This window comes from Dipteris shenzhenensis, chromosome 13 (genome assembly GCF_047967505.1).
Source record: "Dipteris shenzhenensis isolate YYH24624 ecotype China chromosome 13, Dip_SZ_1.0, whole genome shotgun sequence".
NCBI lineage: Eukaryota > Viridiplantae > Streptophyta > Polypodiopsida > Gleicheniales > Dipteridaceae > Dipteris > Dipteris shenzhenensis.
The window spans coordinates 32,840,984-32,985,162 of NC_141608.1; the positions used below are offsets into that span (position 1 = coordinate 32,840,984).

The 144,179-nt window shown below is 41.4% G+C and overlaps 2 protein-coding genes across 4 annotated transcripts; one reads left to right on the forward strand and one right to left on the reverse strand.

Moving 5' to 3' along the window:
- Positions 1-21,500: 21,500 nt before the first annotated feature.
- LOC147895309 (centromere protein O) lies at positions 21,501-71,714 on the reverse strand. Of its 3 annotated transcripts, none has more exons than XM_087383695.1 (14): positions 71,343-71,714; positions 69,685-69,732; positions 69,493-69,532; positions 69,292-69,394; positions 25,043-25,113; positions 24,047-24,105; positions 23,865-23,942; positions 23,684-23,741; positions 23,271-23,407; positions 23,084-23,140; positions 22,777-22,874; positions 22,490-22,683; positions 22,226-22,406; positions 21,501-22,133 (listed from the first exon to the last, which is right to left on the reverse strand). In XM_087383695.1, the coding sequence occupies exons 1-13, from the start codon at positions 71,427-71,429 to the stop codon at positions 22,315-22,317; spliced, it is 1,122 nt and encodes a 373-aa protein (XP_087239821.1). In that variant the 5' UTR covers positions 71,430-71,714; the 3' UTR covers positions 21,501-22,133; positions 22,226-22,314. The 3 variants fall into 3 exon arrangements, with proteins under 3 accessions (XP_087239821.1, XP_087239822.1, XP_087239820.1); XM_087383696.1 differs by having other exon boundaries at positions 69,346-69,394; positions 69,685-69,738; XM_087383694.1 differs by having other exon boundaries at positions 69,685-69,738.
- Positions 71,715-111,849: 40,135 nt separating this feature from the next.
- PSBR (photosystem II subunit R) lies at positions 111,850-113,416 on the forward strand. Its single transcript, XM_087383828.1, has 5 exons — positions 111,850-112,158; positions 112,494-112,552; positions 112,682-112,737; positions 112,840-112,892; positions 112,992-113,416. Exons 1-5 carry the CDS (start codon positions 111,999-112,001, stop codon positions 113,084-113,086), a joined length of 423 nt encoding a protein of 140 aa, XP_087239954.1. The 5' UTR covers positions 111,850-111,998; the 3' UTR covers positions 113,087-113,416.
- Positions 113,417-144,179: the final 30,763 nt, after the last annotated feature.

Sequence of the window (144,179 nt, forward strand, 5' to 3'; positions counted from 1 at the left end):
GCTTTCTCTAAGAGAGAATCATTCTGAAATAAAATATCAAGCATTCTTTTGGTTACAATTTGAGCCATACACAAAAACGGGGTCATGGATTCTGTGCCACTATGTGATCCAAAAATGTAATGAGAGCACAACATGGCACCCCCATGGGGAATCACGATATGTAAATCCTACTGTATTGTGTGCATTCAAGGAATATTTTTTAAATCCCTTATCTATGAATCTTGTATGGTTAACAGACACCCTTCTTTTTATACAAATCTATGGTAAAATTTTGAAATGTTTTTTAGCGATATCCCTTTATAAATATGTTCCTCTTCAAAACATGACTTAAAAAATCTGTCTATTGAAGACTTCTTTTCTACATGACCTCCCCAAGAACAAGCCAAAGCTAGTTGCCTAATCATATGCCATGTGCATAGCTTTATGACTCTATAGTGTGTAACTAATTGACCCTTTTGGATTGCCTAGGTTTGGGTAGCAAACACGTTATTTGGGACTTTTGGATGGGCATAGATTTTTGGTCACTTGACAATCGAGTAATAAAAACTATGTTTGTTTGTCTAGAACAAATAAGTTTTGGGTTGGTTAGGACTTATCACAACCACCTTAAGTATTAACACATTTTTAATAGTCAATCACAAATAGTATCATCTTATTTATAATAGGTTAGGAGAAACTTGGGAAAAACCTATATATAACAAGTTAGTAGCAATTCACCATTAAAATAATCTACAAGCAACTTCAAAAATTAGTAATTAGTAGCAACTAAAGTAAGAATATAGCTACAATTTGTATGTCATCATACAATTTACTTTGAATATGCTAGCTTGGTTCATATGCTTCTACCTTTCTATGAGGACACGCATCTGTGTGCTAAACGTCCATCAATAAAGCATCCCACAAGGCAATCTCAGCTTATCAATGCATCCAACAAGGATTGCAATGCATCCAAATGGCCTGTAAAGCATCCACTACAACCCAATGCAAACCACAAATGAGTGCACATGGCTCAGACTGCAACCAAAGTGATCTACATAAGGTATATCCAAGAAATCATGGCCTTATGGCAATGATCATCGCTAGTGAAAATAGAACCTAGGCTGCATAATCGAACTCAGCAAGACAATCTGCAAATATCTCTCTTTTGCCACAACTCCAAAATCTCATCCAAGGATGGAGTAAGAGCCAGTCAACCCTTGCATTTACTTGCAAAAATAAACCTTAGGAAACTTAACCTTAGCTAAAATGCCACATGGCAATCAATGAGAAGGTCTTGGAAACTTTGAGAAATTTCCTTCAAAGAGATGATGAAAAAACACAAAGAATCACAACTCCCTCGATTCTTCACGGAATGGCAAAGCAGCTTTGTAGACATATGTTTCAGGCAATCCCGGATCCAACGAGATAGATGACTCTACAAATGGAGGCCCGGATGTTGAGATCCCACTCACATAGGAAATGGTGAAATGAAGACGTCGGAGTAGACAGAGATTCACCACAACTTTAAAAGTTCACGGAACCGGAAGCAGCTTCTCAAGTAGAAGTTTTGGACCACTCTGGATCCACAGTGAGTGTCAGAACTGCAAATGGTGGCCTGGATATGGAGATCCAACACACGAAATCCTCGTAAAAAATGAATTTCGTCACTTTTTGCACGAGATGTAACTTTTCATTGAAAACTCGGATGTTAAAAGTAAAAATGTAGCTCTTAATCTGATCTACAACTTTCTTGAAGACTTTAAGTCAAAATTCTGTCTCTAACTTTCGATATTTGCGCTACTACATATGTGTGTCTGAGAAGATTTGCTTATATCCTGCGCCTTCAACTTTGCAACCCAGCAAAACAAATGCCCAAGAGGATTTTGCCCCTTTCTCTCCAACTGCTATAGCAGCTCCAAAATCTATAGCTCCTCTCACTGAATAAGGATCTTTGGGATGCACCACTCTCTGTCCGGGCTAGAGGCTACACCGGGCTGCTCACGCTAGTGCCAGGCTCTACTGCCAAGCTCTGATACCAATTGTGAGGACACAACGGAAGCTGAGAGGTGAGAGGGAGCTGGAGAGACACAAGTTTTGGTGGGTGCGAAATACCCTAATCTTCTATTTCATCCATATATATATGTGTTTGAGTATTGTACATAACCGGGGTTAAGGTACAGTATGTTGAAGGAGAGAGAGAGAGAGAGAGAGAGAGAGAGAGAGAGAGAGAGAGAGAGAGAGAGAGAGAGATGCACAAGAGATGACTAACTACACACTATGTTATATTTCAAATAATTAATCTCTTAAAACTATCTAACAAGAATTGTCATTGCAATTCTCACCTTTCCAAGTGGCTACACTAAACGGTTATTGGTTTCACTTTAATAATGTTTTCCATAACAATCATTCTACTTAAAATGCATGTCACTATTTTGCCAAATAAATCTAGGCACTCAATCGTCTACAGGGTTAATATCCCTAATAGCCAACTAAAATATATCTAACTCTAATTTACTCTAGGATCATAGTCTCAAGTTTTGAGTTTTCTCTTCCCATGAACCATTATGTTCAGATTGAAGTATCAAGTTTTAAGTTTTCTCTTACCATGAACCATTATGTTCAAATTAAAGCTAATGATCATCAAAGACACAATCTAGATCTAGAAAACTCAATTACATCTTAGAATTTTTAAGTACAAAAGTATAAAAGGCTTAAATGCTTAATAGCTAGTGCATTTCTACTTATTTAAGACATACATAGATGTGTTTACAGTAATTGGTTGATTATTACTTTTGAAATTTTAAAAAAGACTTAGAAATCCTATGCAAAACTAAATAGTAAAGTATGTGGAGCATGGTAAAGTATGTCTAAGCATGTATACATATTCTTTACTAAGTGTCCAATCTCGCTAAAGATGTAATCCCTTATAAGCATGGTAAACTATGGTAGAGATGGAAAGTGTCCAATCTAGCTAAAGATGTAAGCATTTGAAAGAGATTTGAAGGTATAACTTGTGAAAAAGGTAGTTGCAAAACTGAAGAATAGAGTTATTGCAAAGTTTCTAGATTCATGCTAGTTGAAAAGAATGGTCCAAGCATCTCCTACTCAATATATATCTTGCAACAAAGTGATAAAAATTTCAAATCTAGTGATAATATCACTACCAATACAACTCATCCTTTTACCTCAGCTAAGAGACCCTCCCTATTCAAAATATTTCTTCAACTAAGATCTTGAACCTCCAAAGCCAACTTTGCTCCCTGAAGGTGATAGGATGGGTAACTAATAGAGGGTCAATAGAATTCAAAGAGAGAACCTTATTCTTAGCAAGCTATACCACCCCTATCAAGGTTTTGTGACGGAATTGATGAAAGGAAGCATTTCAATACCGTTTAAGGAGCTCAAGGTCATGACACTTGAAGAGGAGATGCATATCATCTTGTCTCTCAACTCGTTAACCCGTTTAAAGAAGTGTACCACTTCCCCTTCCTCTCATCATGAGGGAGTAAAGATGGTCGCAATGGTCAAGACCTTGGTGGATTTATATGTCTAATAGCAACCATTTAGAATGATCTTGGTTGAAGTATATATCTCATAGCAATCATTAGAATGATTTTTTCTTAAATTTTTATGTCTGAGGAGGTATGGGTACAGGTATCCTTCCTTCCACAATCAAACTTCATTTAAGGTTATAAAGACGTATAGAAGAATGCAATAGTAGGGTAGTAGATGTGTGGAAGGGTTAAATCAATTAATGCAATTTAGTAAGTATTGCAATTTGCTAAGGGATAGGATAGGGAAAGGAGAAATATTTGTAGATAAGGCAAATGAAGGATTTCTTAAATTTAAAGGGCATCAAATCAACAAGGACGAAGTGGATCATACATCATCATGACTTATTTTAAAGACTTAGATTGCATTAACATAATTCTTATTGAGATTAGATTGGATAGTAACCCACGCCATTAAAAGCTCCTCTCAACTCGACAACTAAAAGTCAGCACGAAGCTATGCCATAGGTTTCCATGTACCTGCAAAGACATCCCAAACATCCTACCACATACGTAACCCTCTGATATGCAATCTCTTGGAAATTCTTGGAGTAATTATGATAGGTTCCACACTATTAGAGAAGAGGAACCTATTGAACCATAAGTTAAAGCCAACAGATGCATCTCCTTCAAGTCGATTATTTCCCTTCCAAGTACATCCTTCAAGACTTTTCTTCCAAATCAAAATTAGTTTAGATAGTATCTCTATTTGGAATGCTGACAGAGAAATCAAAAATCAAAATTTCTTGCCACTTGATAAATCTAGGTGAAAATCTGAGAACCCCCTGCTCTTCAATCCAACTTCTCGCCATGACAGCCCAAGGTTAATCTGTGTGAAGTCTGGCCATCCACTTACAACATAGTCTTAAACATTGATCATGGAAAGATTGGATCTGTAGGCCACCTTATTTCTTTGAGTACACAAAACAATACCAAGGAATAGAATACCACTGATTATGCCATAAAAATTCCCATGCTAGCTTATCTATATCAACAAAGCTATTTTGAGAGAATGAAAAGATGGTGAAAACGTACACTAGACAAGGCACAATTACATGTTTGAGCAAGGTGATCCATCCCAATAGTAAAATTCGTTTGTACCACCGTTTATGAAACCAAATCTTGATCTTCTTCAGTGCTGAATTAGCCCGGTGTTGCACTATTATACCAAACTCGAGTGGACAACCCAAATCTCTAAAAACTACACCAGAGGGTATTCACTTAAAAGGTAGAGTATTGAACCAATCTAGTGGCTCATCCCATTGCAGATATAGAACTCTAGATTTTTTAGCATTGATCCTAGATTCAGAGAGTTTTGCAAAAGCATTAATGATACTAAGAAAGTTCTGCACATTGCTATAGCTAGCCTCCAGTGCCAAGGAGTTGTCATCCACAAAAAACTGAGATACAAAGGATAAACCATATGAAAGAGGTAGTCCTCTAATGGTCCCTTGTTGCACTCTATAATCAAGCTATTGTAGTAGAGGCTTGATTGCTAATGCGAATAAAACTAGAGCCAAAGGACATAACTGCTTGACTGAGCGTCAAAGTAGAAAAGAACCATAAAGATAACCATTTGTGGAGAGGGTGGCAGATCTGTTGGAGAAGAGGACCGATATCATATCACAGAACCTATCCCCAAATCCCAAGTGTTGCAATATAGTAAGCATGAAATTCCAATTGACACGATCGTATGCCTTTCCTAAATCAATGTTCAATAACAAAAACATTTCATTACATGAGACAGCATATGATCTATAGCCAACACCATATTGAGTACCGCTTTGTGGATCAATCTTTGATGAAGAAATCCATATTGTTGTTGAATGAAGGGCTCTAGCTAATAATCTGCTCTAGCTAATAGAAACTTCATCTGTAAAGCTAACACCTTAGCCAAGATTTTATATAGGCCATTCAACATTGTCAATGGATGCCAGTCACTTGGTGACATGCTATTGGGCCCTTTCTAAATCATTTTGATTAGACCCCGATTCACAGATAGCGAAAAGAGCCAAACAATAGAAATTAAGCAATAGCACTAGGTACGCTCCATAGATATGCCTATACTTCTAATAAATTTCCATCGAAACTCCATTCATCCCTAGAGACTTCCACAGAGCCATTGAGTCTACTGGAACTTGAGCTCACTCTCTTAGAATGGACTCTGAAAGACTAATTGCTCTTGTTGTGCAACTATGGGAGGCATTGGATCCCAAAAATTTTGAAGCTATTGGTGGTATCCTTCTCCCATGTGTGGCACTATACCAATCGTAGTAGAGAGGTTTCTGCACAAAATCATAGCTATCTCTTCACCGTCCTCTACTTCCCTTCCATCACCATCCTTCAAAAAAATAAGTTGCCCTTGTTGCCTCTTGGTACACACGTGCAAAGAAGAATTGGAACAGACGGTCTCCCTTTTCAATCCACCGAAGTCGTGACTAGATTTTTGTTACCGCCATCTTTCTATGCTCAAACTCCCTGAGATGTACCTCTAATGCTTTGAGAAGTGGAGGTAGATAAAGATATTGGGAGCAATCTGAATCGTGTTCAGAAGTGATACACGTATTCTCACCGCAAAATGCTTTTGTGATCTCATGAGTTTGGCTTTGGTTCTACTGTGGAGCTTTCTCACTTGTACTACCCTACTGATGCATGCTTCCCACCTCCATATTAGGTAGCTTTCAATGAGTTTCCCTTGCTTTCATGCATGTGCAAAGTCTCTATCATACCCATGTTGCCCAAAGGTGGAGACATTCATTTTAAAAGGAACTGGACCCTTTCGCTTTCCACCACCATGAGCACAACTAAAATAGAGTAGAATAGGCAGATGGTCCGAGCTAACTATTTAAGCCAGAACCCGAGCAGATACTCTAGGGTCAATCCACCATGCATGCTGCGAGATTGGAAATATAATATAGATCTTGCAATATTGCCCAATGTCCCTATTTTGAGGAGAATGCTTGGAATCATAGGGTGCAGTTGTTTTAATGAGTTGCGATAGTGAGAGCACCACTTGAGTCAGTTGCCTTCTTAAGAAATCATTCTAGTGAATTCATTAATGTAGATAGAGATAGATAAATCCATGTGACAAGATAATCCCCCATGGAGTCTTATTAGAATTTTAAAGATTTGTTAGATGGAAATACAACTCAAATGTTAAACAAAATGTGTGAGATGGGTTAGCTTTGTAAGGATGTCAATGCGAGTTTAATTAAAATGGTTAAATTAAAATAGCTTGAGATTGGGGCTGATAAAAATATTTAATAGTTTGGGATTCGAGCCTAATAACAATACTTAACAATTTGTATAAAGTAGTAGCTAAAGCAATTGTTTGAGTCAGAGACCGATTTTGTAAGTTGCTAGTAGGGAGGTGGCATGCCCTCTACTATTTTTTACATTTGTAATAATTGGAATAGACAAGGTTGAGATTGACAAATTGAGGGCTCTTTCTTATAAAAGGTTGAACATTTAGTTGTTTAGATGTTTCTTATGGTTTCCCCTTTCCGTCTACTATTGTTTACACTTGAAGAGAACCACTAACTATAATAGAGAAGGTATGGATTGCCACACTAAGGATTTCTTTCTTATAAAAGGTTGAGCTTTAAAGTTTAAATTGTTTACAAATCTTTACAAAGGTTGAACATTCAAATGTGTACAAGAAATTCTAGCTTGGTTTCAATTATAGAAGAGCAACAAGTAGATAAAGTATTTGCAATTGCAAAGGACTATTGTTGAGTAATCCATTTATGTTACTTTGATGGAATTTGTTGTTCATGGGTTATAGCTAATAGCTCCCAACTAGATTGGATAGGCATGTACAATCTGACATGGACAGAGAAGAGATTGCAACTTGGGGAGACCCTTGGGGACTGAAGTGCCTTCAACTCAAATATTCAATTGGTTTTGTCTAGCATTTAAGATTAAGAATTGGTGTAGCATGTATCATGTCATCGATTATGCATATATTGTTGCCTATGTTTGCGTTGGCTTGACTGTGCTTGTGGTTGTGATGAGTTGTGATGTGTGTTATGTGCCTTTCATCTTTGTGATGGTGTTCTATGTTTTACATTTTGGTTGTGTGTGCTTATTCTGCTTTTGGGTGTGTGGTGTTGTGTGCTTTGGTAGCAAGCTACATGTGTGTGCATTCCATTCTTGAGCTATGTGCTACTTGCTTTGTCTATTGTGTGAGCCGTGAGTGAAGAATCCCTTAGCATGATCATACAAGTTCTGTGCAAGAAGTCCATCGCAAGGAGGGGGGACCTTGACTCTCCACACGTTTATACCTTTCAACTTATTGGAATATGGACTCTATTGGTGCTTGAGTGAGTATGGCATGAGGGCTGGATCCTCCATTTATGGTCTTTTGCCTAGTCAATGCCCGATGTTGCTCTCCATAGACTCATCAAATGTTTCTTTATTCTTATACCACTCCTCAAGTAAGCCCCCCATCCTGAATTTCAGCGCATTCATCCCTTGTCTTTGAGCTTCATCTTTGATTTCTTATACCACTCCTCCAGTAAGCCCCCTATCTTGAATTTCACTACGTTCATCCCTTGTCTTTTAGCTTCCTCTTTGATTTCTTGTTGCACATGTGAACCCAATGTGCCTTTGACTTCTCTCATTACTTGTTTTTGCATCTCCAATACTAATTAGCTCATCAACTATGAAAATTAGCTGTGGGTAGCAAGTACTATTAGGATTTATGTTTGCGTTTAACCTCCTAGACTCCGTCTTCAAGTTTTTGAAGTCTAGTTTTCAGTTCAAAGTTTTCTTTCAATAGGGCCTACTATTGAAGCAACAAAACTATCTTATTCTATCTAGTATTAGGAAGTGGCCTGGAAGTGGATGCAAGGAGAGTAGTGTAGCAATCAAGGGACAACTTATTGGTCTTTTTTTTTTTAACTTGCCCTTTTTCAACTCCCTTATTGTGGATATTGGACAAGAGGTTGCTACCCTACTCTCCATAACTCGAGTCCTCTATAGAGCTTCATTGCTGATGAGGACCTACTATGCATAAATACATAACACTAGGCTCATTATTGCTAGAGCCCTAGGCAAGCTATTAGTTAGAGGTCTCTATAGACTACTATTGTCAATTAGACAAGCTTTAATTTGCCATGCATTACTTCTATTCCCGTTTGCTTCATGAGTTATGCTTCGAGTCTTGACTTACTGTCTTCACCTCTAGAGCTCCTTTGCTCCTAGCTATAAATACACATAAGACTAGACTTTCAAGTACATCAATAATGAATGAAAGGTCAAGCAACCCTACAGTTGAGAAAGCATGTTGTAGGGACAAAGATCACCCACTGGATGAGACAATCTAGTTTCTTTCTGCTAGCTCAGGGTGCCCTTTGATGCATATGTATGTGGCAATCTATGCAATTTGTCAAAGTCTAGAAGAACCAATACAATTGAGCTTCATCAGCCTTCAATAGGCTAATGTACAACCCAACGTTCATTCAATAGCCTTAAAAAATGATTCAAATGTCTATTACATAGATTTGACAATGTATCTCTAAACATAGCTTTAGTTATTTATTTTGTGCTCTCACATCATACACTATGAGTGCATATTTGAGGAAACTTTAGAGGTTGCTTTGTGTTGCATCAGGCATGTAGTCAGTCCCTACTTGGTTGGCCAGTTTTTCATTTGACAATAAAATTATTTTTCATGGGAAAAAGAAAAGGCAATGCTACTTTTCATTTGATAAAATTTTTTTGGAGCTATTATTGAAAGAAATCCATGCCAAATTTTGTGGCTCTCCCACGAACATACAGTGACAAACATACTAATAGTAGTGTGCAATTATTTATTTATATACATAATCTAATACATACGTGTGTGTGTGTGGTTCGTTACATGCTCCTCTCGATGGTGTGGTGTGATTGTCTGAGGAGCAAAAGGATTCGCTTTTTCAAAGCGGGCGGCAAAATCTGTGTGGCGGCAAGATTTTTGCTTTCCCTCGCTTTTGTGGATGATTGTAGGTGTACGCAAGCATCCACACCGGCTATAGGTGGCAGAGTCGAGGGGTTCTGGCCATGACTCACTAAAGATTGCACTACATTTGGGCTTCCAAACTTCCTCTTTAGCAGAAGTTCTTCTTGGGTGAGTTATACTTGGAGTTCTCCTGTTCGGACATGATCGTCTACATGCGAGGGATATAGATTATCCTACCTTCTTATCATATAATGGTATCTGTTGGGAGCTTATAATTGGTTCACCCTTTTCATGGGACCCTTCTTTTTGGCCTGCCCTGCTGTGGGTAGGCCTTAGTGAATTCAGACTTCGGCTTTGGAGATGGGCAAAATTCTGATTTTTTTTAAGTTTTCATTGTGAATTGTTGATTGGTCCACTTGTCTGCTTTTTGCTTTTTATGATTGATTATCTCCACCTATTCCTCTCTCTTTCTATTTCAAGGCAAAACCCAAACCCCCCCCCGCGGTCTCCCCCCCTCTCCCCCTCTTCTCCTTCATGCACATTGAAGTAGGCCTTTTGAATGCTTTATGAGCATTCATATTGATACATGACACACACTCACAGGCGCACACACATGTATACATACAAAATTATTAAGAGGAAGTTGGCACGTCGAGCCTCGAGGGACCTGTTTGCTCGTTAAATGCACCCTGCCGCGTCCCCCCACCGCTGGGCGGTTCATCACTCGCGAGTCGCCGCTAATTTAAGGCTCGTTGAGATGGATGGTCGGAACGTTTGGAAATTTGTAACCTTTAAACCGTTTCAAATTTGAAAACTTGGGCCGCCTCATTAACTACTCGGACGGATCCTTAAAAAGGCCGGATCCAAGGGATGGTTTTGGATCCCACATTGATGATCTCGGCATATGACCGCTACTTGCCAGAGATTGCGGTTCGATTACGCTGATTGTGCGGTCAGCTGCAGATTGCGGGGAACTACTGAAAGCCAGATCCAAGCAATGGCCAAAAATTTTGTGGACGATTAAGAACAGTGTAGGACACTCGTTCATTGGCTTCTTTTATGCCATCTCCGAGCGGAGCAGCGACTCGAGTCCCGACTCCCGACTCCCGACCTTTCATCTTTCGCCTGCCGCCAGGTGCAGGCAGCAGCGTAGACAACACCTCAAGAAAGAGCTATCTTGCAACTGAGCTTTAATCTCTCCCAGCAACTGCCACAAAATTGTACCTCTGAGCAGTGAGCACATAATACATTCCTAGCATAGCTCTGGGTTTCACGTTCACCGTCCAGCGGGTTGCCGCTTATTGTATTCTTCCGTAGCCACAAAGTCTACAACACGACACTCGTTGTGATCCCCCTGGGCCGAACGTCGTGAAGTTACGTGAACCATTAGCGAAAATAAATGGCCGAACAGTGGGTGCAGCCACATTATTTTGGCTTTCTTAATGCCTCCGTCATAGTCCTAGCTTTAAGGTAAGTTTAGTCATGATCAAAGACTAGAATTGCAATTGCAGCGTGCACTAGCCTTTTTTTTTAATTTAAAGAAATGCCGGCTTGTATTAATAAAGAGGAAAATACAAAAAAAAGGGCAAACTTAGGTGACATTCCCACGCCACCTCGAAGGTTTTCACGCCTTTGTGGAAGGAGCTTTTGAAGGGTTCATGCTCCCTCGTGTCTCGATGTTTCTAGAGTTCTCCACCTCACTCTGCTCTATCAAGGAAAAGACTAGGTGGACCGACTACAACCTTCATGGTTCAAGGCTTTAAGGGAGCTGCAAAATGCTCCAAAACGTTGATGCCCCTTTTTTGCAGAATCGTAGAGCTTTCGGTTTGTATCCTTCTACTTGGTACTACCACAAAATTGGCCACACGTTTGTTGTTGTTACATCTTGGCCACTGAGTGTTGATATCTAGAAAACGCATGCTTGTATCAACTATAGCTTGGATGATCATGCTATAGTTCTTATCTTTGTCGTACCAATGCATGTTGTCCTCCTTCACAGGTAGCTCTAAGAGAATGTGAGTGCAATCTATTGATCCATAGCAATTCGAATACCCTTGCAATTCCTCAAATCCCCTCTTCACTTTTACCAACTCTAACTGTGTCATTGGCCACCAAAGCTTGTGGTGGCCCACAAATTGTTGTACAAAGTGATAACTTTATTGACCTCCTAAAACCAAATTGTTCCGACTCGTACACATAGCTCATGCCAGATGCTAGCCGCAACAACATGCAAATCGCCACCTTCCTCTCCATGGAAAATAATCTTCCAACCACATTCCAGGAATGATGCCTTGCTGAAGGTCATCCCATAGAGTGACACAAAGAGATGTGCACAAGTGACAAGGCAAGTGCAGTACCTCTTGAAACCGTTGATCATCTGCATGAATGAAGAAAACATAGTGGTTCCACCAGTGAGGCTTGATGTACCACCGACCAACGGATGGATCTCCAAGGCGTCGAATAAGCACGAGAACAGCAAGCTGCAATTGTCAATATCTTGCAAACCTCCCTCATCATTCACGTCCATTGCATCTTCATTTATGGGACATCCTCCTTGCCACACATGCTAACATAAAGACAATGTTGTGGCGACACACGATAGGGCCATATGCAAGAATTTCTTCTATGGTTTTCTTAGTCCATTTACTCTGCCATTCACGTATGTAGTGGACATAAGTCAAGTGTTTATATATTTGTCCACCAATCAAGGTAATTAAATGCACACACACATGCTCCCTATCGGGCATGACTCTAGGAGTGAGCCCTTATGCATGACCCTATACGGAAATGTACATACAAGAATGTGCACAGGGACATGTGTGTGTGTGTGTACATATGCATTTATACATATATGTTTGTATGTATATGTATAGAAAGGAAAAAGATTTACCCCAAGATGGGTGATGAGGACAATGTGGGGATTGGGAAGCATGGACGAAGTTTCCCTTCCTTTATGAGAAGAAAAAGGACGATTTTTACTCCTCCTGATTAGCCCTAGTTACACAAGACAAAGAAGCAAATGCCTTTACCCCATGGAATCTAGTGTACCCCTTATGATGAATTGGAATTAAACAAGGGTTTGGTGCTATAAGGGCCCTTGTATGATTGTCCCAATGCAAGAAAAGGTACCCATACATGCTTCTATGCATACATATATGTGAGTGTATACATGTATATAATGTATATGTGTATATATATATATATATATATATATTTATATATATACATACATACATACATACATACATATACGTATACATATATGTATACGTATACGTACACGTATACATACATATATCATTGTGTGTGTGTGTGTGTGTGTGTGTGTGTGTGTGTGTGTTTTTACACACATATAAGTATAGGCGACCCAAGGGGCATGCAAAAAGGGGGGCATACACTTATATTGGATGACCAATAGTAGGACCCCTGTGGATTGGCACACCTTTTTACATATATATGGAGGAGTTAATAAAAGAATGGTGTACCCTATAGACCTAGAGCCCCCACTATTGATGACCTGATGTACTTGAAGCACCATAGTGAGTGAGCCATAATGGGATTAGTGGAAGAACGGATGCGACCTACTAGTGGTGCATTGATTATCACCGTAGCACAGAGCCTCTGAACATAGTTGGGACGGAGATTGAGAGCTTCACAACCCTACATACATGCCATACCTCACTAAGAGAGCCAAAAGCATTTAGCTCCTCGGACTGACAAGCTTCATAGAAGTTCAACAACTACACGCTACCAGACGACGTGACGGGTAAAGGTGGTAGTACCCTGACAAACCCACATGTGAAGGACCGTCCCCCCTAGGACACATCATCAGCACCATGCCACTACTAAGGCCATGGAGCAAGTACCCCATCTTTCATTCCAACATGAGCACAAACACTCCATTTGGCTCCCATCATCCCTACATAGTTGACGGGGGATGGGATGAAGCTTTGTATCTCCTCCCATCACCTCGACACAGAGCACCAGGCCAAGCACCCGTCGAAGCCGGGGCACTAGGATGCAAGGGGGAAGGCGCGGACGATACTCTTCTTTATCCCTACTTGGTATTTGCATACTATGTCTGGTTGACACGTGCACTACGTACCCGATCTCCCTCTGAAGGATAAACTCCCCCTTCATCATCTCAGATATGTCGATATGCTTCATCTCCGAAACCCTTAAGCTACCAACTGCTTCGACCAATTACTATAGATATCACGCTTTCTTTGAGCGATTTGACCAGCTTATTTCTTGGCTTCTTGCAGTCAAATTTGTGGTATTCTTTCAAGATCTCTTATCGTCTATTTTCTTTTCATTCTCTCCCATGGAGAAGGTCTACATCGACATCAAAAAATCATAGAGTGAAGTGTTTTATTCATGGTGGCAAGTGGAGGTAAAATATCACCTCATGGGTAAAGGTCTTTGACCATATGTTACTGGCAAGGCAATTGATCCTTCCAAAGCTATGTCCTCTTGAATTCAAAGATGTGGATTAAATTCATAGTTTTACATAGAATGATGGTAAGCCAATAACTGGCTGATTGGCTGCCCATTTCCCTATCTAGAATAGCACAATTTATATGTTTAGTAGCATAGTATATGGCAACTAATGTGGAACAAATGCAAGATAATAAAAAATATAATCCAAGAACAAATGCAAGATAATACATGAACCAAATCAAGGTGAATTAAGAACAAAGGACAGATAATCCATGTGGAAATGCAAGTTTTTTGCTTGAAAGATAATACAAAATAGTACACATAATAATCTTATGTTTGTAGGAAAGACCTTATATTTGTAGGTTTTGTAAACACATACAACACAATTACAACATGACCTTATATGGCATCCTCTTGTTCCTCTACAGCCATTGTTTATTCCTTTGCATCCTTTTCCTTCGTCTTAATGATGAATTCCAAAATTTTGATAGACTCCTCATCATTGAACAGATCGTGCTCAAACTGGGCTGTGTACGCTTGGCGATCCTAGCATTAAAGCCAAACAAATAGCCATGGCTATACATCCTCCATCAAATATGATTGCATTTCTTCAAAACCCTATAGCTCAAACTTGGGAAGTATGCACCATGTATGGGATGGATTATGGTGAACCTTGTACAAAGAATCATCCAAAATAATGGTGTTGGCTGCATTTAAGTGCGTGAGCTGATCCCATATTATCTGTAGGTCCTTGAAGAAAATTGGCTTGTTGCCCAATGCGAACTTTGCTTGATGACACTATTCCTGAGCCAATATTTTCATTTCCTTGTGGCATGCAAAACAAGCACAAATAATTCTATCAACTTTAATTGTTTGGGGAGTGCTCCAAACAAAAATTTCAAACCAAGTAAGACAAAAATACCAAGGGGGATAACTGAGGGTGGTACCTCAAAGTTTTCTCTACTTGTTGATGCAACAACTTGCATCATACGAGGGGAACCTTTTGAAGGAAACCTTTGATTGTTACCTAACCATCCAATTTGCAAGTATGTTCCTTGGACTGCAGAGATGATCAACTTCAACAAATTAAATGTTCCCAGTGTCATGGGGATGATTGCAATAGTGATAATCAAGGTTCCAAGCAATAAAGGTATGGCCGACCAAATCATTGTAGCAGATGGACCACATGATGAGGATAGAGCTGCGGTAAATTATAGACCTTAAATCTACCATACTGATTTATTTCCCTTTTGTGGAATTTGGACATTGTTTTCTATTCTTGTAGCTTTCTTTCGTCACCGAAAGAAAACCTACTCTCACTCAACTAATCTAAGAATTCCATGTGGTTATGTACATTCTAAAGAATGTATCATTCTTGAAGGCAAAGAATACTATTTGTGTCTTTGACTTCACTATTCTTGCGGACGTACCTGATGGTCCAACAAAAGATGACTTGAAACAAGCTTTCATGGCCCAAGTGTCTCGTTTAGGCTATGGAACAAACGTAATAATCATCTTGCAAAATATTTTCGTGTTGATTTTCACAAAATACTAATGTTTCATTAATTGTGCTTGCAGGTACTTGGGCATTTTGCATTTTACACATGTCAATGCTGACTTGATAGAGCACATCTGTGAGGCTTGTGGTGGATTTCGCGTTAGTCGCGACCCATTGCGACCTTTTTGTTATTCTTGCAAGGGCCCTCAATCTATTGCAGAGATCCCTTCCTTGACCATAGACATTGTCTAACGTGGAGGTGAAGCTATTCCTATTCATGTTAGGGGACCTTACATGGACATTGTACTTCCTTTTGATGTTCCATTCCTCCAATTGAGGAAGATCTTATGGTAGCTCGTGGTAAACTCAAAACTTGCAAACCTAGTGGAAGCTTCACTATTGATAGCTCTAGGTTTGTGATTGCCTATGAGCCGAATATGTAATCTTATCCTCAATTTGAAACATTCCTCTTCTATTCATATTGGTCTCAGATTATTTCTTTGTGTTGCACTTTGATCCTTATCAAGTAACGAATTCTATAATTTCCAAGAAAGTTTACCATGATAAATATTGAAGATCTTCTACGTGGCAGACATTTATCTTTGAACAAAGCCTTTATCGTCCAAAACCCATCAAATAGAGATACTATTGTTTGTCTTCAAGAGTTTTATCCAAGTTTGTCTTATCAACAACTCTAGAAACCACATTTATGGATATTGCAAGTACGAATGCCAAACAAAAAAATATGTGGATGTTGTTGACATCAGCTACTACAACGAACGCACTATCAATTGAAGATATTCATTGTCTAGCTCAAACATCTTCTACTTCTCGTGCATTGATTGTAGACGTTCTTCAACGTTTTTATTCTATTTTTGGAAGGCCCTTTGTCTTGCTTTGCTACGACGGCATAAAGATGTCCTCCAAAATTGCAATAGGTGAAACAAAAGGAAAATTTGTCAATACTTTGTTGTTGGAGGAATCTACTAGCAATCCTACCATAACACCATTAATCCATTTACAAGGGAAACGCACATACCAAGTTTGGTCTACAACTGATGAAGCTAAATTAGAAGAACTACTTCAACACAATCAAAACTCAACTGCTAAAGAAGTAGCTTCTCTTTTCTTGAATTCTGTTTTAGAACTTACATTTACAACTACAAAGATTCTAAACAAAAAATATGAAGAACTACTATTGTAGAAAATATCCACATTCCTATGTTGTCTCCACATATAACAACACCTATTGCAAAGAATACATTTTCTTCAAAAAAAAGAAAAAAACATGCTTTAACATTCCAAGAAATATATCAACAAAAAATCTTGGATACTCCCAAGTTTTCCTTGTATTTGTTGTGGGTCATTGAAGTTCTTCTCAAACATGAAAATTTTAAAAGAAAACATGGCAATATTCTTGCATACAAATGGAGTTAACATTTCGATTGCAAAAACAAAAGACAGTCACTTGTGTTCGCTTTGCTATAAAGATGTTAAAATTAACAAAGTGCCAACATTGTGCTAAAAAAACATGAAAATGGAAAATAAAACAAATTACACAAGCCAACTCAATGACATTGAAGCACGCTTAATATCCATTAGAATTCCTTTTGCACAAATCCATGAATTAACATATGAAGGACAATATGGACTTCACAGAAGTGCAGTGAATGTACTTGCGGATGTGGGTAGAGCACGAGTACTTCCTTGATTCTTGGGAGAAGAAGACAATGTGGCTATGGTATTAAAACGCAAACTATCATACAAACATAGTTACATGAGTGGAGTTGTATGACCAACATTCACTATGATGGCTCTCGTAGAATTGATGAAATCACAACTATACTTGCAATATGACGTACATATAAATCCTCTTTGGGAGGCCCACATCAAAATGTTGCAAGCAAATGAAGACACACATCCCAACTACGAAGATAAGAATGACCCCACCAATGATGATTACATGAACACCTGAATAGCCAACAAGTAGTTGACTTCGAAGACAAAACAATTGCAGTTGCTCCATCCGAAGGCTTCTCCCCATCGAGTATATTCAAGGACAAGCACTCTGAAGAACTTGCATTTTCGAGGTTGTTCCCTGGAGAACAACGGCAATACAATATTCCAAACACTGTACCAAATCAACGTCAAGTATTGTCGTCTTCATGGGTAAGAATGCGCAAGGCCCAAACAAAAGGCCAAACAATACTCGCCAAGCATGCACTTCTAGATACAAATGTAGAAAGAATCCTCCAATCCAACATAGGTTACCGTGACTTCACAAATCTAAGAACATCATCTGATTACAAGTACCACTTGAAAAAAAATTTATTTGCAATGTTACGACAATTGGGCCCTCCAACTTTTTTTGTGACATTCTCTGCAGCAAAAAAGCTATGGGAACCATTACTCCATTGCCTTCAAAACATGAATTCTTCCATTCTAACTCCATCAAACCCAAACTACAAAAAAGATTTAAGACAGTTAATTAGATCGGATCCTGTTACAACTGCACAATACTACGTTCACAAATTTCCAAGCACTAAAACACCTATTGAAGAAAGACTCTACCATTTTAGGGAATGTTCTTGACTTCTTTTTTGTAACAGAATTCCAAAATAGAGGAAGCCAACATGATCATGGACTACTATGGGTGAAAGACGCACCAACGTATGGAGTATCGTCAAATCATGACATAGAAACATTTGTGGACAAGTACATTTGTGTTGATATTTCAATGTTTCCATTACAACAAAAAGACATACAAAGCCACAAGCATCCTATAACTTGTTTCAAGAAGAAAACTACATGCCGGTTTGCCTTTCCACGTCCACCTATGGCATCTACAAAAGTGCTATTGCTAATAGAAGAAGGTTTCAAGAACCGCAATTTCAAGAACTTCAAAAAATTTAAGAATTTATTGAATGAGGAAAGCACACTCACTATGGACTACAAAACATTCTTACATTCTCTTAAAATGACCGAAGAAGAATACATCCTAGCTCTTAGATCGTCCATTGCGCAACCAGCAATCTTTCTTAAAAGACAACCAAAAGATGCTTACACAAATAATTTCAGTTCAACCATGCCAGATCTTTGGGGAGCTAACACAGACGTTCAATTCATATTAAATCCACATGGAGCAACTTCCTATTGCACATCTTACATGACTAAAATAGATAAGTAAACAACAGAAGCTGTTAAAGCTGCAATGAATCAAAGCTTGCACGAAAATATTCTAGCAAATGAATGAATTCAAAAGATGGGAAATGCAATTTTGAATACACAACATATAAGTTCTCAACAAGCAGTATACCTAGCTCTATCTCTACCACTATCATCATCCACAAGACAATTTTAATACATCAACACAAATCCTGCAGAAAGAACTTACACTGACACCAACTCAAACAACTAGACCCAGAAAGTACAAACATCTTCTTTGACGACATTATAACAAAGTACTTGAAATGCCACATAGACCTACAACACATTTGCTTAGCAACATTCGCTACTAAATATACATTCTCTAAAACATGTTCCAAGCACAGGAAAAAGCCATGCATCATTCATTTCAACAACTACAGTGAGATAACAGACCCTGAAAACTTCTACAAGGAATTGTGTACACTATTCTTGCCTTACCAAAACAAAGAACCAAACCTTGATGACAATACAAGTACATGGCATGACATGTATTACTCCAACAAACACATCATCAACCCAAACAAAAAAAAATACAACAAACTTATTCCAAAAGTTCCTTCAAAATCAACATCACAATCCAATACAATTACTTCCTCATCTAACCAAACGATGTCCAACAACAAGGAAACTTATGACATTGGCTTAGACATGAACATTCCAACTAAAACAAAACAATTTGGTAATGATTTTTTTGCTAACATACAAATTGCAACCCAAAAATCATTATCACTACACGTTTCGTAACTTAAATGAAGAGCAACGACTAATAGTTGAAGACACAATGCTACAAAAAATACTAAACCCTTCCAAACAATTTCACCTTTTCTTAACTGGATACGTTGGTACCGGAAAGACTCACAATATTGACAATAGTGCAAGCACTACTTAGATACTACTCTTACAAAGACACAACTAACGCCACCCTTCCTAGGATATTGCTACTAGCTTACACAAGGAGAGCAACATTCAATATAGCTGAAACAACAATCCATTCTACTCTTCATTTACCACTTATGGCATCGCACTATACGAGTTTGTCTGTCGAAAAACTACAAGAACTATCCCATCTGTATAAGAACCTTGAATGGGTGGTATTTGACGAAGTGTTCCTAATTGGACACAGCACATTTGTTGCAGCAGACATGAGACCACGTGAAATAAAACATAACAACATGCAACCATTTGGGAGGGTTGATATCCTCTTGTGTGGAGATCTATGCCAAGCTAGTCCAACGAAAGACCCTTGGCTCTTCATAGAACAATCATCAAGAACAACCACACCACCATCTTTTTGAAAAGACAACGTAATGATGTACGAACTTAATATTCCTATGCGACAAGATAACATTGAGTTTATATAACTCCTTAACAAAATTAGAATAGGTAAGCAAAGATTAGCTAACATCGCAACATTGAACCACCATTACTGTCGAACACCATTGCAATAACAAAAAGTTCCACACCTCTTCTACACTAATGCAACAAAAGACACACAACAAAGATTTTTTTTATTTGCTAGAAGATAATCCACATATTTTCGAAGCAATAAGCAAAAAACACAAAACATGCAACAAAACAATAATATCACCTTCCAATGCAAAAAGTACTGGGGGTTTGCACAAAACACTACACCTAAAGCTTGGTATGCTTGTTGAAATTTGTTCAAGCAACTTGGACATTCCCGACGGTTTGGTGAACGAGATAGATGGTATATTCAAACATTCAAAAAAATCAAACGACAAACACGTCATTTGGATATTATTTAACGATAAGCATATCGGAAAACAAACACTCCTCAAACATGTCATTTGGACACCTATAAACCAAATTACAAGAGAATTCCAAATTGGAAAGAATTGCTTGAACACCATTACAAGACGACAATTTCCAATACAACCTGCTGCAGCAAGAACAATTCATCACTCACAAGGGCTATCCATGGATTCAGTAGCGTTCGACCCAACATGAATCAAATCTCACGGCCTAACATATACTCACGTATCAAAAACCCAAATCACTTGTATATTATCAAACCAATTCAACAAAAACATATCAAGGTGGACCACAATGCTCTCAAAGAGATCGAACAATTGAGAGTAGAGCGCAAATGGATTGTTCATCAAAAAAACTTGTCTATCATAAATAGCATACATCCCACACTACGATCCCTAAACAGAAGATCCCTTAACACACATTATGACGACATACTAAATTACAAAAGTTTGCTAAGTGCCACAATACTATGTCTTCAAGAATTACATACATCATCCAACACACTCCTCCTCCCACAATTTACATCCATCCAGAAAAACAACGGCCAAGGGGAACTTGAAATTAGTACATGAGGAATACACATGTAACAACAAATGCGAATGCTTGTCAACAATATTCTCCACCCTCAATTCCTATGAATTTGCAATTATTAATGTGTACAAGTCACCCACAACATCAAATTCAATCCTCCAGTCAACATTACAAATTGTCTTAGACAAGATTACAAAAACAATACATACAACAATCATAGGAGATTTCAATATAAACTACAACATTTCCGACATCAACAAAAAACAAATAATTGAAATCCTCTATCAACAAAACTTCACACAAATTATTGAACAACCCACAACAATTCATGGTTCGACAATTGACCAAATTTGGACAAACTCTACAAAAGACAACATTTGCACAAGAACTAACTTCATTTACCGGTCAGACCACTCTCTCCTTTACACTCAAATTGTGGTTCCTCAAGGGCATGCCACCTGAATGTAATTCACCTTGTTAATTTAGGACCGAGTGAATGTTTGTGTATACTCGTTCTCTCTCGAGATGAGCCTCTTGGAAGACCAAAAGGTTGCTCATTGAACTAGATTGTGGTTTACAACAAACTCCTTGATGCGACAAACTCTCTGCAGAGGGACATTAGTTGTGAGAGAGAGAGAGAGAGAGAGAGAGAGAGAGAGAGAGAGAGAGAGAGTCTGCTACAGCTGAATCTTTGAAAGAATAGCATGTAATGAATGTCAAAGATGGCCCAATCAGACCTTTTATTTTGACTGTGCAGGTTTTTTTCGCGCAGAAGACTGATCTTGAACTTCAGCAGAGGGGTAAAATACAATACAAGTCTACCGTTTGACCAGCATGACATTTAAACTTGTAGGCTCTGGCGACCAATTTGATGTTAAAGCATATTACAAAGGATCTTCATTATCCCATTGAAATAGTACAAATTTTGCTACATCGTCCGACTTAACTCAATAAATTGCCATGAAGCTTGGCAAACTTTGTGTCCATTGTTAGGACAGCAAGGCCAGCCAACAAAAGCAGCTGCTGGCACAAAATTGGCTTCTTCTATCTTGACATAAACACTTCAAATGAGCTATTTTGTTAAGACTGGCTTGGCCCTTCTGGGGAATGCCTTAGTCTAGCCTACCACATGACAAAGCAATCTGTCTCATTGCAAATGAGCAATGTACCAGTTGTTCCAACTTCCTCTGTGCACTATCTTCTGTCATGGGAACTGCACACAGCCATCATAGGATAGTCTTTAAGAAGCAAGCAATCTTGAGATTTATTCAAGCAAGAGCAGAGCAATATTTATAAAATATAGACCTTGTATATACTTGATCCGTCCAAACACCCATAGAAGGATTCCTAAGCAAGGAAAGCCACCACGACTACAGCTAGAAAAGAAATGCAGGTTACTTCTCTTCTGGAGCTTCAGGCATTGCACCCAAAGTAGGTAATAATTGCCCAAGTGTAGCTTTCAAGTCATCAACTACCTCTTCATACGCTACAGCCCAGGCAAAGAGATTGTTAGAAAAATATTAAATGTGAATCTTGGAAGTAATGTAACAAATTCAAGAGAATCCTGACCATGAGGCAATGGGTTTCTTTTCAAGCTGCCTTCAGCACAGGCCAAGCTATATGGAATAGCTCTGGGTTTGCTGGCCCTGCCACCTACCAGCCCGTTCATGCCTTTTACAGATGTATGTGGATAGGCCAAGACCTTGGTTTGAGTGGGTAGGTCTGAGCTCAAGACATCATAGGAAAGGCTGACAGTCACCTTGCTATACACATGCAACCCACCAAACCAGGTCAACAAGCCCAACCAAAAATTTTCAAACAGAAAGTTCAAAATTGCCAGTCACATTGCAGCTTACCAATTTTCCTCTTCAACCATAAATTCAGTAGCATTGCATGGCAAACTGTGTGATATGTGCCTGATTTTATTTGCATGGAGCTCTTTAAACGTGCGTATCTGCAAAATATCATCGACGAATAACTCTTCAAACACAAGGACAGTTGCTGGAAAAAAGACTTAGACAATATTAATGTTGAATAAGCAAAAGACAAAGACCTAAAGTTTTCATCACCGTGTTCATTCAGCATGCAAATTTTTTTCCAAATAGCTTCCCTTAGGGATTTCGACCATTAGCAACTTTAAGGAAACCAAAACAAGAAAACCACCTGTTCTCGCCTGGATACATAACCTAAAAGCAATTCACCAATGCAGTCAATGAATTTCTGCAAGCATGAACAATGAGGGTATCAGCAAATAGATTGATTGAATTCTAGAAAGTCATATTTGGCTAGTGCAGCGCAGCCACAGCTCCCAAAAGAGAAACAGAAAAAAGTTTCAGGATAAAGAATCTACCGTAGCACTCGAAGAAAGATGTGACCTCTCGGTTTCTTGAAGAGGCAAAAAGAATGGAATGGTGTGTTCGCTGACAAACATCTTCTCCAAAAAGGACCGGCTGGCCAATACTAAATAATAAGTCTCAAATTGTTCTCCTGTGCAGACAACAGCATTCTAATAATAAGCCAGACTTTCGTATGTTCCTTCACTGGAACAAGATTCATTTGCAACTACAGGAGGGACCTTGAAATAAGACCTTTCCATCAGCCAATACCCATGGTTTGTTTATAAATGTTACAGTCCTGACAGCATTTATTTCCTTGTGCCACATCCGAATTACCTATGCCTTGGACTACAATGAATGAAAACATGAAGATCGATGGCTGAGCTGAAAACAGATTTTCATACAAATTTCTGTGGACACATTATACCTGCAAAAGAAGTATCATATTGGATACCTATCCGACCCCCTTTCAAGCCACAAATGATCTGCCCCAAAAAGCGCAGGTCGTCCAATCACCACCAAGAGCCAAATTAGATACAAAGGTTAATGGCAGGTTCTATCAGCTTAAGATGTCAAAAGCCAAAATCAGTCATTAATTAGAAAACTACCTTGCCTTCAACCTTGTACAAAGTCTTTGAAAAATCACTTGTGCTCTCCTGACCACTCATTTCAAGTTCTCTATGCGCCTATCAAACACGACAGTTTGAGAAGAGAAAAAACAGGTTAACACTCAAGTATCAAAACCATTCCTTTCTTGAAAGATCATCTGCCTCTAAAAGACAATGTTTACCTGTTCACGAAGAGCTGCAATGATCCCATCGTTCCAAGCCTCACCGTCTAGGTCGCAGACTGCCAAAACAAGAACTCGTGAGATACTGCAACATAACCAAGAATAATCCAGCATGATAATTCCAATGAAATAGACAATAAATTTTAGATTTCAACTATATGGTCCAGAGTGCATTCATTGTTCTAACGGCCTGATTTTCTAACAGTCATGAGTCATTTGCACGTGTGTCCGCACACACACACACATAGATTCCTACTGGTGTGGTGGTCCATAATTGCCATCGCAATGGGTGATATGAGACTATTCATTGCAAGCCCAAATACTTGAGGAAAATTGAGGAAGAGGATGATAGTAGCAATGAGAATGATGAGTCATTAGTGTGGGATACATTGTATTCTGAGAAATTGACATCCAATTCGTTCATTTAGAATTTGTGGTCACCAGTCTGGTGGTTGTAAAAGATAAGTGGCATACATTTTTTCTCGTTTGGGATTACTACTACCGGTTCAAACGAGTCTAGTCATAATCTTCAAACCATAAAACTCACGATGCACATTGCATACCATGGCCTTCATATCCCACTATTCACATCATCAACACCAAAAGCAGGTCAAATGCATGAAGATATATACTATGTTTACACACAGGAACATGCTGAGTCTCTCGCTTCCATTGAGCCAAAGGGCCAAGCCACCAGTGATGAAGGTTAGCACTGGATAGCAGAGCCAATTAATCATGCATGGTCAAATTTGTTTAATACATCTGCTGGTCTGCTGCACCCATACATAGACCAAACACACTCACTGTGATGACTGTCCTTGAAACCTAAAAGCTAATTGCATCATGCTGTGAATATCAGTACTTCAATAAATAGAGCCCATACCTATGTGTCAGAACTTATGCAAAGGTCAAAAGAAGATAAAGGGTTTTAGAAAGATGGATATGCACGATTGGAATGCTCCTTAATTTTCAAATAAGGAATGCACAACTACACACCAGAGGTGCCGTCTGCTTGAGCATCCTCGAACTCCTGTCGCAATCGAGCATTGATGAGTTTTTCCGTACCACTGTTAACAGACAGGAATTATACATTAATGACAAGAAAACCACAGAATGTTTCCCCTTGAGTATAACAAACAGCCTCAGTTCCTTCACTTTCGAAATAGCACTACTACTTCAAATATGGAGAAGATGAATGTGATCTTTTAAAACCAGCACCAATGACAATTTCCCCCCTAAGCATTGTATTACCCACTGAAACTAAACTAATCTCTCAAGTTATTTGAAGACTCCCAACCAGTCTGAATGAAAGTATCCCAAAACGTATATGTAATCCCTGATTTCACTATGTGCATCAAAAGTTTCAGAGTTTACATCATAAAAATCAACAAGAGATTACTTCCCAAACCCATGTCACTGAAATTTCAGTATGGACGGAATATGGGCAGAGAAATGGCAAAAGGCTGCTCATGGGTCAGGTTGGAGGCTGGGTGATCTAGACAAGAGGGGTATTACATGCGCCAAAATACATATATATAAATGTGTAGATGAATCCAGGAACATGCCCAAACTACAAATACATATATAAGTGTCAAAATACACACATATAAATGAGTAGATGAATCCAGGAACATGCCCAAACTCCATAGTCCAGTTTAAATCCCATGACAATCACAAGGTTGAACCCCGTAAACTTTATCATACATAGCAAGGACTAGCTATTATGCCATCCCTATCAGCATCATCAGCACCCAATGGGTGTAGACCTTAGCATCAACATATGCTCTCACACATACATATCCACATGTACTTGAGCACCCATTTGTAAAGGTCTTCCTACTGAGTTTCTGTCACAGCCATGAGAAAGGCTAGCACTAAAGGAGAAAGCTAATCAAAAGGTAGTCCACATTTTTTTCATTCAAGCTACAAATTCTTGTGGAGACTGTATGATTTCATTTGTCACACACTCATCTAATCCCTACTGCAAATCACGGGAGCAGCACCTATTCTTTCCTCCCAGCCAACCTTGCTGAAGCTGACGAGCTGACAGAATGTTTCCCCTTGAGTATAACAAACAGCCTCAGTTCCTTCACTTTCAAAATAGCACTACTACTTCAAATATGGAGAAGATGAATGTGATCTTTTAAAACCAGCACCAATGACAATTTCCCCCCTAAGCATTGTATTACCCACTGAAACTAAACTAATCTCTCAAGTTATTTGAAGACTCCCAACCAGTCTGAATGAAAGTATCCCAAAACGTATATGTAATCCCTGATTTCACTATGTGCATCAAAAGTTTCAGAGTTTACATCATAAAAATCAACAAGAGATTACTTCCCAAACCCATGTCACTGAAATTTCAGTATGGACGGAATATGGGCAGAGAAATGGCAAAAGGCTGCTCATGGGTCAGGTTGGAGGCTGGGTGATCTAGACAAGAGGGGTATTACATGCGCCAAAATACATATATATAAATGTGTAGATGAATCCAGGAACATGCCCAAACTACAAATACATATATAAGTGTCAAAATACACACATATAAATGAGTAGATGAATCCAGGAACATGCCCAAACTCCATAGTCCAGTTTAAATCCCATGACAATCACAAGGTTGAACCCCGTAAACTTTATCATACATAGCAAGGACTAGCTATTATGCCATCCCTATCAGCATCATCAGCACCCAATGGGTGTAGACCTTAGCATCAACATATGCTCTCACACATACATATCCACATGTACTTGAGCACCCATTTGTAAAGGTCTTCCTACTGAGTTTCTGTCACAGCCATGAGAAAGGCTAGCACTAAAGGAGAAAGCTAATCAAAAGGTAGTCCACATTTTTTTCATTCAAGCTACAAATTCTTGTGGAGACTGTATGATTTCATTTGTCACACACTCATCTAATCCCTACTGCAAATCACGGGAGCAGCACCTATTCTTTCCTCCCAGCCAACCTTGCTGAAGCTGACGAGCTGACAGAATGTTTCCCCTTGAGTATAACAAACAGCCTCAGTTCCTTCACTTTCGAAATAGCACTACTACTTCAAATATGGAGAAGATGAATGTGATCTTTTAAAACTAGCACCAATGACAATTTCCCCCCTAAGCATTGTATTACCCACTGAAACTAAACTAATCTCTCAAGTTATGTAAAGACTCCCAACCAGTCTGAATGAAAGTATCCCAAAACATATATGTAATCCCTATATGTGCATCAAAAGTTTCAGAGTTTACATCATAAAAATTAACAAGAGATTACTTCCCAAACCCGTGTCACTGAAATTTCAGTATGGACGGAATATGGGCAGAGAAATGGCAAAAGGCTGCTCATGGGTCAGGTTGGAGGCTGGGTGATCTAGACAAGAGGGGTATTGCATGCGTCAAAATACATATATATAAATGTGTAGATGAATCCAGGAACATGCCCAAACTACAAATACATATATTAGTGTCAAAATACACACATATAAATGAGTAGATGAATCCAGGAACATGCCCAAACTCCATAGTCCAGTTTAAATCCCATGACAATCACAAGGTTGAACCCCGTAAACTTTATCATACATAGCAAGGACTAGCTATTATGCCATCCCTATCAGCATCATCAGCACCCAATGGGTGTAGACCTTAGCATCAACATATGCTCTCACACATACATATCCACATGTACTTGAGCACCCATTTGTAAAGGTCTTCCTACTGAGTTTCTGTCACAGCCATGAGAAAGGCTAGCACTAAAGTAGAAAGCTAATCAAAAGGTAGTCCACATTTTTTTCATTCAAGCTACAAATTCTTGTGAAGACTGTATGATTTCATTTGTCACACACTCATCTAATCCCTACTGCAAATCACGGGAGCAGCACCTATTCTTTCCTCCCAGCCAACCTTGCTGAAGCTGACGAGCTGACAGAGAATTACAGATCAGAAAATCATTACGTGAATACCCCATTCTCTTCTCTCTCTAGCTTCAACAAGCCCCATCTCCCTAGATGGATCTAGATGCCACATGTCATCATCACAGGGCCTTCCTAATGCAACATTTCACCCCTCTCTTGGGATGCATTAAAATCCTTCGGTCATTAGAGCACTCTCTAATACCGTGAAACTCAGGTTGTGCATAATGCGAGACAACGCATCAGCAACCTTATTATCTTTTCCTCTTCGGTACCAAATCGTTAAATTAAACTCCTGCATGAGCTCTGCCCACCTAGCTTGGCGGCTCCTCAAGTCAGGCTGTTTACAAAAATGTTTCAGAGTATCATGATCCACATCCATATAAAACTCTGAACCATACAAATAATGCCTCCACGTTTTCAAAGCATGGATAACGGCATACAACTCCAATTCATGAGTTGGCTAATTCCTTTGAGAGGGAGAAAGCTTCTTGCTTTCAAAGGCTACTGGCCTTCCCTCTTGAAGGAGAACTGCTTCTACCGCGATGCCACTTGCATCGGTTTCCAGGAACAACGGTTTCTGGGGATCAACTATTTTTAACACCGGTCCTGTGACCACAACTTGTTTTATGGTATTAAAACTTTCTTGTTAATTCTGTCCCCATAAAAAAGGTACTTTATCTGAGGTCAAATCAGTCAATGGCGATACTATTTCGAAATATCCTTTGATATGTCTTCTATAAAATTGCACAAATCCCAAGAATGATCGCAACGTGGTCAGACTCTGAGGGATTGGCCAAGTTAGTATCGCAGCCACTTTCTTCGGATCCATTTCTACCCCCTCTAGAGTAATTATGAATCCTAAATATTCAAGCCTGACCATATACAGTATAGTTTTCTTTCTATTTATATAAAGACTGACTTTCCTCAAAGTACTGAACACTATTCTTAAGTATTCATGATGTTTAGTAATACTTTTACTGAATACTAGAATATCGTCAATAAAATGTACTACAAACTTTCCGATATACGGACGTAGTAAATCGTTCATAAGCATGACGAATGTCGTTGGAGCATTGGTAAGTCTGAAGGGCATTACCAAAAACTCGTAATGACCAAACTTGCTTCTGAAATCGGTTTTATGCACATCCTCGGCTCTAATCCGGATCTCATGGTAGCCACACTTAAGATCTATCTTGCTGAAAATCACGGCTCCATGTAATGCATCTAGAAAATCATCAATCCGAGCCATCGGATACCTGTGCTTAACAGTGATATTATTCAATGCTCTGTAATCTATACAGAGGCGAAACGTATCATCCTTTTTCTTCTTTAATATCACTGGCGAAGCGAAAGGTGAGAAACTTGGTTGAATCTGCCCTAACTTAAGGTATTCTTCCAGTTGTCTACGCACCTCCGCCTCTTCAGTAAAACTCATTCTATAGGGAGGTCTATTTACAGGTTCTGCCCCCGGAATCAGTTCAATCTTATGCTGAATATTCCGCTCTGGAGGTAACCCATAAGGTAGTTCATTCCTAAAACATTCAGAGAACTCCTCTCACCACTTTGCGTGACATCAGTGCTAGCCGAAGAATCATCAACCGGCTCTACCGATGCTGTGCAAAGGAATAAAAACTCTTCTTGAGCTTTTCGGATTTCCATCACGGAAACCAACGGTCCCCGAGGTATATCTTTCTCACCTCGCAAGACATAAAGTACATCATTCATCTTGAATTGATATACGTGCTTTTTCCAATCAATGGCTGGATTCTTCCTAGAATGCCACACCATACCCAGGGCTATATCCGCATGAGCAAGCTTGGTCATTTCAAAATCAAGCTTCTTAGCATAGTCCTGAATCCGAAGCTCCAACTGGATAACCCGTTGGTCCCATACTTCAGTTGAACTTCCATCTGCCATCCTGACCGTATACGCATAGTCAGATGGACTCTTCTTTAATTTCAGCCTCTTCACGAGCTTGGAGTTAATCACATTGTGAGTTGACGCTGAGTCAAACAACACAATGACGTCATGATTGGCCACTTGCCCTTAACTCCGTATCATTAAAGGCTGTATATCCCGTTGCTGCGGGCTTAGATAGGATGTTATCAGGTGCACTCGTCACTAGCTTAGCCACAGACACATAACAAACAAGATACTAACCTCTGAGAAGATCCCGCTAGCTGAATCCGCATCTCTTCCGCTTTGGGACTTCCCTCCATCTCCACGTCGCATTCTGAGATCACCATCTCAGCCATCCGACGATCTTTGTTACGTGGACAATCCTTCCACTGATGAGGCTGAAGGCAACCAAAACATAAGCCTTCTCTCCTCGCTTTTTCCCTTTGTTCTCGGTTTAAGGGAGACTTAGACCAAGCCCGGGCTGCCATTGGGGTTACTTTCCTCTTCACTCCAATGGTGGTACTTGGTTTAGGAGTTTCAGCCGGTTTCGCCTGCTTGGCTTGACCACTCGGCTGAGAACCACTTCCTCTACTAATTCATTTCTTCTTAAACCCCTTTCTTCGGATACCCATACTCGGTTCCGACCTATGCAAACCCACTTGGCCTGCTGCCCTTGGCATCTTCATAGTTCAGGGCTATGGCTATTGCATCATCTAACGTGTTCGCGTACTTAGCCCGAACTTCCATTTTTATTCGATCATTCAATCCAAATATGAAATCTTTCACTTAGATTGATTGAAGCAGGGGTTCATCAACCTTCATTACACTCTCTCGAAACTTATCAGTGTATTCTGCCACCGATAAATTTCTCTGACGAAGGTTCCTATATTGATCCCAAGCTCGGGATGCTTCGTCAGGAGGTAAGAAGTGTTTCCTGAATTCTCTTTTAAACCCCTCCCAGGTAGTGGATGCTATACCATCTTTTTGTTGTTTAATCCACCACCGATCCGCTGCCTCACTAAACATGTGGGTGGCCTCACGGATCTTCTTGATGTCATTTCTGATTTCACAAATGGCGAATGCCTCGTCCCATTTGTGTAACCACGTCTCAATGACATCGGAACTACGGTCGTTCATCCGACCAGAATACTTTTCTGGCCTATAATTGGCAATATTTGGCACTTTAGCCTTCCTAGGCTCGACCGTATGGACACTAGACTCCGGTTCCATTGGAGCCTTTCCCTTCTCCTCTCGAGAAGGTGTGGCAGACATACTGTGTATCGCTCTCCTAAGTTCAGACTGCCCTGCATTGGCCTGTAACTGCTGCGCTAATAACTGCTGCAAGGCATCCTCAAGCAATGCAATCCTGCCAGATAAGGTATGAGCTACTGGGCGCGACACCTGCTGGGTCGGCCGGACTCCTGACTCACCAGGGTCCCTCCTGGAATCCCCTTCTTCTGCTTCCATTCAGTTCAATGGGTGTTTTGTTTGGTTTTGTTTTGTTTTTTTGTTTTGTTTTTTTTTTTAAACACCGCTAGAAAATTGTATTTACAAACTGACGCAGTTCAGTGTACTGACACTCTGACACAATTCCCTATACTAGGGAATTCCTGCAATCCCACATGCACACTGACTAGGCATTTGACACAGGCATATATCCCAAATAGCGCTTTTCCCTATCCTAGGGAAGCTCCTGCAAACTAACTTTGACTGCAGCACATAGGCATCACCTCAAGCATAATCTGTCCCTACTCCAGCATCAAAGCTTCATGCAGGCTGATCACTCACGAGATCCTGTCTATGAAAGTAGAGCATCAACCGACTAAATCGAGAAGAAAAAAAAACACGAAACTGATGGAGGTCAAAGAGAGCTCCCTGGTCATCAACGATTTCGTCACAGCCTTCTTGGTTCCATGCAAATCCCGCCAACAATCTCCCGCACTATTCAAGCCCCTGCACTTCTGCGACCAGTCTGCAACCAAGAGCTTTGTTCGAGTGTCGCTCCAGTCACAGCTTACGTGCTCGCTGTCCAAATCCTGAATACGTGGCCAGCTGCTCGTCGACTAGCGCTCCACGCTGTTCTGCGTCACCTTTGCCGAATCATCGAAGACCTCCCTCACCAAGCCTTCATTCCTTCGTCCGTCAAGCTATTCGTGTCGAAAGGCCTCCCCACTCACGAGCTCCTGTTACATCCACCGTAGACCACGGGCAGCGCCAACCTCTACGCTCCACGCCTGCTGTCCGTCGTCACGGGCAGCCCCCTCCAATTTCGTCGTAGATCAGCGTCGATCCCGTCAGGGAATTAGGCGTACGTCGTCAGCCCACCAGGGCGGTCCAGGCCTGCAACTCGAGCTCAGCCACCACGAAGGTCGTCGTCACGGGCAACCGATTATCACGCTGCACTTCTCATCCCGTTCGTCCAGCCTCTACCATAGGCTCTCCGTTGATCTGGCGCTCTCGTCCTTCGACGACACAGCTCCACGCCTTTCTTCCGTCACCCAGATCGTCTCTCTAATCCTTGCCTTAGGCTCTCATACCAAATGTCACACACTCATCTAATCCCTAATGCAAATCACGGGAGCAGCACCTATTCTTTCCTCCCAGCCAACCTTGCTGAAGCTGACGAGCTGACAGAGAATTACAGATCAGAAAACCATTACGTGAATACCCCATTCTCTTCTCTCTTTAGCTTCAACAAGCCCCATCTCCCTAGATGGATCTAGATGCCACACGTCATCATCACAGGGCCTTCCTAATGCAACATTTCACCCCTCTCTTGGGATGCATTAAAATCCTTTGCCCCTAGGCACATTCCTTGCATTAGGCCCTTAGCCTTAGATCCACCTAGTCTGGTGCTATCAACCCTCACCTAGGACCTTGACATTAATTCCCTCCCGATCATTTACATGAAGCGCAAACAAATAATTACAAACATAGACCCTTTAAGGGAAATGTCAACTGATTCTTCCGAGGTCATGCTACCTCGGCTAGAGCGTAACATCATTTATAGTGTGAGAGGAAGATTAAGCAATGAATGGAAAAAGCACATTGAGAAATCAGAAAGAGAAAGTGTGCCTTGAATCTGCATGCAATGTGAAAGTGATCCAAAGCACTACCTTTAAACGGAACGTTCATTCTATATGCATGCATGTGCATATAGAATGAGATTGTTCATAGTGCATGCACGTTGCTTGTAACTTCTTTATGGCATACATGGGCTTGCAGCTGTAATACTTCTTGAAATGCACGGTCCTTTAACTGAGATCCCAGGACCCAAATGCATGCAGCCAACGTGTTTCAGTAATTACACACGTCACATTTACTAAGTTCCCTTTTGTGTGACATTTAGCTAGCCTCGATGCTTATGAAACACAAAGAGGACACTTAAGATGCTCTTAAAAGGAATAGACCTCTATTTTTGTTTTTCATGATCTCCAAATGGATGAGTTAGGGATACGGGGCCCTTTCTGTGGCCTTAGACCTTTCCATGGTCTAGCTGATACCCAAGATGTTAGTGGTGACAGGACGTTGGAAGCCACTATGAGAGGTGGACTTCAGATTGAGTGAGTGAGGCATACAGGGCCCTTTCCATGGTCTAGCTGACACCCAAGGTGTTAGTTAATCACAGCTTGGTGACAGGATATTGGAAGCCACTACAGGAGGTAGATTTCACATTGAGTGAAGTTATGGGCCTTAGTGTCTCAGGCGATGGATCATGCTTAGCCTAATGAGAACAGATTGAGATCACTTAGCGTTTAACAGTGAGTGGATGTGACCTCCAAAACCCAACAACCTACTTCAGTAGTGCAATCATCATTCCATGCACATTAGATAGAGCACTAGATCCGTCTTGCCATCGTTTTTTGTCTTCAAGACAGATTTCTATTTTTTGCTTTAGTTTTGAGTTTTACTTATGGTGTACATGTTCCAGCTCAGATTTTGGTTGTAAGACTTTTGAGTATTTCTAAACTAGAAATAACTAGATTTGTAATACTAATGTGAATTGCTTGTGACATAGCCTATGTGATAGATTGGTGATTTCGCCTGGAAGGATTCTATCTCGTTCGTTTCTCTTTACTTTTTCTCTAAACCCTCCCTCTTGCATAAATTTTGAATTATCTATGTTGTGAATTGTGCTGTCAGTTCAAAAGGCTATTTTAAATTTCAAGTTTAATAACGTTAATGACTGGATTTCATGCTTTGGTGTACATTGGCATGCAAGTGAATGACTTGCCCATATATGCATGGGCTGCTTCCAAAGGTCTTATGGATGTCATGGACCACATTTGGTCGAGAAAGATGAGTCCATTGTGAAAAGCCTACGCATGGACTGCTTTCAAAGGTCTTATGTGAATCCCATACTGCCTCACATGCAGGAACTCAACATCTGTGGAACATTGAGGAGCAGAGATACTTATGCAGCTGCCTAAGTCCGAAGTACAACCCCTATAATAAATAGTACTTTCAGTTCCTTGCAATTGGGCAGGCAGCACCATCAAAGATGCATGGAAACTTCCTTATGATCTGGAAGTTTCCATGACTGGGCAGGCAGCACCATCAAAGATGCAATGCAATGACAGCTCATGGAAAACTTCCATATGATATGGAAAAACAATTCATGCTTTTCCAAGGTGGGGAAAAGCGAACAGCAGAGCACAAAGGGAGGTGCAAAATAAGCACAATGGGGGACAAGATGTATGTAATTATGGAGCTTCTTGATGAGATGGATCAAAGTTACATGACCTATGAGATGCCACGGCAACCTAGGCAAAGACTTATATCACGTTTCCTTTTGACCCTGGTGGCATGTGTCATGCAACGCTCATTTCGGTGCTGGTTGTAATAAAGGTCGAAATTAGACCACATTTGGATTAATTTTGGCTACAGATTATTTGGGCCTAAAGAGGACTAGAAAGGAAATATAGTTGGAAGAGACTGTATACATCAGACTATGCAAAGAATACCCCTAGGAGGGGACCAGTTTCACCATTCCTGGTACTTGACGAGGACACCCAGAGATACATGCAGCAAGGAGAGGTCCTACCCTTGAAAGACTTCAATGCCAGGAACAGGGATGTGCCAGCAGAGATCCTAGATTTTCAGGAGGATGCCATACTACAAAAGGAGGGTTCACAGAACGTACATATTGGGGCCACAGTCACAGAGTATGGGAGATACTTATTGGACATGTGCACCACTCATGATCTGCTCGTCTACAATGGATTATAGAGATAGCCAGGATCAAATAGAGAATATACATGCTGCCCACACGAGGGCGGCCACAATGTAGGGTGTTGGATATTTTGTAGCCAAAGGTGTGGGAACACTAGGCCTCAAGTGTCCAATGTTTGGGTGTGAATTAGCCAATTATGTGTTCTTGAGTGTATGAGGTCACTTGACTTTCAGATTAGACTCTTTCTTGAGTGATATCATGGTGAGGTCACGAAGATTCTACCTTGTGACATCACTCATGATGTGCTTGCCTCTCAAAGAAAGTATCTACACTGAGTCTTGTGCCCAACTGTCCCCATCTCATGAATGCCTTTTCTCTCTCCTCCTCCACCATCATCCAACCCATGGTATCAGAACCCAGATAGCCTCTCCATGCTTTCACTCCAATGGCTCTTCTTTCCATGTGCTTAGTCATCCTTTCTTATTGAAATTTTCTCTTGCTACTGCGCTTCTGGTCATGCATCCTCCTCAGTTGTCTGCTCTTAGTCTGCACCCAATTGATGAGTTTGTTCATGTTTTAACTGAACGCTACCTCTCTTGCTCAATTATCTGCCTCTCCAACTCATCATTGCACTGCTTAGCTTCGACAGTTTGGAGCCCAACTCCTAATGTGCACTGTCGTTTTTATAAACTGACTATGCTTTGTCCTACGATTTCATTATTTCACCTTTAAATTCTTCTCATACGCAGCCCTTTGTTTATACAACAAAACCGTCAATCTGTTGTGCGTCGCCCCTTCTTGGATGCACATCAATCACTAAAGGGAGCAATTACATCATGTCGCAGGTCCACAGTTCCAAAATCGATGTACATATGTGAGGACAGACTAGACAGAGGCTTTGAGCTTTAGGCACCTGGGCTATACTTGAACCAGTACTCCCTCGGTTCCTCTTACCAGTTACGATGAGTAGCAGGAGTGACACTTTCCGCAATCATTTGCTGCCAGATCTTTTCTCAAAGCTAACACAGCTCCACGAGTCTCTATATTGGTATAAGCTGTTGTTATTGATCAACGGCCTTTCCTTACTAAAAGGCCAAATCCATCTACAGGATTCTCTACTTCTTCATTGACGGTTGGTCTTCTCATCTGAGAATTCTTCTACAATTCTAAGGCTTCTTGATTATGCAACGAGACCTTTTCAGCAAATTCTCTCTTATCTATGCCACTATGCGAGACAAATTCTCCTTTGTATTCTCTACACCAAAGACTCTCTGGCTCTCCACGAAAATACGTTTTGGTCTTTAATGTTATATGGTTCATACACATGGCATTTACTTTGCTGAGTAAGAACTTTACAAGGTTTGTTTAAAGTAGTTAAACGTCAATTGACTCTTTGACTTCGGCCAACATTTTTATTTCCCAGCATTATGGCACTCCTCTCTAATCAACTAGCCTTATCTTTGGTGGAAAATTTCTCTGGAACTGGGTTCCCTACATGACAAACAAAAATGCAGCTAATTCTTATGTAGGAAGGCCTTTGGAAGGTTGTATTTTAAAGAAGAAGATGAAGCTTCTAGCTCAAATTGGGCAAAAGGCAATAAGAAGGCCATAGCCATAATCACTCTCAATATAATAATATTATACATAAATAATTACTTATTAAACACATTTATATCATATGGCAATATCTTTCAAGTGTTTTTATAGTATTAATAACAAGATATTTATGGACATGTTTCTACAGAAGTTTAAATTACTGTAAATAAGTATTAACTTGGGCTTATATATCACTCTCATAAATTACATGTAATATTTAATACTATATATGCAAGGTTTTCCAAAATATAACCCCATAGATGTGCTTAAATGGGGTTTTCCGATCAATTTGAGTGGCTGAATGACTATATTTGAACATTGGATGTGAAAGTTATGTCACTTTTAAAAGTGCTGTCCAAGGTAGTTTCGCCAGCTTGAAAGACTCTTGTTCAAAGGGGTTTCGCTGGCGAAACTACCTTGATGGCTTGCTTCAATGAGTTTTCTTTGGAGAAACCCTTTCATGAAGATAGGTTGAGAGAGGTTTTTCAATGTCACCCCCTATTAAGTAAAAAGTTGTAAGAAGGATCATAAGGGAATTTTCATAGAGAAGTCTACTCTACATGTGGGTTTCTTCAAAAGCCATCCCATTATGTTCTCACCATTCCCAAAGATTCACATAAATATTTGTGTATAAAATAGGCACTCCTATAATACTTTTCATATTTCTAAGTGAAACTATGTTTTCTTCTGATCCATTTTTGTCATATTTTTGCATAGTTGGAAGGTTTTTTTTTACTTCGCTCAGACGCTCTGAAGATTTCGCTCGGAAAATGCTCGTCCCCCTCCTTGAGAAGGACAGATGAAACAAGGACGATTTAAGTATCAAAACAACTTAGACTCTACTTCATCTTTTGTAAGCCATACTAAATAGAAGAAAGGTAAAAGAATCCAGTGCAAATAGTTGGAAAGGTCACCTCCCCATCTGAAAGCCCTCATATCAAGAGAGCATGGGGAAGGTGGACCTAGGTTCTCCACATGGGCAGCACTGTGGCTGCCCTGGGACAAAGATCAGAGAAAGAAAAGAGAAATACCTAGAGCTCTACAGGATGCCTCAGATGGCAAGACTGTGAAGGATGGATGGCGAGGGCAATAGCCCCTGGATCCAGGCCTAGCAAGAGGCGCCACATGGCTGAGAGGCTCTGGGCAACATATACCTAGATGAATCCAAGAACATTCCCAAACTCATCCTCTAAAAACACAACATAATGCAGTTTCAATCTCACGATAGTCACTCACAAGGTTGAAAACCATAAACTCCATCACACAGCAGGGACTAGCTACTATGACATCCCCACTGATGTCATCAGCGCCCAACAGTGGGGGTAGACCATAGTATAAAAATATGCTTTCACACATACAAATCCACACCCACACATACTTGAGCATCCATTTATACAAAGTCTTTGTACTAAGTTTTTGTCGGCACTCCGGAGGTGAAGGGCAAACTCAGCCATGATGAAGGCTAGCACTAAAGGAGAAGGCTAATCAAAAAGTAGTCCAAAATCTCTTCATTCAAGCTACAACTGCTTGTGAAATCTAAACGATTTCATTTTAGTCTCTCCCAAACGAGCATCTAAATCTGGGCAACAGGTGACAGCATGGCGAGGTATCCCGGACAGATGGCGCAGCATGGCAAGAGTCTGGAGGCAGGTACACAGCCTGCAACATATATGGCACATGCTGCAAGGTGGCGGGAGAGCCTACAAGGGGAGCCAGCAGCCAGGTCGGCATGTTTGGAGGCTGGTAGGGCTGGTCACAGCCATCCTACCAGGCCTGGAACAGGGCCAGACTATGGGGGCTGGACCCCACAAGGTTAAAGGGCATATGGCCCTGATTTTATACCCCATGAGGGGCCAGAACAGGTCAGCCAGGAGGGGGAAACTGACCAACCAGGTCGGCCACGCTGTGGCACCTAGGTCGGTAGTATTCCCAGCACTTTGTGCCTATAAAAGGAGGGCCTTTGTGCCCTCATATCTCATCTTCTAGAGCAGCTTCTTGAGGAGCAGAAAGCAGCAGCACCACGAGCCACACTTGGGCCTCAACCTAGACGTGAACTAAGGCAGCAGGACTGCAGACTTAGCACACTCATTGGCAGCCCACCTAGGCTGGTTTGCAGACAGCAAGGTGGAGAGATCTTTTGGATGGAGAGTCTACATACGCTCGAGGTGGAGCAAGCGGGCTCAAGTCTAGAGATATCCAGCAGATCATAGAAGTACCTCGTGGTAAGATCAAAAGACCACGCTCTGGTGGGACTTTGGATCTATCTTTTTTGTATTGTGTCCATAGCTTTGGACGGAAATATATATTATTTTGGTAGCTTCTATATCTGGCTGGTTCATTGTCTATTGATGAGTCTGCACATCTATTTGATGCACATAAATTTAAGAAGTTTGTGATTCCACACCCCACACACACTGTGTGTTATGCTCTAGCCGAGATAGCATGACCTCGGAAAGATCAGTGGGCATTTTCTCTTAGATGACCAAGTTTTGTAATAGTTAATGTGCGTAATTGAAATGGTCAAGAGAAGTAACTGCCAAGGTCCTAGGTGAGGGTGATATGGCATTGACTAGGTAGTTCTGAGTGCTAAGGCCTAGGTGCACCTAAATGTGCAATAATGCCAAGGGGCAAGTGGTCTTAAATGTGCCCAAGAGAGGGGTAAAAAGGTGCACCAAGTGGAGAGGCTAAAATGATGACATTTGGCAAGAAGAACTATCTAGGGAAATGAGGGTCTCGTGGATAAGCATGAGAAAAATAAAGGAACGAATTAATTCGAATATTTGTGATCCACGAGAGTTAGGCTGGGTGGAACAATTGAATGCCATCGCCCGTGATCTGTGTCAACGTAGGAATAGAGATTCGTGAACAAGAGATAGAGTCTTTGATAGTTGGTATCAGAGCCAAGGCTATGACGGAGAGGGAAGCGGGGTCGTCGAATGACCTCAGCGCCAAATTGACGAACTGACGGGGGTGCAACGTGGGGACGACGGATAATTGGCCTTCGACGAATTTGGACGTTAGCTACGACGCACGGGGCTTCTGCTTCGTGGCTGGAAGTGTCATTTCTACGTTCATCCCGCTCGTGGCTATCTGCTCTGCTGCCTTCGTCTCATATGCTGTCGGGATTCGAGACTTGAACGCGTTACATTCGTTGTCTGCTGCCCAGCACAGTCTACGAGTAGCTTGAGAGTAGTCTAACCAGCACGGTTTGCGAGCCCACCTACAACTAGCATGCGTTGAGCTCATTGCTGGAGCATGGAGCCGAGCCGCCCCTAAGAGCCTACAAGCTTTGGCAGATAGAAACTTCCAAGGCGGAACTTCCAAGGCTTGAGATGTTGTGCGACTGAATTGGAGTCTGCAGTAGCCGAGCTTAGGGGATCGACGAACTAGCAACAAGGACAATCGCCAGCACTTGGACTGGGAATTCTGAAGGGATTCAGTCTGTGAACATTGCAAATCGTATATATAATAGGGCAGAGTCATTTTGCGAGTTTCGAGGATATCCAGGGGGCATCCCTTTCCCTTTATTATATATATTTCAAGTTTTCAGTTTGCAGTAGTTGTTCCTGTACAGAAAGGGATTTTGAAGTGCTGTACTTTTGGAGTTTTCGCGTAAGAAAAGAAGAAAGAAAATTAAAAAAAAAAAAAAACCATTTTCCATTTTGAAACTATGGAGGCAGAAGGGCAGAATTCTAGGGTGAATCCTAGTGAGTCTAGAGTGCAGTCTACACAACAGATGTCACATCATGCAGCACCTACTTTGATCGGTAGGATTTCGATATTAGAAGATGCTTTACAGCAGATTATGAACCAGCAGCTTCAAGTGAATGCTGGTCAGAATGAGATTAGGGAGATGGTACAAGCCTTGTCGGCTAGACCGTCTAGAATTGATAAGGGCAAAGGTTCAGCAGAGCCAGAGCCCAGTATACATTCATTAGAGCGCGCAAGGGTCAAAGTGCCTAATATCGCTAATTATAGACCGGAGAAGTACGCTGGTCAGATGACCGAGCGCAACGCTGATGTGATCGAGGTTTGGTTACACAAGTGGGAAGAAGCCTTCGCCATTTGTGAAATTAGATCTGATCTAAAGAAAATCCGTGAGGCCACACACCTGTTTATTGAGGCAGCAGATAGATGGTGGATAAAGCAACAGAAGGATCAAGTTGCTCCTACCACCTAGGAAGGGTTTAAAGCTGAATTTAAGAAACACTTTCTCCCACCTGATGAAGAGTCCCGAGCTTGGGATGCTTATAGAAATCTTCGTCAGAGGAGTCTGTCGGTGGCAGAGTACACCGACAAATTCAGGGAATGTGTCATGAAAATAACAGACCCTCTCCCTATGTCGGTTCAGTTAAAAGACTATATCTATGGACTGAACGACAAAATCAAAATGGAAGTTCGGGCTAAATATGTGACTACATTAGATGAATCTATTGCAGTAGCCCTGAACTATGAGGATGCCAGGGACAGATCTGGTGGATTTGTGCAGGCAGGGACTCAGTATGAGTACCCGAAAAAAGGGGGAGTTCAGAGGAAATGGATTTCAAAGACAAGTGTCTCGCAGCCAAGTGGCCAAACCAAGCAGGTGAAGCCGGTTGAGGGACCAGTAAAAACAAGTACCACCGTTGGGGTGAAAAGGAAAATAACTCCAATGGCAGCCCGAGCTTGGTCAAAGTCCTCATTGACCCCTGAACAAAAAGAGAAAGCTAGAAAAGAAGGATTGTGCTTCGGCTGCCTTCAGCGACATCAGTGGAAGGATTGTCCACTGAATAAAGACCGTCATACGGCTAATATGATAATATCTGAATGCGACGTGGAAATGCAGGAGAGTCCCAATGCGGAACATATGCAGATGCAACTGGCGAGACCTTCTCAGAGGTTAGTACTTTGTTTGTTATGTGTATCTGTTGCTAAGTTAGTGACGAGTGCACCTGATAACATCCTATCTAAGCCCGCAGCAACGGGGTATACGGCCTTTAATGATACGGAGTTAATTAAAATGAAAGGGCAAGTGGCCAGTCATGATGTCATTGTGTTGTTTGACTCGGCGTCAACTCACAATGTGATTAACTCCAAGCTCGTGAAGAGGCTGAAATTAAAGACAAGCCCATCTGACTATGCGTATACAGTCAGAATGGCAGATGGAAGTTCAACTGAAGTGTGGGACCAAAGGGTTACCCAGTTGGAGCTTCGGATTCAGGACTATGCTGAGAAGCTTGATTTTAAAATGACCAAGCTTGCTCATGCAGATATAGCCCTGGGTATGGCATGGCATTCTAGGAAGAATCCAGCCATTGATTGGAAAAAGCACGTATATCAATTCAAGATGAATGATGTGCTTTATGTCTTGCGAGGTCAAAAAGATATACCTCAGGGACCGTTGGTTTTCGTGATGGAAATCAGAAAAGCTCAAGTAGAGTTTTTATTCCTTTGCACAGCATCGGTAGAGCCGGTGGATGATTCTTCGGCTAGCACTGATGTTACGCAAAGTGGTCAGATGGCCAAGCTGGCTAATCTTATAATAGAGGAGTTCTCTGAATGTTTTAGGGATGAACTACCTTATGGGTTACCTCCAGAGCGGAAAGTTCAACATAAGATTGAACTGATCCCGGGGGCAGAACCTGTAAATAGACCTCCCTATAGAATGAGTTTTGCTGAAGAGGCAGAGGTACATAGACAACTGGAAGAATACCTCAAGTTGGGACAGATTCAACCAAGTTTCTCACCTTTTGCTTCGCCAGTGATATAAAAGAAGAAAAAGGATGATACGTTTCGCCTCTGTATAGATTACAGAGCATTGAATAATATCACTGTTAAGCACAGGTATCCGATGGCTCGGATTGATGATTTGCTAGATGCATTACATGGAGCCGTGATTTTCAGCAAGATAGATCTTAAGTGCGGCTACCATCAAATCCGGATTAGAGCCGAGGATGTGCATACAACCGCTTTCAGAAGCAGGTTTGGTCATTATGAGTTTTTGGTAATGCCCTTCGGACTTACCAATGCTCCAGCGACCTTCGTCATGCTTATGAACGATTTACTACGTCCGTATATCGGAAAGTTCGTAGTACATTTTATTGACGATATCCTGATATTCAGTAAAAGTGTTACTGAGCATCGTGAACACTTAAGAATAGTGTTCAGTACTTTGAGGAAAGCCAGTCTTTATGTGAATAAGAAGAAAACTATACTATGTATGGTTAGGCTTGAATATTTAGGGTTCATAATTACTCCACAGGGGGTAGAAATGGATCCGAAGAAAGTGGCTGCGATACTAACTTGGCCAATCCCTCAGAGTCTGACCGCGCTGCGATCATTCTTGGGATTTGTCCAGTTTTATAGAAGGCATATCAAGGAATATTCCAGAATAGTATCGCCATTGACTGATTTGACCTCAGATAAAGTATCTTTTATTTAGGGACAGAATCAACAAGAAAGTTTTAACACCATAAAACAAGCTGTGGTCTCAGGACCGGTGTTAAAAATAGTTGATCCCCAGAAACCGTTGTTCCTAGAAACCGATGCAAGTGGCATTGCGGTAGGAGCAGTTCTCCTTCAAGAGGGAAGGCCAGTAGCCTTTGAAAGCAACAAGCTTTCTCCCTCTCAAAGGAATTCGCCAACTCATGAATTGGAGTTGTATGCTGTTATCCATGCTTTGAACACATGGAGGCATTATTTGTATGGTTCAGAGTTTTATGTGGATATAGATCATGATACTCTGAAACATTTTTGTAAACAGCCTGACTTGAGGGGCCGCCAAGCTAGGTGGGTAGAGCTCATGTAGGAGTTTAATCTAACGATTCGGTACCGAAGAGAAAAAGACAATAAGGTTGCTGATGCGTTGTCTCGCATTATGCACAACCTGAGTTTCACGGTATTAGAGAGTGCTCTAATGACCGAGATAACAGAAACTCAAAGAGTGGACGAGTTTGTCCAGAGCTTGTGGCCTAAAGCTCATGTGTTAAAACCCGGGGAAAATGAAAAGGATGACCTGGCATCCAAAAAAGGCCAAACTTATGCAAGATATACCATAAGGGATGGTATGCTAGTTAGAAATGGCAAGGTTGTAGTACCTAGTCAGAATGATCTCAGGCAGAGAGTCATTCGACAACGCCATGACAGCCCGTGTGCGGGACATCCAGGAGTCGAGAAGATATATGATCTCGTGAAGCGAGATTTCTTTTGGCCAAAGATGAAAAAACATATTCATGAATATGTGACACGGTGTTTCTCGTGTCAGGTAAGCAAGGCCGAGCGGGTGAAGCCACCCGGACTTTTACAGCCCTTGGAAATACCACTAAGTAAGTGGGAGAGCATTTCCATGGACTTTATTGTAGGACTGCCTACGACGCAAGGAGGGTATGATTCTATCCTTGTGGTGGTTGATCGTCTAACCAAGACGGCTCACTTCATTCCGACTAGAGAGTCTGTTAGTGCCCCGCAAGTGGCGGATCTATTCATTAGACATATATTTCGTCTGCATGGATTGCCTAGATCCATAGTGTCAGACAGAGATGTCAGATTTACCGGTCATTTTTGGACAGCGGTATTTGAGACACTAAGGACTGAGTTGGGAATGAGTAGTGGGGATCATCCTGAGATGGATGGTCAGACGGAGAGAGTCAACCAGACTTTAAAGGATATGCTGAGGGCATATGTGTCATTGAGGCAACATACGTGGGACAAGTGGTTGCCATTGTTGGAGTTTGCCTACAATGATAGGAAACATTCCTCTACTGGGTTCAATCCGTTTGAACTGAACTATGGTTATAGACCAGCAAATCCAACTATAGTTGGAGTACCTCAGAAAGTGCCTAGTGCCGCGAACTTTGTAGTTCAGATGCGGGAGATGCTAGCACTTGCGAGAGCTAATATCCGCCGAGCTATGGATAGAGCCAAGGTGTATGCGGATGAAAATCGATCTATAAGAGTATTTAAGGAAGGAGAAAAAGTTTTTCTCAGAGTTCCTTCGCACTCGAAGTCATTGACTTCAGGAGAGTGTGCTAAGCTATCACCTCGATACTGTGGGCCGTGCTTAATTCTAAAGAGAAAAGGTAGTGTAGCCTATAAATTAGAATTGCCATAGGGGTGTAAGGTGCACCCGGTTTTTCATGTTTCGCGCTTAAAGAAATTTTTGCATACAGGTGACTCACTAATCGAAGGTGTGGTTTTGTTTCAGGAGATAGAGGATATTGCAAGGCGCAAGCCAACAAGAATCCTGGACCGAGAAACAATGCAAATACGAAATCGGAAGATACCCACGGTGTTGGTTGCATGGCATGGTCAGCCTCTATCGGAAGCTACCTGGGAATCCGTATACCAGTTACAGAGAGTGTTCCCAGATTTCATCATCGAGGACGCTGATGCTTGAAGAGGGAAGGAATGTTATGCTCTACCCGAGATAGCATGACCTCGGAAAGATCGGTGGGCATTTTCTCTTAGATGACCAAGTTTTGTAATAGTTAATGTGCGTAATTGAAATGGTCAAGAGAAGTAACTGCCAAGGTCCTAGGTGAGGGTGATATGGCATTGACTAGGTAGTTCTGAGTGCTAAGGCCTAGGTGCACCTAAATGTGCAATAATGCCAAGGGGCAAGTGGTCTTAAATGTGCCCAAGAGAGGGGTAAAAAGGTGCACCAAGTGGAGAGGCTTAAATGATGACATTTGGCAAGGAGAACTATCTAGGGAAATGAGGGTCTCGTGGATAAGCATGAGAAAAATAAAGGAACGAATTAATTCGAAAATCTGTGATCCACGAGAGTTAGGCTGGGTGGAACAATCGAATGCCATCGCCCGTGATCTGTGTCAACGTAGGAATAGAGATTCGTGAACAAGAGATAGAGTCTTTGATACTGTGTGAGCTCCTGGGCTATTCTATCAATCTTCGGCTATGCGTACCCTCTGTTGGTCGATTTCTAACATGGTATCAGAGCCCAAGTGGGAGGCTCACAAGTGTGCGAGCCTGAAGGCAAGGACCTTGCTGAAGGACAAAAGCTCTTGGGAATCAACTTCCACAACTGGAGGACAGTGCCCTTGCGAGAAGGAGGGTGACTCAGGTTCAGTCAGGTGCGTACTGAGTTCTGGTCTACGAAAGGTTGAGTTTGTTCGACTTTGCTCTGTGGTTTAGCAACAAAGATGTCGATTTCAGAAGCCTCTTCAGCCCCTTCTCTCCCTTCCTCCTCCCCCAGATTTCTTTCTTTCACCATCCCTAACTTTGGAGAGTCTGGTGAACTGGATGGGACAAATTAACCTATCGAGAAGGTGAAGATCCAGAGTCATTTAGTTGCTCAGAAGCTGTGGAAATTGACAACGGGAGTGGAGGTGAAGCCGGAGGATATGGTGGACAACAAGGGGGAGATATTCATACCAATAGATGGAGAGGAGCTCGAAGCTTGGGAAGATAGAGATGCCCACGCCCTAGCATTGATCATAGGGACTACGGCAGACTCTGTGCTTCCTCACATCCAAATGGCCGACACGTCAATAGAGGTGTGGGCCATTCTCAAGGATCTGTAGGAGACAGATAACACATCCCGGATCTTGCTTCTTCAACATCAGCACTACAACTTAGATATGGATGAGGGAGATTCGGTACACAACCACTTGACAAGTGGTGAGGGATCAACTAGCATCGGTTAGTCACAAGGTGGCCTCATGCCAGCTGACCTTGATGGTACTGAGGAAGCTACCTTAGAGTTTCAAAAGCTTCATTACGACTGTGACAGCAGGATAGAGGAGTTGGGTCTATTACTGCTCCAGAAAGAAGCTAGGGAGAAGCTCTACAATAACGACGAAGATGACAAGGCCTTGCTGGCAAAGGGAAGGACAAGCCTAACGGTGGTAAGTCCAAGAAAGATGACTCTGATGACAAGAGCACTTTCAAGAAAAGGAAGCAGAAGAAGAAGTGCTTCTATTGCGACACGCCAGGCCATTTTGCGAAGGATTGCAGAAAGAAGAAGGCGGATCAGAAAAACAAGGAGTTCGACTCAGATTCAAAGGGTGTCACAATAGCCAAAGCTAATGTGGTAATCGAGGGACTGTTCTTGGTGACATTTCCATGTGTTACTAAGGTCAGATATGCCAACATAAAAACCACAATGAAGATGTCTGACATTGAGATGCGGGTCGACGAGGAGTCAAAAACCTTTGTGAAGGTGAAGGACAGCATGGAGTGCTTGGAATCTTCTAGGTGCATGGCTGTTAATACTGACACGAGGATGGATTCCATGGAGACCCCTCGGATTTCATGTTCAGATGGATGTTGTAATTCATAAGGGGGCAGTACAGGATTGCACAGGTTATTGGTATGTGCCTCAATGAGGTGCATGGTTTGCTTTCAGAGAAAGCAAACTGTCACCATAATGTAAATATCCTAAGTCAAAGTACAGTTGACCATTTGTTTAATCATAATTAAAGAATTTTTCATCTAGGTTAATTATAGTCAAAAGAGTTCTTCTATTGGTCAAAGAATTGACAACAATCAAAGATACTTGACTTCGGTCAAGTAAGCTTGATTTCGGTCAGGAGGACTTGGTTTATACCAAGAAGGTTAATTGCGGTTAACCAAGATGTGCCAACTTCGGTTGGAGAGACTTGACTATAATTAAAGCGCCTCGACCCTTGGTCAAAGCCCCTTAATCATGATCAAAAGCGTTGACTTCGGTCAACTAGAGAATAAATATATTTACATATTTATTATGTGTACACATGTGTTTAGTGGGGACGACCACCGTGACTAGAATTAGTCCACAGTGTATTATTTGCATGCAAAGTGCTAACAATTAATGGGTGCCATGGTGGTGCGCTTTAATTAATTGTTGCAGGTACTAGGAAGAGTGATTTTCCTAAGTGCAATGGAGCCTACCAAGAGTCTATGAGGCGGTTCGTGTGACCAAGTGCTTCGAAGACTCCAGAGTTGCCCTTAGTGGCATGTAATTAGGAAAGTAAAGTAGAAATTGACAAGTGGCTTGTTGCCAAGAAGGGGAGCCTAAGAGCTCATGTAATTGAAATTCATGTTTGAATTTTGTATGTACAGCTTCTACGCTGAACTCATGTACTCAGTTTTCTCTCAAGTAATAAAAACCTTCCAGGGGGTCCAACTTGACGATTGTCCTGGGCCCTAGTGAATCTGTTGAGAGAGGGAGAGAAAAGAGTGTCTTTGCTGTCCTTTACGAGTAAGATTTCATAGAGAATTGTAGAGGGAAAGGTTCCATTGGTATCAGAGCCAGACTCACAGCTTTCTCAAGCAGTGACAGTCCAAAGAACCACGCTCAAGCTTTGTCCCTATCTATCTCTAGGCAAATACCTGACGGCGCCACACCCGTGAGCCAAGGGGTCATGATGGTGCTTGTCCCTGGACGGAATGCTCAAAGGAAGCAAGGCCATCGTGGAATTCGAAAGACACAGAGTTTATGAGAATGTATTTGCTATCTATTATGAACGAGGATACATTGCCCAGAGCAGACGACAACACGAAGCCTTTGTCAGAGATTGACGACCCGATGAACGCAATCGATGACAAAATGGTGAAACACCAAGCAACTCACGTTTAGCGCAATCACTAAATATTTGCGTTGCGTGACGATGTGTTTGATGAAGGCGAATCAATTGGAGTCCATGTGCGACGGAGATGCTTGAGCGGATAATTGCTTGGCGCCTTGGGCGGAGGGCTAGAAAGGATAACCGACGCCTTCACGCATTTTGACATGACACGCAAGCAAATCATGGCGCACTTCCGTTGCTTGACGGTGGTCGGGCTGGCGACGCTGAGCACTAACAGAAGGTCCTGCGACAGAGGTCTCTAGAAGACGCGACGCACGACGCTGCCCAGCCAGCCAAGGTCTGAACCTTAGGCTGACGTGGCTCTTGCAGACGTGTGATGTGGCACAACCAGCTCAACAGACACGTGGCAGTCCATATAGGCAAGACACGTGGCAAGTGCTGATGTGGCAGGGCTGACAGTGGCACTGACACGTGGCAGACAAGTTAGCTGCTGATGTGGCAGCCAGCTGGACTGCTGAGATGGCAAACTAGTGGTTAGACTAACCCTGGTTAGCTGGACTCTGGTTAGAGGTTCAATTAGTAGGCCAACCAAACCAAACTGGTTGGTGTAAGCTTGGTCTATCCAACTATGTTCAGTTACTCTCAATTACAGACTAACTGGCTTGCTCAACTAACTAGTTACCGGACCAGAGAAAGTCAGTTTGGTTAGTCTAGCCAGCCGATTACCCATCCAGTTACTGTTTATTTTTTTAAAAAGATAGTTGCAGAGACTGTTTCTGCGAACAGTTTTCACCCACCTGAGAGAGTATTTACAGTCAGAAAAAGCAGAAATCAGAGAAAATCAGAGATTTGCAGAAAAAGAATATGCATGCCTTTGAGCAGTGAAAAGAGGGAAAAACAGATGCTTTTTGAAGTCATTTACAGCAGCCAAAAAAGGGGCACACAGCTTTGAGTTTATGCCTTGAGTTGACAGCCCGGCACTGGCATAAGTTGTGAATGCAAGAAACCTCTTGTTGAGGTAATTTTCTCTTTGAAAAGCAAAGGTTGCGTGCATCAGTTGCATACATAGTGTGTGTGAGAGCTTGCAGATCTTAGACAAATTATAGAAGATGGCTCAATCACCTATCCAATGGGATGCACATCCAAGACAAAGAAGTATGCAGCAAACTCAGCAAGAATTTGAGCAGAGGTACACATTCGTATGCAGAAGATGAAAAAACTCAGAAGGGAACCAAGAGCTCAGCATCTGTTTCAAGCAAAAACTATGCCTAGTGTAGCTTATGATGTGCCAATGCCAGAGGCACACTCTCGTGTACAGCCCGAGAGAGAGGGATCTCATAGGGGACGGTCTCATAGCAGGAAGAGATCGAGGCATCATGACCGATCTCCAAGCCTTGCACCATCTACCTCAAGCTCAACTTCTGTATCTTCTTCTTCTTCAGATAAACCATCCAAAAAGAAGGAAATACAAGAAGTCTAGGAAGAGCAAGTCTTCCAAGACCAAGGAATTCAAAGATAGCGGTAAATCTGTCAAATTTATGACCTATAATGGACAATATGGCCATATAGACAAAGCACTACAATTCATTAGGCAGTTTGATGCTGCATTCGGTATAGAAAACTTTTCAGAATGCTCCAAGTTGAGAATGGTCAGTTTGCACTTGACAACGACAGCTGGTGCATGGTGGAGTGCACATACCACAGATGGATCAGCCCCAAAGAGGTGGAAGGGCTTCAAGAAAGCCTTCTACCAGAAGTTCATGCCTAAACATTTCAGAGACCATGTTCTTCAAGATTGGGACAGTTTGCATTTAGATGCAGGAGATACAGTGGATGTGTACAACCAAAAGTTTTGGGATGCTTATTTGCAGGTTGCACCTTTCAAAAAGATCTCCAAAGGAACCGAAATGAGAAAGTGCAGAGCAGGTAGTAGTGAATGCTTTGGGGGCAAAGAACATTCAAGACCTTATGCATTCAGCTTCAGTAGCTAGTCTTGTGCCGTTACAAGATCCATCCACGGTACTATCCTTGCATGCAGGACATGCTGAAAGAAAGAAAACTGATTTTTCAAAATCAGAAAAGAAAGAGTATCCCAAGGTTGAAAAGAAAGGGTTTCAACCTCAGAAGCCGAGGGGTACTCACTTTTCAAAGACTTATAAAGGCAAATCCCCATTCACTCCTGAACAGATAGCTGAGTTTCGCAGAGATGGGAAATGCTTTAAGTGTGGCAAAGAGGGACATGTGGCTGCCCAGTGCCCCAAAAAGCCTTCAAGGAAAAGAGGCAGAGAAGCCATGGGGACCGCAAAAGCCAATGGCAGGAGGAATGCCTGACATACTGGGTCATGTTTCAAACCCCGAAGAACGAGAATTGCTGCTATCATGGGGCAAAGTCAGAGACCAGCAAGCGCTAATTTTATTTGATCCAGGGGCTACTGATATTTTCATATCAGAGGACCTAGCCCTGAGGCTGAAAATAAAGACGGAGGAGTTGGGCAAGGCTTTGGATGCCGATCAGATGTTATGTGGAAACCCTGTGCCAGTCACTCCCTTGATAGGGAAGCTCCATCTTCATGTACAGAGTTATGTGGATCAGGAAGACTTCTTCATCTCTCCACTGAAACATCATGATGTAGTCTTGGCCATGCCTTGGTTTCATTGCAAGGAAGTGAAGTTGACTCTTCCTGAAAGAGTGCTGGAGTTTGTACATAGGGGCAAAGTATATCGTGTGGTTGCTAGGAATAGAGGGGAAACTATTCCCATTGTATCAAATAGTTCTGTTGGAAAAGAAATAAAGTCTGCAGTTTCAGCTTACATGATTTTTGTAAAAGAGAGAGATGTGGAAATGCATGCTGAAACAAGTGAGGCAGATCAGAATAAATTTCAGTTTATTGAAAATTTTAAAGATTGCTTTTCTGACGCTTTGCCAGGGGAGTTACCCCCAGAGAGACCAGAAGATCATTAGATAGAGTTAATGCCTGGTAGTGAGCCACCAAATAGACCACCTTATAGAGTCAGTGCAACTCAGAGAGAGGAGATCATGGCTCAGGTGTAGGACTTGCTGTCCAAAGGGTTGATTCAGCCCAGCTCATCTCCTTTTTGCTCACCAGTACTTTTAGTACAGAAGAAAGATGGTTCTTTTTTAATGTGCATTGATTACCGTGCATTGAATAAGATGAGCATCAAAAATAGATTTCTGATACCACGCATAGATGATGTGCTTGACCAGCTCAGAGGAGCAACAGTTTTCAGCAGGATAGACTTGAAGAGTGGTTATCACCAAGTCAGAATACAACCACAAGATGTGCATAAGACAGCTTTTCACACTACATTTGGGTTGTATGAATACTTAGTGATGCCTTTTGGGTTGACAAATGCTCCAGCCACATTCAATAGAATGATGGATCGCATCTTCCAAAAGTACAGGCACTTCACGGGTACTTTCTTTGATGATGTCCTAGTCTTCTCAAAGACAGAAGAGCACAGAGAACATCTTGCTTTGGTGTTTCAAGAACTTCGAAATCATCAGCTTTTTGCCAATAGCAAGAAAAGTGAATTCTTTTTTGAAGAGATCCATTATCTGGGACACATAATATCCAAGAATGGGATATAGATGGATCCTGCAAAGATCCGAGCCATCCAAGAATGGCCAAAGCTGAAAACTGTGCATGAAGTCCGTAGTTTTTTGGGACTCTGCTCCTATTACAGGAGATTCATCAGGCATTTTGCTGATATTGCAGCTCCACTACATGACCTTACTAAGAAAAATGTAGCCTTCACATGGGGAATGTCACAGAAGAAAGCATTCAATACACTCAAGGAGAAGTTGACTACAGAGCCTATTCTTGTAGTTCCAGATCTTTATCAACCTTTTGATGTTGATTGCAATGCATGTGGAGAGTGTGTTGGGGCTGCATTACATCAGAATGGACATGTAGTAGCATACGAAAGACGAAGATTGCGTGATGCTGAGAGATATCTGGGAATCTATAAAAAAGAATTGTTGGCTGTAGTTCAAGCTGTGAACACATGGAAACATTATCTTTTGGGTGCAAATTTTACTGTTAAAACAAATCACCGAAGTCTGAGATATTTTCTAACTCAGACAAAACTCTCCGAGAAGCATATGAAATGGGCAAATATACTGTCAATGTATCATTTTCAGATTGTCCATACTCCAGGAGTTCGGAACAGAGTGGCAGATGCCTTGTCCCGAAGACCCCAGGTCAACAATGTGACTATTGCTTATCATCAGGACCTGGAAGGCATGAGGGAGCAATATGCTAATGATGCAAATTTTGGTGAGATTTTACAACAAATGCAAGAGGGGCAGTCCACCAGTCACTATTCCCTGAAAGATGGGTATCTAATGAAAGATGACTGCCTATGCATCACCCAGGAGATGAGGAAAAAGATTTTGGAAGAATGCCATGCACCTCCCTATGCTGGACATAGAGGAATTACAGCAACAACTCTAGCACTAGAGAGGTATTTCTTTTGGCCAGGGATGCAGAAAGATATACATCAGTTTGTTACTGAATGCCTTACATGTCAGAAAGTGAAGTATGATAGACGGAAGGCACTTGGCCTACTTATGCCTCTACCCGTGCCTCAGGCACCGTGGGAAATTATTACAATGGACTTCATTTTTAATTTGCCAAGATCAAAGTCAGGGAATGATGAGATTTGGACTATCATTGATAGATTCAACAAGCAAGCTCATTTCATTCCGGTTCGTAAAACCATAAAGGCAAATCATGTGGCTAAGCTTTTCATGGCATAGATCTTTAAGCACCATGGTATGCCTAAGTCCATTGTCAGAGATCGAGATCCCAGAATGACCAGTTTATTCTAGAGAGCTTTATTTGATAGTATGGGGACGAATCTGAATTTTTCTTCCTTCCATCCCTAGACAGATGGTCAAAGTGAAGTAGCAAATTCTACAGCATTGGATATGCTGAAATGCTACCTGGGTGACCAAGGTTCAGACTGGGAAAAGTACCTACCATTAGTAGAGTTTGCTTACAATAATACAGTACACAGCTCTACAGCCCCCTTTGAGGTCATTTATGGGAAGATGATTCTGCCACCTATCCTAAGCACCAAAGACGAAATATTTGCAACGATCCATTTGTGAGAGACCTCCAAACAGCTTACAGCCAAGTCCGGACAGCAATTGAAAGGTCTCAAGAGAAGCATAAAAGAGCTGCAGATAAGCATAGGAGACAGTTAGATCTCAAAGAACGAGATTGGGTACTTTTAAAGATCGAGAAAGCTAGGCTCCGCCAGTTTAAAGACAAACAAAAAGTGTATGCAAAGTTATCTCCCAGGTACTATGGCCCTTTCAGGGTTACAGAAAGAATAAATGAGGTTGCATACAGGTTAGCATTGCCAGAGCATTAGAGGATTCACAATGCATTCCATGTGAGTCTTCTAAAGAAATTTCAGGGGCCAGAGCCTACAGAGGCAATATCAAAGGATCCACCAGAAGTGGATGAGCTGGACGAGGTCCTTCAGCCAGAGCAAATTGTGTACCATACAGTACGCAAAGGCCCTCAGGGCTAGGAATTTTACAGGTACCTTGTAAAATTCAAGAATTAAACGGCATTAGATGCCAAGTGGATGGATGAAGACATGTTGTCCGATCATCCACAGCTTTTGGATGTTTACAAGGAAGCTTTTCAGTTGAGGTCCACTGAATAGAAGCCGAGGGGATATCACCACAATGTAAATATCCTAAGTCAAAGTACAGTTGACCATTTGTTTGATCATAATTAAAGAATTTTTCATCTAGGTTAATTATGGTCAAAAGAGTTCTGCTATTGGTCAGAGAATTGACAACAATCAAAGATACTTGACTTCAGTCAAGTAAGCCTGATTTCGGTCAAGAAGACTTGGTTTATACCAAGAAGGTTAATTGCGGTTAACCAAGATGTGCCAACTTCGGTTGGAGAGACTTGACTATAATTAAAGCGCCTCGACCCTTGGTCAAAGCCCCTTAATCATGATCAAAAGCGTTGACTTCGGTGAACTAGAGAATAAATATATTTGCATATTTATTATGTGTGCACATGTGTTCAGTGGGGACGCCCACCGTGACTAGAATTAGTCCACAGTGTATTATTTGCATGCAAAGCGCTAACAATTAACGGGTGCCATGGTCATGCGCTTTAATTAATTGTTGCAGGTACTAAGAAGAGTGATTTTCCTAAGCGCAATGGAGCCTACCAAGAGTCTAGGAGGCAGTTCGCGTGACCAAGTGCTTCAAAGACTCCAGAGTTGCCCTTAGTGGCATGTAACTAGTAGAAATTGACAAGTGGCTTGTTGCCAGGAAGGGGAGAGCTCATGTAATTGAAATTCACGTTTGAATTTTGTATGTACAGCTTCTACGCTGAACTCATGTACTCAGTTTTCTCTCAAGTAATAAAAACCTTCGGGGGGGTCCAACCCGACGATTGTCCTGGGCCCTAGTGAATCTGTTGAGAGAGGGAGAGAGGGAGAGAAAAGAGTGTCTTTGCTGTCCTTTACGAGTAAGATTTCATAGAGAATGGTAGAGGGAAAGGTTCCACAAACAGGCAGTAGAACGATCTGGTATGTACTAGATGTTTAAGCCTTTATAGCATGCTGTGGAGAGAATCTGCTCTTCATATGTCTCAGGTAATGCGAGATAGGAAGAAATGGGCCTTCTTCAAAGGCACAAGGGTAAGTGTGGGTACTTCTTCAAATCTCAGACAAATTGCTGGAAGGTGGTGGACAAGGTGTACTGAAGCCAGATGAGTACCTGCTTGAGAGCTCAATGAGAGTTCGTGGTCCAGGTTATCTAGAGATATTCCTGGGATTTCATTTCTCAAGATGGTTCTTTTTGTTGCGAACCTTGCCAGAGGAAGGACGGGTTGAAACAGACCCTCAGAGCATGGTGCCTGGAAGACTCGAGGTTGCTCACTCATTATGAGGACAACTGGAAGATCGCGGCGTTTGGATTGCTCGAGTTCGAAGGCGGGAACATGACTGAACGTGGTGGTGCCAGGACGTACTACCATAGATGGACCTGTGTACCAGGATGGTGTGCGCAAGCGGGTGGAGCAAGAGCCACTAGATGAAAAGCCAGGAAAAGATTTCGACATTGAAATGTTCCAAAGAACTACGATCAGGGAATTACTGGAGCATCGTCATTGACGTGTTGACATTGGGCCTAGACGTGTCGGTGAGAGGGGGTGTTTGAAAGGTCACCTCCCCATCTGTAAGCCCCCATATCAGGAGAGCATGGGGGAGGTGGACCTAGGTTCTGAGAGAAGGCCACATGGGCAGCACTATGGCTGCCGTGGGGACAAAGATCAGAGAAACAAAAGAGAAATACCTAGAGCTCTAGAGTGTCTTTGCTGTCCTTTACGAGTAAAATTTCATAGAGAATTGTAGAGGGAAAGGTTCCACAAACAGGCAGTACAACGATCTGGTATGTACTTGATGTTTAAGCCTTTATAGCATGCTATGGAGAGAATCTGCTCTTCATATGTCTCAGTTAATGCGAGATTGGAAGAAATGGGCCTTCTTCAAAGGCAAAAGGGTAAGTGTGGGTACTTCTTCAAATCTCAGACAAATTGCTGGAAGGTGGTGGACAAGGTGTACTGAAGCCAGAAGAGTACCTCCTTGAGTACTCAATGACAGTTCATGGTCCAAGTTATCTAGAGATATTCCTGGGATTTCATTTCTCAAGATGGTTTTTTTTGTTGCGGACCTTGCCAGAGGAAGGACGGGTTGAAACAGACCCTCAGAGCATGGTGCCTGGAAGACTCGAGGTTGCTCACTCATTATGAGGAGGACAACTGGAAGATCGCGGCGTTTGGATTGCTCGAGTTCGAAGGCGGGAACATTGACACGTCCCAGCCCTCCTGAAACCTCTGACCTGCAAACAAACACACACCACGTGAGAACTGAGCAGGCTGCTCACCACCCAACCATGACATCTACGGGATGTGATCCCGGATCAGGAGATGTCCCCTCCGAGCCACGAGCTGAGCTACTGGCACGAACTCCCAATCAGATCCAAACCAGCCTGGTGTCCCATACCACCGGGTGGCGCTCTGAAGCCCTAGATTTGCCTCTGGGCCTTGGGCTACGCTAAGATGCAGGCGCGCGTCCGCAACTCAATCCAGGATCAGACCTAGCACTTGGGAACGAAACTTGCTCCCATCGGCTCTCTGAGAACTGAACCCCTAGGCCCCTTTTATAGACTCGAGCCCCAAGCGCCAAAAATAGCAAAGACCTATAAATAGTTCGTACCCTTGCCACTCAACCTGAGAATCAAGCCTGCCTAGCTCTAAGCCTCCCCAGGCTACCTGAGCTAGTCCTGTGTACCTAGTACACGTCAGATACCAATCCATGCACATGACATACTCCCCCTGCTCTAAGAACTCACTCCTGAGTTCGCTAAAAAACCCGAAAATGTTATCTGGAGGTTTTGTAATGTCTCCCATGTTGCATCCTCCTCAACACGATCCTTCCACTTGATCTTGTATTCCTTGATAGATCGATAGCGAATCTGTCTGTCACGAAATTCAAGAATACACTCAGGTTCGTGGGGAATAAAAGTCAAATCTGTAACTTCTATTATCTCGTGAGGAGAAACAAGTTGATCATCTGCACCCAATACTTCTTTTGAATACGATCCAGATCAATGCTAATACCTTCAGAAGAAATCTTGTGTCCTAAGTAAATGATCTCCTTCATAAAGAAGTCACATTTACTCATCTTGGCATAGAGCTTATGCTGTCTTAGAATAACTAAGACAATCCGGAGATGTCCTATGTGATCCTCAAGCGTTCGACTATATACCAAGATGTCATCTAAGAACACTACAACAAATTTGCCCAGAAAATCCCTGAACAAATCGTTCATCATCTGCTGAAAAGTAGCAGGAGCATTGGTCAAACCAAAAGGTAATACAAGAAATTCGTAATGACCATACCTAGTTCGGAATGCGGTTCTATCTATGTGTTTAGCATAGATACGGATTTGGTGATAACCCGTACGCAAATCAATCTTAGTGAAATACTTCGCTCCGGCCAAACGGTCTATCAAATCATCGGAACGATGTAGAGGGTATCGATTCTTAATTGTCACTTTATTTATTCGTTTATAAACTATACACATTCTCCAGGTAGAATCTTTCTTCTTTCTTAAGAGGACAGGTGCACCCTAGGGTGATTTACCTGGGCGTATATAGCCCATATTCAGGTAATCCTGAAGCTGTGAAGCTAACTCATCCTCCTCTAGCTGGCTCATCCTATAAGGTGGTACACTAATAGGTTGAGCCCCTGGGACTAAGTCTATGCATGATCTACTGCCCGTTCTGGAGGTAAACCTTCCGGCAGTTGAGCAGGGAATACATCCCTAAAACTATCTAACAGCATTCTCAATTCACGGTGTTCAAACACACTTAAATCATTCTTGTTAATTACAGAAACAACAAATGAAGAAAGCGGAATCAAAACACACTGATAGACATCATAATGAGAAGTGTTTAATATATTCCGAAGCTGCATCGCAGATACAATAGGTCCCTAAGAAGAGGGAATTTTATCACACTGGATACAAAATTGGGTGTCCTTATCTACAAAAGAAAGTGTATGCTACATCCATCCAATCTGAATATTGTGGGTTTTAAACCACTCTATTCCGATCAACAAGTCTACATGCTCCAGGTGCATAACATAACATGTGAGAACCCCTGTGTAGGCTTGAATCCGGATAGGAAGCGCTTCAACCTTGCGATCCCAAAACTGCTTCCCAGCTGGAAGCTGCACCTCATAGGTGTGGTCGCTAGGTACTGTGGACAGCCCCATCTTCTGCACAAATTTATAATTAACAAAATTGTGAGAGCTGCCCGGATCAAAGAGAATGTGAACCTGTTGGTCCCTAACTTCTCCATAAACTCGGAAAAGATCATGGAAACCAAACAACGAAGTATTGAAAGTGCAATTACAAAAAACTGGGCAGGTAATGACATTTACAGAAATACCTGTCATCGAAACTTGGTTCGCTCCCTTGGCTTTGGTATCTGGACCCACCTGGAGCTTCGGTCCAAGCACTAACTTTTGATTCTTGCACTTTGGACACTCATTCTTGGTGTGGCCCCGCTCCTCGCAGTAGAAGCAACGTCCTTCTTTCTTGAGCTTCAAAGTACGAAGGAAACGGGCTTTACCATTCTTTGCCTGAGTCAAGTGTTTCTTGGAGGCGTTGTCCGTAGACTTCGTCTCCCCAGTACCAGTCGTAGGCTGAAAGAACTTGCGTTTGTTCTTTCCACTCGTGTCGGAAACTGTAGTTGCTTTTGCACTGGCCACGGTATCATCATAAATACGCGCGTAATTCATGGTCTCTTGCAACGTTGTGCATTTGTTGTTCTTTATTTGCAACTTGTATGAATCTGGCAAACCATCCACAAAGAAACCTAACAAGGTCACTGGATCCATCTTTGTGGCCCTAGTCTGCAGATCTCGAAACCTTTGAAGATAAACTTCAAATGACAAGTTCTGCTTTGACATGTCGAGGGCTTTAAGCTTGCCAACGATATCATAATCGTCCTCCTTCTTCAGGAACTCCTTCCTGAAGACCCCTTCGAAATCTATCCATGTATCTGGCTTAGGCTGAAGTTCCTTCCACCATAGCAACGCTTTACCTGACATGAAACCGGCTGCAAGCTGGATTTTCTTCTCATCTGGGTACGGGTGGAACTGGAAGTGTACCTGCCACTTGTGTAACCAAGTGTCAACCACCTCCTTAGTGCGAGACTTTTGATCTCCTGGAAAAGGATCTGGAGTTATGTTCGGACCTAGCACTGAAGCCATGGCATCCACATGCGTGAGTGCCTGCATAGTGCTAGCCAGAAGAGTGAGAGTCGCCTGAATCCCTTGGAGTTGCTGTGTCAACCCCGTTTGATTCGCATTAACTTGCTCGAATTTTCCATCCAGAGCAGTGGTGAATTCACTGAAGGCCTTTTTCGTAATCAGGTCATCATAAAGACCCTGATCTTCCTCTCCCACAGGAGTGTAATCCAAATCCTGCTCTCCCATGGTGAACTTGGGATTTGCAGAATCAAACATAACTGAAATCTGATTTGAATATAAACTGAGAGAAATAACTGAGAAATCGTAGCTGAAAGGATAGTGGAGCAGAGAAAAACCGTCCCAAGAGATGCTGACGGAAGAAGATGCTGAAAACTGGCGAACCGCGGGTGCAATAAACCCGGAGGCTGGCTGAACTCGATGCCGGCTGCAGCGTACGGAATTCTGCAGCAATCCGTACCGTACGGTACCCTCCTGCTGACCGTACAGGTGATGCAGCTGTACGGATGGCTGACGTGGCTGTATGGCTGCTGATGCAATCCATACGGCTGCTGACGCAATCTGTACGGACGCTGACGCAGTCCGTACAGTCGCTGACGTGTGCGTACGGTGGCTGATGCAGGCAGTACGGTGCTGACTTAAGCTGTACGGCCGATGACGCAGGCTGTACGGCCGATGACGCAGGCTGTACAGCCGCCTGGCACAGGCTGTCCCGAATCTCGATGGCGTAGTCACTTGGTAGGGCAGAGAGGGCTCCTTGCAAGGCTATGGCTGGGGCTGGAACCCTGTCCAACTATATAGGGAACAGGGCAGCCTAATTAGGAAGCCCTGCTTCCAAAAAAGGCTCACCCTCCCAGCTTTGGAGGGTGGTGCTTTTTCGAAAAAAGCAACACCTCTCGCAGGGTGGCCGCACCCTGTTCCTGCTCCTTGCGCCTCTCCCTGCCCTGGCCGAAAATCGTACCAGCCATGGTGCACAATCACAGCCTCCACTGCAGCCCTGTCAGCCACAATCTGCTTGCCTGCAACTCAGCTACCCTATCGCCTCTCTTTCCTTCTTCTCTGCTCTCTCCCTGCTACGCACATCCTTCTCTCTCTTAAACCCTTCAGTAAATTCGAAACACTCTCCTTCTTCCTCCTACCTTTTCCCTACATCCTGACCACCCCTGCTAACCCAGGAACCAAGAAGAATTTGCAGCAGCAAATTTCGAATTTTAGGGCATACCTGGAGGAAGAAATCGTCAAAAATTCTCACATCAGAAATTCCTACCTCAGGAGCTGGCTCTAATACCAACTGACACGTCCCAGCCCTCCTGAAACCTCTGACCTGCAAACAAACACACACCACGTGAGAACTGAGCAGGCTGCTCACCACCCAACCATGACATCTACGGGATGTGATCCCGAATCAGGAGATGTCCCCTCCGAGCCACGAGCTGAGCTACTGGCACGAACTCCCAATCAGATCCAAACCAACCTGGTGTCCCATACCACCGGGTGGCGCTGTGAAGCCCTGGATCTGCCTCTGGGCCTTGGGCTACGCTAAGATGCAGGCGCGCGTCCGCGACTCAATCCAGGATCAGACCTAGCACCTGGGAACGAAACTTGCTCCCATCGGCTCTCTGAGAACTGAACCCCTGGGCCCCTTTTATAGACTCGGGCCCCAAGCGCCAAAAATAGCGAAGACCTATAAATAGTTCGTACCCTTGCCACTCAACCCGAGAATCAAGCCTGCCTAGCTCTAAGCCTCCCCAGGCTACCTGAGCTAGTCCTGTGTACCTAGTACACGTCAGATACCAATCCGTGCACATGACAAACACGACTGAACGTGGTGGTGCCACGAGGTGCTACCATAGATGGACCTATGTACCAGGATGGTGTGCGGAAGCGAGTGAAGCAAGAGCCACTAGATGAAAAGCCAGGAAAAGATTTCGACATTGAAATGTTCCAGAGGACTACGATCAGGGAATTACTGGAGCATCGTCATTGACATTTTGGCATTGGGCCTAGATGTGTCGGTGAGAGGGGGTGTTTGAAAGGTCACCTCCCCATCTGAAAGCCCCCATATCAGGAGAGCATGGGGGAGGTGGACCTAGGTTCTGAGAGAAGGCCACATGGGCAGCACTATGGCTGCCATGGGGGCAAAGATCAGAGAAACAAAAGAGAAATACCTAGAGCTCTAGAGGCTGCCTCAGATGGCGAGACTGTGCAGGATGGATAGCAAGGGCAACAGCCCCTGGACCTAGGCCTAGCAAGAGGCGCCACATGGTTGAGAGTCAGTGGGCAACAGGTGACAGCATGGTGAGGCATCCTGGACAGATGGCACAGCATGGAGGCAGGTACACGGCCTGCAACATGGATGGCACATGGCGCGAGGTGGCGGGAGAGCCTGCAAGGGGAGCCAGCAGCGAGGTCAACATGTTTGGAGGCTGGTAGGGCTGGTCACAGCCAGCCTACCAGGCCTGGAACACAGCCAAACTATGGGGGCTGAACCCCACAAGGTTAAAGGGCATATGGCCCTGGTTTTATACCCCAGGAGGGGCCAGAAAAAATCGGCCAGGAGGGGGAAACTGACCAACCAGATCGGCCAGTCTGTGGCACCTGGGTCAGTAGTATTCCCAGCCCTCTGTGCCTATTAAAGGAGGGCCTCTGTGCCCTCATATCTGATCTTCTGGAAAAGCTTCTTGAGGAGCAAAAAGCAGCAGCACCACGAGCCACAGCCTCAACCTGGAGAAGTTTTTCTTCTTGTCCCTCGGCCCATTAGTAGTTGCTTGCATCTAGTTTTGTACATGGGAAGTGTACTCTCATGTTATTAGTCTCTTTCTCTGCTCTCCCCCTTTCCTCTTTCTTATGGGTAATCTGGATATGCCTTAGCAATGGGGCAATCTGTATATTCAGATTTTAAAAATAAGAAGGATAAATGCAACCTATTAGACCCATAGGATAGGTTTGGAAGGGTCTTACAAGACAAATATATGTATCTTCCTAAGACTAGAACATATCAAATCTTACAAATTAAATGCTTTTTAAATGAGCGATGAATGAAGGAAAGAGAAAAAGAACCAGGAAATTAGGGGGTTTAGAAGAGGCATGAAGTACATGAGAAGAATTAAAATAGCTTAATAAGCAGAGCTATGCTTATGTCCTCATTAGTACCCAAGCATCAACTATCATTTGGGTTTTGAAGATTCAAGTATCTTTGGGTAAACTTTGTGCTTCCTAAGCTATAATTCCAATGCAAAATTGCGAAACAAAATAAACAAAACAAGAAGAAGATAAGAAGAAGAAATGTAGAGAGAGAGAGAGAGAGAGAGAGAAAATTAACTTAAGTTATTTATTAAAACAAGAGAAACTATAATGCTAACGTAAGGAAACAAAAGACACATCAAGGCAAACAAAAGAAACACAACCACAAGGATACAAGTACTAGCAAAACACTACCTGAGACCAAATGGTTGACTGGCAGACTGGGTTGGCCAGTCCAGAGCAGTTCAAGCCCTATAAAAGGGGCCCCTCTGAGGCTCATTCATGGAGTTCAGACTTCAGGCAGTTTAGCCTGCTTCAGGCAGCAAGAAGCAGCCATCTGGTGCAGCAAAAGAAGCGACTGTTTGCAGCACACAGAGATCTCAGGGTCTTCACCAAAGGGGCTTCCTTTACAGCAGCAAAGGAAGAGGGACTCAGAAGGAGCTTGTGCCTCACCATTGAGCTGCCTTCACAACAGCAAGGACGTCAAGAATCCACAAACAAGCGCTGCCTTACCATAGGCTGTCTGGCAAGGAGGTTAAGAAGCACTGCCTTACCATAGACTGCCCAGCAGGAGCAACAGGAAGGCGTCGGGGCACACATACGAGGCCTACATAAGCTCTAGAGAAGCAACGCAGGCCAAGTGTATTGGAAGTGCCACGAGAAGGTAGGAGGACCACATCTACTCAGCACTTTGCTGATAGAGGGTGGCACACTAAACACATCTTTTGTATATGATTTGGTCCACATTGGACATACATATATTGCTGTTTCTGCATCTCTCTTGTGAATTGTTAGGAAAGTCAGTTAACTTCTCCATTGAAAAACTCGAATGCTGAATCCATTCCTTCCAAACATTAAATTTGCTCTAATACAGATTGAGAGAGTTAATCCACATTGCATACCTGGACTCACACAATACTTGAGATCATGAAAAACTAAGAACATAGCAAATATATTCAAAATGAATCATATGAAATAGCTTGCAAGCCTAGTAGCCTTGTAGAGCTTTGCAAAGCTAAGTACATTATTTGCTCATCAAAGCATAAGCAACTAAAGAAGTAGCTAACCACACTAACTCGGTGAACTTGCTACAGGGTATAGCTCTCAACATCTACTAAGATACACTCATGTGCAAAAAAATTAGGTATATATAATAAGCCAAAGAAGACACCACCAGTACCACATTAATGTAGACAAAGTTTGGGCTACCAAATTGGCCAATATTGCTTACCAATAACTGGCACAGTCATCATGTTAGAGGTTAACATCTCCTCATATGGGGGGCTTACAAGTAGAGTTACCTGGTTCCCGCGTAGTTACACGAGAGTGGAGCATTGATATCTAACACTAATCTATTCCTTACATGGGATTTAATGAGCAAAAATTTCTTCTAACGTCTTTATAATCGGAAGTTAAAGCTCATGTGATGTCTTTTCTTCCCCTATCACTACTCCTTCCCCCCTTATTTACAGTTCTACAATATTATTTGCCACCCTATGGACTTATGAAAGGAACCTATGGGTTTTTGACGATATCTAAGAACTCATAGATGTGTACCTTAAGATTTTTTTGGATAGATCAAAAGATGGGAGAGGATGTCATCCTTGGCCTAATTCACAGTGCATATGGAGGACATTTATTGTAGAGTGGTGCTACCTACTTCTAAAGAGCTCCCTCTCCCTTCAAGTTGTCACCGTCCTCCCTACTCTTTGACTCAATCCTCATGGCTACTCCTCCACTTCCTACTCTTTCCCCATCACTCATGGCTTCATCTCTGGTATGTTTGTTTTCGTGAATCGCCTCTCATGGTTCTTCCTTTCAACTCATATACGGCTACTAACCTGCTTTTTACGTAGATTGCATGGCTTGGAATGCTAGTTGCTCATGTTCTCTCCCACGATCTCTACTGCTGCGATGCCGCCTGCTTGCTCACAATATCTCCAACCTATCTACACCCTCCCATATGCTCCTTCTTACTTGTGTGTACCTTCTTCTGCCATGTGACACTCACAAAATCCTCTAGTCACCTCATCTAGCTGCCCTTGTCACGTACATGCACAGAGGCTAGCTGCACTACTCTTCATGATTAGTGTCCCAAACATGGGATTGTAGTGCTAGTTCGAGCCATCGGGCTTTCTCTGGTCTCTATCCTTCTCAAGCATGGGCACCTCACCAGCCATCCTGTCGTGTGTAGCCTTGAAAGCTTTTGATGGTAGCTTTGCACTCATGCATGACACCTCCTGCCTGCTCAACGGAGGTTTTGGTCCTCTGAATTCCTTTGACCCCACCTACCTGGTTGCTTGCGTGGATTTATGCACATGCTCCTCTCTCCCTTCGCTATGTATTATACTACGTCTTCACCTAGAGAGAGGGCCTTGCTTGTGGGTGTGTGCCCGCCCAGTGAGTGAGGGTAGCATAGAGAGTGAGGGCCTGTGTTGTGGGCGGGACAGTCGGTTGTTGTGCCCGCCCATGAGAGTAGGTTAGTGTGGCTGTCCTTGAGCCCCTTTCCAGGGCTGTGTAGGCGGGACAACCGGCTATGGAGGCACCTAGGGAGTCGGCTCCAGATTTGCTCCCTTGTAGCCACTCGCAAGAGCCTTCTTGAGCAAATTTTCCTTTTTTCACATACTTCTTCATCCTATCTCTAATTTTTAATCTATATGAACAGGAGTGTTTCTAGCCTTCTACATGAAAATCATTGGACCTTTCTCATGTTCTTTTCGGATAGCATTGCATATAGCAAGTTTGCTTTGCTCTTCGAAATCTAAATCACAACTTACATATATAAGGCCATTCCCTATTTGAAGTTCCCAACAATGATGATGCTTGGATTTTCTTGCAAATCTCGTATTTGGATTAGGTTTCCATAATGTGCTCATGTATTGATCTACAAAAATACAAAAAGATGTAGGATAGTGCCTCATCGTGTTGGAGTATTAGACATTGAGCTCCCGAGAAGGCTATAGGATACACCCTTTTGTTGGTGTCGCCTATGTACATCTTCATCCACAACTCTTCTCCTAAGGTCATATAACTGGGCCGCTGCTTTGACCGATAGTTGATGCCATTGATAACTATGGGAAACTGTTCAATACAAGCTTTGTCAAAGTCTTTGTGCCCAGGACTTTTCCTATGTATGCCAATTGGTCTCATATGACGTCCTCCAATTCATCACCCTCAAAGAGGGAAACTCATTCTAAATATGCAAAATTATAATCAAATTAATCCTTGAGAATCACCCATGCACTAAAAAGGAAAGCAAATGTGCTTGTCTCCCATGTTTCAATGGATGCTAGATCTGGCTATGTTATGGTCTTGCCAACTGCTATGGCACTTGAGTATGTACCCTCTATGCCTTCCATAGGCTGCATGAACTCATGAAACTCTTGACACAATAGGTAGTTGGACACATATCATAGTTAGGGGAAACGGAAACGGGGAAACGGAAACGGAAACGTTTCAGGATTTCTGGGAGGGCTGAAATGAGGAAACGCCACGTCAGCAAGGGAGGGGAGTAGATGATGATGGAGGGCTGAAGCAGGCTGCAGGAGAGAAAGGAGAGGAAAGGAGTGAATGGGGCTGAAGGAGGGCTGGAAAACCTTGAGGATGGAGAGAGTATGAGGCTGAAGGAGTGGAAGGAGGCCAAAATCGAAGCAAAAAGACAAAAAACGGGACTGGCGACGGATTTCGCGTGATTTTGGAGACCTAGCAGCCTGTGTTGTCTGAAACAACACGTTTCAGACTGGCTGAAACGTTTCAGCCAGCCGTTTCAAGGTCTTGAAACGTTTCAGACCTTGAAACGCGTTTCAGGAAAAGGGGCTTCTCTAAAACGGCGTTTCAGGCCTGGCTGGGCTCTGAAACGCGTTTCAGCGTAACTGTGACACATATAGGAAGTGGTCATAGTCAACTTGTCATAAATTAAGAATTGACTGCAGTGCAGAAACAGCAAACCCAAAAACACACCTTCCCCCATGCAAGCACCTAGTTGGCCGCCAATCTCCGCACCCTTGAACAAGAAATTGCAGCATCCCTTCAACACTTGCTACGTCTTCTTCTCTCCAAATAAAGTAAGTACTTCATGGTGGAGTCAATGGAGTGGCATGGGATTGCTGTTCACCTTCTTGCAGGTCTGCAAACCACTGTTCTTGAATGTCATACAGCAAGTGTCGGAAGCTTGCATCGATAGACCGTCCACTTGACATATGCATCTTCACGTGACCTCCAGGACTGACTTTCTTCAGATCGAAGACCTCTTGCTTGAAGGCCACTATCCTTGATGTCACCTATGTAGTCTTTGCTACTGGACAAGCTTAGCTCTAATATCTGAGAGAATCTAGGAGCAGATTGAGGAGATGATTGTGGAGCTCTGAAGTCATCAGTGATGTCAGTGAGCATGTATGAGGTGCCTACTTAAGGACCTCACTCTTCTTCATTCCAAAATGCAAGTATTCTGAGTTTGTGTCCACTCTTTGCTTTCCTTTCAGTTTACCAACATGGTATCAAAGCCATTTGATCCCCCTTGATCCATTTCTGCCACATCATCATCTTCTTCTTCATCTTCTTCTTCACCATCTCTTCCTCTTCTTCCCAAAGTTTGCTTGAGCTTGTTCTCCTCCGGTTCTCCACCATTTCCCACGCCCTTCCTGCTGGAGATCCACCTCGAAGGGGCGAACCCCTGGCTGAAAGGAATTGACAAAACTCGCGCTCGTTTCGTCGCCATTACACGCAATTCGTCGACTGTTGCTTCTGCGTTTTCTCTCAGCATACTCCATACTTCTCTAATTCCTTTCAGGGGGAGGTAGTCCATACCTAGAGCTATCTTGTGCTGAAATCTGAGCAGCAATGGCTGCATATTCAAGGAGAAATCAGTGAAAAACCAGTCGACTTTGAAGGGGCAAGCTATGGCGACCTGACGCGCTTTTGCGCCTCTTATTCCCAGAGGACCTTCTGTGGTATATCAGCTCTCTTTTGCCTCAGAAACCCCCTTTTCCTTTGCTCTGAAGAGTAAGCTACAAGCCCTCCAAGTTCAGTCTTTTGGTTTTGACAGTTTTGACAAGCTTTTGAAGATGATGCTACATAAGATGCTATTCTAGCATTTCTGGTTTTTTGAAACTTTCAATAACATCAGTAAAAGTGTAGCTTCAGTTGTGCTTTGAATTGCTATACCAGGTTTTGTTTGAAAAGCTTTCATTTTAGCCACCTCTGTGAAGCATGTAAGTGAAAGCATCATTGATTGAAATTTGGTCACAAGACTTTGCTATATTAAAAGCTTATATTTTGAAGCATTTCAGTTGTTATTCTAAGCCCTGTAAGAGAGAAGACACTGCCCAATACCTGGGTTAGACCCTCTCATGGCTTGCTTATGCAAAATATGTGAAAAGCCAAAACATAAAGCAATGTCTTGTTATGCTACAAAGGATGAAAATGCCAACCTGACTTCCTTGTTGAAGATTGCCAAAATAATGGTTGCCAAAAAGGAAGCAACTACAAAGACAGAGATCTACCCTCTCATGGCACCTTCATTTGACTCCAAGTACAAGAAAAAGATGAAGGTCAGATACCTAAGATATGCTTCTCTACACAACTATGGAGATGACAAGATAATTGTTCTTTTGAAGGATATGATTTTCAGATCCACTTGTTCTACTCTTTTATCATGGTACCATCTTATAAGGCACTAGACACTGCCCATGTGGTAAGACCTTGCCTTGACATAGATATTGAGCCTCCACAAGATGAGGCATTCCATGAAGATTATGCATTTTAAACCATCTCTATGTATGCTCCAGATCTCTCTTTTTATGTCAAGGTACTCAGCCTGGATAGTCCTCCAAAATGAATGAAATAAATTATTGTGTTTTGTGTGTTTTGTAAACACCTCTGGTCACCTTATGATGTAGACCATGTGTATGTTTTGTTCCATGGTACCTCCTGCAGACATTGTGTGCATGTACATGCAGGGGAGATAACCATTGGAAGGTCTTTTTGTATCCCTTTTGTTTACCTTACACCCAAGGGAACCCTTGCTAGCATGAGAACCTAGCCATAGATTTATCCTTGACCACCATGAGATGGCATGAGAAACTATGAGACTAGATGTATCCTTGACCTAGCCTGAGGCATTCCCTTGAGGGGGGGTTTGATGGGATATCTCAAGGTGTATGCCTCAGGCACACCTTGGTTTCTATGTGTGAGTGCTAGAGGCACAGTTAGGTGCCCACAAGCACAGTTAGGTGGTGGAAAGCCACATAGGATGATTGAGAGAATCTAGGAGCAGATTGAGGAGATGATTGTGGAGCTCTGAAGTCATCAGTGATGTCAGTGAGCATGTATGAGGTGCCTACTTAAGGACCTCACTCTTCTTCATTCCAAAATGCAAGTATTCTGAGTTTGTGTCCACTCTTTGCTTTCCTTTCAGTTTACCAACAATATCATGTAATGGACAGCCATTGTAATGTGAACAATAAATCATTTGAATACATACTCTCTTGCTCCCAAGGCTGCACTGCCTAGAAAGCACTCACCCCCTTTTCTCATACCTCCGTGAGTGCAACCAGTCACTAGCCCCTTCCTTTTTTCTAAATACTTTTTCCATTGTGATCTTTTGCTATGTAAGCGGATATTGGTTGGAGTTCCCCCAACAATAAAAGACGCATTGCCCCTATTCTCAAACCTTTGACTGGGAACACTTAGTTATTTTAACCTTACACATAAATCACTAAGAACCTGAAGTCAAGAGACTCTAGCACTTCACCTATAATGTGCAAGGCTCTACATCTACTAAAGGCTCTCTTGGCTCTGAGAAATTAAATATGATTTTTATCCTATTGAAAAATTTCATGCGTGTCAAGTATTCCCATAAGATACAGGGCGACTCAACACACTAAACAGTTTGTTTTGTTGTCCTATTCCAAAACCTTCAAGCAAAGGGCAAAGACTTGCAACCTGACAAAACACACCAAGATAGTGTACAAACACACATGAAAATGAGACGAACAGATAAGGTCATGACTGCAACCTGACAAAAGACACCAGTACAGCATCCAAACAGATAAGGTCATGACTGTAGCCTGATAATGATCACACTCACCTTGGCAATTTCAAGTGACGTTGATATAAGGATGCCTCAAAGCAAGGAAAGTACCTCGCTAGCCTTTCTTTAAGTTGTGAATGCCTTTGATGAAGGCTAGCCACTGCAGACACTCCATAATATCAGCACTTAGCCATGAAACATTTTGACTTTCCTACAGCAACTGATATCATTGACAAAATTGAGTACTTGAAAGCACACCTCTCCCACTAATGGCCTCGCTTGATATATCCTCAGGCTCCTGTGCACAAGCTTTTCAAAACGTTTCAAGATAAGAACATAGCTCTTAACATACATGCACAGAAAAGGATAACCTCACGCATGGTCTAAATATAGAAACACTAGTGAGTTTATTAAAACATATTATAAAATGAGAGTGAGTTAGAAACATACATCAGCTCCAGCCAGTGCCCGAGCCTTCTTTGTAAGCTGCTCCAAATGCTGCAACTTTCATCGAAACAAATCAGCTGAAAAACTCTTGAACATTTCTTGCAAAAGGTATGTTTGCAAGAGCAGTGATGTTCTAAGATTCAGAGATATTTGAACACTTCCTCAATGCAGCTGCGTTGATACAAGGTGAGCCAAAAATCTTGGAAGGGGAGGAGTTAGATATAAAAACAGATAAAGAGTAGTTTCTGCTTGCAGGTTGCTGATGTAAACAATTCAAATCTCACAGATGAGCTCCCGAAAAATAATTTTTTTCATCATAAAGATGGAGGACAAAATTTGATGTGCTCTAGTTAAAAAATGTTAACTCCCTAGCACAAAGTTGAATCTGATTGGTAGATGATTATCTAAGATAAAGAGATCCCAACAGTCAAAATATCACTCAATGAAAAGGCTGAAGGAGTCAACATATGATTCAACAAACAATTCTTCAGTCTTGCTTTAGACCGGAATGCATGCAAAAAGAAGTGTGTCAGTGTTCTATTGTTAGTAAAGAGGTGAATGTTCTGTAAAAATCAATCACAAGAGAATTCGGTTATGGAAGTCCCAAAAAATCATAATGCCCAATTCAAAACCAGACTCTCCCAGAAAAAAAGGATCTTCCAAACAGAATGCATCTCTCACACATTTAATCTTTCCAGGAAATCCCAGCTTCCTGCAAATAATCAATGTGGATTATCCATTGAAGATTGCAGAACGTCTCGACCTATGGGACACTAATGCCCATCACCCCGGGTCCACTGTCAAATGCTAGACCCTAGCCAACTAGTACCTAACTGAACTGTAGGATACATTCTTTTGGCAAACATCCTAAGTTAAACAACTTGAAATTTCAGAAAATAAAGAGATGCACGTTTGTGACAAGAAGTGACAACCCCACCCCCTGCAATCAACTGTACCCACACCAGCATAAGTGGACCTGATCTATTCTGCTGCACTGCCAACCAGTACAGTCCCAAACAGATCCTGCAGGCTCTGATCCATATCCCTTGCATTTTTAGCCTTGCTAAGGGTCTATGAAGAAAGTGTACTAAGCTATTTACACACTATGGCCGTCCCATGCATTAAATGGATCTCAACTGTGGGCAGCAATCTTGTCCGTCCATGAGCCTTGGGCATGCCTCGGGCGGGATAGTGTGTTAAGTGCAGGGATGGTTGGAAACCAGGAAAGACACTAGTCAGGAAAAAAGAAGAGGACACATGGAGCTGTATGAGCAGTTCAAGAGAGACAACAGATTCTTCAGAAAACTCCATGCAATCATTAGCACAAAGGAAGAAACAAAGCAGAAAATTAAGAAAAAGAAATGAGAGAGACAAAGAGAGAGAGAATCAGTTAGGTTAATATCAAAAACAAAAGTAACACTAATGCTGTCGCATGATATTAGCAATCCATCATGCGCTTGATTTTGAAGTTGGGTCAAGTGATGTCGACTATGGGTTCGTCTTAGTACAGACTTAGGCATTCTTGCAAACAAGACTGCGCATCCATGCATCATCCTAAGCTAAGGTCGGCGGAGAAGCAAAAGGTGAGGACGAGGAGCTCCTGTCGATAAACGAACATCACGCAGCTACAAACAAAAGCAATGTAAGAGTTAACGACATACCCTAGAAGTAGTATCCGCCAAGACCCGCTTAACCCTCTGTGCATGAGTTCTGCGCTTTCCCGTCTTCTTAATTTCTTTCTCTTCCATCTTTTCTTAGGTTTTTCCACCACGCTACCTTTCCATATCCAAATATGATCCTTTCTGTCCAATGCAAAGAACCCTAAATAACCTCTAAGTCAGGCCAAGCACAGATTAGGCCTCGGGTGTCTCGGCAGGACGTCTTTTCGTTTTCCACACAGTGTCCCCCCTTTCTGTGTGCTAAACCCTAAAACTCAGAAGTCCCTGTTCAACGAGAACGTTTTACGTACCTTAATTTAAGTGGCATACAATTTGCTTAAGATAACTTGGGTGTTGGCATTGGTATGTGCAAGAGCTTTTAGACCAAGCGGCTAAAACGTATGGGTGTTGCCAGTCCTAAGTTCAAGCCCCAAGATAAGCTCAGGATTCTATCTTGGTCACCGTGTTCAATTTCAATACAGTGCAAAAATAAACAATTGAATACATTCAAAAGGCCTGCCTTGGAAGCTGAGAGAGAGAAGAAGAAGAAGAAAGAGAGAGAGAGAGAGAGAGAGAGAGAGAAAGGGGGAGAAACAAGGTAAATTATATTCACGGGGTTGCCCTAATGCTTTGAATCTGAAATTAAAATGATGTGTAAACAATTGAGTGATCGGACCAATAGGCGAAGTTTGTTCCATATGTAATGTTATGTGTGTCGTTATTTGTCCAAATATGGTCTATAGTGGATCCATATATAGTTGTTGAAGTGATTAATTGAGTCATATTTAATTGGGACATAAACAGTGTTAGCATTTTTAGGTCACTTGTTTGCTTATAAAAGTCTATATTAAAGTCTCCAATTATGTAAGTTATGATTTTTTTGTTTTGTATGTTATTTAGTTCTTGCAAGCAGTTTATAATGTTAAGTGTGGGCGAACGTGGATTTTTGTAGACATTAATTATTCTTATTTTTTGATTTGTCTTTGCTTCAAATATTGTCAATAAGCACTCAGCTCCATCTTTTATTTTGTAATGAGTTTCTTTTAGTTCCATTTCTTTTTTGAAGTATGTTGTTATTCCATGTCCATCTTGTCTATGGATATATTGAAATTTTGATAGTTGTACTATGTGGTTGTCAATTAATTGTATGTGTTTCTTGAAGGCATAATATTGTTGCTGCCATGAGGCTTTTTGTTGATAATATATTTTCCTTATGTATAGGAAAGGAGGTTGTGTTTAGTGACAGGATAAGTATTTCTTTACTTTTATCTGATTCCCAATTTCTTTGTTGAATTTCCCATGCTCACTCTAATTGTAGCCTTTCTATTTCTTGAAGTACACGAGAGTCGACTTTGATGTGTTTTTGTTCAATTTCGTTTAGTAAGTATAGGTTACTTGGGTCTCGTACCCTTGATAGCGCAGTATATACCAACCCATGTGTTCATATGTTTGTTGGGCCAAATGACAGGGAATCCAATGTTAGGCCTTGCGATCGATGAATTGTTTTAGCGAATGTTGGTTGTATTGGGAATTGTGTTCTCGTTACCGTGTTTAGTTGGTTTTTCCCGACTCTCTTTGTATTTGTGCAATTGGTGTCCACGCTGATGGCATGTTTTCATTGTAAATGTCTTGGTTGTTGTAGCGCGTTCTTCTTCCTATTTTTTTCTCTAAATAGTATCCAGACAATTGGTTTTCTTTTTGCGTTATTACATCCCATGAATAATCCGTCTGCCCCATTTACTATTCCATCCAATATGTCTAGGTTGCCTAAGCAAATTTCGACGATCATTCCCTCTTTTAGGCATAGTTGGCCGTGAAGCCCTCCTGTGGATTTTGAATCAATGGGTATTTTTATTAATTTGCTGCATGTGTTATGCTTCGTGTCTATCGCATTTAGCAAATGAGGTTTCCATTGGAGGATGTGAAAAACGCCCGTATTGTGTTTATCTTTTAGCACATTTGTATAGAATAAATGTGGGGTGTGTTCTTTACTTTTTGGTTGGCGATGGTATTGGTTGTTTAGAGTTGTGATATCTTGCATTGTTTGCTTACCTACTCGTATTCTGTTTAGTATTTGAATGTATTCTTTATGTTCTTGTCTCATTGGCTGCTTCAGCTCATAGTATTTAATGTGCTCTCTCCAAATGGTATTTGCTGGTGTTAATTCTCCCACTTTTTTCGAGAAAATCCAACTGTCTTTGGTTGGGCTTGCCTGACAAAGGTCTCCACAGAAGATGATGTCAACGCCTCCAAATGGCTTTGAATGGTCATGCTTTACTTCACGCATGCGCATGTCCATCGCTGCAAATGTGTTTTGTCCTACCAATGAAATCTCGTCAATGACTAGTAGTTCTACTTCTGAATATAGTGTTGCAAGCAATTGCAATTTTTCAGGAGATAACCCTATGTACTTTGTTATCAACAAGGGCAGATGAAGTGCTGAGTGTATTGTAAAACCTCCTATGTTATATGCCGCCTTGGGGCCGCCTTGCCTCTGTATGCTAGCAACAGGGCCCTTGGCTTGTCTATGTCATTTATTTGCTTGTGTGTGTAGTGTCGACGTAGCATTTGGACGAGTTGTAGTAGTACGTACGTTCTTCTTGTTCCTGCATTGCCTGAAAGAAATAGTTTGATTGGTTTCGTTGGGCTGGTTCTCTTCTTTAGTGCAATGTCGTCGATGAGCAAGCATTGTTGGCAGTTTAATTTTCGATATAGTTCATGGTAGTCCTTGTTCTCCATTATTTCGTATGTTTTACACATTGTTGTAGCAGTTATTTTCTTCTTTTGCTGTATGTTCACGTCTAATGCGAGATCGTATAGTTGTGTTGTAGGTTGTTCTATTGTTGACGATGACGATGTATCCGATTCAGTGCATGTTTTAAGTCTTTCATTCAGGGGTAGTATGGTTTTGTCAAAATTTGATCTGTTGCTCTCTATTGCTGCCTTGTTCACCAAGTACAAGTCATGCCAATTACCATCAGGTTTTTCTAGTTGGTGCTCTTTCTTTATGAACGGCAGGTATAATAAGCAAAGTTCTCTGTAATGATTCTTGGGATCCTTGTTTTGGTTGTAGTTGTTGACACATATTATCCTTGGTATTTTTTTCCTTGCTGTTCTTTGTATTTGCATTCCATAGCATTGATATATTCGGATTGAAGTTGTTTGTGTATATATCTTTGGGGTGGCGGCATAAGTATATTGTTGGTTGTATAATTTTATATCGTAGTGCATAGATGTAGTCATCCTTAGTAAGCTCGAGTTTATTTAAAAATGTTTCGAAGTCTAAATTTAATGTGTTAGGGTCTTGTAGAGCGTTTCAGATTTTTTTGAAGTTCGTCATTGGTGAGAGGTAGTAAGATAATGGTTTCCTTCATAGGAGGCTTTGGAAATCCAAAACGGCATAGCTTATTTCTCTTTAAATAGCCCTTCCTATGCTTGTGTTTCTGGATTTCTTTCTTAGGAAGACCGAGTAATGCAAGATCAGTTGTTATGTATGAGTCTATGAACTTTATTATTTCTTCTGTTGTGGAGTTGGTCAAAGATGGTGCACCTTTTATCCATAAAATTTCATGGTCGTGTTGGCTTCCCCTATTTTGGAACTCTGTTATGACGAAGTAGTTTGTTACTCCGCCTATGATTGTGTCGTCCTTTTGTAGTAGTTTTTTTAGTGCTTCAAATCGATGCACATAGTACCTTGCTGTTGTAACTGGGTCCGAGCGTATCAAGTCACATAATTGTGGTGGGTTTTCTAGGGTTTGCAATGTTGATGTAGGGTTATGTAGTTTTCTAAAGCACATGATCAATGGATCCCATAACTTTTTTGTTGCTACTGAGAGTGTGATGAAGAATGTCGGTGCGCCCAATAGACGTATCATTGCAAACAAGTTTTTCTTTAACTTATTTTTGTAGTCCATTGATGTTCGCAAGCAGACGAAGTCCCTATACCTGATGTTCGATTGTAATATTCATTTAATATTTGTGTCGGCGACTGCATCTTTAGCACAGAGACTTCTCCCTTGTAGCTTTCCTTTTCACATTCTCACCCATGTAGACGATAGTACTTGTCTTGTCATTATTTTCATTACTTTAAAGAATAAGTTCTCAATTAATAGCACAAATCTCCAATCAATATTTTTTAATTCCCACTGTGCAATACTTTGATATGATGTGCTTGCATGAATTTTATATTTCTTGGGTTGTCCAAAAAACAAACTAGGAAATCCAAGCTCTTTGCAGTATTTGTCTTTGAAGAACCCAAGAGGGGAGTAACCCTCAGATGGCGTGATGTTGATGACTTTATCCTCGAAATCAATTACTTGCTGGCTTGTGTCAATTCCGTGCAATAGAGTGTCTATGTCAATGTTTATGTCAGTTTCTTCTCCAATGCCATTGTCACTGCTGTTGATGTTGTCCCGACTGGAAAGCTTTTGCAGGTCAATGACATGTTGCAACCAGCTTGAGTTCAACTTTACATTGTTTTTCTCATACAACGGTGTCGGTAGTAGCTCATTCAATGCACACATTGTTAATGTAGGTCGAACTAGTACGCAAATGTAGCTGTGATTGTACTCTAGCTTTTGCTTCAATGAAACCATGATTGTAGCGGTATCGTCATCAATAAAATGTGGCAGAAGTGTTTGTGCCCTGTCTACATATGCAAAGACATTTACAATGCTTCCTCGCATTCCATACTACCCCTCATATGATAGCTCCCATATTTGGGAGAATGGTATCTTGATTGATATGAGACGTGCTTCGATGTTGTTTAACAATGATACATAATGTGTTTGTGTGGACATACGCATGCTCGCACAATTAAATGCTGGAAGTTGTTGGCTTCTAATTTAGTTTGCACAAGAACTACACAAATAGTGCTTGTTATCTGTTGTTTCGTATGAGATGGCTCGATGTAGTTGTAGGATTCCCTTTTGTTGTTTGTCAGTGATGCTAATTCTCTTTTGAAATTTAGTGTGTTACAGCAGACACATACATATTGTGGGCTGTCACTAACTTTAATTTTGTATTGTTCATTTGCAAAGTCCCTTTGTCTCATTTTCTTTGTAGCTTCTCTTCTTGATATGAGGGATTCTTTGATTTGTGTTTGTTCCTCAGTTGATGCTAATACTCTTCTTTTTCTTTTGATTGGCCTGAGATTTGGATGCGGATATTTCCCATGGGAACTTGTTACATTGCCTTTGAATCTGTAGATTTTATTCATTATTGCAGCAACAAAATGGTTGCCTGTTGCAGGCATTGACAAGAACTTTAGAGCTATGTCCCTTGCCGAATTTTCTATGAGGCTATGTACTAGTTGTTTTAGTTCTTGTTCTTCCTTGGTTGTCCATATCAGGTACTTTCTTTTCTTGCTTTTGTTAAAGAGAGGATAGATTGATGTAGGATGTTCTGTTTCATCAAGTAAGATTACATGAGGTTGGATGATTGGTGACATCCCAACCTTCAAATTTGTGGCTAGTTTTGTGTCATTAAGTAGAAGTACTTCAAACTGAATTTCAAGTTTTTCTGAGAAATGAACGAGCGAATCATGAAGTAAAGAACGAGAAGATGACCCTGTAGTGACTAGAAATGCAATATCATGTCATGTAATTGTGTTAGGCTATACATCGCAAAGGATTCTACTAAAGAGGAACCATGGGGACTTTGCCAACATTGTTGATGTTGCAATTGATGCACACAAGATGTCGAGCAATTCTTCGTACGTGTTGTTTGGCACAAATTGTTGAATACACTTAATGATGTCTGTGTTATGTTCATTATGGTCAGTAAATGCTTTGGTCTTATTAAGATCGAATTTATGTAGCTGTGATGGAAATCGTATACTCATAGCGAGCAAGCTTTTATGCTTTTAGGTCCAATATTTTTTAAAGGAACACAATAAAGGCTTGATGAAAATCAAGAGTCCTGCTAACCAAATTGCTTTTGACAGTCAAATTAAGGCACTCAAAGCTTCTTTATTGCAATAACAAGGGAAAGATAAATACAAACACACTATTCAAAATTTTTGGACTTATGTAAAGTCCAATTTGAGAAATGGACTAAAAAACAGTCCAAAAATTTTGAATATACTAGTAATGTTGTTTTTTGAACTAGATTTGACAACTCAAAACATAAGATTTGATGATTAAGTACTAAGAACATCAATGCATAACCAAATCTCTTACAAAGGTGGTCTACATAAACGTCTTCATAACTTTACAAAAATCTCTTACAAAGGTGGTCTACATAAACATCTTCATAACTTCTTGTGAATTGAGCTACTATCACCTAAGAACATCAATAGATGACCAATAATAGATGACCAATTCTCATAGAAAGGTGGTGTAAATAAACACCTTTATGTATAAGTGGGGTGCACACACCTTTATGACCATTTCTTTTAGAAAGGTGGTGTACATAAACCCCTTAGAAAGGTAGTGTAGGTAAATCCTTTTATGTGTAAGTGGTGTACATATACACCTCACTTGGTATTAAAAAACACCCTTAACTATAAAAATACATTTGACATAAAGTTTAAAATACACCATTAAGTATAAAATGGACCTCATAAACAATCTTTATACACAATAATGAGAGTAAAGAAATCAAAAAAGTAGTAAACTTTTTATTAGATATTCGCTTTACATATAAGTTCAAAACTTGTGATTACAAAGCCGTCAGCCATCATGTTACTCAGTACCAATGTCCTCAATGCCAGGCCCTTGACTACCAGAGTCCTGACTAATAGGCTGCTCTGGAGTCTCAGTAGCAAGATCCTCAGTAGTTTGCTCTTCAGTTCCAAGCACATGCCTAGTAGGCTGCTCTAGAGTCTCATGACCAAGTTCTTGGTGAGTAGGGACCTGGCTACTAGGTTCCTGACTAGTAGGCTGCTCTAGATTCTGTAAGGTCATGGTTGAAGAACCATCTATGCCTCCTGGTAACTCCTCTTGGTCATGCTTTGCCTCATCCATACCTTCTTTGAGTAAGGCTTCCTTGCTTGATCCACTTGCATGTCCTTCACCCAAGATCAAGGGTGCCTTCCTCACTTTTAATTTCAAGGGAAGTGCTTCCACCTCTTTAGCCTTACCTTTTCCTGTGACGTATTGTACTACTACTTCTTGCTGCCACGAGCCTTCCCATATGATGAGTGGAACCTCCTTGACTCTAGTTGACAATTGATCACCCTTATTCTTTGTGCGGATTTCTTCTTGGCATAAGTCATCGGATGCAGAGCTTTCATCCTCATCATCACCTGAGCTAGAATCATCACCGACAGACTCACTACCCTCATCTTTGACATTTTTCTCACTACCCTCTTCTTTGACATTTTCCTCTTCAAAGAAGGTAGTGCAACTGTAATATGTGTCAAAGAACTCAATTTGATGGGGGGTATCAATGACATTTACATTTCTACCTTGGCGTAGCAATTTCTCAGCAGCAAAACCCATTCGATCAATGCTACTTCCCACCCATCATTTAGTAAATTCTTTGTCATCTCTAGTATCACATCAGGATCCCATCGGCTTTCTGTAATCCACCGTTGCTGCATCAAGCTTAACCTTATTGTCCTCAAATTAATGAAGCTCGAGAGTCCTTAAAGGAATTTTGATTAGATTGCCACCACCCCTGGATAAGAAGCACATCAAGAAAGGCTGCAAGACTTGAATGGCAGTGCCTTTCAAGATAATCATATGATTGCATAGGACTATACCATGGTATACTTTTGAAAGTAAATACCTAAATACAGATGTCAAACTCGCATACAAGGCATCCCTTTGTGATTCTGTCACGAACAGGACCAATGTTGATCTTTTCTTATTTGCCATAGGACCTTCTACGATAAACCGCACAAGTTCAACTATTCGTGACACTGCAAGGTCTTGCAATTCATCTATGAAAAATACGCATGGCTTCTCCCAAGCATGACCGCTCATTGTTATGAAATGCTATGTATCAATGCCATTGATGTGTGCAAATTTTGTATCATTCTCTGATAGCAGGATATCATAGGAGAAGCTGAACGAAGAACCATCATCTAAACCACCAATTGCTCTACCTTGGGCAGTGGACTGCAAGGCCTTTTTCTTGATATCCATATATTCTGTCTCAACAACCTTTGCCATTTTAGCTCTTAGATCCTTTGTTGGTGTGGCATCTGCATCCATTAAAGCCAACCACTTTCTAGCCCATCTTATCAAGGAGTTGACCTAGGCTAAGTGCTTTCTTCTTATCCACATCAATTGACTTGCCAGCTAACTCATCATCAAATTTCAATAAAAACAATAGTGCCGAGAGAGCAGCCTCACTTTGAATCATTCGGGTGACCACTTCATCCAAGTTGCTATGCTTGCTCTTCTTTTCAAAGAAGCAGTCACCACTTAGGATCTTCTTGCATACTTCTTCTGTTATTGCATCTGGAACAAACCTTAATGCTCTCTACCAAACAATAGACATCGGTTTCTTTATTTCTTTCCTTTGAGTTGCAGTGTGCTCTGGTGCCTCAAAGGATATCTTTCCTGTTTCATATGCTTGGCAAACATCCACCATGCTCTGAAATACTGAGTCCTCACGGAAGACAATGCAAGTAACATCCCTATATCTTGCAACGACGATGTTCAGATCCTTTGCCTCAACCTTATTACTTGGTACGCCTTGCGTATTGCTTACAACACCTTTCAAGCATCTATAGAACCGAGTCCTCTTTGCCATGTACTCAGATGTAGGTCTCCTGCCCTTCACTATTTGTGGCTTTCCATAGCCCACCCATAACTCCCTTGCCTTTATCAAGATCTCAGAAAGAGAAGAGCTTTTTTTCAACCTAAATGGAGCAGAATTCAACCTTTCTGATTCTAAAATGTACTTCGAGTCATCGTTAAATATGCATACATGATAATTGACCCGTTGAAACTTTTCCATCCACTCAATTTGTGGCGAGTTTCCTTTTCTTCCCTCATCAAGGGCGATCCTGCAAGCTTCACAAAAGTGTTGTCCATCAATGGGCTCAAACCTGCATCTTTCCAAGAATCTATTCTTTGCCAGCATGTATTTCTTCCCGATGTCAGTCCCATATCGGCTTTGGTACAAAGCCTCTCCATCAACAAAGTCACTCCTTCTAAAGTTCTCAAAAGCATCAAGAAAGTCCACGCACTTTTGAAATGTGACATCAAGCAATGTAAGATCATCTTCTTGAAGTCTCTTAAACGCCATAGGACGAAGAGTGATATTAGTGGCAACTGGAGTTCTTGTTTTCCTCGTATCTTCATACCATTTGCGTGCAAATGTCTTATCTAGCTTTCTTTGATTTGTGAACAACGAAACTTGATCAATAAGCATTGTGGCCATGCTGAATTGTGAAAATCCCCTAATGTGCCCCTCATCCTCTGGAGGATGTAAGTCTGCTGACACACTTATAGAAAAGTCTTCGAGACTTGTATCTTCTTCTTGCAGATCCTCCTATTCATCGCTATTCAATTTTTCACCTGGTTTTAAATAACCTGCACTTGAACGATCTACACGGAGTAGGAGTTATTTTTGCTCTCTTTCTGGGAATAGCTGTAGAACTTGAATCTGCTCCACGATCACTCCTTCTTGTTCGTGTAGTTGCAGCAGTCGATGGTGTAGGTACAGTTAGAGATACTATAGTTATTGCCGCAGATATTGTAGTTACTCTTGCCGGAGTTACTGTAGTTATTGCCACAGATATTGGTGGTACAACTTGAGGGTTACATGTTATAGATGGCATACTTACTGCTGCACTTACTGTTGCTGAAGGTACACCACCACTTGGAAATGCATCCCACATGTTCTTCAATGCTTCTAAGGCACTAAGTAATTCTTGGGATCCCTCAATTGAATCTGGTAAGGGCTTTAAGAAGTGCTTGTGCGTAACTCGTAACTTGTAAACCACCTCGTCATTCTTCCCTTTGCACACAACTTCTATCAAATTGTTTTCTTTAATGTTGATGTTTGAGACCATGCCACCATTTCTTACTGCCTCTGGAGAATATTTCACGCTTGACACATTCTCTGCAGTGATCACCAAAAAATACTTTGATTTGCACTCCATAAAATACCAAGCATGTTCAAGGTATTTGAAAGATACCTTGGAACCAAAACTGGAAGCCATAGTTTTCTGAAAAACAATCAAAAATAAAAAATGAGAATTACAATGATTTTCAAACTCAAAATATTGAATAAATTTCTAATTAAATATTATTTTAAGTTTTATTTATTTTTAATTTTTTAAAAATTTAAAATTAAATTAAATTAATTAATTTTTTCATCTTTTTTTAAATTATTTTATTTTAATTAATTAATTTATTTTTATATTAAAATTTTTTTAAGTTTTATTTATTTTAACTTTTTTTATTTTTTAAAAATAAATTAAGTTAATTAATTTTTTTCATCTTTTTTTTTTAATTTTTAAAATTAAATTAAATTAATTTTTTTTTATCTTAAAAAAATAAAATAAAAATTTAAAGCCCCTTTGGGGGCTTAGGATAGGGGAGGGGATTAACCCCCAACCTGTTGCGCACAGGTTGGGGGTTAACCCCCTCCTCTCCTCCCGCCTCCCTGCCATCCCGCCTCTCCCTTCCTCTTCCCCACCTCCCCCTCCCATCTGCACCCTCCAATCGGCCCCCTCCCCTCCCTCCTGCCTCTCCCTCCCGTCTGCGCCCTCCCCGCCCTCTCGCCTCCTTGCCTGCCTCCTCTCCCTTCTCCCTCCTGCCTCCCCGCCTACCTCCTCTCCCTTCTCCCTCCCGCCTCCCCGCCTGCCTCCTCCCTCCCGTTTGCCCTCTCCTCTCCCTCCTCCCTCCCCTCCCGTCCTCCTCATCGCTCCCCGCCTTAAAAAAGAGGGAGAAGAGGGGGGGAAGCGGGAGGAGAGGGGAAGGGAGCGGAGAGGGGAAGGGAGCAGAGGGAGAAAGGGAGGGGACCGATGGGAGGGAAGGCGGGGAAGGAGGAGCGAGGAGGGGGCGACAGGAGGGCGGGAGAAGAGGAGGGAGGGGGGTTTAACAGCGGACGGGAGGGGGAGGCGGGAAAGGGGGAGGGGAGGCGGGGAAGGGAGGGCGGGGAGGGGGCGGGAGGAGAGGGGAGGGGGAGGGGAGGCAGGGAGGGGGCGGGGAGGGGGCAGGAGGAGAGGAGGGAAGGGGGGGTTAACCCCCCCTCCCTCTTCTCCTCCCCCCCTTTCTCCTCTCCTCCCGCCCTCCCGTCGCCCCTTCCCCGCCTCCCCTCTCCCTTCCCTGCCTCCCCCTCCCGTCGGCCCCCTCCCCGCCTCCCCTCCCCCTTCCCCCCCTCCCTCCTCTCCTCCTCGCCCTCTCGTCGCCCCTTCCCTGCCTCCCCTCCCCCTTCCCCGCCTCCCTCTCCCGTCGGCCCCCTCCCCTCCCTCCCTCCTGCCTGCGACGGGGAGGGGGAGGCAGAGGGGGAGGCGGGGAAGAGAGGGGCCGATAGGGAGGGGGAGGCGGGGAAGGGAGGACCGGCGGGAAGGGGCCGGCGGGGAGGGGGAGGGGAAGGGAGGGGCCGACGGGGAGGGGGAGGCGGGGAAGGAGGAGGGAGGGGCCGGCGGGGAGGGGGAAGCAGGAGGAGAGGAAGGGAGGAGAGGGAAAGCGAGGGGAAGGGGAAGGGGGAGGAGGGGGAGGAGAGGGAAAGGGAGGGAAAGGGGAGGAGAGAAAGCGGGAGGAGGGAGGGGGGAAGCGAGAGAATAAGGGGGAGGAGAGGGGAAGGGAGAGGAAGGGGAGGGCAAGGGAGGGGAGGGAGGAAGCGGGAGGAGAGGGGAAGGGAGGGGAGAGAGGAAGCGGGAGGAGAGGGGATGGGAAGCAGGAGGGGAGGGAGGAGAGGGAGGGAGTACCTAGGTGGAGAGGTGATGGAGGAGCTCCAGGAAAGTTGTGGGAGAGAATGAGAAGAAGTAGAGTTTTATAGAAAATTGGTAGCTTTTAGGTCGTCAGCTTTTTTTAGTTTTTAAGGTTTTTTTAGTTCTTTTAGGTTCACTATAAGTAGAACATTCTTCATTCTCTCTTTCATTCAAAGATCATTCTTTTACACTCCATGCTTCTCTCCTCTCATCAACCTGTTGCAGGATTCTAAAAAGTTTTCAAAACGTTGCAAGAGGTGAGTTCATTTCTAACCTATTGCGTACGTAAGAACTTCTAAGAATCAAGTTTTTGTAAATTTGAATTTTTTTTCAAATCCGATTCTTTTCTCAAAAACTTGTATGTACGCAACAACTTCAAAAACCATTTTTGCATTAAATCTTTTTTCCCACAAATTTTCCTCTTTACCTCAAACTCTCACAACCTACTTTCAGAAATTTCTCTCCTAGCCTAAAAAAAATCTATTATAAATTTCTCTCTCAACCTCAAAACCACTCAAACCTCCCTACCTATTGCGTATGTAACAACTTTAAAACAAAATTTAATCATAAATCTCTCCAAAAAACTCCTCAATAAAAAAAAACAATCTATTACAAATTTCTCTCTCAACCTCAAAACCACTCAAACCTCTCTACCTATTGCGTATGCAACAACTTCAAAACAAATTTTAATCATAAATCTCTCCAAAAAACTCTTCTCACGACACTTTATTACAACCTCCCTACCTATTGCGTACCTAATAACTTCAAAACAAAATTTAATCATAAATCTTTCTAAAAAACTCTTCTCACGACACTTTATTAATATAAGAAATCCATTTATAATATTTTTACTCCATAATATAATAAATTTTTATTAACTAATGTTAAAATATAATTTTGCTAAAAATATATATTATTAATCTATAAATTAATAGAAATATTATATAATTATTATATAAATAAATATATAAATACATTAATTAAAAAAATATAACTTGAAAGGGAGATCTTCTAACATATGTGCTTTATATAATACTTATTCTTAAAACAATGAAGAATTAGTGAATATATTGCTATTCTATATATTATTAACTTAAAAACTAATATAAATATAATTTAATTATTATATAAATTTAAATAAATATATAAATTATTAATATTATACATTAATAACATTTAAAATTATGTAGATTATATACTAATAACCTTTCAATTTTAAAAATTAGTCAATCAAAGAATTGAATAATTTGCTTGCTTACTAGCACATAAATGTCTCAAATATTAACAATGTTATTTGTAATATGATCTGGTTGTCATGTTCTACTTGATTTGCACATCTTGCAATATGTTAGGTGTTAAAGTGTCAGCCCAATATGCTTGTAAAAGCTTTCTTGTTCAGATTGAAAACTTTTTGTAGGCCTGTACCCACCAAACATTGAGCGTGTTAAATGGCCTCTTGGTGCAAGTGCCTAAGCATTCTAGATCGACTTATACATGTGCTAGCCCACTCATCACCTGCATAGTTGAATATTTATAATTAAAAAAAATTACATGTGAAGGTTGGCCTTTGAAACTTGGATCAACTACAAAGTTGCAAGAATATTGTGAAAGATATGACATGAAAAGTAATTTTGTCAATGGGATGGACAAAATTTTGGTTGTTTACTTACTTTCTTTAGTATGTGGTTATTAGTAGAAAACTAGAGGAGGCAAGTGACCTTTACTTGCTTATTGTCCACCATTGATCATAAATAGTTACTAGTAGGTGACATGCCAAAGTGTGATATGCAAGTGTGCTAAATCACCAGCATCATAATCAAAGTGACTGTCATCATAATACAAAGTGAAATGTGCTCCAAGGTCATTGTGGTCCCTCCCTCATCAAAAGTGAGGTAGCAATAGCATGAAATCAGATATAGACTACTTGCAGCTCCCTGTGGATGCAATCCTATGCTGTCTCCTGTTCACAGCTCTACGTTTAACAAGGACGACAGTCACCCTTGTCGATGATGCTCTCGCTCTGAACATGGAGGGAATGTCCCCAAGTGTAATTTGTGCATCAACCCTCTACCTGAGCTACCATGTCACTGGCTTTGGGTCCCGATCATGCCTAGGACCTATATGTGATGGTGATTTTGAGGCTTAAAATAGTTCGCACATCATATGACTTTGAGTTGGCCCTTAAATGGTTGTCACTTGACAGCTAGATGGTTGAAATCAAATAATAGGCAATTGCAGGTAATGTCTACGCTTGCATGTACAAGTCACCTAGCTACATAATAGTCCTCTATAAAGTCAATGAAACGTATTAAACCTAGCCCCTCTAGCTTCTTGCATTGAACCTAAACTACTTGCAAACTCTTGCAATTGATCTATCCTCCTTTCTATTGTTTCCTCCTCTATATATTCCAAATAACCCTTCTCTCATCCTAGCATTTTTACTTCTCACATGTCATCATGATTTTTTAAAGTAAGCCTCCCTTGACTCCTCTCTTGTAAGAAAGTTTGCAAGAATTTCACATGTAAGGGCACTAGCTTATGGGGCTCATCTTGTAGGACTTGAAGTAGGACTTAAGAAAAAAGATGAAATCGGTGGAGAAAGCTCACACACACATTTTTTATCGTGATTAGAATAGCAATTGGCACTTACATCAAGGACACATGGGTGAGCCCTACAATATTATTTGATTGATCATTCTCTATATGAGGAGGAGCTAGCAAAGGGGCAACATCATCCACCAAGTCTAAGTGAAATATATGATGAAACATATATGTCCAAGTGACATATATGATGAACCAAAGTTGCAATTCTATATGCGCACACTAGAAAGATGATTCAAAAGAACCTCCTTGATGTCTTAAGTACCATAGCAAAACATGTTTACCATAAATATATACCATTTGAAATAAAATTCATTGTAGGGTTTAGGACATGCATCACAGCTTATGATGGAAGGAAAAGAATCAAGGGAACTAGAAGACAGGAGAATAATTTTGGGTAGAAAGGCAATCCAAAATGGTAGTAAAAGTGATAGTGCCACAAGTCAACTTGTATTAATTATCGAAGATGCACGAGAGGTTTTTGTAAGTCCTTTTGGTTTTACAAGCTTGAGAAGAAAATACACTTCCCATGAGTACATAGCTATCATCAAAACAACAGGACTATTTCTTACTATAGTAGGAGAAAAAATAGCATAGACCTATTAAAACAAAAAGGGAGTATTGCCACTTGCAAAAGAATGGTGTGGAATATCTTGCCCCATACTTGTTTTGTCCTATTAACTATGGGGTGAACTAGTTGGTGATGTTGGATGTCCTACATGAGCTTAGCCAGTTGACGATCTTCCACATCAACTTGTATTTTTCATGTTTATGCAATGCAAAAACACTTCCTTAGTTTTAATAGTTATTGTATTAAAACAAAAGCTTTTCCTAGATATCCAAATGAACCGCAATACATAAGCTCTCACATAAGACCATTTTTACCATTTAATTTGGATTGTTTGGATTGAATCCCCTTCTCTTTCACCTTTTTATTACATATTATACATCATCTAGTAGCTTTTCTTAATTTGTGAATTCAACTAGACATACCAAACAATCCAAGTTTGCAACATGTTTTCAAGCTTTCTCTTGTTCCCACTCATTTACTCCACTTTCAGTTCCTCTATTTCTCAGCCTTTGATGGGCCTTTGAGTCTCATTTTGCCTCACTCATTCTTTTATGTCCTGTAATATGTTCTACTTCTCTTCTTTCTTTCCTCTTACATAAATCAAGTGTGTTTCTCTTCATGATTTGTGCATCCATGCAATGGCGTTTATTTGTTTTCGTTAAGTTGCTTGACCAACTTGACTCTTGTAGAATGAAGGTTGTTATCATAATTAGTAGAGGGGCTTTTTTTGCAAATCAATGCTCTCACAACCTAAAGCTCATTAGTTCCTATAAAAAAAGCAATGACCAATACTATGTAAAGGGATTTATCAATAATGACTACTTCAAATGTATTTGGTAACAAATGCACCATAGATTTTTCAGATGAAAACAAAGAGTCTAATGCATATTCACCCTTACATAGAATTCCTTTCATAGTATTGCCCAAATCAATCTGCAAGACAAAGATATGAATTTTAAATGAAGTAGAAGAAACAAAGAGATGAATGTTTATTCACCATTATATTGAATTCCTTTCACAATATTCTGCAAAGCTATCTTCAAGACAAAGCTATGAACGATGGATGGCCATGGTATGTATAACACATTAGAGCACTAACTTTGTCTGTACATCTAGGGTATAATAATTCCAAAAAAATTGTGAAACAAAAAATTCACTCTACACCATGTATAGGAACTAAATATGAGTGCAATGTATTAGTAGCTAGACAAGTTGCATTTCAATCAACGCCTCACTTTTTGAACTTAGAGACAACTTCACTATTCAAGGAGATAGGTCTAAAATAGATGTGCCAAAAATTATAGAATTCTTTCACACCATATAAGAGTGGAAAACCAAGGTATAAGTCATAATTGTCTACAAGCAACTCATATAATGGGGTTAATCATTTTTAGTGTAAACCTTTTGATCTTTAGGTTACCTTCATAATGATGCAAGTCACCTTGAGTTAATATATAGCATGATGGCATTATCAGAAGGATAAGTTATGTCCTTTACATTTCCATCATGATTCTTTTAATATTCCTTCAACAAGTGCGATTTTTTGGTGAGCATCTTTTGTCGAGAATGCAAAAAAAATGGCAGGCACACTCTCTCTCACCTCCTCTCCCTCTTCTTTATGCTCCTCCCTCCTCTTCTCCACTCTCTCTCCCCCCCTTTCTTCTCTTTTCTCTCCCCCCCACCAAATCTGTGCTCTCTTTATGACTCCATGACTCTCTCTCCCTCCCTCCCCTCCTCATCCTCTCTCTCTCTCTCTCTCTCTCTCTCTCTCTCTCTCTCAACTAATGGCATCAAGTACATAGTATGAGAACCAAATGGCAAGTCCATCAAATTCTCAAATCCTTTTGAAGCACTCTACAAACACTTTTCCTCCTTGGACCGTCCCCATATGAGTTGCTTGTAGACAATTAGAGAGAGAGAAAGAGAGAGAGAGAGAGGGAGGGAGGGAGGGAGAGAGAGAGAGAGAGAGAGAGAGAGAGAGAGAGAGAGAGAGAGTATGTGCTTGCCATTTTTGGGCACGCTTGCTAGAAGGAACTCGCAAAAAACCATTTCCATTCTTCAACTTTGGATGTAAAGTTCTTATTAGATATTTAATTGATGACATTCTAATCTTTTTTTCCTTACTTCTTGGCTTTATAAATCATAGTTTTAATTTATATAATGTATTGATATTCCATGCTAATAACTTCAATCATTCAATATTATCACTACAGATCAATACTATGGTATATAAATCTTTTCCCTATATAACATGCAATATGTTGATATAGCAACCAACCGATGGTATTATGTGTTTAGCCCAATAGATGTATATATTAGTGAAAGAATTTGTAATTGAAGGTGGTATCACATACATGACAACCGTAATCTTGAAGCCAACTAAAAGGAAATCACACTAAATAATGAGAGAACAAAAGAAAAGAATGTATAAGTTCTTGTTTGTGAAAGATTCTAAAAGTACATGTATATCTTTGATGTTTACAATGATGCCATTTTAATCTTCTAGTTCTTTGCAAGAGTAATATATATTATAGAGCTATATTTGAGAGAAATTTTCAATAACATATTTTGGAAACATAGGCGCAAAGTAATTGGTGGAGATTCGCACAAAGGTCATGACAAGACCAATCTTCCAGCACAATCCTTTAATGAAACGATGTAAATTTGCTTTAATACCACTTTTAATATACTAGATCACAAAATTTGAGGGATCACATAAAAGTGAGGATTTTGAGATTTGAAAAAGCAATCATGACTATCGATTGCAAATGAGGTTGTCCTAAAATAGTGATGACGATTAAGGCTTAATAGTATGTGTTATTAGTGGCATGTGAAGTATTTCAATTATCTCCTCTTGGCCTAATGGGTCCCAATAATTCCCTTCTCTTATTTTTCCATGGATGATGTGCCTTGCCTACTTCTCTTATACTCATCATGTCCACATAAAATATTACTTGTAACTCCTCTCATAAAATAAACGCCATTAAGAACCTTTTCATTTTGAACCAAGCAAGGACCTTATTCTTTTTAAAAAATTACAAGAGTAATGGCTGGTAGTAGCTACATTAATTTCAAAAATACAATGAAAATAAAAATCAATATATTAAAATTAAACAATAATGATTTTTTATGTGTGTGTGTAGATTAAAAAGTCCCATCAATAATTGAGCCATACAATGAATTCCATCAATTGGATAAAAAGTTAAAAAAGGAAAACATATAAGGAAAAAATATTTGAAACATCTAAGTTGAAAAATGCAACTACAGTTTGCAAAAATTTTGATCACATTAAGAAATTTTAATAATATTGAGTTTGATAAACATAATATTGAAAAAAGATGTCGAATCCTCAGGCAGTCTAGGTTCCGAGGTCGGGGTCCACTTACTTGCCACCATCAAAACAAACTAGGTGTTAGTGTTAGATATCAATGCTCCACTCTCGTGTAACTACATGGCAACCAGCTAACTCTACTTGTAAGCCCCCCATATGAGGAGAAGGCATTTGAGTAGCTCGGTTATCCGGTAGGTCCTGGACACTAGATGGGGGCCATGTGTGTCCTGATGGCTAGACAGCTTCAGACAGAGTTGGCACACTACCAACTAGGCTACATGCAAGTGCGGGAAGGCATCCCATGACTGACCACACTGAGGGTAGACAGAGCATTTCCCGAGGCAACCCACTCTCGAGCTACGGGGCTCGTTTGGAGCCCTAGATAATCCTGGATGGCTCTGGGCCGAACGGAAACTGTAGGTGAGTTTTTTTATTCTGCACCACAGTTCTAACGTGTGGTCAGTGGCCTATTTTGGGACCGACCTCCAGCCAGTCGTTTTGGGCCGACTAGGTCGGTCTCCCAATTGGGTCTAACCGACTACGACTGGTGGCTATATAAGAGCAAGCTCGTGAAGCCCATATTCATCACTGGCTATAACAACCCTGATTCCTTAGCATCCAGTCTCCGTCCTCTACTGTTTCTAGTATGCCATCGAAGCTTCTCACACAGGAGCGCATGGTTGGCAGGCAGCGCCATCTATTGTATCAGTTTTACAATAATCAAATTTTTTGATTCTCCATACTATCTGCTTTTCTCTCTTGCATATGAGATCCTGTTATCTATTCAGCACAAATGTTATATTGTTTTCTTACAGTTAGAACATCATAGTTACATTTGGGTAGACAGGTAAAGCCTGTTTTCCTCGGCTTGTTATTGCTTTACCTAGGAATATAGACAACCATATGGATTCTTAGATAACTAAAAAACAATTTAGCCACAAGTGAAGTTTAAGTCTCAAGTGGAGTAAGGAGCGAATGAGTGCATGGGTTAAGAAGAGATTAGAGGAGGTATGGGACAGTTAGTGGGCTTGGTATGTGGGGTAGTTAAAAAGAAAGTGTAAAGGGAAGATTTCAAGGGGATACATAAAAGAATAATTCATAGTTAGGGAAGTATTCATGTGTGTGTGTGTGTGTAAAGAAATAAGTGTCTATGTGTGTGAGATACATTTACTAATAAAATTTATTGTATGTGAGTGTGTGTGTCCCACCCCCAACCCAAAGGGTAAGACCACATGGTGGGGAGTAAGCCCACCATATGCAACTTACTTCCCACCTACTGATAATAAGTGAATAAAAGTGGATCTGTATGATAAATATCAAAATGAAAAAATAATGCCAATAGTAAATGCGTAAACCACTTCTGTAAAATAGATATAAAAGTATGTAAAAAATAAGGTGGATCACAACACGACTAGGGATTATCCATGCTAAAGAATTATCCAATGGATGTGAATTAATTGTATGGCACTAGCCCGACCAAAGGCTAGTTGGAAAATCAAAGTGTGTGTTTAGATTAAAAAGTTCCATCAATAATTGAGCCATACAATGAATTCCATCAATTGGATAAAAAGTTAAAAAAGGAAAACATATAAGGAAAAAATGTTTGAAACATCTAAGTTGAAAAATGCAACTACAGTTTGCAAAATTTTTTATCAAATTAAGAATTTTTAATAATATTCAGTTTGACAAACATAATATTGAAAAAATATGTCGAATCCTCAGACAGTCTAGGTTTTGAGGTCGAGGTCCACTTATTTGCCACCATCTAAATAAACTAGGTGTTAGAACATCATAGTTACATTCGGGTAGACAGGTAATGCCTATTTTCCTCGGCTTGTTATGTTGCTTTACCTAGGAATATAGACAACCATATGGATTCTTAGATAATTAAAAAAACAATTCAACCACACAAGTGAAGTTTAAGTCACAAGTGGAGTAAGCAGCGAATGAGTGCATGGGTTAAGAAGGGATTAGAGGAGGTATGGGACAGTTAGTGGGCTTGGTATGTGGGGTGGTTAAAAAGAAAGTGGAAAGGGAAGATTTCAAGAGGGTACATAAAAGAATAATTCATAGTTAGGGAAGTATTCATGTGTGTGTGTTTGTGTGTAAAGAAATAAGTGTCTGTGTGTGTGAGATACATTTATTAATCAAATTTATTTTGTGTGTGTGTGTGTACGTGTGCATGCATGCTTTTTTTTGTGTGTGTGTGTGTGTTGTTATGGATAAATTTGACCAAGGTAAAACTTGGCATAAATATGTGTTTGTGCTTGTATGTGTGGCAATACTATAATAAAATATGGTGTGCATAGGGCCCAGGGTTGAGGTGGCAAGGCGTGACCATGTGCCACCCTTCCACATAAGAGGACCCATAAGGTGTGTTGTACATAATGCATGGTAGTAATATTATAAAATGTTAAGGTGGCATGGTTCCTCCATGTGCCACCCCTCCACCTAGGCGGTCCCATGCCTACATTTAGTGAGACATGGCCCAAGGACCATGGTAGTAGTAATATAAAATAGGTGGAGATGGATATTATATTGGATTATTCCCTCCATGTAGGATAGGCCCATGTGGGGGGGGTGTAGATAGTCCAAGAGTGCAAGTTAAATAATGGGGAAAGTAGGATGAGGTGGCAAGACTCCTTGTGCCAACCCTCCACTTGTCCTGCTAGATGTTTAAACATATTATAAAATTGGAGCGAGACCAAGGGAGTATCTTAGACTTGGGATATGGGGTTTGATTTATGTGGAAAAATGAGGCAAAGGGTTGTCGCATACGATTGAGAGTGCGCACCCACCTAGCCCACATGGGAGATTCCTCCACACACACCATGCATGTGGGAGGATGCATTTATTGGCAGAGACCCCCTCTCTTGGCTATAAAAGGAGGGGGCTATTCCTTGATGGGACACACTCATTCTTGTAAAGCCACCTAGCTAGTACTTTGATTTCCCCCCCATCCTTCCTTTCAAATAAAGCATGACTCTCTTCCCTTGATGTCTCCATCTCTACATTCCACCTCCCATCATGTACATGCTCCTCTTCCCCCTCTCCCTTCCCCCTTGTGCCATAGTCCCCCTCTTCATTCCCACCCCTCTTAATCCCTTTTCCCCATCCATGTTAACGCTTCTCCCCTCACATTTCCTTTTCCTCTATGGCCCTCAAGCATCGCCATGCCTAACATCAAGCCTCGCGCTTTGATTTCTTTTCTAGTTAATAGAATTGGTGTGGCTACTGGGATACAAAGTCTCCATGGCTAGTGGTATACAATCCATCCATCGTCGACATCTGTTACTCCTACGACTGTGTGCGGTTCTGCGGCATCTTCTGTGTGTGGTTCTTTGCATCTGCGCCTCCAATCTGCATGTCTTTTGCTCGTGGTTCTCCGTCTTTGCGGCTATAAAACTTCTCTGTTTCTCTATCTTCAACTTGCGTGCCTTCTGCTCACGGTTCCTGCTTATCTTCTAGGTTCTTGAGCATGCATTCGTGCGTCTTTTGGTCACACGTGCATCCCCATCATCTTACGTGTGCACCGTGCATCCTCTGGTCATCTGCGTGTCGAAATTGTTCTTGCACATCCAATCCGCACGTCTGCAAAACTATTCCTATGCATCACGTCTTCTGGTTGTCCATGCATCAAAACTGTTCCTACACATCCAATCTATGCATCTGCAAAACTGTTATTGTGCATCGCATCTTCTAGTCATCCACACGTCGAAACTATCCCTGTGCATCTGCAACAGACCTTGCGCCCCTCTATCCTCTTCTTCTCCTTCTCTTTCTCTTCTCTTCTCCTCTCCTTTTATTAAGGAGTGGGAATTGAACCCAAGACCTCCCCATTCACAAAAGGAAGACTTACCAATGGGCCAGCAAATAGGAAGTGATGAAAATGTAATGATATTGCTTATATGTTGAAATCTCATGAACTGTAACTTTCTAACCGTGGGGAGTTTCCTCTTGCTATAAAAAGCAAAAGTACTTCACTTCATGTGCTCTATTCATATCTCATACTAGATTGCAGATTTTGAATTTTTTTCAAGTACACACACCACACGAGGAGGGTGGATATTTATGTCACTTCTCGACGTTCAAGGATTTGCTTGGTCCTCTACTCATTACGGTTACCAATTGGCGAGATCTCTTTCTTGATCTTCATTTGTCGATCTTCAACAACTGATTGTACAAGGCATTGCTCGAGGAGATGATGGGTGGGATGATATACCATGGATGGTTCAAGGTGAAGAACTAGTGATACACTAGAAGGGCTTTGATTCCAATTCTACTCATTGTGCGGTGATCGACCTACTTGCTGCATCGGAGGTAATTAAAAGAGTGACATTCTTCCAGGGGTGGGATGATCCACAAGCTTGGGGTGAGATTTGGCGCATTTGCTTGTTAATTCATGTGGATAAGCTCGTCTTGAATGATTTCTTCTTGACCTCACTACAAAGGTTTCTAGGGCTCGGCTATGGTCGGTGATGTTTCTCGACCAAGGAATCGCTTTGTACCTAATCAACCCTTTGTGCCACATTTTGAGCTTCAAGTTGTAATTCTTTTTGGTCGAAAGATAAACTATCAACAAAGGATTGTAAGTTTATTTGGCGCTGAACGTCTTGTTCAAGTATTGAATTCTCGCCACCCTCTCCTTCTACCTATCTTGTACTACCGAGAAACCTAGGATGTCTGGATTTTAGTCTTGGTGTAATGACATATTGGATCCTTCAATTTGACGGAGCATACAAACCTTCGATCAAGGTTGCTAGTGTGGGTGTGAAGCTCACTTCACCTAGGGGTGAGGAGTATTGTTATAGCAAGTCTGCACCTGCAAGTACTTGCAACCAAGTTGAGTACTTGGTACTCATTTTTGGGCTACAAAAGGTGCAAGAACATCACATCAAGCAACTTGAGGTGCAAGGAGATTCTCAACTTGTGTGTGAACAAGTTAGCGGAAGGTGGAAGGTGCGGAGCGAAGGCTTGGTTCCATGACATCAACAAGCATTGGAACTTTGCAAACAATTTGAAGAGGTAAAAATTCAGCATATCCCTCGAGCTCAAAATTTAGTTGCTGATTTCTTAGCATGTGAAGCTTGTACCTCAATCACGCATGAAATGAGTGGAAGCACTGCCCCAAAAAAGCCACAAGCCACAAATGAGGGCGATCATTTGTAAAGAATGCAAGGGTTGTGGTCATCATGAAACTCAGTGTTGTGCATATTTGATACGAGTTTACTGACTTCGGAACATCATCAGAAAGGTCCTTAAGGACATTGCTCAAAAGAAGGATGCCAAATCGCACACCCCTTGAAGAAATAGCATGGCGACTACAAGAACTGGAAGAAGCTGAAGGTGATGTGCAAGCTCTCCAATTGTTGACATTTGTCATGGCATTCTTGTTTGCCTTGATGAACAACCTCATGCAACGCTATGTCTCTAACCCTCACCTGTAAGATGGATGCAATATCATGCCTCGACCAATAAGGGTTGGTCCTTTTAAGATTGTCTATGAGCTATTCTATGCTGAAGATTCTTCTCGTATAGCATTTCACAATACACCAGTCACACCCTACCCTACCTATGTGTGCTTTGTGGATGTATCTTCACCTAATTTTCAGTTCAAGCTACCTCTTTCCATTGTTTACCAATAGATAAGCCTCATTTTGCCTCTCTCTTTTCCATTTTCGAAGCATGGCTGACATTCTCGTGTTTTGTGGTTGGGTTGAAGAAAATCCAAATGAGTATCTTGTGGCCTTTAAGCGCCATTGTGTTTCTCTCAACTTTCTTACCGAAGATAGATGGTTGTTGGTTCTTCCCACATTTCTAGAGGGTTTGGCTCAAGTGTGGTATGAGAAGCAGGCCAAAGACATTCGCCAAAGTTGGCCGATGTTGATAGCAGCTATGATCGAGTATTTCGGCAAAGAAGAGGAGCCACAGAATGTGTACCTACAGGTGGCAAAGCTGAAGCAGTCAGAAGGTGAGACAATGCGTCGATATGTGGGTTGAGCAACCGTGCTCTTGGACTGTTTAATTGCCATGCAGGAGGACAATGTCGAATTTTGAGCTGGAATGACTTAGCATGTGCTGGGCTACCTCGTAGCAGGAGCAAGTGATGAATTCCACCTCAAGCTTAAATGGGAGAATCCAGAAACCATGGTGCTAGCACATGAGATTGCTCAAAAGTTTGATAAAGTTCAATCCGAACCCCGCTTCAAAGAAGACGGTTGTCCCTCCGCAACCCCCTCAATTCTTGCAACAACCTAGGGGGTCCAACTCAGGGGCATCCACCGCCCACCTGAAATGTATGGTCCCCCCTTAGATGCTTACCCTCAACAAGGTGTATATCCTCACCCTCTGCTTGGAATAATTCCCCAGCCTCGCCCACGAGCCCCCCTCCTTCCCACTCCCCCAACCCCTCCTGCTAAAGAACCCGAAGTCAATGACCTGGCGAAGGCCCTGAATCGATCTTCGCCTTGAGGTGGTAGGCATCAAAAATCAAGCGAATCGCCCTCCAAGAGAACGTGCCAATGTTGTGTGCTATGAGTGCCACTAGAAGGGTCATTATCGCACCAAATGTCCCAATATTCCAAGGGTGAATCTTCTAAGTGGATCAGGCACCGAGGATTTTGACGCAAAGATCCTTAACCACGGGAAGAGAAGTCATACCACCTTGAACCCCTCTCTAGCAAACCATGGACCGGGCCACCCCAGGAAGAAGGTGTCATTCTTAGAGCCCTCAGATGCTGAGATGGCAAACCCACCAACAGAGAAGACTAAAAGATCTCGTAGGAGTAAGTGGTTGCCCCGGATTTTCCTATCGGCTTAGGGGAAGAAGAATATTCGGTCGTTCAGGACCTTGCTCATCGGTCTTTGAGCATCACGCTTCCTCAACTAATACCATTAAGCCCTAAGGTGAGACGTGAGCTGCAACAAGGGCTCTCAACAAGGAGGAGCAAGAAAAAGGGAAAGGTACGAGAGATTTCTTCTATCTCTGAAGAAGTTGATCGGCACCCGCATACAATAGATGTCATCATAGATAATTACTGTGTCAAAAGTGTGTGTGTTGATGGGGGAGCTGCATGTAATATCATGGTGCCCCATATCATGAAGAAGCTGAATTTGAAATGCACAAGGCATTCCTACTCAAATCAAGGTAGCAGATGGTCGATGACTCGCCACCCTGGGAGTCATTGAGGATTTGCCCACCACTGTCAATGGGTTGACCACCACCATCAATTTTTATGTAGTGGACATTGAAGATATAGGCAGGAGTTACCCAACCATACTCGAGAGACCGTGGTTGAGAAAGAGTGATGTAGTCAGCTATTGGAAGACATGACACATGTCTTTTGGTGCTTCAAAGGAGAAGATCCCAGTGCAACCAGGTGCCACTGAACCAGAAGAAGAAGAGAAGCAGGACAATGATACTCTCTCATCCTCGATGTCTGAATCAATGAGAGATTTAGACAGGGGGGAGGAATTCTTAGAGGAAGAAGTTTACATGATGGGGGTGCCTCCGACCCCACCACCTGCGAAAAAGGTAACAGCTAGTCCTCAATAGCTTGAATCTATGCTCTCCCTAGACCTCACTCCAAATGAGAAAGACGAGTTCCTAGAAATGTTCAAAGGTTTTCCTGACCTCTTCGCAACTCTATCTACCACCACCTTCACCATGTGACTACCATAAAACATAAGATAGAGTTGAAGCCTGATGCTAAGCCAATGGCTCAGAAGTATCGAAGGTTAGGGCCCCTACAGACCGATGCTTTGTGTTCAGAGTTGTAGAAGCTTGTAGAAGCTCGGTTTATTGTTCCGATCCACAATACTGAATGGGTTTCACCAGTGGTAGTCACCCCAAAGAAAAACAACAAGTGGCGGGCTTGCATCGATTATAAGAAACTCAATGCGGCCACCAAGAGGGACCATCATCCTCTGCCCTTTCAAGACCTCATTCTTGAGAAGGTAAGTGGACATGAGATGTATAATTTCTGTGATGGTTACTCCGGGTTTTATCAAATTAGAATTGCCGAGGAGGATGTGCTTAAAACCACATTTGTCACACCTTGGGGGATGTTTGCATTCAAAGTAATGCCATTTTGCCTCACCAATGCTCCTACTATCTTTCAAAGATTTATGTAGATGGTGTTTGCTCCTTATTTAGGGGTTTTCTTGGAGGTGTTTTTAGATGATTTTTGTATATTCTCGGCATGGAAGGAGCACATCATGAAGGTTAGGTTGGCCTTCCAAAGGGCCAATGATGCAAATGGCAGCCTCAACCCTGATAAATACACCATTGGAGCCACTCAAGGGAGGTTATGGGGACATATTGTCTCATTTGAGGATGTCAAGCTTGACCCCGAGAAGGTAGAAGCTATCCTCAAGCCATGGGGGACTCACTAGTAGTAATAAGGAGATGTCACTTGCGTGCAATATATATATGAAAATTCCCCTTATCTACCCCCTATTTACGGGACCTTATCTTATAAAATGTACCTTTCTTCCCTTATATAAACCCCCTCCCTTACACTCACGTGGTACCATACGATAAACCCTAGTGGATGCCCCGGGCCTCAAGCTCTCCCCACCAACAACCGAACATCAGGTACACTCATTTGTCAATACTATTGTCACTTCATTGATCACTATGCTGCTTTGATGCGACCCATGACTACGCTATTAAAAGATGGGGTTGATTTCTCTTGGGATGAGGATTGTGATCATGGGTTTGTACAAATCAAGAGTGCTCTAGCTTCAAAACCCATTTTATGCAATCTTGATTGGTCAAATACTTTCTATATCAATCCTAAGTTTGGTGAGCACACTCTAGCAGGTATTCTTCTCTAGCAAGGGGAGGATCGATTCATGTATCCTGTCTGATTTGCTTCTCGACAATTGCTCGAAATTGAATGATGCTACTCCAAGGCTGACAAGCATGCTTTGTCTTTGGTGTTCTGCATTGAGAAATTTAAGCATTATGTGGCTAGAAAGTCCTTCATTATAATCTCTAGTAATGGTCTTGCAAAGCAAGTTCTTCAATCGCCAAATCCCATGGGCTGGTTGGCCAAATGGTTGGCAGCTTTATAAGAATATGATTTTTCTTTCAAAATTGTAAAAGGGGGTTGTTCCAACTTGAAGAATGCTTTGATTGATTTTGAGGAGTGCCTCGATGTAACCCTTGTAGCGGCCATAGAAGTTGGGGATCCATGGTATGGTGGTATCTACAGGTTTCTGACCACTTTCTCCTTTCCTCTGGAAAGTACTAGCTATGAGAGAAAGAAGATCTGTAGAGATAGTAGGCACTACACTCTCTTTGATGGAGTGTTGTACCGTTAAGGCATGGATGGGGTACTAAGATAGGCCATTGATTGAGATTAAGTACCTAAGGTATTGAAGCATTATCATGATGGATTTTGTGTAGGTCATTATGTCGGTGACTATACAGCTAAGAAGATTTTACATGCTGGGTACTATTGGCCAACCTTGTTCAAGGATGTCACTATGTATTGCAAAACTTGTGAACCATGTCGATTCTTTGGTAGGAAGGATTTGCGTCCTAGGCAACATCATCTAGTGATGTCCATCCATCCGTTTTAGAAGTGGGGAATAGATTTTGTTGGGCCCCTGCCCATGACTGCTTGCAAAAAGAAGTATCTTTTGGTAGCCACTTAGTATGTCACTAAGTGGGCTGAAGCTATTGCCCTCCCCGCTGCAAATGGTAAGGCAGTTTCAAATTTCATATTTGAACGTATCTACACAAGGTTTGGGACACCCATGGAAATAGTATCTGACCATGGGAGTCCATTCTTAAATGAAGCAGTGGAGTTGCTCATGGATCGCATGGGCATTGATCATCACACTTCTAGCATCTATTATCCAACATCCATGGGACAAACGGAGCAGACGAACGGCCTCCTTTGTAAACCATGGGAAAAATGGCCACATGGAACAGGAGCTAGTGGGATCAGAAGGTCACTGAAGCCGTGTGGGCTTACAACATCACCCATAAAACATCTACAGGTCACACTTCTTTTGAGTTGGTGTACAGTACTGAGGCAGTTTTACCACTAGAGATAGAGAATCCAACCTTGAGATTGGCACAAGAATAGAGGATGATAGAAGTAGAGGCTAGGTTGGTACAACTTGAGAAGTTAGATGAAACCTGAAGCCTTGCACTACATCAAACAGAGATCCAAAAGAATCGACAAAAGGACCGCTTGGATGCTAAGATTCGTAAGGGATGGAAAAGACACTTTGCTGAGGGGGATGTTGTGCTATGCTTTGATAACAGATTGTACCACCAAATGGATAAAAAGTTCCTTCCACTGTGGACCGGTCCATACAAAGTCATCAAGGAACGTAGCAATGGGTCTGTACAAGTTTAGGAGTTGCATGAGCCATATGGCAAGAAGGTGATCAACAAGCGTTATCTCAAACCCTTCTTTGTGCGTGATTAGTCCTAGGCATGGAAATGCTATGCATTCCCTGCCTAGGGGGGGAGCTATTATGGATAAATTTGACCAAGGTAAAAGGCATAAATATGTGTGTGTGCTTGTATGTGTGGCAATACTATAATAAAATATGGTGTGCATAGGGCCCAGGGTTGAGGTGGCAGGGCGTGACCATGTGCCAGCCTTCCATGTCGGAGGGCCCATAAGGTGTGTTGTACATAATCCATGGTAGTAATATTATAAAATGTTAAGGTGGCATGGTTCCTCTATGTGCCACCCCTCCACCTAGGCAATCCCATGCCTGCATTTAGTGAGACATGGCCCAAGGACCATGGGAGAAGTAATATAAAATAGGTGGAGATGGATATTATATTGGTTTATTCCCTCCATGTAGGATAGGCCCATGTGGGGGGGGGTGTAGATAGTCCAAGAGTGCAAGTTAAATAATGGGGAAAGTAGGATGAGGTGGCAAGATTCCTTATGCCAACCCTCCACTTGTCCTCCTAGATGTTTGAACGTATTATAATATCGGGGAGAGGGGAAGGGAGTATCTTAGACTTGGGATATGGGGTTTGATTTATGTGGAAAAATGAGGCAAAGGGTTGTTGCATACAATTGAGAGTGCATACCCACCTAGCCCACGTGGGAGATTCCTTCACACACACAATGCATGTGGGAGGATGCATTTATTGGGAGAGACCCCCTCTCTTGGCTATTAAAGGAGGGGGCTATTCCTTGATGGGACATGCTTATTCTTGTAAAGCCACCTAGCTAGTACTTTGATTCCCCCCCATCCTTCTGTTCAAATAAAGCACGACTCTCTTCCCTTGATGTCTCCATCTCTACATTCCACCTCCCATCATGTACATGCTCCTCTTCCCCCCTTGTGCCATAGTCCCCCTCTTCATTCCCACCCCTCTTAATCCCTTTTCCCCACCCATGTTAACACTTCTCCCCTCACGTTCCCTTTTCCTCTATGGCCCTTGAGCGTCGCCATGCCTAGCGTCAAGCCTCATGCTTTGATTTCTTTTCTAGTTAATAGTGTGTGTGTGTGTGTGTGTGTGTGTACACTGGATAGGATCTCACAAATCAAGCATTGCCATGACAATGGAACAATGACCCTAGAAGACCTAATGGGAACAAGCTACCAAAATCATTCAATGCTATGAAAATAAAATTGTTTCATCCTAAAGCTTTGGGATAGACTTAGAGGTCACAGAACCTTGCAAAGTGAAGATTGAAATGAAGATCAAAGCAGCCCAATGATAGATGCAATGCACACCTCAAAGAATGAAGATAAAAGAGGAGGACTGAAGGCCAAAGATCTACAAGGAGAGCATCCAACGATGTAATATTTAGACAAACAACAAGCTTTGAGGTTCAATAAATAAGGAGAGCATTCAGTTATGCAATGGACAAATAAGAGGAGCTTAAGCTCAACAAATAAATACGTACCTAGACCTTGAGTTCCTTAAGATACTCCACTCTTTTTTGTAACACTTGATTACTAACAAAATTATTGCTATAGGATATTTCAAAATCCATTTGAATAAAGAGTGACATAAAATAAGAGAAAAATTCATTTTAAGTAAAGCTTCACATCAAATAAGAGAAAAAATGATATAAAGCTCTATCAAATTACAAAGAGATTATAATGCTCATATAGAAGTGATTCCAAAGGTCAAGTTTCACTAAACATTGCATCAGAAAAACTTCAAATCTACTTATTATCATTATTTTCACTACTTATAATTCAAAAGGAACATAAGCTTTGAGGTTCAATGAATCAATACATACCTAGACCTTGAGTTTGCTTGAGGAGCTTGTCTACCTTAGCATTCTCTAATTTTTTGAAACTTGCCTACATACATTTTGAAATAAAATTTGAAAAAACTTTCATTTCAGATAAGAAAAAGTAAGGGAACATATGCTCAAAACTCATCCAAATCTCTATCAAATTGCAAAGATATTATAATGCTTATACAAAAGTAACTTCAAAAGTGAGGTTTCACTAAACATTACATCATAAGAACGTCAATTCTACTTATTCTCATCGTTCTTTACCAGTTATAATTTGAGGGGAGTCTAAGCTTTGAGATTCAACAAATAGATGCATACCTAGACCTTGAACTATGAATGAGAAGATCACTCGTGTAACATCCAATTCAAGGACTGTAACCTCAGAAGATAACTCTAGGGGCTTTCATCCATTTTTTTTCATGTGAATTTTACATTTTTTTGAAAAAGATGGCCATTTTGCACAACTTTTTGAAAAAAGACATAAAAATCACGGACAACTCTTTTTTTGAAATTTTGTTGGACATTCTTTTTTTGGAAAATGGGCATGAAAACCTTTCCTTGGAATACCAAAATTGCAAAAAGTAAACTAATTTCCCAAAACCATTACATTATGGCCCGATGCATCCAATGCAAATAAAAGAGCCTTGGCGTAGCACATTTCAAAATCCTAACAAGCTTCATATTACATTTCTCCACAAACAGAGCTACCATTAATCCTACAAAGAAATGTACTCATCCTCTGATCCTACACCTTCAAATGCACTAGGACCAAAGCTTTGTGGCAGCAATGTGAGAGCTCTTCCTCTTGTGTAGCTAGACTTTTGGAGGTCCACATTAATTGGTCCTCCCATAAATCTATCCTGAATAGACAATAGACAAAATTAAATTTTTCTTTACATGTGACAACCGAGATAGTCATGAACCATCTAGTTTAGATGTCCATTATTAGAAACAATTGCTAGCTTTAGAAATAAAATAAAGAGAACCATTGCATTGACAAGAAGAAATTGAGATAGAAGTAGTGTCGAATGAACCTCCCATGCTAACCTTGTAGAGATTCAACTGTGACGACCAAAAAGTTCCATGCAACAATGATAGGTGGATATCATATCCTTCAATAGAAAAGGTAGGGTTACGATAAGGGTTTTGATCAAAGAAATATTTGCACACAAATAGGAATATTTTCCTTTAAATATGGGACCCTCACATTGTATTCTTGTGATTTGCACAAGGCATTCAAGAGTTGGAGAACTCAACAGGTATGTATCTTTTTCTTAAGGTTTAGTGTTTCATATTTTTAATGTAATTAATAAAAGTTGATTTTATGTCATGCTTTAAGATGATTTCATATGTTTTAAAATTGGGTCTATTTTCCTTCTAGAAAAAAAAGACGAATGATCACAATTGTCACTAATAGAGCACTAATATACCACATATAGTATTTAAAAACCACAAAACAATATGATTTTCTAAAATAGAAGACACATGCTTTTCTAAAATATATGCTTTTCTTAAAACTAGCTAATTATAAAGCTACTAAGCTATACTACCCAACTTTTCATGCGAACTTGCTTTCTTTATAGCTTCAATGGATACAAGAGTTCACTTGGACTTGCATGCATAGATATGAGTGCTTCTCCCTCTCTTGTGCTTCATCTCCTCTCTCTCTCTCTCTCTCTCTCTCTCTCTCTCTCTCTCTCTCAGCCGCATCGATCGGCTTGGTTTGTGATATCATTGATCGAGCAAACCGCCTCATTGATGATATCATCTTGACTGAGACAATGACTTGTCAATTACGTCATCATCCAACCGACTGCCCGGTCAATGATATTGGTGACCAAGCAAGCAACCTTATAGTTTCTAGCTCGATCAATGATATCATCGATCAAGTTGGTCAATGTGGCAGGGGGGGAGAGAGAGAGAGAGAGAGAGAGAGAGAGAGAGAGGGAGCAACTTTTCATGCAAACTTGCTTTCTTTATAGCTTCAATGGATACAAGAGTTCATCTGGACTTGCATGGATAGGTATGAGTGCTTCTCCCTCTCTTGCACTTCATCCTCTCTCTCTCTCTCTCTCTCTCTCTCTCTCTCTCTGGGATCGACGTCGAATGAGTCAGAATTGGCTCCTTGGGATTGTTCCTACGACATTAAAAAAACTATCTATCCTGGTGTATAAGGCCATCCTTCCCCACCAAGTTTTAAGAAACCCACGTGGGTCTTGGTGGTTAAGGCTCTGGTTTCTGTCGTTGAGTGTTGTGTGTTCGATCCTCAGGGATCGACGTCGGATGAGTCAGAATTGGCTCCTTGGGATTGTTCCTACGACGTTAAAAAAACTATCTCTCTCTCTCTCTCTCTCTCTCTCTCTCTCTCTCTCTCTCCCCCTCTCCCTCTCAGCCGCATCGTTCGGCTTGGTCGATGATATCATCAATCGAGCAAACTGCCTTATTGATGATATCATCGACTGAGACAATGATTTGTCAGTTATGTAATCGTCCAACCGACCGTCCAGTCAATGATATTGGTGACCAAGCAAGCAACCTTATAGTTTCTAGCTCGATCAATGATATCATCGATCAAGTTGGTTAATGTGGCAGGGGAGAGAGAGAGAGAGAGAGAAGGTTCACTGTTCAATGATATTATTGATCAAGCTAAGATAACATGCTAAGTCGATGAAATCATCAAGGATACAATTGCTAAATCCAAAAGGAAAAAATTTACTCCATTTTCCACTCAATTCAAGATAGATAAGGAAGCTTGTCGATCAAGCTTATGCTGAGTCCATGATATCATCGATTGGACTATAGCCCAAGTGATGATATCCTCAATGGTGCTTATGCTTGATCGACAAGCTTCCTTATCTATCTTGAATTGAGTGGAAAAGGGAGTAAAATTTTTCCTTTTGGATTTAGTATTTGTATCCTTGATGATTTCATCGACTTAGTATGTTATCTATTAAAATTTGCATTGGAATTGAAAAATTTTATTTCTTTTGACAAAATCTTACTAATATTGCTATGCTCATGCTTCAAAATACAAGGTTTCTTTGTGTAGAAAAAATGGGTTTTTAATCATCTTTTTAATGTTTTTGGGTTCTACTTTTGCATTTTTTTGAGCCTTTTACCTTCCAATCTATTCTTTATATAAAAATATTCAAAAAAAGGGAAAAAATCCAAAGTCATGTTTCAATGATTAGCATCATTTTATGTTTTTGCATGTGGAAATTCTATTTGTTTTAATTGTAATTCAATGTTGTTAGGTAGAAGCCTTTATGCAAACAAATTTATAAATTTCCATTCTTTTTGCATTTGATTTTCCTAAAATTTATGTGATTTGTATCTATGTCAACCAAACAAACTTTTGGAGAGATCCATGTGTTTGGGAAGCCTTTGATGGAGGATGCTCCTCCTAAAAGCAAGAAAACCAAGCCACATCAGCTTCTACTAGTAGGGTACTCAAGACTGGGTCCTTAGGCATTATTGCGACGGTAGCTCTGAGTGAGTCTCTAGCTAGAGAAAGCGCCTGACCATTGCTTCTTTGACTTCACGGTCTACTTCTTTAATGTAGCTCAAGACCCTTTTGACTGTTGCATCCCACCTCTGGCATGGGTCTCTCATGTCTGCCGTTGCCTGTCGCCACAGCTTCCAGACCATCTTGCAAAACTGCTTAGATTCCAGATGACATTTATCAAATTTAAAGGGGATATCTTTAGACCTCTCAGTCTTAGTGGGGATATGGAACTTTAAGAGGAGGGGGTAATGGTCAGAGAGGGCTATGGTTAGTTATCAGCTTCCCTACGAACGGGCCTTGGATCCACCATGCTTCACCCAAGATGTAGAACCTATCTAATCTCCCGGCCCTAAACTCTTATCCCCTTCTTCTATTATTCCAGGTGAAGTTAGATAGCCCATCCAGAAGTATTTCCTTGGCATCTATCAGCCCTAGTTGGAGACACAGCTCTTCCTAGGTCTCTCGTTCCCCATCGGTATCTTGCCCTCATATGCCTTGACTATTTCACTGTCTAAGCCTTAACATTTTTAAAAATACATATCATGGCCTTAACAAGTTGTACGTAAGGTTAATCCTCTCCAAGATTTCCAAGCCCAGTTTTAAAAAAATTAAAACTTTTGCACAAAGGGCTAAATCTGACATGCACAACCACTGGGGGCCTATTCAAAAATTGTATGTCGAGGAAGTATTTTGGGGGTTCTATCCCTGAGAATCCATGCCCTCTTCCTTTTGGTATTAGTCCTTGCTAATGGAGGGATCTGAAGCATACATCCCAGTGTCGACACCAACCTTCCCACCTTGTCACACAACCAATGTGGAAGAGTCAGGAATTCAACCCACATTGGGCAGTCATGCAACACGAAGTAATCCACACTAAAGTATAGACTCCAAGGCACCACCAAGATAGATGCTTCTAAGAAAATGAAGGAGCACCCCATAAGGTCATCATGAATCACTTCAGAAATGCACTAGACTAGAAGAAAGCCTTTGCTAAGAATCGGGCCGTGCAGTTATGCGCCGGTATCTTGCACTCATATGCCATGAACTATTTCAGCTCTTTCAATGCAGGAGTCTACCCTGTGAAGAACGGGTAGACTACTCCTCCAATGAGCCACTCAAGATCAGGACGCACGTCCTCCTCCTAGAGCCTGCAAGCTGTCCCACCTCTCCCTCGAACCATACTTTGTGCTGCACCTCTTTGGCACGTCTCGCCACCTTGACCAAGAAGATTCGATTAGCCTTCTCCACTTTGCATCTTGTGTGCCAACACCTCCACATACGATCGAGCCTTATCATGGTTGTTGCATTCGCTTGCTGATAGCCTCGTCACGATCCAAGGAGCTAGTCGCGTCCTACTCTCAAGCATTTCCATTTGCCCCACTCCTTGCACTCATCTCCTTTGCCAACTTCTCCAACTAATTCATGTTGTCTTGTTGACGTCTCTTGAGTGAGACCCTTCTCTCATTCCATGCAAGTAGCACGTGTCCACCATGCACTCGATTCTTCGCCTAGTTGGAGACGGGACCAAAACCACTATTGAAATCAATTTCCATGCCCACTTACTAGATGAATGATGTTCTCCTTGTCTAGTGTCTAATGCTTGTTACCTCAAACCTCAATCTCTCAGTGCCTTTTGCCTCTTTCACCTCATAAGCTAGGAACTATTTACTCCTATTTTTATGACTTTTTCTCAAAAAAATTTACTTTTATTCTCTTCTATAATCACATTTTGATTATTTATTCATCTTCTACAATTGCATTTTGTTGTTATACTACTTCCTCATGTTTGATGCTTTCTTCTTTTTTCGGCAAAATGTAAGTCATGGAATTACTACCTTACATTGGTCACACTATTGTCCTTTGGACAACTCAACTCATATTGCAAGTGAATGTTTCACTTTGAAGGAGAAATACATTTGATAGCTCCTTATGTTCAAAAATTTGTCCTTTTTAGGTAATAAGCATAATGCATATGAGTAACAACTTCATTTCACCACATCACCCTATTTAGTATCCTGTATAATGCATTCAAGGCTTCATCAAGGATTTAGAAATTATGCTTTTATGACCCTTATGTTCAATAACTTTTCATAACAAAGCATTTTGCAAGGCATATAATCATTACCTTCATTTTGGCACAGCATTCTATTTCAATGTACCAAGTGTGCCTCATGGTATGCTTATGTTCGCACTTACAAATTGGAACAAGACATACGGTCAAGATGATTTGTTTTAGTTTCACACACTATCCTCTTTTTGACAACTTATATTATTAAATGAAAGATTTTGCTTAGGTATAAAAATAAAAGTTGTGCTTCTCATGGTCTTCTTATGTTCGGCCATTACAAATTGTGACCAAGTGCATATGATTTAAGGTGATTTTCTTTGGTTCCATGATTAAGCTCTTTTGAATAATTGGTATTGTGAATTAAAATGGGTTTCTTTGTGAGAGAGAGCAAGATTTTTATCGACTTGAGAATTTGAGCAAATTGGAAGGTGCTCTTTCCGGGTTCTATATTTGGTTGTCACATAACCTCTTTTACATAATTCCAATATTTGGATAGTTCTTGAAAACATTTGAGTGTGATTTTTGTGTTCAATACACTAGACAATGTGTGCCATGAGCATAATGTTAAGTATCTACAAGCATTGCTTAGCACATTGTCCTCTTTAAGATAGTATATATTAAAAGATGGAGTTTTCCCTTCAATTTTGAGCCTAGTATTGTAGATATAACACATTTATTTGTGGGTAATGTTTAGTATAAGTGAATGCATTCTACATGCAAAAGGTCGTTGAAAGTCATTGCCTTTCGATATGCATTTTACTTTTTCCTTTTTAAGTCCACAAGTCTATGTAAGAAAACAATACAACGTCTATGCTCAACAGATAATAGGATCTCGTATACAAGAGAGAAAAGCAGATAGTATGGAGAATAAAAAATTTGATTACTGTAAAATTGATACAATAGATGGCGTTGCCTCCCAGCCGTGCGCTCCTGTGTGAGAAGCTTCGATGGCATGTTGGAAACAGTAGAGGATGAAGGTTGGATGTTAAGGAATCAGGGTTGCTGTAGCCAGTGATGAATATGGGCTTCACAGGCTTGCTCTTATATAGCCACCAATCGTAGTTGGTTAGACCCGATTGGGAGACCGACCCGGTCGGCCGTTTTTGGGCCGACTGGAGGTCAGTTGCAAAATTGGCCACTGACCACACGTTAGAACCGTGGCACAGAATAGAGCAACTAACCTACAGACTTCATTCGGTCGGCCTAGAGCCATCCGGGATCCATATGGGACTCCAAATGGGCCCCGCAACCCGAGAGTAGGCTGCCCTGGGAAATGCTCCGTCTACCCTCAGTGCGGTCAGTCATGGGATGCCTTCCCGCACTTGCATGTAGCCTAGTTGGCAGTGTGCCAACTCTATCTGAAGCCGTCCAACCATTAGGCCACACATGGCCCCCATCTGGTGTGCTTCCTTAGGCAATCTAGAAATAGGCAAGTTGCCTCTATAAAAGCCCAAATCCCACACATTCCAAAGGCATGTCCAACAAATGAAATCTATATGTTAGAATTCATAGCTAACATTTTTGGTGATCCTATTAGGGAATGATTACACCAGATATGCCAATGACTTGAAGATGGTGGGATAGAGGCAAGAATGGATTCATTGACCTGGCACTAATGCAATTGCTAATAAATGATCTATGAGTCAAGAATCAAGATAGTGTTACATTGAAATGGCAACATTACGTAGTTGTTGTTTCGAGTTTTAGTTAAGAAATCATATCATTTTAAACAAAAATTTGCATAGCATATTGTGAAAAAGGCATGAAATTTTGGCCTTTTCAAAAAAATTATAGCATATTCTAGGTGGTATATATTTTTTGGGCCAAATTTTAGCACCCTAAGGACTTTTAGTAAAAAATATGACTCCAAAATTTTAAAATGTCACCAAAGACAGAGAGTATCTAGATTGTGGGGTATCTAATTAGACTCCTCTTCTTAAGATTTTAAAGAAGCCTTCAAATTGTGTGCATTCGTGCATGCATTCATTGATGTATGTAATATGCTCTATGTATATATATATATATATTATTATTATTATTATTAAACATCAAGATATAAAAAATAATGTTAAACATCTTGATACATCCTCCAAAATATATATGGCTTGTCAGGTAAAATTTTGACACTTTTTCAAGGAGTAGCCTTGAAAAAAATAACACTAATTCTAGGAGCATAATATAGTGCCTAGTTAGAAAATAGAAAAAGTTTTCATGGTTTTATATTCCTAGCTAGATCCGAGCAAGTAGCTATCTTGACTGGGAATATGTTTTATTTGAATTTTGTAACTTTTTCGTTTACATTTGCCACAAAGCACTTTTAATTTTGCACATAGCATTTTGAATCTGCATGTAACAATTCTCATTTGGCTTCTGGTACTTTGCATTTAGCACATAACCACACATTTGTGTGGGGGGAGAGTTGGCACACTTCCTCTCCAAAAATTATAAGACCAAGGAACGTGCCCTTCGTGGGTTCATATCGATTTGTATCTAGCACATAGCAATTTGTATATAGCACATAGCAATTTGAGTTTAGCACGTAGCACTCTATATTTGGTACATAGCACTTTGCAGTTGTCGGATACTTTAGTAGAATTTGTCTTCTTATTCATTTCATTTGCATTTGCGACAAAGCACCTTTAATTTTACACATAGCATTTTGAATATGGCACATAGCACTTACATTTGGCTTATAGTACTTTGCATTTAGCACATATTAACCACACATTTGTATGGGGGGGGAGTTGGCACACTTCCTCTCCAAAAATTATAAGACCAAGGAACATGCCCTTCCTTGGGTTCATATTGATTTGTATCTAGCACATAGCAATTTGAGCCATTTAGCACATAACCATACATTTATGTGGGGGGAGAGTTGGCACACTTCATCTCCAAAAATTATAAGACCAAGGAAAGTGCCCTTCCTTGGGTTCATTTTAATTTACATTTGGCACAAGGCAATTTGAATTTTGCATATCATAGTTTGAGTTTGGCACATAGCACTTTGCATTCGGCTTATAGTACTTTGCATTTAGCACATTACCACATATGTGTGGAGAACTTCCTCTCCAAAGATTATAGAACCAAGGAAAGTTCCCTTTCTTAGGCCCATAGGACTTTAAATTGATCACATAACATTTTTTATTTAGCATATAGTAATTTGAATTTGGTACCTAGAACAGCATTTTGTACATGGTGCTTTATATTTAATATGTAACCACCTATTAGTGTGGGAGGAGAATCGGCACACATATCTTTATGCATCACAAGCTTAAACAAGCTTGTTTCATGCTTCCATTCCGAATGAATCTTTTTGCCTACCTAAACATTGGAGAAAGGAGAGCAAAAACACCTTTAAAACCTTTTTTCGGTCTAATTTTGTTGCATTTTAAGATTTAGGCTCCCTAAGATCATGAGGGCCTTTAGAGGTAGGGAAGTGTAGAAAACATTCAATTTAGATGGAAGCCTAAACCTTCCTAGAATTCTAAAGGGTTGTAAACAATACCTAGTAGATAGAACGTTTGCCCAAGTCCTTTGCAAAAACTCCAGAATATTTTGATCACACAAGACAAAAGCACAATATTATTGCTAAAACAATTTGTGGTGCATTAGTAAGAGATTCTTGAGGGTTGGGCTCACATGCTTTTGATGTGTGTTGATTACATCTTTTGAAGGCATGGATGTAGACATACCTGTAAAGTGTGTCAATTACACCCCTTAGTTAGATAGTTGCTTTCTTGCACCAAAGGTCCCATTAGCTTACAAGCCTACACATTTTGTGATCCCATGGTATGGGAAGCTCATGTGGCGAAATTCTAGTTTGTAATGTGGATTCTTCCCAACCTTATAAAGTTGAGTGATGTACCCTCGGGGTAAAAAACGCATTTGCAATAACATTGTTCATTCTAGTTATAGAAAGGGCTAATGGTGAAAGGTTGAAATGATTTGGGATATGATAAGTGTTAGGAAATGATGATACATCTTAGAATGTATTGCGGTCCCCCCTTCTTCCTAAGTGTTAAGAGAAAGGGGAGAAGACATACATTTTAAGGTGTATTAGGATGAAGAGAGAGAGAGAGAGAGAGAGAGAGAGAGAGAGAGAGACAAGGGATGCTGGTTGTCATGAAGAGATGGAAAAGGAGAGAGAGAGAGAGGAGAGAGAGAGAGAGAGAGAGGAGGTAAGACCAATGAAGGAAAGACAAGTGGAAGGGTGTGTGTGGAGAATGGAATGGAGATGAGATAAGGTGGGGGAAAAATAACCTTATCCCAAAGTGTGTGGGGCAAAAACCATGGAAGATTGTTGTTACATGGAAAGGAAAGTGAGGCTTACAAGTGTTTGTACTCTGTTTTCTCTCTCACCTTATGAATTTTGCATGGTCGAGATCGTCTCTGGCAAGTGAGCGCTTTATAAGTCGGCAACTCTCACGTAAAACGAGTTTAAATTCTGTAGCTCGATTACTGTGTGTGTTACAGACTTGTCAACTGCTTCTTCGTCTTCGTCCATGGCTTCCCTCGCTGTCTCCCCAGCTGCGCTCTCCAAGTCCGAGCTTCTTGGTAGCTCCCTCCCCCTTCGTTCCCCCGCTTGCCTTCCTCCTCTCCCTTCCCCCTCCTCCCTCATCATTCACGCTTCCGCCAAGAAGATCAACACCAAAACTCCTTATGGTAATCGCTCTCCCTCCTCCTTTGATTTTGGCTCTCCAATCGCTCGCGCCTTCTTGGGTTTGTTCCCCCCCCTGCCTTTGCTCCCACCCTTGGCTCCTTTGCCCCGATCCACGCCTTCCTTTCCGGCCTGCAGCCTTCTCGTATTTGACGCCGCTTCTTGATGACAAGGAGCTTTCCTTTGCCTCTAGCGTCCTCTGATCGATGGAGGGAATCGATCTCCGTGCAGCAGTTTACAGGCCTTCATACGAGTCTGCAGTGACGACTTGCGCTTGGGCTTCATATTGTCTTCGTTAGTAGCTTCTTTAAAGATGCGATTTGCTCTTCTGTTGTTGCAGGGCCAGGTGGAGGTATGAAGCTCAGAGGTGGTCTGGATGCTTCTGGCAGGAAGCCAAAGGTAAGATGGTTTCTCCGCGGTGGAAATCTCTTTCTCAACATCGTATGTTGCAGCTTGCGGTAAGTACGTTTTCACCGTGACATCGCTGATTCATCTTGTTAAATATATGAGATGTGTGGATGGTTGTAGGGCAAGGGAGTGTACCAGTACGCCAACAAATATGGCGCAAATGTTGATGGATACAGGTGTGTTAATGCGTTTGTTTATAATCATTATACGTATTTCTTTTGCTATTTAAGTTAAGTTGCTGAGTGGCTAAATGATCGTTGGATCGGTGTGCTACACAGCCCAATCTATGCCCCTGAAGAATGGTCTCCATCGGGAGAAGTGTACGCTGGAGGTAAAGTGGGAAGTGTGAAATACGTTGCTATGGAGGCCTTTTATCACGTCGGTTTAGGTGAACAGTGAAGTTGATGAGGTGTAAGGTTTCCGTGCGCAGGTGTGCAGGGCCTGTTACTGTGGGCTGTGACTCTTGGAGCTGTTCTCATTGGAGGTGGTCTTCTTGTTTACAGCACAAGTGCGCTTGCCCAGTAGGGAGGCGTTTCTTTTTGCAACCGCTCCAATAGCAGCGAGTTCCTGTTAAGTGGGAGTTGTCCCGGCCGAGTTCTCTCTCCGAACTAGAAGTCGGCCAAACGTTTGTTCTTCCAGTACTTGGACATTCTTCTTTGACATGGTGAAGCCTAAGTGTGTATGCCGGGTTGTTTATGAGTACGGGCACGTAAGTAAACTCGATTAATGTGAATTTTATGTTATTACTTAATTGACAGTGCTACTCGGAGGGGACCTTCGTTCATGTCTGGATGTAATGCTCAGAATTGCTATTTCTACTTCTGTAAATATTTTGAAGGTGGCCTGTTATGCAAAGCAGTGTTGAAATAGTTTGGGAATAATGGAAGAACTGTTGAAATTTTATTTAGTAGGTGCAACTTTATTGAGAACCTCGAAAAGAAGTGCAGTGAAGGAATTTAGCTGAGGAATGAACTTCATGCGAAATCAATTCTCATGCAATCCAAAACTATCTAGTTTAATATTATGAATACCTTCAACTTGTAATGTCGGTAAACCAGTTCCCTTGCTACCTTCAACTTGTAATGCCGGTAAACCAGTTCCTTCTATTTGTAATGCCGGTAAACCAGTTCCCTTTCTTTCGAATGCTGTTTAGTTTACGGTGGCGAATACCTTCAAACTTTTACTGCTTAGTTTACTGTGACGAATACTTTCAAACTTTTACTGTTAAGTGTCCTGTGACGAATACCTTCAAACTTTTAGAAATTAGGCAAAATTTCCTCTAATCTGAGAATTGACTTTCCTCGTTAGCTTGTAAGTCCACTCGTACGTATAGCTGGCATTGGAAAGACCATGTGGATAATCACTGAACTCTTTATTTGTATGTTTAATGTTTATCCCCAAAGCCAGATATAATTATTACTTAGTAAATTGTATGTTACTAATGTTTCTTCACCTAGCTGAAGAAAAACAATGGTTGTAAATATTGTTGCATCCGTCTTGACATTAGATGGATTTGATTGTCTTCTATGAATTGTTGCTGCCTGCCACTTATTGACGAACATCGAGCCTAACTGGAATAGAGACGAGGGAGAGGTTTGAGGGGCTATGCAATAGGATAGGTTACTCCTTAATGATACTCTGAGCATGGCAGGATCCTTGAGAATCATGTTTTACTCAAAATGATAAATTATCAGAGGAGAGATTGTAAATTGTGAAGGAAAAACTGAAAGGAGTTCCCTTGCATCTAACATGCCTTCTGATTTGTACTCTTTCTGGATCGGTCTATTTCTTGCAATTTAACAATTATTTAGTGGTGAAGCACTTGGCTATCTAAAATTTCAATTTCAAAGGAACGCTTCCCAAATTCTTTCAGAAAGTCGCAAGTAGAGAAATTGCCATGAAGAAAACATTAATCATTGATTTGGAAGAAAACTTAGGCCGTATTTCCCAAACAACTTCGTATATCCTCTTTGTTTCAGCCAACCAAAATCAGCCATCAACCTTCCGAAGGCGATTAAGTTTTTCTGCTGTAGACCTTGGATTGTGGGTGAAGAACTTTACATGGCAATTGTCCTTCTGAGCTATTACAGACGATAAAACAATTTATTATTCTTTTGGGTTAACGTCATCTGTTATCCCAAGATAGGGAAAAAAATGTTTTTATGTAAAATTTTTTCAACATTTTGACCTTATGGTAATGATGCTTCCATCTACCCATCGAAGTACTTGAGTTCATCACATCCAAGAAATGACGAAGTGGCACATATCCTTTCCACCCCAAGGATTTGTCTAATCTAGGTAAGAGTGTTACTATCTATTTACAAGTCCACTTGTGGACTAAGAAATATTTAATCCCTTTTTCATTATATCAAAACATTAAAAATGGAGTTCTAGCCAATGGTGTCAAAATAAATTTGTTAGCGAAACAAAAAAGTTGATGTTTCTTGTAAATGCAACAAATAAGTTGCTCTAGCCTCCATATAACTTGCTCTGATGGTGTCTTATTTCATGTAGCTCAAAATATGTGGGTAAATTTTGCCCTTAGTTTTAAACGGGTGGAGATGATAATTTGGATTGGAATTTTCAAAACTTGACGAGTGAGGTGGAACCTAGATTGGAGAGAGACATCAGATGTGTGGAGCTTTCTCTTATTTGGTGATGATTGTCCATCCTCTTGGCCATCACATGATGTGAACCAATTCTAAATGCACGTAAGCTTCCTTCCATCTTAATGATGGTATATTTCAATGATTGTAAAGCACTCCTTTCACTTATTTGGCCACTAGAAACTTTGTGTTATGCATATGTTAAGATGGCTTTGTGTATGGCTAAGAGAAGTCATGATTGATGGTTGCATATCTACTTTGGTTACTTCATATAAGTCTACCTCTAAAAGTTAAAGGTTTCGCTCCATTTGGATCAAAGAAACCTAACTTCTTCTTTGGTTGAGGATATAGCTAAATATGATCATTGAACATTGTGGACCAATTTTATGATGGTATATTCCAATGACCATAAAGTTAGTATGTTTCACTACTAAGATGATATTTGTCTATGGCTAAGAAAAATCGAGCCGGATGACTTTATATACATTGACTACTTGCTTAAAGCCTTAGATAGGTGTGTGTATATTTGTCGGTATATGAGTGTTGGTAATATTGTTAGTATATATCGATGGAATCAATGTTGGTATATACTCTCAGCAAGAACTTGTCCCTATATACCGACACTTTATAAAAGCTTTAAAAAAAAATGTGGGAAAGAATAGGGCTTGTTTCCATTTAGCCTTGCAATTGTATGTATTTTATTAAAAGGTAATTGATTGCATTACGAGCAAAATTATCAAAACTTTAAAATGGCCTCAAAATTACCGAAATGGCCTCAAAACTCTCAAAATGGCCTCAAATTATCATAAAGTAGCCTCACCCCTACTTGTCGTGCGTATTTGCACTCCTCATTTGTAAAGGATAGTTAATGGCAGACTCTTGTCGACCCAAATTAAGAAAGTTAGGTTAAGTGCCATATATGGGTAAGCATAACAATAAAAAATAAGAAAAACAGACTTGCTAGCCATGCCTCGTTGCTTGCCCTTCCGCCACTCCTGAGGTGCGAAGCATCTATGGTGTCTAGCCGTCTCGCCCTGTTGCCCTCCTTTCAGTATCAAACTTCTCCGTGTGCTCTTTGAACTCTTTCTTCACTAGTTTCAATTGTCTATATGTGCCCATGAAGGCTTATCCAGTCTAGCCTTCAGCCTATCTTTTATCTGTGACCTACGATGCTGGAGACATGCTCATGCAATATTTCATGTAGTTAGAATTAAAGTTGTAATCCAAAGGGTTTGAAAATTGCCTCTTGAGCTCCTGTATCACAACCCCCTTTGTTGTCTCATTGTGATTGCAATAGTCTTTGAAGAGATCCTTGGGAAAATATATAAACATTAGATGCTTGATGTGAGCAATCACCCGTTTCTCCTTCTTATCCTCAAAGATCTCTCGCATATGATTGAGAGTGTAAGAGATGTCCTCGAGCTTGATATTCTCTGATCTCCATATAAGGCGTGAGTTGGGCATGTTGGTGTCGCTTGTGGAGGCAGACCCAACTGGAAAGGAACGTGAAGGGGAGAAGTGAGAAGGCATGGGGCCAGTACCTAGGAGTATCTCATCATGGTGGTGGAGGTCGGAGTGTGTAGACTCATTTATGTCTGCACTCCCACCACAACAATTACCCCTCCTAGTCTTGCTAGGGTGATCAATGGTGTACCTAGGGGTGTTATAGTGAGTAGGGGTGGTGGAGCGAGGGGTGAGCATCTCATCCACATCTGTGGATGTCCCTCCACCCACCAAGCCTTCGTAGACCGACTACATATAACAACAGGCGATGCCTATCACATTGGCAGACCTGATGGTGCATCACCAAATGGTGTTGCCTATCGGTTATTGAAACCTAATGGTGTAGCACTAAATAGCAATGCATGTTGGGTAGGCAATGCTGATGGTGCAACACTAGGAAGACTTGATGACAAAGAGAGTTGCTAACTGAGGTCATTCGAGGGTGGATAAGACTTTGGTATGTCTCCAGATCAGTTGGACTCATGGAGGCTACGAAGTCCGTGGGACTCATGGGGTCATGTCCTCCCTACCATGAGTCATGTCCTCCCTAGAGCTCCTAGATAGCTCAGAGGTGGAAGAGGTGCGTTGAGAATCCATGCTAAAAAAGAGAAACACAAATCCAAACAAGAAAAGAAAGATGCATAAATAAAACTATAGAAATGCAAAAAGGCTAACTAATGCAAAAAAATGAGAGGGAAGAGTAGGGAAAAGAGAGAAAAACAGAGAAAAAGAGTAGGATAAGAGACAAAGAGAGTATATTATCTAGAGTAGAAGAAAAAGAGAAAAAGAGAGGAAGGAGTAGAAGAAAAAAGAGAGAAAAAGAGAGGAAGACGTAAAATAGAGGAAAAGAAGAAGGGAGAAGAGAGGAAGAGACTAGAAAAAAGAGAGAAGAAGAGTAAGAGGTGGAAGAAAGAGAGGAAGGAGTAGAAGAATAAAAATGTATTATATATATACATATAAATGTATATAATATATATATATAATTTATATTTAAATAAAAGATTATCTATATGTAGTTATAGTTATATTTATATTTATATATATAGATATATACAACTATATATACATATATTTAATTATTTATTTATAATTATATACACATGTATATGTATATATATTTTGATTTATTTACATAAGCAAATAAATAAATTATATATATATATAGAGAGAGAGAGAGAGGGGGGGGGTATTATTATATCTATATTATAAAATATTTGTATAACTATTTAGATAGACAAAAAAACATACAATTATAATAATTTAGATAAAATATATAATTATAATTATAACACACACACATGCATGCACGCACACACACACACACACACACACACACATAGAGAGAGAGAGAGAGAGAGAGAGAGAGAGAGAGAGAGAGAGAGAGAGAGAGAGAGAGAGATTATGAACTATCTATCTATCTATATAGAAATATTATATATATATATATATATATATGAGATTGTAGTTATATTTATATTTATATATATAGATATACATAGTTGTATGTATGATTGCAACATTAAAATAAAAATAAAAGAGAGAAAAGTAGAATTTCCTTGCCTGGAGCTCAAGAATGAAGGGTGACTTCAGAGCGTATGCGGTTTTGACTGGGTCCCCTATAAAATAATGCAAACTCCTCATTTTTTATGAGAATACTTGGGTGAAACAAAGACTAGTGAGAGCAACAAAGCTAGGGAAAGAATCAAATTTACAAGGGAAAGCCTTACTACAATCAAACAACTAGAGAAAAAACGAGAGTAAGCAACAAAAAAAATAGGTATGTTCTTCACTACATCTTGCTATTTCTTTTGGTTCTTCTTAGAGGAAAGAGAAAGGGCATTGTGAGGGAAAGTAGAGAATAACTTGAGGAAAAGTAGAGAAAAACATAGCAAACGAATAACTTAGAAAAGCTTAGAAAGCATGAACTTTGAAAAGAAAGAAAGAAACGAGAAACACATACCTTTGAACGAAAGAGAGAAAGAGGTTTACTGTAAAACCTAGAGGTGGAGAGGGAGATTTCTTGAGAGGATGGAGAAGTAAAGAGGTCGGGAGGGAGCGTTGTTTGTAGGGATGCAAAACGAAGAGGAAGAGGGTGAAACTATGAAACAACTAACGAAAGAGTCGCGGGAAAATTTGTACCAGTGTTAGTATATATCAACACAATTTCATGTTGGTATATACCAACACCAATACTGAGAGATAGCCCACCTATGTGCCATACTGATGGGTTTCGTGCCCACATGTGCGAAATGTCGAGAGGTAAGCGTTAGAAAAGGACAAAAGTGTAGTAGTGAGAAGTACCAAGTCTTACTCCATTTAGATCAAAGACGCCCAACTTTCCCTTGCCTAGTTGAGGTTATAGTAAAACATCATTGCATAATGTGAGTTTATATTTAAAAGGACACGTCTTTGTAGAGTTCTTTGTTACATTATTTTTTGTATGCTTATCCTCTATTAAAATGATTTTGCCAATGGTACACTGCAATTTTAATTCTAGAGTGGAAATTATAAGAAAGAATGCCAATGTTGAAATACAAGACCCTTCAAGTATACATGGTATCAAACCTTGTTGCATACCTTGTAACTTTTCTAAATATCAACCAAGTTTTGTTCCTTCTAGGCCAATATACACTATTGTGTGAACCAATTCAATGTTGGCTAGAGTTAGAAATAAACCTAGGGCAATCACTCTAAACAACAGATATGATAATAGGCTTTATAATAGAAGGGTATTTTTAATTTTGGGGCCGTTTATGGTTAGGAGGGGGTTGTAAAAATACTTATCCAATATAAATATGGTCATGTAGGAGACTCTTAAGTTCAACAATATGTATATGTGGGGAAGAGGGGGTTGTTAAAATACTTATTAATTTTTAAATATGGTTTTGTAGGAGACTCCCTCTTCTCTTCCCCCTCCCTTCTCTTCTTCCATCTCCCCTCTCCTTTTTCACTCTCATTGAATCACATTGCAACAATTCGGGAGTTGCTTCAGCGACACATGTGGATGGCTTTGTTGAGGATGGTGTGAATTCCACCATACCATAAGGGCATTAGGTGAAAACCCTAACCCTAACCCTAACCCTAAGGAGTTCTCATGTATTTTTAGTACAACATAGCGTACATGTAGCTATATCATGTGCACTCCTCTCTCTCTCTCTCTCTCTCTCTCTCTCTCTCTCTCTCACAGAGGGGGGACAGGGAGAGAGACTGTGAATCCAAAAAACTAGGAAGTTGTCCAAGGACTATCATTAACAATTAGGTGTAATTGTAACTACTATTAACTACCATTACTACTACTCTCTCTATCTCTCTGTGTCTCTCTCTCTTAGAGGGGGGGATAGGGAGAGAGCCTGCGAATCCAAAAAACTAGGAAGTTGTGCAAGGACTATCATTAACAATCAGGTGTAACTACTATTAACTACTACTGATTCTAGAATTTTCCAATCATCATGACGATTGTTAGTCAGTGCCTGCTTGAGCTAGGGAATGTTGCTATTCTCAGCACTGAAGCACCTCCTACTTGGGACACTGCTATTTAGGCCACCTAACCATACTGGCACCCACATATCCTAGATTAGAAATGTATTTGTATTGGTTTGTAACTTATGGAGGTATATAAGGTCTTTGAAGCCCTTGATAAAATGTTGCATGGGGCTAGCTGCCTTGGTCTTGACAAAACAAACTTGAGTTATTGAGATGATTTGGGTATTAATTATTCATTCAAAGGCTTATGTTAGCTATGTGTAGGATAAAGAGAGACAAGCTGTTCCAAAATTACCATTACAAGGATCTTCCTTCATTGTGGATTGGTATGTGTAGTTGTTACAATAATTTTCCTAGATCCTCTTGATCAGTTTCATTTGGTTTCTACCATGGGACTTGTTGGGTATGTATATGTTGGTATGTTTAGCACAGCCAAGGATATGGAGGTGGTCCAATCATGTTGTAGGGTGGCCTCTTTGGTCCTTGAGTGGTCTCATATTGAAAGTTCTTGGACTTTCATGCTTGAATGTGATAGCTTGTTGAGGAATCCCTTGAGCTTATAGCCTCCATGTAATCTTTTCATGGTTTTACATATGGATGGTTTAAATGTGGGTGTTGGCCTTAGTTGAGGACCTTGGTGTCTAGCAAAAAGATCTATAACTCAATGTTTAGTAAGGTTTGACCTTGTCTCTTTGCATTCCCATTATGCCACAATATATTTCCAATAAGACATTGAATCAGCTAGATGTATTTGATGGTGGAATTTATACACTTGAGCCATAAGATATGGTAGCTTTGGTAGTGTGTGGAAGGTTCTCTTAGCTATTTATCCATGTTCTTAGATCCTTTTGAACTAAAGTCCCAAGTCAAGGGTTGTTTGAAGCCTTTATGCAAGTTGATCAAGGAGTCAGTAGACCTATGTGATGCAAAGATTGGGATATATCTTGACAATACAATATTGAAGGCTCTCTCTTCAACATCTAGGACTTCTGCAATCACTTAGCCCGATCTAAAGTGCATGTGTTTGTAGGTTTAATGAGGCCTAGATCAATAGTGAAGTCATGGGGTGGAAAACCCTTATTTCCTTCATCTCTTGCTCATCAAACCTATCTTTTAATATGTTTTATTATTATGTAGAACCTACCTATAGTAGCTCCACTATTTGCTACACAAAAATTCAATGTTCTTATAAGGTATGATCCTACAATGAGCCCTTGATAGATATGGTGATTAGAGATCTCCTTGCATGGGGGCAAGCGTAGCTATTTGAAAGAAAGGAATTAGGAAACAATCTATTGAGACTATTGTGGATAGGAGTCCTATTTGGTCATGACTAGTCTCATGAGTCCTAGTTGTGTGAAACAAAAAATGATTGTTGTCATGCAATGTAGTGGTATGTTGAGGATGGAGTAAATTCTACCATACCTCTAGGGCATTGGGGGCAAACCCTAGCCCTACCCTAAAGGGGTCAATGTATATATTCCTATTTTTCATGGAATACAACTTAGTGTACACGTAGCTATATCATGTGCACTCCTCTCCCTCTCCTGCTCTCACTTCTGCTATTAGGGTATCTGACTCGATAGTGCTCCCACTCCCTTGAGTGTTAAGCCCTCTTTCGATGAGGTATCTTCCATTGAAAGAGTTTTCATGAGAGCACAAGCCCTTTCTTCTATCAAGGCATCAAGCCCTTGTTCCATCAAGGCAAAACCCCTCCCTTTGAGGCATCTCCATTCCATCTTCAGCTCTTCTTGTAGAGCTCATCTTCCTTTCTATTTTAGTTCAAGAAGCACTCCATTTTGCTTCATGGAGCTCCACTTATGGTGGTTTGAAGCTCCAAGTTTCTTTGACTATTGAGATGTTTGGGTTGGGTTCTGTGAGGTTTCTATTCTCCTGCAATAAGAGCACCTGCATCTGAATGTTGAAGGTCTTCATACAAAGTGCTCTATCATCAACTAGGGAGTCCAACAACCAACAAGTCTTATGGAGCGATTGGCTTCTACAACCACATCCTATCAACACTCAACGGCTCAACGAAAAGAGCCCAAATCATCTCCACTGACAGGCAGCCTCGACCAATAGCACCATCTACAAGTACACAATCACCATCAGCGTGATGGCTCCAACTCCAAGCAAACAAACTATTTCAACAACTAGAACCAAGAGACTAACAACAACGACCTCCATCAAATATGCATCGATTGGCTCTACATCAAGGTCTACTACAGATCACACTACAAGCAACTTAGCACAACTGACTGTAAGCTTTCCATAGCATCCTAAAAGCATCGACCTCCAATGTGCAACCAACAGATCCCTCAAGCTTGAGGCAATAAAACAAGAAAGCCAACGAAGGCAACCCTATCAATGGGTGACTCTTGTCTAGCACTTGGGCCACCACAGTGCCTTTAACTTGCTAATTGCTTAGCCAATAATGCAGTACCAGCTCTACTTCAATAGCTCTACTCCACCCAGCCTCCTCCCTTGTAAAAGAATGCTATAATTGGCTTGGGCCATCAATGCATGCACCTCCAGCTGCTTCAAATAGTGCCTCTCCACTACCTTGAATGGTCTACATCCAGCTCAAATAGCTTATAGATCTTCTATGTCCCTATACCACTCCCGACAGCTTCAACTGCAAGCTAGAATGTGCCAAGCAATGCCTGTGCCCCAACTGCTCAAGCAACCTCTCCCACCACACTATCCATAGGATCGTGTTGAGAAGCGCATCCACCAATGGAGCGGATGACCACCCAAAATATCTAACATCAAATAGACTCTACCCTCTAGCAACCTACAAACTCCTCACATCCATAAGAGCCCACGATAGCTCATCAACTTCGTCAATAGAATCTCACAGTGATTCCATCAAAATCTCTATAGGTTTTGGTGATTTGCCACATCAGCTTTATCCTCAACCTCACCATAGGTTGAGTGAGTGGTCAAAGATCTACCACGTGGCATTTTTATCTATTGCCATGTCATCTCCTTTGAGAAATTGCCACCATTGCCATGTGGCACCCTTCCACAAGGGCCATTTCATCAGAGGGCCACATCAGCACCTTATCATGCCACATCATACTAGACAGATTGCCATGTCACTTGCATGACACCTCAGCTACCATGTCAGTAGCCCTGATCTAATGCCACATTAGCACTACCATGTAGGCATTAACATGTTATTAGTCCTACCATGCCATCATGACCACCAATATCCAAGACACTATGTGCCTTCTAAGCATACAATGCCTCACAAACACTCTTGTGCAAACTTGCATGTGACCCACAATGCTACATCATCATTTTGGCCACCCCTCTTGGGATCAAAGTTTGTTTGGCCATCCTTCTGGGAGTCATAACTTTAGATCCAAGAGGAGTTTTATGGTGATCCAAAAAGCAAAAGTGAATGCGAGATCATGCTCTACGTATTGAGCACTTAAGATATACCATCTAAAGTCTCCACAAGTCAGCATCATTAAATCCTCTTCATCTTAACCACCTCTTGATCCATGGTAGCATACCCAACACATAAAATTAACGAGATAAAATTCATTTATTGCTGCATTTTATGCTTCAACATGTAATATAGCTATAGAATATAGCTATAGACTAGCATTGCCATAGAGGAGATCCAACTCCACCAAGGCAAGTAAGCCATTGCCACATTACCCGATTAGTTTCATCGGCTTCAGTCCATGTGGTTCTATCATAGGTATACACCTTCACACATCTGACACTAGCTCAGTACCTTGACATTTGGCAGCTCATCACTATTGGTGACACTTGGCAAAGTTATCCATCTCTCAAATTCAGGATTGTTGCACATCTGCACACGTACATGCCACCCAAGTAAAGTCACACATTGTTGACTATTTTCTGGCATTGATTCTTGCATGCATACACATAAGCCTTGTCCAACCTCTTGGCTACTCTTGCAACACAGTTGTCATCATTTCATTACATGCTTGATCCTTGACATAAAGTTGTTCTTCCATCACATGACTTAGTTTAGATTTATAGGTTCAGTGTAAACCCCTTCTACATCAGCACAGTTTGATTCTTATGATGCACAGCCATCATTTTCATAAATGGATCAGAATCAATCTACTAGCACACCAAATGTAGATACACATCAGGAGCCCCCCCTATGATCATGCAATCATTCAAAATGTAAGTCGTCAGTATGGGGCACTCACATATTTTGCCATATGCAAAGATACATGCCACAGTGCATTTAGCTCTTCAAGTGATTCCATTCCAACATCCATCACTGCTGCTTTCACTTATGATGACATAGAGCATACCATGGACATAGTTCCTACTAGCAGTTTAAATTAGCAGACCAATCTTTAGAAAATTCTAGCATCGGTATAGTCATGCCACAATACACCACTCATTATCATTCCTTAGCATGAGGATGTTTATGCATTAGTGCGGTCCTGCTCCAGTATAGCAGACATCATTAGGTTCATCCATAGTGCAACTTAGGGAGACTCAATGTTTCAGCATGCACTCATGGCTATTGTATATAGTCCTTACTTGATGCATATTAGTGGTTGAATCCACGACTTCAGATCGCATCAGCATCAACCCTTCATCTGCCTTAGGGACATCTTATGCATTCTCAGTTGTATTTCAGGCTTCTATGCCTTTACACTATCAGCTCCAACCTTGAGCCTATGATAGATGCTACATCCCATGCCAATGGATGTTTAGCCATGCACACAGTAGATGACCTTTAGTTCATGACAGTTAAGCATACAGATTTGACACGTTCTCAGGTTGGCATATCTTGTCAATTTTACAGGCCTTTTTTACTGCATAGCAGTGTATTTATTAGCCCTTGGATCACTCTGTCCACACTAATTATACGATCTTCTTTGATTCCACATCATTCAATAGAGATCATAGCTCTATTGTAGCATACCTCACATATTGTTGTCAGTTCTTTTGGGTTGGTGACACCCTCGTATGCCACAACCCACCGGATTGTTTTTTCCATAGCTACATCGACTAGCTTTACATCTGGATGTCACTTCTACAGAGCAACTACATACTCCATGATGACATATGACATGTTTGGAATGCAGCCATACACATAGTTCTCCACGTAGTCATCTTTTGATCGACTAGTCTTTAATCCAGGTCGACTTGGCTTTCTGCATATTTCCTTCCTCTTTCCTTTGGCCTATCTTCTAGGTTTTATTCCCAAAGGCAAAGGATGACCCACAACTTAAGAGGGGGAATACACATTATGTATAGGAGCTAGTAAGCATGTACTCATTGTACATGCTTTTGCTATGTAGTCACTATGCTCACACATGCACATACTACTCTGATTATTTTCAGTTTTCATTTTAGTTTTGGATGCTATCATATGCACCAAATCAAATCCATAAAAAGGTAGTGAGCCCTCTACCTACCCAGTGCAATTTAAGAGGGGGTGTTGAGGATGGTGTAAATTGCACCACACCTCTAGGGCATTAACGGCAAACCCTAATCCTAACCCTAACCCTAACCCTAACCCTAATCCTAACCCTAACCCTAAGGGGTTCACATGTATATCTTCATGTTCATGTTCAATACAACTTAGTGTACAGGTAGCTATATTGTGTGCACTTCTCTCTCTCTCTCTCTCTCCCTCTCTCACTTTCGCTATCATGGTAGTGGTTCAATACATGATTGGGTGTAGCCATTTTTTGTGAGGTTATGGGAATATATATATTTAATATGGGTAGCTTTCTTGATTCATAACTTATGCCTTTCTCAATGGAATTTGAAAAACTTGGTGTCTAAAGTAATCTACACATTCTAGAATTGAATCTTAGATCAAAACATTGCACAATTGGCATCTTGAATAAGACTATAAACTATTTCAAATGCTATAATGCTTATGAAACTTCAAATAATTTTTCTACACATAGGTTAACTATATAGGTTAAGGGAGTCACATTGGTTAACAAAAGCACTATTTATGGGGTTTTCTTAAACCAAACATGCAATTTCGAGGCAGCTAACAAGGTTATGAGATGCATTATACCATGTTCCCTCCCCAAGTATCATACCAAAAGGCAAAGTTTTCTTAAACCAAACATTCAGTTTCATGCAATCTTATAACAGTTTCTCGGGTCCAGCTTCCTAAGTCAAGACAACACACGTTCCATTTGCGGTACTTGCTCAAGACTAGCAGCTTGGGATCTTGGGCCTACTATAAGAAGTTATAACATGGCATACTGCCATGATCACCTTGACTAGACATAATTGGGTAACACAAGTGCCCATTTACAAAATGTGGGAAAGTGGCACAAAATCAAATCTCTAAGAAGCTGAGAAAAGAGTAGCACCATGTCTTGGAGCCAGATGGGCCCAAGCAAGTGTAAGAGAGATAATAGAGGAGTGGAAGGATGAAAAGGGTTGGCCCTCCCTTCAAAAGGTGGCATGTATAAAAGGCCAAAAGTTTGACTTTGGTCCTCAGTTGTTGTATGCGATTTTGAGGAATATAAGCTCCCTCTTTTTTTAAGAGTACAGTTTATGTTCTTCTTCCCTTGCCTTTGTGAATGCCTCTCATCTCCCCTTCCCCTTATTGCTCCTTGCTCCCCACTCCCTTGACCTCTTCTTCCCCCTCCCTTCTCTTCATCTCCTCTCTCCGACCTTTCTTTCCTCATGAGGATTCACATTGCAATAACTCTGGGGGCCATTTGAGTGACACTTTTAGACTATATGCGCTTTCTTTGATCCCACAAGAAGTATCTTGAAGTAGGGGAATTCACCAACTTTCCTTCAAGATCCCCATGACACGTGAGTCACCATCAGATAGCACATTTTTGGCATCATTGTTGTAGAGTTCAAGGTATGCTTTTGCTTCCATGTTCTTCTCTCATCATTTCCGCATTGCCCACCACTTAGTAACTTATTAAAAGTTGGCTGATTTTTGGACTTTAGCAAGGGAGAAAGTGAAAAAGTGAGGAAGAGGAAGGAAGTGAGTTTGAGTGCTTCCTAGTTGCTTTTGGTGTTGTTTTAGTTGTGTTCTACTAAATTAGGTGTTAGTGTCAGAGGCCAGAAACATAACTACAAGTAGGGAATTCAAGGCCCAAAGTCCAGCATCATTGAATTAATTTAGTGCCATCAAAATAATTCGACACTGCTAAATTAGGTGGCCAACTCACCAAACACTAGACTAAATTTTTAAATATTCTCTTGCAACAATTGACCACACTGAGACTTGCTAGCCTACCCCACCCCTATAATAAATGAATGGAAGTATCACAAGTGCTAAAAAGGCAAAATTGAATTGCCATCTAAGCTAAGGGAGGAACTATGAAAATGGGAAGTTAATTAACCCTAGTAAATCACCTAAACAATCATTAAGGGTAGAATTTTAAAAAAAAAATCAAATTGAGGTCCAAATATCCTGAGAATTAAAAACGTGGAAATAAGCCTAATTTAGCATCGTTGAATTAAGGCCAATTTAGCACTGTTAAATTGAGCTAATTCAACATCTGGGTGCTGAATTAGATGGGGAATTGCTAGTGACTCCAACGGCCCCCCAATTCACCTTTATAGCTTCCACCTGCCCTAGTTAAGTATCCATACTAAACCACCTACATGCACCTAAGGTGTGGAAGAGTGCATATAGTTGAACTGCGGGCCTAGAAGATAGTTCCTTCACCAATCTCTTGTCCAATCACTTACCCAGCTTCATCTCAGCTCAACCAAGGAACTCAACCTTGATCTCACACTCCGTGCATGGCCTACCCAAGTCAATATTTCAATCTCAGAGGTGTCCATGAGGTTTGATAGAGAAATGGATAAAAATGCAAACCTTGGGGCTTCTATCACCCAACTCTAGTGTGTAGTCTTGACAGTGACTCATGTGAATGCCGATGAAGCCTCCACTCCAAGCTACTCCTTGTGGGAGCAATACAAGGCATGAGCCATCTGCATGTGTCACTCAAGCGGCTCCTGGATTGTTGCAATATTGTTGCAATGTGTTTCCATGAGAGAAAGAGGGAAGGGGGAGAAGGGAGAAGAGAGGGGAGAAGGGAAGCGGAGAGTGAAGTGGGATGGAGTGGCAAACACAAAGGCACTACAAAGGAAACAAGAGGAAGAGAAGAGGGAGCTTGTATTCCAAACTTGTGCATACAATAATGAAGACCAAAGTCAACCATTTGGCCTTTTATACAAGTCAACTTTTGAAGGGAGGGACAACCCTAATCTCTTTATACCACTCTCTCTTCTCATTCTTTTACCATCCTCTTGGGCCCATCTAGCACCAAGACACAATCTTGGGTCTATGGACGTGCCACCATTGTCCATCAAATCACATCACTAACTAGTGGTGGTATATTGTTAACCAATATGTTAACATGCCCCCCTTCCGCCAGTCCTCTGGATCGTGCAACGTTCATGGTTGTTGGAGTGTTGTCAATGAAGATCATGCAAAGTAGTTTTTCTTGTTCACCAGGCTGAATCTTCTTTTGGTCCATTATAGTAGGAACTAGCACCTCAGGGTTTGAGTGAGCCAAGTTGAAAAAGTATGCCTTTTATGAATGCATCATGCCAAAATAATTAGCCTTCAGGGCCCATGATGGTAGATATACCTAACCAGCCTCCACACCCAAATCTCAATAATCACTGATGGAAGCATAACTCTTGGTGTCACAGACCACAAAATGTAATTATTTAGCCATTGGTTCATAATAGTCTCAAAATCCTGCAAAAGGTATTGTAACCACATTAAGTAATATTGTCATGTATGAAGTGTATTTAATAATCCCTTGGATCATGTGCTTTCTGAATCAAGTTAGGGTCATAATAGTCAAGAACTATAGCTATTCAACCATTGGTTCATGACAGTCTTAAAAGGCTTGCAGAATGTGTTGTAACTACATTAAGTAATATTATCATGTATCAAGTGTATTTATTAAGTCCTTGGATCATATACTTTGTGAATTGAATCATGAACTGTAATTATCATCCATTGAAAATAACAATATTAGAAGGCTTGCAAAATTTATTGTTACCACATTAAGTAATATTATCATGTATGAGGTGTATTTATCAAGCCCTTGGATTATATACTCTGTGAATTGAGTCATGATCTATAACTATTTAACTATTGGTTCATGTACCATTTACAAGTCAACCTGTATTCCACTTATGTTAACAGCTTGTTGTGTCTCATCAAAATCTTATTTAGAAATTCATTAAATGGATGTCAAATGATTTGGCTATGGCTACGTTCATATATTTGTCATCCTCCATCCTGAAGCACTATTGGGATGTCATAATGAAAGTATTAATTGGCCTTAATAAAGATTATGTTTAACGTAGAACAAAACATATTGTTATCCATTATCACTATGTTTGACATGAATTCTAAAGAGGGTCCACCATGGTTGAATATTATCAAATGAAGATAGGTATTCATACAGTACTACAAGTAGACATATAATAGTATTGCAACAACACTCACAAAGTGGTAGTCACAAAGCACTCACATAGCTTTGAGGTAGTTTGGTACTCTCAAAGCACTACCAAGTAGCCATATAATGGTCACAATGCACTTCCAAGTACTCACAAAGCACTCCCAAGAAGTCTCTTCACAATCACAAAGCACTACCAAGCAAAGTCATAATAGTCACAAAGCACTAAACAAGCTTTCACAAAGCAGTCACAATGCACTCACATAGCTATCACTGTTGCGAGATTGTTTGGTTCTCACAAAGCACTACCAAGTATCCATATAACACTCACAAATAACTATCACAAAGCACTCCAACCAGTCATAAAGCACTTTCAAGAAGTGTCATAATAGTCAAAAGCACTACCAAGTATGTGGGGTTAAAGGTCACTGTGCCTTAACCCCAGTTATGTACAATACTCAAACACATATATAAATGAATGAAAAAGAAGATTAGGTGGTTCTGCACCCACCAAAACTTGTGTGGCTCTCTGTCTCTCTCTCTCCTTCTTCCGTTTTTGCTTCCGTTGAGAGCACTCTCAACTATTATCAGAGCCCGGGTGATCTAGCTGAGCGTGCGTGAATGCTTTGAAGCTCAGCAGCTCTATGGGAGGAAGGAGAAGCTCTGTGGGAAGCTTTGTGGGTGACTTTACTTGCATCCGAGTGTGCAGAGACCTTGGAGGAACCTTTGGAAAAGTCACTTTGGTTTTGCGAAGTGGTTTTGAGAGCCTGTTAAGAGCTTTCAAAGAAAAAGTCGTTTTTTGAGCTTTTCCCTGTTCCGTTCGATGACAGAGACTCCGTATTGATTTGTAGAGGCAACTATTGCTTGCTTTTAGTGTCCACGTTACTTCAAGAGCCTGGAAACACCTTTATTCTTGAATCCGGGATCATTTCATTGGATTTTTGACTCACTGTGTCAGTTCTTGCGTTTTTTGCCCGGGTGTTGGAACTCAAGTTTGGAGCAACCATTTGCAGATCTGTCAGTTCCGGTGGACTCAAGAGGTCCTAAAACTTCTATGTTGCTCATCATTCGCACTCCAGTGGAGTTTACAGATAGCTCTGTTTCAAAAAACGTTTTTCAGTCCGTGTGTTGGACCCAGTGATTGAGACCACGGTTTTCCAAAACCGTCTGCCCCATTGCGTTCCGGACGCCCAAAAACCCCTACCTATCAGTTCTTGCGCGATTCGGTGAAGAATTTTCAGAGTTATAAATCTCTGTGTATTCGATTTCGTCTCTCTGTTATGCATTTTTCATACTAAGGTTTTGAAACCTTAGATTTATGCCACATGGCAGTGGATAAGTGTTGACTCCCATTTCTCACTCATCGGTTGGGATTTTGGTGTTCTGGCAGAAGAGAGATATTTGCAGATTTTCTTGCTGAGTTCGATTATGCAATGGTACCCATGTTTTGAGGCATCTCAGGTTCTATTTTCAGTAGCGCTTATTACCGTGGGACTATGATTTCTTGAGCATACCTTATGCAGATCACTCTGGTTGCAGTTTGAGCAGTGTTGTGCGCTCATTCGTGGTATGCATTGGGTTGCAGTGGATGATTTGTAGGCCATTTGGATGCATTGCGGTCCTTGTTGGATGCACTGATAGGCCCAAATTGCCTTGTGGGATGCTATTTTTTATGGACGCTTTGCACATGGATGCTATTTTATGCTGAGGGACAGCTTTGAAACATTGCAGGTGATGCACTGATAGTGCTATGCTCTCTTGGATGAGACATTATTGATGCATATGCCAGTGGACAGTGTTTATGCTTGAGTCATTTGGCACTTATTGGCATTTTTCTTTTGGGCCAGATTTGCTCATATGGATACATAGTATATGCACATGAGTCAGATGCTTTGAGTTTTGAGTTTTGGTGATATTTCACTCTATTGTGGCATACACATTTGGGTGCACCTTGTATTTGGTGTGATTCTCTCTTGCAGGCACTAGCATTTGGGATTTTGCTTTATTTGCATCATGGCATCCTCTTCCACGTCTGAAAAGGAGTTTTTCAGCATTAAAAAGTTTGATGGGACAAACTTTTCTTTGTGGAAAGAGCAGATAAGGGATGTGCTTATTCAAAAGAAGCAGATTAAACCCTTGGCAGGTATTGAAGCTAAGCCTGCGGATATGTCTGAGGATGATTGGAATGAGTTGGATGCATTAGCAAAGTCTACTATTAGACTTCATCTTGCAGAGTCAATTTATTTCACAGTAGTAAATGAGCAGACTACGGAAGATTTGTGGAAGAAACTGTGTGCCACTTATGAGAAGGAAATTGCCTCTAATAAAGTTTACCTCATGAAGAGGTTGTTTGAGCTACAGATGAAGGAAGGGGTCTCCATTGCTTCTCACTTGAATGAATTCAATATTATTTTCAGCCAGCTTCAGGCTCAAAAGATGAATTTTGATGCGGAGACTAAGGCAATATTTCTCTTATGTTCATTGCCATCCTCATGGGATACCTTCCGTACAGCTGTTAGTAACTCTGCACCTGGTGGAGTACTGAAATTTGATGATGTTGTGGGTAGCTTGTTGGCTGAGGAGATTAGACGGAAGTCTATGGATGGCAACAAGCAGGATGCAGCCTTAAATGTGCAAAGGGGCAGATCACAGTTCAGGGGGAAGTCCCAAGAAAGAGTGAAGTCACGTAGCAAATCCAGGGCACGGGACCTTGAGTGTTACCATTGTGGCAAGAAGGGCCATATGAAAAAGGATTGCTACAAGCTGAAAAGAGACAAAAGGATAAGAAAAAGAATGCAAATTGGGGTGCAAATCAAAAGGAAGAGAGTCCAAGGGAGGACAAAGGAAAAGTGAAGATCGAGGAGATCAATGCAGTCACACGTGATAGTGACAATGATGTTCTCTTCATGTCTAGTTTATCTGCAGAGTTGCTTACCACTTCAGATGATGCATATTCCCAAGATTGGATTTTGGATTCTGGTGCTTCATTCCATGTTACTCCCCATAGGGAATGGTTCTCCACTTATGACAGTGGAAAGACAGGTTGTGTGCATCTTGGAAATGACTATGCATGTGACATAGTGGGAGCAGGTGACATAAAGTTTTCTTTTGCAAATGGGTCTGCATTTGTTTTGAAACATGTAAGACATGTGCCTAAGCTAACCAAGAGTCTTATTTCAGTGGGTCAACTAGATGATGCTGGTTTTCACACCACTTTTGGCTTTCAGAGTTGGAAAATTCAAAAGGGCTCTATGCTTTTGGCCAGGGGTGCCAAGTGTGGGACTTTGTATCACGTACATGTATCAGGGGTATTTGATCATGTTGTTGCAATAACCGAGCAGCCAAGCACTTCTTTGTGGCATTGCAGGTTGGGGCACATGAGCCAGAATGGAATGAAACTCTTATGCCATTTGGGTTATGTACCGCATTTGAGTTTCTCTGATTTTGAATTTTGTGAGCATTGTCTCTATGGGAAGCAAACTAAATCAGCCCATAAAAGAAGGGGAAAGAAAGAGTTTGAAAAGCTTGATTTGGTGCATTCAGACGTATGTGGGCCCATGCCTACACGGTCATTAGGCGGGGCTGAATACTATGTGACATTCATTGATGATGCAACTAGGAAAGTGTGGGCTTATGCTATAGCTCGGAAGAGTGATGTGTTCCAGGTATTTCAGAAATGGCTGGCCTTGGTTGAGAATCAGTCAGGTAGAACGCTTAAATGCCTACGGACTGATAATGGTGGAGAGTATCTCTCTCATGACTTTCAGCATTTCTGTGATACACGTGGGATTAAGAGGGAGCTCACATCCCCTCGTACTTCAGAGCAAAATCCAGTTGCAGGAAAGATAAACCGTACCATTCAAGAAAGGTTGCAATGCATGCTTTCCAATGCAAGTCTTTCTGGTGGTTTTTGGGCTGAGGCAATGAAGACTGTAGTGCATTTGATCAATAGATCACCTAGTAAGAGTTTGGATGGTGGTATTCCTGAAGAGGCATGGAGTGGCAAGAAGCCCTCTTACTCTCATTTGCGTATATTTGGGTGTGAGGCATATGCACATGTGCCAAAAGAGCTTCGAAAGAAGCTAGATCCTAAGTCTAGGAAATGCATCTTTCTGGGTTATGGTGAAAGTGGAGAGATGGGCTATTGTCTCTGGGATCCAGAAGCAAAGAAGATCATACGCAACCATGATGTGGTCTTCAATGAGAAGAAGATGCATAAGGCACCCATGAGGGATGTGGAAATGAGGAGAATCACTTTCCAGGATGTGAATCCACCTGCATATGTTGATAGACAACAAGCTGTCCATGCACCAAATGTGCAAGAAATGGTACAACCAAGTACTCCCACAGGTATACAATCAAGGGTAGATGATGGATCATCTATTGGTGGAAATGATGAGCCAAATGTGGCTGATATGCAAGTGGGACAGCAAGCTGAAATGCCCTTGAGAAGATCATCTAGAGTGTCTAGACCGCCTGATAGGTTCGTTCCAAGGGTAGACTATGTGATGCTTACTGATTGCGGGGAGCCTTCTTGCTACAGAGAGGCTATGATGCGTGAGGATCACCGCAAGTGGGAGTATGCTATGCAATCAGAGATGAGTTCACTTATGAAGAATAAGACTTGGGACTTGGTTTCTTTGCCACATGGAAAGAAAGCATTGCCATGTAAATGGGTCTACAAAATGAAGGTCACAGGTGATGATGTGCCTAGGTACAAGGCCCATTTGGTTGCTAAAGGGTTCAAGCAAGAGAAGGGTGTGGACTTTGATGAGATATTCTCTCCGGTTGTGAAGATGACCACACTTAGATGCATCCTTGGACTAGTGGCAGTAGAGGATATGGAGCTTATGCAAATGGATGTCAAGACAGCTTTCTTGCATGGGGATTTGCATGAGGAAATTTACATGGTGCAGCCGGAAGGCTTTGAAGAAAAGGGCAAAGAGCATTTAGTTTGCAAGCTGAAGAAGAGTCTCTATGGTCTTAAGCAAGCGCCTAGAGAATGGTATCAGAAGTTTGATGCTTTCATTCGTCCCAGGGTTTCAGAAGGAGTGAAATTGATCACTGCCTCTACACTAAAAGGGCTAAGGATAATAGCCTGATAATCTTGGCACTATATGTGGATGATATGCTATTGGCTAGCAAGAATACTTATGAGCTAGATGCATTAAAGGCCAAGTTGCATGAGGCCTTTGATATGAAGGATTTGGGACTTGCAGGTCATATTCTTGGTATGCGCATCACGCGTGATCAGAGTAGGAAACTCCTTTGGCTTTCACAAAAAGAGTATGTTACAAAAGTATTACAGCATTTCAATATGGAGGGGGGGAAGGCAGTGAGTACTCCATTGCCTCCATATGTGAAACTGAGTCATACAGATAGTCCCAAATCAGATGAGGAAAGGGCCATGATGGCCAAGGTCTCTTATGCATCAGCAGTTGGGAGTCTTATGTATGCTATGATAGCTACTAGACCAGACATTGCATTTGCAGTGGGAGTTGTTAGCCGGTATATGGCTAATCCAGGAAAGAGGCATTGGGAGGCAGTTAAGTGCATCATGAGGTACATGAAGGGTACCAAGGAGATGTGCATTTGCTTGGTAAAGGAGACACGCGTGTACTTGGGTACACAGATTCAGACTATGCAGGGCATGTGGATAGTAGGAGATCCACTTCTGGTTATGTGTTCACCTTTGCAGGTGGTGCAGTGTCGTGGATGTCTCGCGCACAGAAGTGCGTTGCTTTGTCTACCACAGAGGCTGAGTATGTTGCAGCCACAGAGGGTTGCAAGGAGGCTATATGGCTTGATCGGCTAGTGGGAGATTTGGAGATTCATACAGGTGTACCGACATTGCATAGTGATTCCATGAGTGCTATTCAGCTAGCACAGAATCCGGTCTTTCATGCAAAGACCAAACACATTGAGGTCAGGTACCATTTCATCAGGGAGGTACTTGAGGACAAGCGCATAGAGCTTGTCAAGGTTCATACAGATGATAACCCTACAGATATGCTGACGAAGAGTCTACCTAGTCAGCGGTTTGAGTATTGTCGTGTATTGATGGGCATTGGATAGTATGCTCACTGGTTGTTCTCCCTTAAAGGCACATTGTCCTTTAAGTGGGAGGTTGTGGGGTTAAAGGTCACTGTGCCTTAACCCCAGTTATGTACAATACTCAAACACATATATAAATGAATGAAAAAGAAGATTAGGGTGGTTCTGCACCCACCAAAACTTGTGTGGCTCTCTGTCTCTCTCTCTCCTTCTTCCGTTTTTGCTTCCATTGAGAGCACTCTCAAAGTAGTCTCATACTAGTAGTCTCATACTATAGTCCTGTAGAGACTAAGGAGCTCTTACTTCTCCTTTGACCTCTCCCTTGAGCTTCTTATGCATCTCTTTAATTTGACTAGGTACTAATTCATAATCTTAAACTCAAATGGGAGCTTGTTTGTTCAGCTTCAGCTCATTCACTTTCACTCTTTCCTTTAGATCCTGAAATTTGGCTTCAATTCATTGTTATCCTTGTTGAGCAAGAGAATCTGCTCTTGGAGAAGAAGTGTTACCTCATTTTTCCTAGTGTTAGGCAAAGATGATACTAGTTTTGTAGCATATGAAGGTTGATTCTCTACTTTTCTATCATTCAGTATTTTTTTAATAATGGTAGTCTATCAACGACCCCCCTTCTTGTGATGCTTACAGCAGCCAAAGGCACAAATTTTTCTATTTACCTACAAGTCTATTTGTGCTTAATGAATATTTTGAGGTGATTCTTCATTTACCATATAAGATCAATGCAATGCATCTTTTCTATCACAAGGTCTTTCTTTTTTCTTATTTTTCCCCTACACAGTGCTGCCTGTATCTATATTTTGGAAGACCTTCACCATTACCATTTTGTTCATCTCTCAAGGGAAACATGACAGTTTCTTTAGACCACATTACACTCCCCAATAAAAATTGATGATGTTGGTTTGGGACATAACACAAATTCCCAGTGAGCAATGAAACCCTTGTAAGCCTGTTGAAAAGCTCTATAGCTTCACTCACTTTTGCTAATTTTTGCATATCTAATAGTCATAGCTATAGGATTCTCCATGAAGAACAAATACTCTGGTTCCTTACCTCATTCATTGCATCCTTGAGAAAATCCATTAGTACATGATGAATGCAATAGTAGCATGTGTCCCTTCCCTTCAACTTTCACATAAAATAGGGCTTTAAGCACTTAAATGAGCATTTGCTGAATTCTAATCCCTAAAAGGGTATCCTTAGGTCATTGGGCTGGTCTCACCCATGTATACATGGTTGGATATATGTTAATATATTGTATGTATAGGTAGATGGATAGATGGATAGAGTCCTTTAGAAGGATCCTATGTGAATAGTCCTTATGGGCGTAGGGCAACTAACGTAGGGTTGTGTAAATCTTGTATCATCTTCATCTTTTTGGTTATGTAAGAGTGTACATTGTGTATATCCAATTGTGTGTGTGATCTCTTTCATCCAATTTTTTGTGTGCTTAAGGTTGAAGTGTGTTTCCATAGAGCTATGTGCACTTTCACATGATATCATAGTAGAGTAAAGATTCTTGCTGAGTAGATGTGAGTTTCTAAATTGTGTGTCAAAGTGTGTTAGAATTTTAAAATCTATGAGTACCACTATGCAAGGGAGAGGACTGGGTGTCTAAGAATGTGTTTCCCTTTCCCATTGTCTCACATTTAAAAATTTATGTCAAGGTTACTTCAAAATTTTTCCTAGGAGTGTGTGCAAGGCTTACTATGCTAAGGGTGAGTCCCTACTTTTCTATCATTTTTAGTTTTGCATGGATTGTTGTGAGAGTCTTTTTGAGTGTGGTTTTTGAGATGTTTGATAGAGGTTGCATGAAAGGTCTCTTATGTGGAGTTGGCATTTTGACTTGCAAAGGCTCGTTGTGTTCTATAAAGGTTTCATGCAAGAGTGTCTTTCATTTGAGTTTGGAAAAGTGTTGAAGGATCTTGCAACAAAGAACTCTAAAAAGGGAACTCAAAACAGACAGGTGCACCAAGGTAGCTTAGTAGCTTGTAAGACGAGTTGCATTGTGGGGAGGGATTGAATCAAATATCCAAGGAGGAGGAGCTCAAGCAACCAAATAACACACTGCATGAAAAGCTGACGGCCAAGCCATGAATAATAGCACATCACTACTTTGTAGAGAGGCCTCACACAAGCCTCAGATGAGAGATCCAAATAGACATAGCTACAAAAGAAACACAAATAACTTGAATGATGCAGATTGAAGCTCTATAGCAAAAGAAACACATGAGTCTAGAGGCCCTTGAGCAAGTGTGTGATAAGAGGCCAACAAAGTTTTCTTGGCAGTGGCCATAAATGTTGAGCTACATATGAGCCTACAAAAAGACATGATAGAAAGCTCAATGTAGAGAAATTTGAGGGCAACTAGAAACATCAAATAGCAAGAAAGATCCATGAGGAGGAGCTAAGCAACTGTGCACCTCATGCTCCAGATGAAGAAGGTGTGAGATCATAGCTGGGGTCACAGTCAAACAACCAGTAGAGGAATTAGAAGAATATAGGTAAAGAGAGCAAGCAGAGAGTTTCCCATAGCCAAGTGCAAGAAGAAACTTGAATGGTGGCATGACTAGGAGGTATCGACTAGCTTGGAAGGATTAAGGATAAATCTGGGGTGCTTAGCTTTGTCCATAGTAGGTGACACTGCCCCCCACCTATCGATGGGGATGAGTTTCGGTGGCCGAAGTGCAAGCACAACACATATTGCACATAGGTGTAACAATCTGATAATAAGGGGACTCAGTGAGATGACGCGGCACCAGCCTTGAAAATTAAGAAGAATGGGATGGGCGGATAGGGTTTCGAGATTGGAGGGGCGGAGAAGAGATAGGGAGGTGGGCTGAAGGTCAAGAGAGAAATATGACATGGCTAAGATGGGGCGGCAGTGGTGGTTGGGATTACGACAGAGAATAGTTTGGGGGCATTAGGCGGTAGTGGAGTAGTGAGGTCGAGGTGGAAGATAAGATTTTGTGCGTGGAGTGCATCAAACTGCATTTGTAGGGTTTGGGTGATGGTGCATGGTGCAAGTGTATACATGGCTAATTGTGCAAACACCTCCCTGTACATCGTGAACTCCTACTGCTCATGGTCTTCCAACCATGACTCCTCAGAGTGGCCAGTGGCGTGCTGTGTTTTGATTTCTTCTTGGAGGGAGACCGTGAGGTTCCTCTTCTGCCAGGAGGTCCTATAAGGAGCGGATCTGTTGGTCGTGGGAATCATGTGTGCGGGCATACCGCTGCTCTGCCGGTTCTTACTGCTCCAGCATCGTGCGTAGGGTTGCCATGTCCACCTGTTCCACGAGCGTCTAGACCAGGGATTCACTGGTGGTGAGGTCATCCTTGACTTTCATCAGAGTGAGCTTGAGCTCTTCCACCTTAGCCTAGTATTCTTTGGCTCGATGTAGTGCGGCATGGCCCATTGCTTGAGTTGCAATGACCATTGTCGACTGGCTTTCATGTGCCGAGTGCTGGGCTTAGATGAGATTTGAGGAGAGTTGTGAGGCTTGCTCCTACCTCCTCTGTAAGATCGTGTGGGCGACTTGCGGCAGTTGTTCCTATTAAATTACATGGCACAGCGGAACAGAGACCGAACAAAGAATAGAGAGTACACAGAAAACTGAAGACGAACAAAATTTCCCTTCAATACTAATGTAGTACAGATGATGGCTTTGTCCACCCATGTGCTCCCATAGTAGAGCTTAGATGGTGATCTAGACAGATACTAGGTGAAGAGCTACTAGTTGGAAGATCTGATCTGGTACAATGGACTGGAGAGGTCGCCTCTTTATAGCTATGGGGGTGGTAGTTGGATCAACCTAGTCGGGGGAGCCAACCAATCAACCTTGTCGGTGGAACTGACTAGTCATCCATGGAATATTCAGGGGCTCCCACACAATCACCTTTCTACCATCAACGATCTCATTGTTGATAGACCTCATCTGACATGCAAGTTAGGATCCATCCAGTGTCCCAGGCTCACACATGGCTTTTCCTCATATGGGGGCCTTACAACTTAAGCACCTTGGACCACTGGTGGATACCAGGAGGGTGGGGCATTGAGCATATCTAACACCCCCCCTCAAAGTCCACCCGTAGGTGAACTACCTTCTCGGACCAATGCCGAGTCTCTGAAGATGACCCTGAATCTAATCTTTCCCAAGTGCCTTGGTGAAGATATCTACTCCATTTTGGCCTGTTGGATAGTAGACCAATTCCACAATCCCATCCTCAATCAACTCATGCACATAGTGATACTGAATCTCTACATGTTTTGTGCGTGCATGAAACACTAGTTTTTAGCAATGGCCATGCAACTTTGATTGTCGCACCTCAACACAGTTGCCTCATCCTCTTGCACTCCCATGTGCCATAAGATCCTCCTCAGCCACACTACTTCACATGCAGCAAAACATGCTACTGTACTCAGCCTCGATAGAAGACAAAGCCACTGTTGGTTGTTTCTTATTGATCCAAGAGAAGATACCTGAACCTAAAGAGAAACAATATCCAAAAAATGATTTCCTAGAATCAACATCTCCAGCCCAACCAATCTGAGTCACAATGACCAGCCAAGGAAGTGCCCATACCATAGGTGATGCCATAATCAAGAGTGCCCTTCACATACCTGAGCACCCGCATCCTTGCATTCCAATGATTCTCTCAGGGCTTATTGGAGAACCTGCTCAAAATGCCAACAGCAAAACTGATGTCCGGTCTAGTGTTGCATAGATAGATGAGACTGCCAACCAACTTCCTGTACCTCCTAATGTCTGTAGGTGGTGAGGCATCCTCCATAGACAGCCTCGCATTTACCTCCATAGGTGTAGCTATCTCCTTGCACTCGGACATACCAAATGCCTTCAAGATCTCCCTTGCATATTTCTGTTGAGAGATGAAGATCTTGCCTGGCTCTTACCAGACTTCAATCCCCAAACAATAGTGCATCAAGCCTAAGTCTGTCATCTCAAACTCTATGCTCAATGCCTTTCTAGTCTGCTGGATCATGTCTTCATAGTCACATCCATTTGATAAACTGGCCACTTTTTCTGAGCAGCCACTGATAGTACTGTGCGAATAGTGGTCATTCTGGCAGTTGGAGCGAAAGATTCCTTAAAATCAAACCCTTCAACCTACAAAAATCCTTGTACAACCAATTTGGCTTTGTACTTTTCCAAAGTCCCATCGGCCTTGTACTTTACCTTCCAAACCCAATTGGTGCCAATAACCTTTCTGTTAGGTGGTCGATCTACCAGCTCCCAAGTTTCATTCTTCATGATGCTATCATATTCTACTTGCATAGCATTTTTCCAATCTTGGTCTGCAAGTGCTTCCTCCAAACTCGTAGGCTCCTTTACTTCTACAATAATCTCAGCCATCAAGGCCATATTGACTATGTGAGCGGAAGCCCTCCTTTGCTCCTCGATTCTCTGAGACCGCCTTGGTCCATCTGCATGCTACTCAATAGACACAGGCAGATGGTTATCATGGTCGTATTGCTACCTTACCCATCGCGGCAATGGCTTTTCCGGTGGTGTAACAACAGGTTGGCGACTTATACCTTCATCATCTAATATTTCCTCCTCCTTTATAGCTCCTGGGATAGGTCCATAGTGAATTACCTCTTCACTTGATGATAAAGTGGAAGAGCTCTTCTCTGCCTCCATAGCATGTGGCTGCTCCCTGAACACCACATTGTGGCTCGCTATGATCTTCTTTGCCTCTCGGTCATACAACTTATAGGCTTTCTTCTCATCACAATAGTCTAAGAAGATACATTTGGTGCTTTTTGGTTATAGCTTGCTTCTCTCTTTGTCTGGTACATGCGCATAGCATTCACACCCAAACGTTCTGAAGTGGGAGATAGATGGCTTCACTACTGTAAGCCTCATGTGGTGTTTTACCTTTGAGTGCCTTTGTATAGCTGCGATTAAGGATGTAAACCGCAGTATTGAGTAGCCTCAGCCCAAAAGTGGTTTGGTAGTCCAGCACCTCTCAACATACACCTCCCCATCTCCATGGTGGTCCGCATTCGGCATTCAACAACTGAATTTTGCTGAGGCATATGTGGTGTCATCGTTTGTCGCTTGATCCCTTTGATCTTGCAAAAATCTCCAAACTATGTAGAAACAAACTCACCACCACCATCCGATCTGATTTTCTTCACTTTTGTCCCTGTTTCATTTTCAACAAGCTATAGCCATTCTTTCAATTTACCAAAAGCTTGAGCCTTTTCGTGAAGAAAGTACACCCACATCTTCGTGCTATAGTCGTTGAGATGATCAATACAAAATAGGAAGATCCCCCCAATGCTTGTGTAGGCATCTTATTGCACAAGTCAACATGCACCAACTTTAGAGGAGCATTTGCTCTATTCTTGCTTTCTTGTGGGAATGCCTTTCTTTGTTGCTTTCCCATCATGCAAGCTTCACACGGTTCTTTGATTTCTACTACTGTGGGTAAGTGAGCAACCATACCTTGCTTCTGCATCTCCTTTAGCACTACAAATCCGATGTGGCCGAATCTTTCGTGCCAAAGTTTGCTTGTGCGCACTCCAGCGGTGGTTGTAAGAGAACTTAGCTCATATAGGCTGTTGCTCCTTACTCCTGTGACGATAAGATTGCCAGCACTATCCAGAATTTTTGCTTCTATCTTATTGAACCTCACCTCATGGTCAAGGTCAGTTAAGCAAGCAACTGATACAAATTTCTCTTGATTTGTGGAACATACAGCACATTAGATAGTTTCTTAACATCTCCATTTACAGAAACAAATGAAACTGTACCTGTATCCTCAACAGGGCATTTTATGTTATTTCCAACCGTCACAGTGATGGGTTCCTATAGAGGCTACATGGAACAATATAGACCCTTCTTGTAGGTCATGTGACGGGAGGCACCACTATCCAACACCCATGAATCAGTGGTTGAAGCTTCTTGAACTAAGGAACACTCTTCTTCAATGGCTAGAAATAGATCCAACTCTGCTTCCGCATTGTTAGCTATCTCTTTCCCCTTATCTGTCTTTTTCAGGGTACCATTCTTTTCATCTACTTTCTTGACCCAGCAATCTGTAATCACATGGCCCTTCTTCTTGCAGTAGAAGCATTCTCCTTGAAACTTCTTCTTGCCGTCCTTCTTCTTTTTGTCACCACTAGTAGAGGACTCACCTTTGGTGGAGGAACCACCTTTGCCTTTCACAGTGGCAGAGAAAGCAGCATCCCCATTTGCCGCCTCCATCGTGAGCTTTAAGCCTCAATTCCTCCTCCATAAGTAAAGCACAGAACTCCTCAAATGACAATGGTTGGGGTCTCACTTGAGTGTTAAGCGCTGTTACCAGTCCGTCAAACCTTGGTGGACATATCTGGAGACACTGCCGAGCTAGCTCTTCGCTAGTCTTTTGTATCCCAGCATTAGCCATCTGGTCATGCAAATTTTTGATTCGGATTATGAACACCTCCGCTATCTCTCCTTCATTAAACTTCTCAGCTATGAGCTGATTCTCCAGGTTCTGGATCCTTGTCTAATTCCGCATCTCATACTGACTCTTCAATATGTTCCAGAGGCCACAGTTGCCTTAGATGTATGCTCCAAAACACTATCAGTAGAACTTGTAGCCAGCGCACATAGAGCATCTACGTTCCTACATTTCCAAGCTCATAGGAGGTCGGCATTAGGAGGTATCATACTCCCTAGATTTGCTGGGTCGGGGGTTCCTTGTGGTTTTGGGTCAATCCTCCGTATTGTCTCCAGAAGCTCATATGAATCTAGAATAGCAATAACTTTAAACTTCCATAGAGTGAAGTTCATACCATCTAGCTTGCCTTCATGGTGGGTGAATCCTCAACGCTTGGATTGTTGGTGCAGCTGCAGCTGTTGTAGCTCTCGAGCCGCTTCCTGATGCCATCACTCCGTATGTTGTTGAAGCCCTTGCCTCTCTTCTAGTCTTCGATCCTTAGAGCCACGTGGGCTATGATACCATGTTAAATTACATGGTGCATTGGAACAGAAACTGAACAAAGAATAGAGAGTACACAGCAAACTGAAGACGAATAAAATTTTCCTTCAATACTGATGTAGTACAAATGATGGCTCCATCCACCCGTGCGCTCCCACAGTGGAGCTTAGATGGCGATCTAGACAGATACTAGGTGAAGAGCTACTAGCTACAAGATCTTTGTTGGAAGATTTGATCTGGTACAATGGACTGGGGAGGTCGCCTCTTTATAGCTATGGGGGCGGTAGTCGGATCAACGTAGTCGGTGGAGCCGAGTAGTCAACCTAGTTGGTGGAGCCGACCAATCAACCTAGTCGCTGGAGCTGACCAGTCAACCTAGTCGGTGGAACTGACTAGTCATCCATGGAATATTCAAGGAATATTCCCTATACCTTCGCGAGAGCAAGGGGCTCCCACACAGTCGCCTTTCTACCATCAACGGTCTCATTGATAGACCTCATCTGACATGCAAGTCAAGATCCATCCAGTGTCTCGGGCTCACACATGGCTTCTCCTCATATGGGGGCCTTACAACTTGAGC

Coding starts and splice junctions, on each gene's coding strand:
- LOC147895309 (XM_087383694.1), bottom strand. CDS start 71,429: ATGGAAGAGAAAGAAATTAAGAAGACGGGAAAGCGCAGAACTCATGCA. Junction 23,141..23,270: donor ATCTTTCTTCGAGTGCTACG/GTAGATTCTTTA, acceptor TCATGCTTGCAG/AAATTCATTGACTGCATTGG. Junction 22,875..23,083: donor ATGTATCCAGGCGAGAACAG/GTGGTTTTCTTG, acceptor GATATTTTGCAG/ATACGCACGTTTAAAGAGCT.
- PSBR (XM_087383828.1), top strand. CDS start 111,999: ATGGCTTCCCTCGCTGTCTCCCCAGCTGCGCTCTCCAAGTCCGAGCTT. Junction 112,738..112,839: donor GCAAATGTTGATGGATACAG/GTGTGTTAATGC, acceptor TGTGCTACACAG/CCCAATCTATGCCCCTGAAG. Junction 112,893..112,991: donor GGGAGAAGTGTACGCTGGAG/GTAAAGTGGGAA, acceptor TTCCGTGCGCAG/GTGTGCAGGGCCTGTTACTG.